The sequence below is a fragment of the Lepidochelys olivacea genome (assembly GCF_965140295.1).
Source record: "Lepidochelys olivacea isolate rLepOli2 genome assembly, chromosome: 4".
Lineage (NCBI taxonomy): Eukaryota > Metazoa > Chordata > Testudines > Cheloniidae > Lepidochelys > Lepidochelys olivacea.
This window is the reverse complement of record NC_140414.1, coordinates 40,703,680-40,813,044: the sequence shown is the minus strand read 5'-3', so window position 1 is coordinate 40,813,044 and position 109,365 is coordinate 40,703,680. Positions and strand designations below refer to the sequence as shown.

The following is a 109,365-nucleotide window of genomic DNA, read 5'->3' as shown; positions in this document are numbered from 1 at the left end:
CCTTGGGGTGGAATATGGCATCTGTACACAGCAGCACGACACCTTAGAACAGGAACTACAGAAGAATACGATATTCATTTGAAGGTACAGACAGAACACATTTCTTAAATTGCAATCTGACCAGGACACCAGGACTAATACTCTGGTTCTTGCAAAGAGTGCCATAGGGTCTTTAATGATCACAACTAGTCAGCAGGGTTACAAAGGTTAATACCCTGTCACATGATGGGTCATAGTCCACTGACTCCAGTGGTCCCTGTTATAGTCAGGTCTTCAATTTTTCATCTCATTTGAAAGATGAAACCGTCAGTAGCCCAGAGCCCCTTACTTTCTGTACTTATTCTGTACCCACTCAGGGAAAAGAATACCATCTACTCTACTGAATTACCAATATCACTTCCTACAGTTTAATGGGATTCTCTTGGGCATCTCCCAGCCAAGTACTGGCCAGGTCCTATTTTGCTTAGTTCACGATATCAGACAAGACTGTAGTCTGAGGTGGTATAAAGATTATTGAGGTCTACATGCAAAAATGTCCACAGTCTGTCATTCTGAAAGAAAAATGGTCCAAATCACATATGAATAGTGAAGGTCCCTGAAGTTGGTGATAACTCACATAAATATCTCTGAATGAAGATATTCCTTCCCCCATCGCTGCCTCAATTTCCCTTGCACAGAGTCCCCTTTTCCAAGGGGCTGATCTCCTGCCTGCATTATCCACTATATGTGATAAGATGGCCCCTTCCTGAGTTACCCTCGAGGCAGGCCATGGCTGACAGACGCACATGCCTCAATTTCCCCTTTCTTCTGGAGTCCTCAGTAACTCCATGCAATAAATAGCCATTTCCGGGGTTAATTTATTACAAGAGGTCCCAGAACCATAATCCAGATTTCCCCAGCACAATCTGAATGGTACATTCACTCTTTCAAGTCCCAAAAGTCTATCCACACCAAGTACAGCTCCAGTGTCTCTCACTGTGCTCCAGCTCCCCTATATGCCTCCTCACTATGCCTCACCCCAGCCCCCCTAGATTCTCTGCTCCGTTTCCTTCCCAGCTCTTGCCTGGAGACATCAGTGGGCTCACTCCTCTATCATTCCCAGCCTTCAGCCCTTTCTGGCTTCAGTTTTCCGGCTCAGAGAGCCGGAAGCCATCTCCCTTTGCTGTTCTCAGTCTTCCACCCTTTCTGGCCACGGCTCTCTGGTCTGGGAAGTTTGTAGGTGATCCTCTGACTGCTTTCTTGCCTTCTGCTTTCACCAGCCTGATCTGGCACCACTGCTCAACCATGGCATTTTCACCGCTTCCTCCTTTAGGAGTGGCAGCCTCACCCTGAAGCTCTCAGCCCAGCTCTGCTCTTCCTCCGAGCTCTCTCTATTCAGGACTCTGGCCTCTCCTGCTTTGTGGACAATGAGTTCTGAATTCTTTCTCTGCGTTTTGAACTTTTTCTTGCCTTTGGGGTGTCTCTCCTTTATAACCTCGAGGAGCCTTGCCCTCCTCATTACACCAGACTAGGGCACACCTGGACAGGAACAGGAGAGCTGGGTCCAATTCCATGGGTCCAATCAGCAACCATGTTAGAAGCCCTTCTTAGAAGATAGTCATTTAATTTGCCTCATCCTGTATAAATGAAAATGTCTCTGATATTTTAGTCACTAGAATTCAAGCACAACCAAGGAGAAAACCTTAAATATATGATCAGTGTTCTCTTAAGTTTGAGGAAACCTCCATAAAATTATAACTTAAGTCAATACAGGTTTAAGTCACAGAATACACAATCTCCCTAAAATGGTGAGATCCTCACCTGGAATAAATCAGTGTAACTTCACTCATGTTTACTGGGTGGTTGTCTCCCTTAAATTGTGTAGGCCAGATCCTCAGTTGATGTAAATCAGCATAGATCCATTGGGGCCAGCCACCAGTAAAACCTGCTTTTTTGATCAACTAATTTGATGTTTTACAGAGAAAATGCAAGGGGCTCCCTTTCTGTATAGCAGCGAGTGAGGAGGCACAATTACAGCAAGGAATTAGGTGCACAATTACGAGTCACAATAGTGCTGCCCTAGAAGTAATATTAGTGATTTCTACCTTCCAACTCTACTAAATCCACTAGAAATTCCTCTTCAAAAACATGCCCCACCCCATAATCCAAGGCTTCTAGCAGTTTTGGTGCCTGATTGCAAAAAGGCAAAAAGGGAAGTTCTGAGTATTTCTCCCCTGGGAGAAAGAACCCTGCACTTATCCTTATTGAACCTCATCAGATTTCTTTTGGCCCAATTCTCCAATTTGTCTAGGTCCCTCTGTATCCTATCCCTGCCCTCCAGCGTATCTACCACTCCTCCCAGTTTAGTATCATCCGCAAATTTGCTGAGAGTGCAATCCACACCATCCTCCAGATCATTTACGAAGATATTGAACAAAACCGGCCCCAGGACCGACCCCTGGGGCACTCCACTTGACACTGGCTGCCAACTAGACATGGAGCCATTGATCACTACCCGTTGAGCCCGACAATCTAGCCAACTTTCTACCCACCTTATAGTGCATTCATCCAGCCTGTACTTCTTTAACTTGCTGACAAGAATACTGTGGGAGACCGTATTTAAAAAAATGATATTATTTTTAAAAAGGTGTCTCTTCCATCATTCACTTCCCTTTGCTATTCTCGAAACCCTGCACCACAGTGAACCTCTCCCATTCTGTGGGCTGCATGAGGGTTCCTCCAAAGTCAGTCAACGCCACTCTAATTAGCAAGAGCCACATGATAGTGCCTCGTTGCCCCCTTTTCCCAGTGACTGAGCATAACGTTCCTGCTGCACTTTCATATCTGTTTCTTTCTGGTTCTGCACTTCTATGCTATGATTAATTTACAGTCATATTACACAGCTACTTTATCAGGAATTGATTCTACAATGTTTCAACAAGAACCATGATCCACTGGAGAAAAGGAAGAATGGGAGGATGATGTGCCAGGAGAAGCTGCAGGAGGAATCTTTTCTTGATTTGTTAAACTTGCAGATTCTCAGACGTCACTTAGGCTTGAGAAACTTACTGTGCTAACTAACTTTTGTTCCCCTGGCACGATTGTAAAACACCCTGTATTCACATACAGTCTTCTCAATTGTTTATCCAACATACATACCATGCTATTTAGACTGATTTTTCAACATTTAATTCCAATTGAGCCTGGATCATTCTAGGCTAAATTGTTAGCGTGCCTGTCGGGATAGAAGGGCTAGCATAAATGGTGCCAGTGGTCTTTCCACCACACGGTATATGTATCAGGAACCAGGCTATTCCAGCAACTGCATCAGCTGGTGAACCCCTGATAGTTCTGACTCCATTTTTGCTAAGGGCAATCGGTGGCTTCAGTCCCTTTGAGAACACTGAGTGAAGGCAGCCATTTTGAATGAGGGGAGTTTCTCTGAAGAACGTTGTTCCTCAGATAAGTCTTCACTTACGAAGCACATTGGAAGAGGAGTATTAATTCTAAACATTTATTTTAGAAAAATAAATAAAAAATAAAAACCCTACCCATTGTACTAAATTTACTCAAGAATCACCTGTCAATTTTTGTGCAGACAGACAATGCCTGAACTGAGATCATTTGGGACACAAAAAACAAAAATAAAAAAAACAATTAAGTACATTTCTTAAAAGACCCATTTAAAATTAACATTAACCCATACATTAACCAACCAATTTACTTGTAAATTCTTAGAAAATTCATTCTGTGCCCAAAGAGCTAATGCTGTAATTTTGAAGAGGATACAATATATTCTTCCAGTGTTGCCAATTCTTTTTATCTGAGCACTAGATGCATGATAATTGGGGTTTATTTTAGAGCTCCAGCTCCTTGAGTTCGCTGAGTATGTGAGAATTTCAGCTTTCATTTTAAAAGAAAAAAAATTATTAATCCTCACGATTTTTGAGAAAAGCCTGAAAATGTAAACCACAAAGGCCCCAGTCAAAAGGCAAATAAAAAAAAAATCCTTTAAATTGATTATTTCTTAAAAATCTCATGAATTTTGAGCCAGGCTCCTAATTTTGTGGGGCCTAACTCACGATTCTGAACACTTGGGGCTGGTAATACCGCTCTTCATATTTAACCTGAACCTATGCTTCAAGTGCAAAACTCAGCTCAGCATTTATTATGGAGCTGCAACTAGTGTATCCATAATGAAGAATCATATCACTGCTCTGGAATTTTATCAGTTGGTTTAAAACTCTACCGAAAACTCTACCATTCTCTATTGAATTCCACAGGAAGGTTCTGCTGTTACAACACTTATCTTGTGCAGCAAATGCTCAGCATGTAAAATGGCACTCACTGGAGGCTGCTCTGCTTTTGTTGACCTTGTGCATTTGTAGATCTCAGCTGAGCACCAAAAATGAACTTTGTGATTCTACAGCTTCTGACAAGGTGGAAAGAGGTAGAGTATTCTAGACAAATGTGTGATGTATAACGTATTTAACATTTCTTATTTTAAAGAATACCCTCACCACTGGGACTTATTGGCAGTATCAACAGAGAGGCTAAAGACTGACTAAGGAACTGAACTACTGCTACCTCCAGGTCACAGAGATGCTATGGCCCTTTTTCTGTGGCAGAACCCCACTACAGATCCCTTCTTGATGCTGACTGCCGTAGCACCCACTCTGTCAAAGTAGGAAGCTGAATGCCTGAGCAGCTCCCACAATGTAGCCAAATCAGGGGAGAGATCAAAGGATTGGGGAAGAGTTCCTTACTAGGTACAAGTTTATGGTAGCAGGGTCAGCTCATACCCTATACAACCTAACAAATATCTGCTCCTTCTAGCTCACAGCCTCCCTACAAATGTCTTGCTGTCCCAGACCTGTGTGATTGAACTTGTCACATAAGGCACCCTAACACTTTGTTCTTTTTAGGGAGGGAGGACAGAGGAGAATCAGGAAGAAAGAGCAGAAAGTGAGAAGGAAGAGAGGTGAGATGAGCTAGAGGAGGAGAAAAGGAAGAGAACAGGGATGGGTGAAGGATGGGGGGAAGGTGACACAGCTAGGAGAACCGGTGAGACAGTGAGAGGAAGCAGAGAATGGCAGGTGAGGGAGACAGGGCAAGTAAGAGGAGAAAGGGCGAAAAGACAAGAAGGAAATGAGAGAAAAAAGAAGTCAGGGAGGGAAGGACAGATGAGAAACAAGACAGGCCTGGAGCAGGAATGGAGGCACAACACAGGAAAAAGAGAAGATGGGGGAGCGAAAGAGAGAGAGAGATGGGGAAAGCCCATCTTGCCAGAAACAGCTCTCCTTGTCAGTCATGCACGCAAGCTCATGAAGACTGATTCAGGCACCAAGCAGTGCAGGAGAGGGAAGAATCCTATCCCCCAGGTAAAGGCAGGAGGACTGAAGAGGGAAGTAAAACAAGGAGAGAGTCACATTTTGTTCTTGCATTGAAATGCCTCCCAAATACTTCAGGTTTTAGAGCGGTTCTGGATACTCGCTCCAGAACTGGGATTCAAAACTTTCAGCAAATTCATCTCCTTCCTATGCATCTCTCCTATTCCTTCCTCCCCACTTCCCTCTCCTCTTCCATTTAGAATCAGCTGTGTGTCTTGTCTGATATTTGGATCATAAGCTCTTAGGGGGCAGGGATCAAGTCTTATTAGCACACTTTGGCTGCTGCAAAATAAATAAATAAGGGATATACAGTACTAGTGTCTGGCTGTAAATTATTATTAGGGCTTTGCTGCCTTCCCCAGTGAGCTCTAAGCAACCTCCAGTTCACAATCATCACCCCTAGACACTCCAGTCCACTATCATCACCCCCAGACACTCCAGTCCACTATCATCACCCCCAGATATTTCCAAAGGGAGGTTTACAGCTCTTGTAATTCAAAAATTCTAATTCATACATTCAAAAAATTATAGCTACCCCACTATCAAGTTTGAGGTACAGCAGCAGGGCAATGCTAGGGGAAGATGGCATAATATTTGCTCTTGATGCTGCTTCTGTCTTTGGATACACAGAGGAGTTTGGAAGAGATTGTTGAGGACAGAAAAAAGAGTTAGGCAACTAACTCCCCTGTATGCCTTTGGAAACCTCACCCTCAGTCTCCAAGGTTGCCCAGCACATTAGACCCTGATCCTGCAAACACACACGAGTAGTCTCATTGAACTCAATGGGACTACTCGTGTGCATAAAGTTACTCATGTCTGCAAATGTTTTCAGGATCAAGTGTTCACAAGATCTTAACGAGCACTAAAAGTCTTTTAAAAAAGAACAAAACAAAGGCTTGATTTACACTACAACTCTGGTAACATAACCCAACATTGCCACCTACTGGCTAATATCTTAACCTGCCTGAACAGGGATATGTGAACATACCCGAGCGATTAAAGTGGAAATACATCTGGAATCAGTAAAGTTGCATACAATTTGTTTTCAGATGACTTCCCATACCAGAAGCAATACAGACTAGAATTAGATCAAGTAGTAGAAAGCGAGATAATTTTGGGCAGGTATCTTCTTTTCTAAGAAGATATGAAAATTGTAATTCAATTTATAGTACTTTATATTCACAGATGTAAGCTGTCTATGATTCCTTGGTATTATCTAGCCACCAGTATACAGATATTCACAAGTCTGGCTATTGTGCTCCCAAAGCTCCCAGTTACTCTGTATCTCATCATTGTTATCACCCCATCTTCAATGGATTCTTGTGGAATTCATGGCAATGAGAGTTACTGAAGAAATTCAGCTACAAGGTTCCCAAACAGACAATAATAATGCCCTATTAAAGAAAAGGATGCAATGCAATAGTACTCAAAGATACTGTTAGTAGGGGAGAACAATGTGAACTATAGGTCTAGTCTATCTCTAATAATTATAGAAGTGTATGTATGTATGGGACCTTTAAAAGTCATCAAGTCCAGCCTTCTGTGCTGAGGCAGTTATGATTCTGTATTCCACTCTTTATGGTCATTTAATTAATGGCACAGAAAAATCATCTAATTTGGGGATATTACTCAAGCAATTTTAAGGCTAATCAAACAAAGGATGTTGTCAAGGAGTTTAAGACCAAAGGGTGATGTAAGTTCAAATTTTTATATAATATCATGATGACTGTGGTATTATACAGATAGTAAATAGCTATTTGAAATGCAATCCATCACACTATATATTTGTTTTCTATGTAATATTAAAGTAATAATATCCTTTAATAAAGGGAATTCTATTTTTAAGACATTAAAATAAGCTCACTCGGTGGGTTGGGGTGGCTATCCAGCGGTTGATCCTGTAAACACAAGCACATGCATAACTTTAATCAGGTGAGTACTCCTAACAGAAGCTAATGGGTCTTCTCATATAAGTAAAGTTAGTACGTATGTGTGTTTGTAGGACAGGCTCGACAGATGCAAGGGGAGAAAAATTTAAGGTGTTCTCAGTCTCCGACTCCCAGATGCTCTGTCTGAAGGGGAATAATGTAGGACATGCGTCTTTGAGGGTTGGAGGAAGTGAAAGGGAGTGCAGGAATACTTGGCTTCTGAAATATGTTTGTGGAGCCAACCCCTGGGGGAAAAAAGCTCACATACTGATCACATTTTTCATAGGTTTTCTGCAAAAGTCTAGGTAGTCTTTATTTTATATATTTAAGGCACATAATGTTAAGCCCTTTAATGTTCATTTCTGTCCTCTTGTGGTGAGAGCGCAGCTTTGCAGAATAATGGTATCTCTTTACATTTACCCTTTTTACGCTGCACTTAAATCTGGTGTGGGCATTATACAAGGTGGATTCTGAGTAAAAGGAGTCACTACAGTCAATTATTCTAAATTAGTACTCAAATGGTCAGACCACCTACAAATTAATGGCTATTTTAATAGTGGTCAGAAAGCTAACACACACATTCAAAGTGGTCAACTAAATAGTTCCTGCAAAATGAGTGCTTATATGCACAGTTACTCATTTGTGCAAGGAAACACCCACTCTGTCCACATAGAAGCTGTGCTTGTAAATTCTGCATTTGCAGTTTAGATAGCCAGGTTTCAAAGTTAGTCCCTTGGGAATCAAACAAAGGAAGAAGACATAGAGTGAAATCCTGGCTCCATTGAAGTCAATGGGAGTTTTGCTGCTGGCTTCAAGGGGCCAGGATTTCACCTCAAAAATTAATTTATTTTAATAACTGAGGAATATAAGAATTGCCCTTTCGGCCCAGACTAGTGGTCCATCTAGGCTAGTATCTTGTTTCTGATAGTGGCCAGAACCAGCTGCTCCAAAGGAAGAGTCAAGAATGCAAAGTAAGAAATTATGGAATAACCTACCCAAAGTGGTTGATTCTTCCTAAACCCTGTCAGTTAGTGGCTGGCAGTATGTTAAATTTACATAATCAGGTTTAAGTGTTATCTAATTCAATTTCTTTATTCATCAAACAGGCTTTGAAACAAACCCTACATCTAAACGCTCTTCTAAAATAATTTAATGTGATCTATGATTTCTTTCTCCACCAAAGACAAAGCAAATTTATTGCATTTACAGGTTATTCTGCATGAAAGTAAATTGATTTCAAGAGTACTTAAAAACTTACCTATCTTCTGTGAGGTTCAAAAGTTTATGCTGGAGAACTTCCCAGGCAAAAAAAGATAGCTTATGGTAATTATTTAATGTTTCTGTCTAGAAAGAAAAACCTATAAAAATTCTTGCTTGCACAGTGTGCATTTCTTAACAGACCATCTAAAAGTCAAACCTTATTTGCCTTATTCATGGGAATAGTTCCCCTGAATCAAATAGGTACCACATATATGAGCAAGGTGAGGAAGTTTAGGCCTTTAACAGTAGTAAATAATATTTGGCAGTAAAATACTACGGGTGGGATACCCAAGGGACTTAGGGGATGCAACACAACGCCTAACTTTTAAGCACCTAGAAAAAAATCAGACAAACCACACTGTGATCCACAAAGTCAAGTTAGAAACCTGGGCTCCATAGACAATGACTGGGGAGAAATAGGTGCCTACAAATGCCAGCCACAAAAGCCAGTATGCTAGGCAGCTTGCTGTCTAAGCTAGCCAGTGGGAGACGCTGACCAGAAGAGTGTGTGCTAAGCCCCACCCATCTCTCAGAGGTAGGCACTGTGACATTGCACTCCATATTTTTATAAAAATATGTTTATAAGTGTGGATATGATGTAACTAGAATATGCTTTATGCAAAAGGTCTCTTGTAAGGTATAATTACAAATCTTATAATCTACTGAGTGTGGTCATCCTATTTGCATGAATGTATTATTCTTGTATCTAAGACTAGGTTCTGTTGTAATGATGCAAAGTGTGGGCCATTAATGGTGGTTTGGAATCTTGATAGCTCCCATTAACCAGGACAATTGGTTGTAAATGGCTCTGTTTACTTGTAAGACTTCCTGTATATGTGTGTGCCAGAGAGCGGGTAATAAAGTCTCACAGGACATGTGATTATGTCACCTGAACTGGAATCCATCTTTAACCTGGTGCTTTTCCATTTAGAAGGAGGGGTAGGAACCCAGACAGAGACAAAGGATTCCTGCCTTGTGCCAAAGCTATTAAAGGCGGTAGAACAGAACAAAAGGAATCCCCTGCTTTTCACCTAAGATGCCTGCTGAAACTAACAAGGTCTGTACAAGGAGAAAGGATTGGACCCAGACTAGGAAGGAGTCTAGTCTGTGAAAGAAGCTTATTGGAACATCTCTAAGGGTAAGATTTACCTGTATTCAGTTTCTTAATGTATTAGACTTAGACTTGTGTGTTTTGTTTTATTTGGCTTGGTAACTTACTTTTTCTCTCTGTTATTACTTGAAACCACTTAAATCCTACTTTTTATACTTAATAAAATCACTTTTGTTTATTAATTAACCCAGAGTAAGTGATTAATAGCTGGGGGAGCAAACAGCTGTGCATCTCTCTGTATCAGTGTTATAGAGGGTGAAAAATTTATGAGTTTACCCTGTATAAGCTTTATGCAGAGTAAAACGGATTTATTTAGGGTTTGAGTCCCATTGGGAGCTGAGTGTCTGGGTGCGGAAAACAGGAGCACTTCTTAAGCAGTTTTCAGTTAAGTCTGCAGCTTTGGGGGCATGGTTCAGACGCTGGGTCTGTGTTGCAGCAGGCTAGCATGTCTGGCTCAACAAAGCAGGGTTCTGGAGGCCCAAACTGGCAGAGAAAACAGGCTCAGAGGTAGTCTCAGCACATCAGGTGACAGTCCTAAGGGGGGGGGTCTCTGTGACCGAACCTGTCAGGAGACAGAAAAGTGCCTATTATCAGCTTAGTGATCCACAAATGGGAACCTTCCAGCTGGAGTGAGGAGGCTTAGGCACCTATGCTGCTTTCTGAGGAGATGAGTTAGTGTCAGGATCCTGGCTGCAAGGTGTGGGTCAAGGCTAGAAGTTGCAGTCTGTGCTGGTGTCATGCCAAAGGGCTGGGCTGTAGTCAGTAATCCTCGGTTTACTCCATTGTGGGATTTTTTGAACCTTCCTGTGAAGCTACAGGAGCTGGCCATTGTCAGGATACTGTAACAGACCATTAATCTGATCTGGTATGGCAATACTTCTATACCGAAAAGCAATTTAAATGAATAGAGGGGCTACACAAGGACAGCTAAAGCCAACAAGTAAAATAGTATTGTCTAATATTTGATTTCCTTGAGTTCCAGGTGGTGTTTTACAAAAAGAAAGTTACTGTGTGCCTGGTAAACAGTGAGATACAGAAGGAGATAGCAGACAATTGTGAGTGTAATTACTCTCTTCCTACTACTTGTCTTTCATTGTTTGCTTTTAAGATGGCTGCTAAACTATTTCATGGGAATATTTAAACTGCCTCAACTGCAGGTACATCATTTAAAAAAAACAACAGCTATTTGTTTAGAAATCTCCTCCATGCCATATATAGCAGTAAATATTTCCCCCCAAAAGCTGGAATTTTCCATGGGAAACTCCCCCAATCTAATTTACAATGAAGGACCAACGAGACAGTCCCAGCCCCACTCCCTTATGCCAAAAATCCTTCTTTGTGCAAAATTAAGGTTGAGAATATAAATACTGAAAAGTCAGGAGAGTCTCACTTCTGTGTGTAACACCAATATTAACCTGCCCCATCCGACTTCCACTGAGTCGGAGTCTCATTTATCAGTGTGAGTGAGGAATAAGCCCTGTTATTAATGCTCAGTTAAGACAATAGTTTCCTACATCTCAAAGCCAACCCATCTTATTAAATCTCTCAAAAAGATATCATCAATTAGGAGTGCACATGGTACTGGAGAAACAAGGAAGAAAACTCAGAACTTGCTCAAGCGGTTGAACCAGCTAAATCCAAACCCTTATTTTCTTAGGCACACTAATTACACTTCAGGGGTCGGGCTTCACCTCTAGTTCAGTTTGCTCTCCGTTCACCACACAAACGTGGTCGCTGGTGCAGCCAGTATTCGCTTGCAGGAGTATAATGACATTTTGAAAGTGTATGAACTTTGCACCCACTAGCTGAATTAAGTTAAATCTGAAGGAGAACCAGAGATTATTTAGTCTTCAGTGGTGTCAGGTCTGAGGTGGTTGCATGCTTACCTACCTGCCAGCAGAAATATAGGCAGCCAGGGAACTTTACCTATGAAAACATGGGCATCTTGGGAGGTTTGGCACCTACAGAATTACACAGCAGCTGCTTGGGGGTTTTGAGACTACGGTGCCTAAGTGCCAGTTGGGTGCCCAAGTCCCCATTGTGAGTCCAACCCTTATTTTCTATGTGGAGAAGCCACTAGACATGTCTCGTTGCAATTATTATTGTAAGCGAGTGTTGCAAAATACTGATGTTCAAGAAGGGAAGTTCCTCTTTTGAAATAATGAGGAGACAAGACATTACTTACCCTAGTAATTTGTTTAGCAAAACCATATCAGTATTAGTGCCCTCACTTTAAAATGATATCATGGACACAGAAAGGGTTCAAAGAAAAGGCAATCAGACCGAATAAGGGATTTGAAAATAAGATCATGAGGAAAAGTTAAGGGAGTTTATCTTGCTTAGCCTCAAGAGATAAAGTACGGGTGTGGACATCACTGGGAAGATGTAGGGATGCCATGTTCAGGGGCTCCATCTTTAGTAGCCAATAGGAAAGAGAGCTGGTGCACATGGTGTAGCAATACGCACTAGAAAGATGTGAATTTTAATATACACTAATGTGTTTTGCACACCCTGGCCCATACAGATCCTGTTAGCGTGCACTAAAAGTCCCCTAGTGCATGCAGCAGGTTCTACATGAGCCAGTTAACATGCACTACGTTGGTGTGCCTTAGAATTCACATCCTTGTAGTGCACACTGCTGCACATTTAGACAAGCCCATAGGAATCTGATAAATGTGAGCCTCTCTTCCTGCCTGATTTGAGTGGTGGAAGTGAGAAGCAGCTCTCTCTCCTGGTTATCCTCTCCCATGCTAGCCCCTCTTGCTGCTGCAAGAAGGCGATAGGTCTTCGAGTCCTTCCCTAAACTCTGCATGTATCTTGATTATAATTATCTCTCTCTACACTGGATTTATCTTCCATTAAGGAAAACACATTTTCAGATCTAAAGAAGTTGATAGTGACTGTATAACATCTGTGGTACCAAAATTGTGGCTATGACTATACTAGGCTATGACTGCACCGAACAGCTGTGCCACTGTAAGTTCTTTACATGCTGTAATCCAGTGAAGCTCTCCCATTGACTTAATTAATCCACCCCCAACGAGCAGTGGTAGAGAGCTTCTTCCGCTGACATAGCACTGTCCCCACTGGCACCTAGGTCAGTGTAATTTATGTTACTTGGGAGGGTGGGGTGGCCCCGAGCGACAGTTATACTGACATAAGTGGTAGGATAAACACAGCCTGTGTTTTTTTTCCAATGTAGCTGGAGGATCTGTGGCAAAGATAAGCATGTTTTGTTGATCTGAATAAACAAGGCTGAGCAGTCACCTAATATCAGCCCGTTGCTCAAAAGCAATGCCCAAATAACAAATGAACATTCTGTATATATAACCGGTGCCCAATACGAATACATACCCGTGCAGATATTTATTCAGATTTCATATAACTAAATGCAAATGTATTATTTCTAAGAATAAAAATTAACAGTACAGTAGAGGTGACAATTGTTGATAATGGGTGGGGGCAAAATTTTGAACCCATTCCCTGCAAAAAAAATTGTATAAACCCTGGCAGAAATCTGCAGGGCACGTGACCCCCCTTCCCATGCATCACCTATAGAATACAGTTTACTTTGTCCGTGATATTAGCAATACTGTCCTCAAAGCAAATGATCAGGCATGTCCCAGAACGTCTCTTTAATGAGGGCCTTTTTCTGCAAATAACTTCAGAATTTGCCATTGACTTCAATGGGTGCAGGACTGAGTTCCTAGAGCACCCTAAGCTGCTAAATTCCTTGACAGAATAGTTCTGGTCACTGCTTAATTTGCATCAGGCTGAGTCCTGGCACCTCTATGCTTAGCAGTTCATAGCCCTGCCACCTCTGGGCTTGCCGCATCAGTTATGAATGTAAAAAAAATTGCTTGAATCCCAGTGCTCCTTTCATTAGCACTCATTCAGTAATGTGTTCTCTGTGGACCCAAAATTACTGGCAAGGATCACAGAAAATCTATGTCAGGTCCCACTATGTTAATATGACAGTTCAAGGATAATTAACAGAAGATATCATAAATTTATATTTTTCATTCTATAACGCCCAGTCTGAATCAAATAAACTTTGTCTTTGGTCCATTACTCAAAATTACTTTTCTGATCTAATGTGCTGCTGTTTTCATCCATATCCAACATAAAACAAATCTTGAGTGTGTGGTTCCCTTCAGAGTTCCTACTATTAAGATATTTTGTATCAGTAGCACCTTAAGGCCCCAACTAAGATCAGGGCCCCAAACACATATTAGAAAAAGTCCCTGTCCCAACACCTTAGTTTACATAGACAAGGCAGATAGAAGGCGTGTGGGGAAACAGAAGCACAGAAAATGAAGTGACTTGTCCAAGGTCACACACCCGGTCAGTGGCTATGCTGGTCACAGAAGTCAGATCATCTGACTCCCTGTCCAGTACCCTAACCACTAGGCTACACTGTCTAGCTTTCCAAAATTTTGCCATTCAACATTTATTTGCAGTCCCACTTTTCAGCTAAGGAAAGTCTGAAGCTACAGAGATCCAGCAGCAAAGTTAATATGAGAAAAATGCACCCTAATAATCCAAGCAACTGTATTATTGCAGTAAATGCTAATGACGCTATCCTAAAAGCATGGCTTTTTTAAGAGAGAGAGAGACCCATTCCTTGGACAATATCAGCTGGGCCTGACTCTCCTCTCACTTACATCAGTGTAAATTGGGAGTAACTTCACTGGAGGCAGTGGAGTTCCACCAGTGTAAAATTGGTGTGGAGAGGAGAATCAGACCCAGTTGCTGTTGTCCAAGGAATGGGTTTCTCTCTCTCTCACACACACACACTCTCACTTTCTCTCTCTTTAAAAAGCCATAACCTGGTCATTAAAGATTCTTTAACCTCATATTAACTATACTTTCCAAGAAAAATCCTCCTACACCCAAGTGCTTATCAAATAATAAGCAGATGAATGGTGGGAAGATAAAGCAGGTTACCCGACTGATGATAGCATGTAATCTGATTCAGGAAGACAATCATTCCTTATCATCATCAAACATCACAGAGTTCTTGTAAGTTAGTTCTGTTTCAAGGAAATGAGAGGCAGGCAAGAGACATGAAAAACAGCACAGACAATAAAAGCACATAAAAGTTGCACAACTGTGGGTTTTCCAATCACAGCAGCCCCCGCCATCAGTCTGTAACAAGATACTTTTTGACAGAAAAACACACCAATACAAGACTGTTGCACTAAAAAGACATTCTGGGATATGTATGACAGAGATGATTTTCCTTCACTTTGTTTCCAGTATATCCTTTTCAGGATTATCACATTAAAAGCAATAGCACTAAGATCTAAAATTCTCTCTGAAGTAAGGCTTTTTAAAAAATATATAAACAAAAAACTGTACACACCAAATAGTTACATCACAAGAATCATTTTAAATGAGCACAAGCAACATATCCAGCCAAATGTACCTAAAGCAGTTAAGCACTTTCGTATACAAAAGGAAGTAATATACTGTATTGTTTAATTATCCGTGGTATGGAATTTGTGTATTTATAGTAATCTAAGCATGTGTTTTATAACATTGTAGTATTTATTCACAAGGAGTCAAATCCTGCAAAGTTTACTCAGGCATAACACACATTGATTTCAACGGGAATGTTGCAAAAGTATAGATTACAAGATTTGGCACACAGATATCATACTGTCACATACATAGTATGGGAGATGCAGTATTGTCTAACAGTTAAGGCTGGAATTTAAAAGACCTGGAATTTATTTCCTACTCTGCCACTTACTCCGATGAATTGAGCTGTAGCTCACGAAAGCTTATGCTCAAATAAATGTTAGTCTCTAAGGTGCCACAAGTCCTCCTTTTCTTTTTGTGAATACAAACGAACACAACTGCTACTCTGAAACCTGTCACTCACTGTGCGATCCTGTGAAAGTAACTTACTTCTCTGTACATCAGTTACTGTATCTGTAATTAACACCTGCTCATTTTTGTAAGGAACTTGGAAACCATTGGATGTAAGATGCTATAACTGAACTTTTATTATACAGTAAGTTTGCATCAGGACTCAAAATAAAATATTATTTTTGACTGAACTTGGATTGCCAGCCAAGAAAGGATTTTTCTTCTCTAACAGTCAGTAAAATTTGATCAGACTCAGCATTTGTTCCTTAAAACATAAGAAAAGTTACTTTATTCTGGTTGGCAAATACCTTAATTAAGCTGTAAATGTAAAACCAAACAAACCCAACCAAAACAAACCTAAATGTTTCCCTAACAAGCAGAGTCTTTATAATATAAACACCCTGATGGGTGGGGGAAATGTTTCTGTGTAGAGGAATTACAATACAAATATGTTTTCCTTGATGTAATCACTTTATGATGGAGCATTTGTCTCTGTGGCCAAGACATTGCAGAGGTGACACTGGAGTGTCACCAAAGAACAGTTCAGTTCTGAATACTTTTGATTGTAGGGATTCAATACTGGGCATGTGGGCCAGTGACTAGGATACACTGTTAGGAGCTCAGCTGAAGGTGACTTGAGCACAAGACGACTGGGCTTAGTCTTTAGCTCACAGGTTGAATTCTAAAGGACAGCAATACATCCTCGATCTTGTCTGGAGCCCCAATGAAGTGAAAACACATTGGAGGAAACCTCATGTGAAGATCTGAGCATGGTGTGATTGCTGAAAGTTACACATAATTAAGGACACAAATATCTATTTGTAAGCTAAGAACTGAAGAGAGTTTCCCTTTTCTGTGTTTAGATCATATTAGGGTAACATTTACAAATTTTATTTATCACATTAATTCCTATGATTCTAATATGTACTGGCATAAATACATCTACTTTATGTTTTACACATTATCAGCTGGGAGCATTGCTTTCATAGTCTAATTTTGTCTATCTTTGAGACAAGCTATTAAAGAAAGAGGCACAACTGAAAAATTCAGTGACTTAAGCAGACAACCAAATTGGCCATCAGTTATGGTAAAACAACAAATTAAATGTAGAAATCCTCTCAACTCCATGAGTTATGGACAAAGCCAGTCCTTGAGGGAGAAGTTGGAGACAATCCTACAACTACATATAAAGAAAACTGGGTAAGACTCTATACATATCTCACGTTCCAAGCTCAACTCTGTGGTTACCAGGGTTTCAGCGGAACTGCTTGTTAGCATTGTTATGAATTAAGAGACATTAAGCACCTATAAATGAAAATGTTTTAGAAAAATTGCCATTTGAAATTAATGTTTGCACATTCACTTCCAGTCCCAAGTGGGTTGTTGTTTCCCCCGCCCACTGTAAAGTTTAGTACAATTTTTCTTTGTCTGTTTTTGAATTATCCCAGGATTTTAAAATGTGATTTCCACATTTTTAAAGACATTGTTCAGTAATTCCTTTGTGATTGGAGATCTCGAAATTAGTTTTGTTTTAAACTTGAAACAGATGTAGTCCAAAGTAGCTTGTGTGCTTTACTAAGTGTGATACTGATTGAAAACTAGGTACTACGAAATGAATGTGGGAAGACTGAAAACTGTACAGAGGGCCTAATTCGGCATTCATCATGTGCTCTACACTCAGACATATGCATGCGTGTATTTACAGATGCTCTCTTTCTTTCAACTCTAACAGGATCTTAAAGACAAAACACTGTTTAATGCAACAGTAGACTGAGATTCTGAACCTACAGATGTCAAGGAATTCAGATATTTATTACAATGATAACTGTTATTCAGTCATGCTGAACATGTGGTATTTACTATAAGATCAAAGCTATCACCATAGTGAGTAATACAAAATACTTCACTTATAAAAGAGGGCATGCAATGATTGTTTGGAAATATAATGTTCATTTTTACTGACTTTTATGGGTGTGATGGGTTCCTCCTGGGGTGCCACTGAGCCCTCTGACCCACCAGCCTGGGCTCCCTCTCACACTGTGCTGCTGTGACAAGCTGCAGACCCGCTCCTAATTTTACACTTCCACCGCATTTACACAGGCAGGGATACACCCAGCTGCAGTTACCTGCAGGCTCTGACCAGCTACTGCATGAACCAACAGTAGAGAGGCTACGGACAAAATAACCAGTTTCCCAGTCTAGTTCCCAGAGCTGTATCGTCCTGCCCTGGTCTAAACCCCAACCAGCATAAATTTATTATCCAGTTTGCTTCCCATCCCCCACTGTGAGGAGGAAATGCAACAGCCCCTCTGAGCTAGGATTCCCAAGCACTTAAAATCTATATTTTTGTAGTTAATACATTTATTTTATGTTTTAATCTAAACCAGTAAGTTTGAAGTTAAGTGATTCTAAGTGGTAGCAAACAGATCAAAGCAGATTACTTAGTAAGTAAACAAAAATGCAAACTAAGCTGATTATACTAGATAAACTGCTAATTCATATCCAATCTCTCACCCGGAGAGATGGTACAAGCAGGCTTGCAGATTCTTAAGGGACAAGCTGTACTTGGTTTACAGCTTGGAATCCTCAGGTCTTTCACACACAGGCTAGAAATCCCTTTAGCCTGGGTCCAGCACTTCCCCCAGTTCAGTTTTTGTTCCTTAGGTGTTTCCAGGAATCTTCTTATGTGGGGAGTGAAGAACAGATGATGTCACTCTCTGCCTTAGATACCTTTATTATACGGAGGGAACTGTCTGAAACTCAGCTTGTGGAAAAACACCGACATCCCAGGATGGATCATGTGGCCTGGTTACATGCCCTTGCATACCTTGCTGAGTCATAGCAGCCATTACTTACAGATTGTATGGAGCGTTCACAGGAAGGCTCACCAAATGATGGATAAGCTTCTCCTGAGGCCTTCTGTTTTCCCTAATGGCTCATTACCCTGAATAGGCCCTTCAGCGCCCACTATCTAGACTGAAAGCATCTTGCCTAGTAGGCATCACCAGGTATAACTACATTTGAAATACAGACACATAGCCAATATTCATAACTTCAGATACAAAAATGATACGTGCATACAAACTGGATAATCCTATTCAGCAAATCATAACTTTTCCAATGACATCTTACATTACCTGTCTTGCATAAAATGCATCATTATACTATGAAGAATATGGAGTGCAGTGTCACAATGGGTTTACGATCTTAACCATAAAGTTTCATGAACAAAGATTCCTCCTTCTCCTCAGTGAGCAGTGTCCTGTCTCACATTGCATTTCTAAATGTACAGGATAATTTAGTTGGGTAGTTCATCTGATGTAACCTACCCAGTTTTCAATTTACTTCCTATTTTAAAATGTAAATCGATAGTTTATTAACACTGACAAGTATTCGGCATACCACATTATAAGCAGATATTTTGTTTGTTTCTAAATAAAGTCTAGTGGGGACCAGTGGTTAATAACAGGGGAAAAATACACTTGAGAACTAGTGAAGTGTCTTTCAGTGGCTTACACGCAGAATGGTGTTCAAAAGCAATTAACTGACCATTTGACTCAGCCTGTTTTGCTGCCTAGAAATATAACTTTAAAACTTTTTATATCTAAAAATGTTTATTTAGAATGGACTACTGAGAGTTGCTTACACAAAAGTCCCATTAATCACCACTAACTTTGGTGAGGGCTGTGAGACAGTAAATTGAGTAAGATTTTGCTCAAAATAAAATAATCAGTGGCACAGAAATCTGATCATGGTAGTGTTAAGAGAACTTTTTTCTTACACTGATAGAATGCAAACAACATGTAGGATACACCTAGATAAACTCTGTCCCTCATAGATTCTGTACAAGAACCCAGATAGAAACAAACTTCTGAATGGAGCTAGAACACTTCCTTTAACTTTAATTAAATACATACATGCCAGGTATGTTGACACCTTCTACAAGATGGGTCAATTTTAATTAATATGATTATATGGACATTGCCTATATGGGAATGTAGTCTCAGGCAGTACACCTGCCCTGCCTCCCCCATGACAGTTTCTGGGAGCTTTTCACTCACTTTCGTTTTTATTAAAATGTTTCTCAGCTCCGTTGCTGTGTGAAAGGCCACAGCACCAGCAAAGGAAACCGACCGACTGTACGAGTGTACAAAGCAAGCGGTAGAGTCCGCCACACACAGAGGGCTGCTAAATGCGCAAAGAAAACACAGCGACAAAAGAAGAGGGAAATACATTTCTGTAATCCCTTGCAGATCTGGTGATCAGCAGGCGTTATTCACAACAATCAGAGGTTCGGACCGCCGCCTGGTTTTTAAGTTGCTGGCGCCCCTTTGATTATCCGCCTTGCGGACCGCTGTGCTGGGCACTTACATGAAGCCGCCGGTCCAGCGGGTTTGTTTTGGTGGCCGTCCTACGTGAAGCCCTCCTGGGACTGCTGAAGCCGCCGCCCGAGTGCTGCGAACTACAAGTCCCATGGTGCAGCTGCTCCCCCTCTCCCACCCCGGGCAGGCAACGGGAGGGGAGTGCGGGGAAGAGTCCTGTCCTCTGCCAGCTCTGCATAAACAGTCTCGTGTTCACGCCGAGCCTGGAGAGGAGCAAGCCCAGGGCGCGGGAGAGGCTCGTTTCGCTCCCGCGACAGCCCGCTGGGATCCGCCTGGCTGCGATCTGGGGCCCGCCGGCGGAGGTGAGCGCACAGAGCCGAGCGCTGTTTCTTGCCCCCACTTCTTTCCCGAGGGGGCAGTTTCAAGGGGATGGATGGGAGCGGCGGGGAAAGGGGGGGCCGGCGTCCGCAGGGGCTGCGCCACGAGCGGAGAGTGTGTGTGTGTGCGCGCGGGGGTGGGTGTGTGGGTGTGCAGCGAATCAGTGGGGTGCGGCTGATTTGCGGATGCAGAGGGCGGCGTGCCATGACCCGCGCCCGCGGCAGGCAGCCGGCGGGTCGCTGCTCGTCGGAGCGGGCTGGCGCGGGGCGCAGCTGGTAACCCCGCCAGGCAGGGGACTTCCCGCCGGCCTGCACGTGGCGTAGCGCAGCTGCCCGCCCCGGCGGGGAGCGCCTCCGAGCCCTCGCTGTTCCAGGCGAGCCAGGCGCGGGCGTGTTTCCCTTTGGATGCGCTGCCAGCAGCTGCTTCTGGGCCAACGAAATCGGCGCCTGGGGTTTTTCAGCTGCGAGGAGAAAAATGTCCCGCCCGCAGGTGGCAGCCAAGGGACCGGGCCGCCGCCTTTCCCCTGCCGTTGCCACTGAGGGGCAGGTTCTTGCTCGCAGACAGAGATGGGCGTGGGACTGCGCATCCGCCTGCTGCCCGCACCCATTTAGCGTCGCTTCCTTTTTTGCGTGGGTGAAGAGATGCCTCCTCCCGGTCTGCGGCGGGATGGAGCTTGGAGGGGCACCTCTGCCGCGCTGTGAGGGCGCCTGCCTGCTGCTGTTGGAGGCAGTGGAAGTTTTGCCACGGTCTTTACTAGGCGCAGGATCAAGCCCTTAATTGTCAGGACCCTGGATGCCTCTACTAGATCTTGCTGCACTGTCAACTCAGTAAATTTACTCACTTTAAAAAAACAACAACAAAAACATCACAAAGGAATAAACATAGCAAGATATGGGGGGGGGGGGGGGTTCTTTACTCTAGTCAATTCCCAGGCATTATGGGAAATTCTGCTCTTGGACCTTGTGACAGGTGTTCTACTCACCACCGTGGCACCCCCTGCTGGCCATAGCTCGGGGTTGCCAGGTGGTGTCCTGCCCATCCTCACTCCACTGTCTCCGCATCCAGGACCTGCGTCACTCCCTGGACTCCGTCGTCCTCTTCTGGATACAGCCCTCCAGCTCTGCCCCACTCGGTTCTATCCCCTGTTCTAGGGGACCAACACCCCTCAGTCCAACCGCTTGCCTCACTGGTGAACTGCAGTCCAGGTTTTAGCTAATTATCTCAGTAGCAAACTTCAGTCCATACACTGGCCACGCCGCTCAGTGGCAAGTGGAGGCAAAGTCAGGGAGGAGGGAGAGAAGATTCAGGCCCGCCCGCTACTCTGGGTCCCAACCCAGGGATCCCGTGGCCAGCAGCTATGTGCTACCCCTCCTCCAACTCTGCCATCTCCTTCCCTGCAGTCCCAGTACCTCCTCTGCCTGTGTATCAGGCCCTCAGTTTGGCAGCAGTCAAACTGTTGACCCTGCCCAGCACTGCTCTGTCCATTGTGCTCCAGTCCTCTAAGCCAGGGGTTCTCAACCTTTTCCTTTCTGTGGCCCCCACGACGTGCTATAAACACACCAAGGTCCACCTGTACCACAATAATTGTGTTTCTCTGTATAAAATCTATGGTTGGCATTAAGGGGTAGGAAGCAGAGCAATTGCCCAGTAGCCCATGCCACAAGGAGCACCGCAAAATTAAGTTGCTCAGGCTTCAGCCCCAGGTGCTGCAGCTCAGGCCCCTAGGCTGCAGTCCTCCATGGTGGAGCTTCAGCTTTCTGTCCTGGGCCCTAGTAAGGCTAATACCAGCTATACTGGGGAGACCCCCTCAAACCAGCTCTTGGCCCCCCTGGGGGCCCCAGACCACTGGTTGAGAACCTCTGCTCCCAGCAGCCAGTTCTCCTCCCTCAAACTGTAGGGAGTGACTGCCTCTGCTTAGCTCAGCAGCCCCTTCTTATATGGCTGGCCTTGATTAGCTCCTCCAATAAACATTCCACTAACTGGCTGACACTACAAGCCTTTTCCTTATTGGCTGCCTCCCATGCAGGCAGGATTGCTTTAACCCCTTATATACCAGTGAGGGGGCAGCTGCCCCATGACAGACCTACAAATTCCCTTCTAATCAATGAGTGTTGCAAGGATGCATTTGAGGGTGGAATGCAGCCGTCTGTCTACACTCATCATTGCAGTATCCAAAGATGTGTCATATAGAATCTGAATTTACAGGATTTTTTATGGTGGAGAAATTATTTGTTAAATGAGCATGCACAAACATTTATTATGGCCTCTATTAGGAACTGACATCTTCTACGTGGGGAGGATAGACCTGATGGTTTAACCAGTTTGTTCCCTTTCTAAGTTTTGAGATTTAATGGAGTCAGAATTGCTTTCAAAACAGTTGTATCATTAGTGTTTTCACATTTGTAATCTGGCTTTGTGGGCCTCTTGCTGCTTGTTTTATTTGTCAGTAGAAAAAGTTTGAATATCAGAGAAAAATTTGTTGTTAGAAATTTTCTTTTGTGGGGTGGGTGAACGGGCAGCCTAACCCTTCAGCAAAAGATCCACAAATTCCCATGCAGGGTGATGTTAACAGTCAGTGCCCCAAGGAAGTTGTGTGGATTTTTTGCTGATGGAGTTGTGCGGAATGTAAGGGGAAGTGAGCCAAGTATGCACATTCCAAATGTGAAATGACACCAAAAGTTCAACACTGTAGTCCTCTGTATGTAAAACTCTTGCTAAAGGCTGGGGGCTTTTTGCTTCCTTCAGGACTTGGCCCCAACTGGGCAAGAGTTTAATTAAGTGCATATTTCCATGCAAAATACAAAATCCATATCTTAAAAATATATTGTAGCACCGTGGAAAAGATTTTGCTCCCATTGCAGCCCTGTCTAATCTACATGCTGTCCACTTACTGAGGTGTAATCCAGTATCTAGGAACTGGCTTCTCTGTTTGAGAGAACTTCCTGACATCCCCTCCTGCCGCCTTAGGCCTTTAACAGAAGCAAATGGTTATTTGTAAAATTTGACATGCAACATTTTGAACAAAACATACAGGCCTGCATTGGCATGTCTCATTCACAACATCTGCAAATTCTTCCGAATACACTTCTCTGCTCTGGTAATTGAAAGACAGTAAGCATTACTGATGCACCTCCAACTGATTTAGGAGTAGAGTGATGGAATGTAGAATTTTCCACTTGTAAGTTACAGGTTCAGATCTTTTCTAAGGTTTTGATCTTTTTCAGGCATGACTGAAAGTTGCTCTTCATAAGCACCAAAATCACTTTAGAAAGAACTATAATTGCATAAAACTGCAATATAATTTTACCCAAAATCAACTATATTGTTTTCAAGATGGGCTGGGAAAAAGCAGAATTATTTACAGGTGTTATAAACAGCCTAGAAATCATAATCTACTTGAAATTAATTTGTTTCTTAACATTTAGGTTTTGCTTATAATGGCCAGGAAAACCATATTAGCACCACTCTAGCAAGTAATACTTAAGTAGAGTTCACTAGTATGATTTCCCTGGCCAGATTTATCCAGCACTGAAATGGGAGATGTCCTGTGCCTGAGCTGTTGCTTTGTAAGAAAAAAGCATTGTGCCTTGTTTTGAATATCAATCAAGGAAGGAAAATAATTCCAGAGGTCTTGAGATATTTATATGGTATCTCTAAATACTGGCATCACAGAAAGGTGTCATAGTACCAGTAATCCATTCTTTGTATGTTTATAGATTAAAGTTGTGCAATCTTGTGCTTGGAAAGGCAATCGTATGTCAGTCCATATCACAATGATGCTTCATGTAGCAATAAAATACAATAAACTGAACTGTAAACTGCTTTTAGTAATGACTCAGATGAAATGAATAACGTTGATTACGCATCTCATAGTCAAATGTACATATCAGTTAAGTGATGATCTTATTTGGATGTAGAAGAAAAAACCGTTTAAACACAGTGCACAATTAACTTGTGGTACTCTTTGCCACAAGCTATGTGGCCAAGAGTTAAATATGACATTTATGTGGACAAGAACATCCAGAATTACAATAGCACAGATTAAAAACAACAACAAGGAGTTTTGAAAGGGATATATCCCCCATATTTCCAGGCATGAGCCAACTGCTAATTAATGGGGTTTAGGAAGAAACTTTCCCTCTGGACAGACTCTTCCATAACTACAGTTTTTTTTTGCATCTTCCTCTAACGCAACTAGTGTTGGCCACTGTTAGAGACAGGATACTGGGCTAGATGAACTACTGGTCTGGTGCAGTATGGCAAATCCTGTACCCCATTTTTGTTGGAGAAAGCAGGGGAATTTTCACACGCACTTTAAATTCATTTTCGATATCTGTAACGTATTACATACAGCAGCTACTCCTGAATGAGATTTCAGAAGGTAAAGTTTGTGTCAGTGGGTAGTTCTGAAAACTCTAGTGTTCTTCTGAGCTCCTACTTGACTGTTCTACCATGGATAAATATTGACATAGTCATTAGGCCAGAAGGAGAGGGAGAATGACTCTATAGTCCAGGGGTAAGGGAACCCATCCGGGAAGTGCAAGACTGAGGGGTCTGTCCAATCACACTTCCGTTATTTAGCTGGAGTGCCACTGTTTCAAAACAGGAGACCAAGGAAACCCTACACCAGAATGCCCCACAGCGTAGTGATTAGAGAGCTCTGAGACCTCTGTTCAAATCCTCTCCCCACTTTCTGGCAGGAAGAGGGGAATTGAACCTGAGTTTCCCACATCCCAGGCAAGCTGTACTTGTAAAGGGTACTTGTCACATTTCATATTGTCAAAGGAATATAATATAGTGATATAGAATATTCAGAGTAATTAACAAATACTATGTAATAGTTCCAATATGGGTCTGAGGTCTACAAAACAAAACAAGTGCTTAGGCTTCCAGTGGTGTTTCACCAAAATGTTTCTTCAAAGGTGAATCCATTTAGTAAGACACTTATAATAGAGGCAGAACTAGTTAATATATTTGCGTAGTTTCCTGCAAAGATCTCAAAACATTTAAAAATATTAAGGAAGTTTCATAACAGCCTGTTATGAACTTATGGTTGTATGCAGTGTTGTTGTAGACATGTCAGTCCCAGGATGCTAGAGAGACAAGGTGGGTGAGGGAATATCTTTTATCAGACCAACTTCTGTTCATGAGAGAGACAAACTTTTGCTCTTACACAGAACTTGGTCCGATAAAAGATATTACCTCACTCACCTTGTCTCTGTACTGTTTCTCATTTTACAGAGCACAGAGAAGCTTTTGATCTGTCCAGAGCCACATAACAAGTCAATGGCAAAACTGGGAATAGAACGATTGTGATTGACCTGGAGTTCTTAACTACCAGTCCTGTGCCCTAGCTGCTAGACTATGTTTACTACCCGTGGTTCTCTATAAAACAAGTACACATTAATTGATTAATAGTATGTAAAGTTCTTTAAATGATGCCGTTCCAGGTGGATTTTTTTGGTATTGCAAAAATTCCATGTTTCTTTCTTTCTTGTAGTTCTGAGAAGGATCATCATCATGAGCTCCATGGAAGAAGTGGAAACTGAAGAGACAGTAACTTGTCTCCATATAACTTTGTACCATCCTTGCCAGGAAGAAAAGCAGGTGTTTCGCAGCTTAAAATTCCATAAGCGAGAGCGGTGCAGGGTAGATGAAGTGGCAAAATTTGGCCGAGATTCTAACATCTGCCATTATAATTTAATGGATACCCGTGTTTCCCGGGTTCAGTTTACCCTGCAGTTTTTCAGGCAACTCAACAGCTCAGAATTTGGTTTTGAGATAAAGAACATGAGCAAAAAGACCAAGCTACTTGTGGACAATGTGGAACTGGACTACCTAAATAAAATTGACCTGCCATGGAAATGCATCATTCGCTTTGGAGACTACCAACTCTTAATGCAAAGACAAGATGGGGAATCAGTGGATTATTTTGAGATTTGTTTTGAGTTGTCCCAAGCTTCACTTTTGCAAGAGAGACACCCGCCTTCACTGCAGCCCATCCCCGAGTGTGGTATGTTTCCTTCTTTGGTCTATTCCCAAGGAGTAAAACCAGTAGAGATGGATGAAAATGATTTGTGATAGAAGGGAGAAGGTTGCTTTCAACAGTGTCCAATATCTAATTCAGTATGACTTCAGAGGACCAAATCTTATCTCCTCAGCAGACTGCATTTGTTTTGCTTTCCATAGTTACCACTGCTGTGTTATGTATTCTTCCCCTCTTGCACACTCTGTTTAAACATATCAGAACTTATTCATTTACAAATGTCATTAGCCCTGCATCATCTTTATTTAATGTCCATCCTGTCTCCTCCCTGCCACTCTGTTATCACCTTCTGTGTTTGTCTGTGGTAAACCCCAATCAGAGTTAGTGGATCTTTGCATGGGCATAAAGGCCCATGGTAGCAGATCCAGTTGTAGGATTGGGGCCATAGACCATAAGCTCTTTCAGACAGGGTGTACCTGCCCTATAGTGCCACTATTTGGCCAGGTGTCCTGTAGATGCTCCCTGCCTCACTTTCCCCAAGTGGGCTATCAGTAAGTTAAATGAGGCTTTATTTAGGGAATAGCATCCCTCTGAGGGGGTCTAGTTTATTAACTGGAGCCCCACTGAAAATGCATCCAGACCTTCACCCCAGTGTCTTAGCTAGGAGACAGTCAATCTTAATTTATCCATCCCACCTGAGTCCACCAGTCCACTCCAGCAGTTCTCTCAGTTCAGGCCTCTTGCCACTGTCTGGGAAGAATTTTCTCCAGAGTCAGATGTGTCAGCTATAGCTCTTCTCTGCAGCACTATGTAGCTTGACAGCCTAGCCTTTAGTTAAGCATTCCCGTGTCTAGGAGTGCACTTCTAGGCTCCTGGCTCTGGTGAACTTCCTGTCTCTAGAAACCAACTCAGCTGGTAATCCTTTGTCAGGGTCATTAGCTAATTAGTTGTCGACTAGGCACATAGGGATTTCATTACCTCCAGGTGGATTTGAGTTGGCTTGTTCTCCGATTCAGGAGCTGAAAGTGCCAGTCCCACTAACAGCCCCAGTAACACAGGGTCTCTCACTATATATTTCTGTTTAATTATTTCTGTAAAACACGGTGCAAAGTTCTGGCTTTATAAATAAAGTACAAATGGCCAGGATTAATATGCAAACTTGTTATATTGCATTATTAACTTTGATACTGAAGTGCAATCTGTATTCAGACTGAGATCCATTTGCAACCCTAACTTCTATGTTAGGGTTGAAAATGAAACTCTGAAACTTTTTTATTCATATTTTGTGAAAATAGAGCTATTTAGTTGGTATATTTAGCCTCCTAGGTACTAAGTTCAGAAGGGACCGTTATGATCAGCTAGTCCAACCTCCTGCACAACGCAGGCCACAGAATCTCCCCCACCCACTCCTGCGATAAACCTCTCACCTATGTCTGAGCTATTGAAGTCCTCAAATCGTGGTTTAAAGACTTCAAGGAGCAGAGAATCCTCCAGCAAGTGACCCGTGCCCCATGCTACAGAGGAAGGCGAAAAACCTCCAGGGCCTCTTCCAATCTGCCCTGGAGGAAAATTCCTTCCTGACCCCAAATATGGCGATTAGCTGAACCCTGAGCATATGGGCAAGATTCACCAGCCAGATACCCAGGAAAGAATTTTCTGTAGCCCCACAGAAACATAATTTTTCTTCTAATCCTAAAGTGATCAGAATGTGCTATAATAAAAATGCTATTACATCTTCAAAGATGTGAGTGTAAATAAAATAATGTGAATAATGTGAGGTTTTATTAAAAATGTTTGCACGCCTTATAATATTTTGTCCTCTTGTGTGGTTATATCTTGTAAGCACAAATATATAAGGGAAAATTTTTCTGAGATATCAAGCTTTACTGGCAATTATTCAGCATCTAAAAAGATGGTGATGAGATCACAGCTGGTGATGAGCATTGCTCCAAAATCATGCTTTCAGAGAAATAGAAGAGTGCCTGAAATAATGCCACCTGGAGACCTACAACAACATTAGCCATATAGCTATGCATTGTTTACCCTCATTTTTAATTTTAATTCACCCAGAGTGTGTAATCCCCTGCCCAACAGCTGCTTCTCTCTTATCCCACAAACTTCAGGGTTCTGGCTCTACTTAATTCAATTCAGTTCTGCCCCTAAGGGCTGCATCAAGTTTCTCCCCTGCTGTAACAAACTCTGGGTCTCCTCAGGAGCACAGAATTGCCAAAGCAGAGGTCTCCACCAGTCACATCCCAGTCCCCTCCCTCTGTATCCCCAGCATACCCTCATGCCTGGGGATCCTCTGGAGGGGGTACAGAAGCTCCCTACATTGGGTGGCTTTCATGCCTAAGCTGTTCCCCTTCTACACGAACTTAGCTGGCACAAAGGGACCGCAGGGTAATATTGAATAGGGCTCAGAAAGTTGAGCACTGAATAATATGAGGAGTGGGTTTATCTAGAATGACTAGGTACTCTCACTTCAGATGCAACTTCTAGGTAAAAGAATGTTTGGGGAAGCAGCAAAGGAAATGCTTAAACAATTACAAATTTGCACTATAGATCATTGTGGCAAAGAGTTTCTAACTGTGATTTCTAAGCAGGTACATGTTGATTTCAAACCTGCTCTTTTGACTACACGACGGGACCACAGAGCATGCAATGTCTGTGCTAGAAATTGAACCTGTTTGAAACTTGGGGCCAAACTCTGTACTTCCACCTCATAGAATCTCATTCAGACCTCAGGATCTAACGTGGCTCCTCCAGGGTTTCCTATCAACTGTGGTTGTGTCTGCTAATGTGGAGAGGATCAAACTGCTAAGGCTTTGTTAGAACTGAGCCCCGACCACCATCTTATCAAGTATGATTCTATTTTTACTCAGTTATGGATAACATTGAAATACATTCCTAATTTTTAAAGGGATTAAATGAACCATCTAAAAGGATTTAGGTAGAGAGAATGCTGGAAATCATAGCAATGCTAACTCACTATGTTACAAGAAAAACTGAGAGAGATGCTTTTAGGATTACACTGGATTGGGTGGGTGGGGAGGATCACTCAACACTAAATTGAAGATAGACACCTAACAGCTTCATTGGTTCAGGTTTTTAAATCTGTGTGACCCACAAGGGCATTGTTATTTAGTAGAGGGACTTTTTAAACCATAAACATTTGGTTCTGAGAATTGTATATATAATCCACCTGGATATAAATTTGCCTTTACAGCTAGTATACAGATACTGTCTATAATACTAAAGGAAATTTACTCCTCTTATCAGGAGAAGAGTGAGATGTAGCTTTAGATGCACATTAAGGGGCAGAATTTTAAAACCTGAACAATGATTTAAAAAAAAATGGGTGCCATCAGTTAGGCCATCTAAATAAGTCACCTGATTTTCATCTGTCCTGAGAACCTAGCAGCTTCCATAAATATGGATTTTGGATCCTAACTGCAGGATCTCATCTTTGAAAATTATGGCCCAAGCTTTGCTTTATTTGTCCTTATCTTGTAGGAACAACTGCTATCAGTTTAAACATCTAAGTATTTGATATATGGGCACAGTCATGCAACACAGACACCCAAATGCACTTGCAAATAACTGTGCACAGATATTTGCACTTGAGTGCAGAAAGGCCAGGTAGTGACAATTCTGTTCAAAATCAGGCCCTTAGATCTAGTCATAAAATACATATGCTTTACTATGTTTAGTGTGTTCGCTTGCTGCCTGAAAGTGTTGTTTTGTACTTACCCACATAAAGTAATTGTATTCCTGTTAGTTTTTTCTACTAATGTATTACAGCTGTAATTTACAATATTAACACTCTTGTTTGGTGCTATCTTAGACTTAACTTCAAAACATAGACAATCCAGGAAGTTTTTGGAAAGCGTAGGGGACAATTTCCTGGCGCAAGTGCTAGAGGAGCCAACTAGGGGGGGCGCTTTTCTTGACCTGCTGCTCACAAACCGGATAGAATTAGTGGGGGAAGCAAAAGTGGATGGGAATCTGGGAGGCAGTGACCATGAGTTGGTTGAGTTCAGGATCCTGACGCAGGGAAGAAAGGTAAGCAGCAGGATACGGACCCTGGACTTCAGGAAAGCAGACTTCGACTCCCTCAGGGAACGGATGGCCAGGATCCCCTGGGGGACTAACTTGAAGGGGAAAGGAGTCCAGGAGAGCTGGCTGTATTTCAAGGAATCCCTGTTGAGGTTACAGGGACAAACCATCCCGATGAGTCGAAAGAATAGTAAATATGGCAGGCGACCAGCTTGGCTTAATGGTGAAATCCTAGCGGATCTTAAACATAAAAAAGAAGCTTACAAGAAGTGGAAGGTTGGACATATGACCAGGGAAGAGTATAAAAATATTGCTCGGGCATGTAGGAATGTTATCAGGAGGGCCAAATCGCACCTGGAGCTGCAGCTAGCCAGAGATGTCAAGAGTAACAAGAAGGGTTTCTTCAGGTATGTTGGCAACAAGAAGAAAGCCAAGGAATGTGTGGGCCCCTTACTGAATGAGGGAGGCAACCTAGTGACAGAGGATGTGGAAAAAGCTAATGTACTCAATGCTTTTTTTGCCTCTGTTTTCACTAACAAGGTCAGCTCCCAGACTGCTGCGCTGGGCATCACAAAATGCGGAAGAGATGGCCAGCCCTCTGTGGAGATAGAGGCGGTTAGGGACTATTTAGAAAAGCTGGACGTGCACAAGTCCATGGGGCCGGACGAGTTGCATCCGAGAGTGCTGAAGGAATTGGCGGCTGTGATTGCAGAGCCACTGGCCATTATCTTTGAAAACTCGTGGCGAACCGGGGAAGTCCCGGATGACTGGAAAAAGGCTAATGTAGTGCCAATCTTTAAAAAAGGGAAGAAGGAAGATCCTGGGAACTACAGGCCAGTCAGCCTCACCTCAGTCCCTGGAAAAATCATGGAGCAGGTCCTCAAAGAATCAATCCTGAAGCACTTGCATGAGAGGAAAGTGATCAGGAACAGCCAGCATGGATTCACCAAGGGAAGGTCATGCCTGACTAATCTAATCGCCTTTTATGATGAGATTACTGGTTCTGTTGATGAAGGGAAAGCAGTGGATGTATTGTTTCTTGACTTTAGCAAAGCTTTTGACACGGTCTCCCATAGTATTCTTGTCAGCAAGTTAAGGAAGTATGGGCTGGATGAATGCACCATAAGGTGGGTAGAAAGCTGGCTAGATTGTCGGGCTCAACGGGTAGTGATCAATGGCTCCATGTCTAGTTGGCAGCCGGTATCAAGTGGAGTGCCCCAAGGGTCGGTCCTGGGGCCGGTTTTATTCAATATCTTCATAAATGATCTGGAGGGTGGTGTGGATTGCACTCTCAGCAAATTTGCGGATGATACTAAACTGGGAGGAGTGGTAGATACGCTGGAGGGGAGGGATAGGATACAGAAGGACCTAGACCAATTGGAAGATTGGGCCAAAAGGAATCTGATGAGGTTCAATAAGGATAAGTGCAGGGTCCTGCACTTAGGACGGAAGAACCCAATGCACAGCTACAGACTAGGGACCGAATGGCTAGGCAGCAGTTCTGCGGAAAAGGACCTAGGGGTGACAGTGGACGAGAAGCTGGATATGAGTCAGCAGTGTGCCCTTGTTGCCAAGAAGGCCAATGGCATTTTGGGATGTATAAGTAGGGGCATAGCGAGCAGATCGAGGGACGTGATCGTTCCCCTCTATTCGACATTGGTGAGGCCTCATCTGGAGTACTGTGTCCAGTTTTGGGCCCCACACTTCAAGAAGGATGTGGATAAATTGGAGAGAGTCCAGCGAAGGGCAACAAAAAATGATTAGGGGACTGGAACACATGAGTTATGAGGAGAGGCTGAGGGAGCTGGGATTGTTTAGCCTGCAGAAGAGAAGAATGAGGGGGGATTTGATAGCTGCTTTCAACTACCTGAAAGGGGGTTCCAAAGAGGATGGCTCTAGACTGTTCTCAATGGTAGCAGATGACAGAACGAGGAGTAATGGTCTCAAGTTGCAGTGGGGGAGGTTTAGATTGGATATTAGGAAAAACTTTTTCACTAAGAGGGTGGTGAAACACTGGAATGCGTTACCTAGGGAGGTGGTAGAATCTCCTTCCTTAGAGGTTTTTAAGGTCAGGCTTGACAAAGCCCTGGCTGGGATGATTTAACTGGGAATTGGTCCTGCTTTGAGCAGGGGGTTGGACTAGATGACCTTCTGGGGTCCCTTCCAACCCTGATATTCTATGATTCTATGAACAGGTTGCCAGAATTTGCATTGTACAATGATATTACTTTCTTCACTATTTACTGGTCCTGTTACATAGAAAAATTCAACTCGGTTGCATTGTTCCTGACCATTTATTACATTTCCCAAGTTAATATTCTCAACAAAATGGCAACTAATATTTGATATTCTGGTCTCTACCATTCAAATAGATTATATGACGAGTAAAGAGAGGCCTCACCCCCACAAAAAACCTGCTGACTCAATAAAAATTCTCCATTCCAATCCACACAGCAGACCTGTAAACCACAGCACAGAGCTTCATTGTATATTCTGCACTCATTCTGCAATGGAAGTCCCATTGATTTCTGTGGAACAGAGGCAAAATATTCAGTCGAGATCCAGCTCTATTGACTAGTAGGAGAATTCAGCCCTCGAAACAGACAAAACAGTTTAGGAGAAACAAAATTCCCAAATCCAAATAATTTGTAAGGTTTCGGTTAATTCAGATGAGAATCCCACCCACCAAAAAAAAAAAAAAAGTTTATCTTGTAGCAGACACGCTTCCCTTCATGGCTACAGCTGGTCAGTGCCATCTGAGTCTTGACTCAAAATGGAAATACGTCCTTAATACCAAATTGACTTTTTCACAAGAAAAATGTTCCATTTAAAGATCACTTTGTGGCCAGTGAAGATTCCTTTCAAAGGGGATGCCAATACATTCAAAAAATACAAGTGCTGTGTAAATATTGAAGCACAAATATTCCAGAGTTATATTTACTTATGACCATTCAATTAAAAAGCTTCCGTGCCAAGGAGTGCACAATGAAATTCAGGGTGCTGGGCAAAGATTGTTTAAAGCCATCTTTTTGCTCCTTTGATCAGATGCCAGTTCTGTACAGTCCAGTGCTCTGGCATAAATTAGAGAACAGCCTGAGGTTTACATGAATTTACACTGGTTGCCATTGTGGCTCTGCTACTGAATAATCTTTCTATACCAGGACGAGCCATTCGTGGTTGGCTACTCTGCTTTGCCCTGGCTGCACCACTGCTGAAGAGCAGGGATAAAATGTCTTAGAGCTTGATCCTAGGTCAATGGAAAGATTCCCATAGACTGCCTTTGGATCAGGCCTTTAATGAAAATGCAGGAAAACTATAAACAGGGGTCCAAATCCTTCTCTCGCATACACTGGACTTCATCAGAGTCACTCTGGCTTCACGTCAGCATCAGTGTGAGCAGAATTTGGTTCAGTGTTTATATAACTGTAAAATCTAAAGGGACATTCAAGTTAAAAAACATTAGAGGTCACCAAAAGTCACCATTCTTTCTTATCTACTTTCAACTGGTCGGGTGCCCCTTTGAGCTACTCTGTTGAAAGCTAGCATACTTGATTATAATGGGACTGCAGATCATAGGGAAAAAATGACATTTTCTATTTCTATTATAGGTCACCAAAGAATCTAAGAATTATATTCACTTCTGTGAGGCAAACTTGGTGGCCCCAATGTAGAGAAATTGCAGTAATCTAAGATCATCAGTTCTATCTAACAGATTTTAGCCAAGAAAATTTCAAATGGGAGGGAGTGCATCTCAGGCAACCGACACTGACAGTTACATCTACAGATTACTAGTTGACACCTGTCAGCTAGTACACATAAAATCTCAAAATTCGCAAGGCTCAGACTTCATTATGAATTGTGTGGGGAAAAAAACAAAATATGATATGAACAGATTTTGAGAGATATAGGAGAGTGAAAGAGAGAGAGTTCTTCTATCAGGGAAAATGTCTTTCTTTCTCTGTCTTAGGTCTGGTGTCCTTTCCTCAGTGCACAAAATTCACATGCTGTTTCTGTGAATTTTCAAAGTCCACCCACATTAAAGGTAAGCAAACCATTTCAGATAAAATAAATATTCAGTGGAGAAGATTTATCTATGTGGTCTGGGAAATGTTTAGGCTAGTTTGAATTACTGTGCAAGATCTGAGAGAAGACATGATTTTTATTTGAAGTCTAGGTTTATGACATTGGTTTTACATAACTTATCCAGTTCAATAAAAGTTTTCCGTGGTGCATGAGAAAGATTGTAAATCACCCTAGCACCTTTTGCATGAAACTTACTGTAAGAACAGTTTGCATGAACGAATTGGATGAAAAATGCCAGCAAGAAAACAAATGGCTGCACTTTGGTAGTTTAGCCATAGACTGGAGATACTGGTATTAAATCATGAAATATCATAAACAAACTTGTCTATTCATTAGCAGAATACAAAATGGTATGCATAACATGGAACCATTTTGAAAGTGAGCAGATTTTAGAACATGACTTAGCTTCAATAAAAGGGCACCTACTTAGAAAATAGTTGATCATTTATTTTTGCACTGCCGAATGAGTAAGAAAAAGAAGTTATTTACCTGTAATTCTTCACCAGGGTTCACAGCAGTATCCACATTCTTGGGTGCACACACTGTGTGTGTAGTTGCAGAAGTCTCATAGTGAAATCTGGGCTCACCTCTGGCATATTCCTCTGCCTGCTAGATGCCCTAGTGATCTTTAATATCGTTACTAGTTTTCTAATAGCTAAAGATGTAACACGTAAGTGTAATAAAGAAAAATCTTTATCCTCCATCTCTATAGGTAAGATGGGTGCACAGCAGAGTGTGGGTGTTTAGCACACCTGTCTTAGGGTATGTGTACACTGCAGCTGGAAGCAAGCCTCTCAGTCTGGGTAGAAAAACTCATGCTAGCTCGACTTGAGCTAATGATCTAACTACTACAGAGCAGATGTTGCTGCTTGGGCTGCATCTCAGGCTCTCATGCCCACTCAGCACCCTGCATCTGAGCAAGCTACTCTCAGCTTGTGTCCCCCAAGCTACCCCACAACTTCTACACTGCTATTTTTAGCGTGCTAGCTTGAGCTGAGCTAGCATGAATCTATCTCACTGGGTTGGGAGGCTCACTCCCAGCTAAAGTGGAGACATACCTGCAGGGCTGAATCCAGGGACTCTCGGAGTCTTTCCTTTGACTTCATTTGTTCTTGGATCAGGATATTAAAGAACAAAAATTAGCTGAAAGTAATTTTCTTATTGGGTGTCATGGCAAAATCCCACTGTAGAGACCAGGGCTCTGATTCTTCCTGGACACTGGTTTTACACTAGTGTAACTATTGACTTCAATAGAGTTAAACCTGAGTTTCACCAATTTAAGTAAGGAAAACCAGAGCCATGGTCAAAACACCTGCACAAATGTCTCTAGATCACTCAAAAAATGGTTTGTTCTTAACTTGAGTTAGCTAAGTCAAATTCACTAGAATCTTAACTCAAAGAAGGATCACCCAGTGGTTAGACCACTAGCCTGAGACTCTGAATAATTGTGTTCAATTCCCTGTTCTACAACAGGTATACAGCATGACCTTAGGCAAGTCACTTGGTCCCTCTGTTCCACAGAGTTTAAGGCCAGAAGAGACCTCCTGTATGGCAGAGGCCACCAACAGCCGCACACTAATCCAACCACTGAAATGACACCAAAGTACTACAACCCACAGGAGACTAGATTATGATGTGCCACAGGCAGAGAAAAAATGGTTACACGTCTTTTCATAACTGTTGTTCTTTGAGATGTGTTGCATACATCCATTCCACTGTAGGCATGTGCATGCCTCATGCACAGTTGTCGGAGAACTTTTTTTCTTCAGTGGTACCCATCAGGATGGCTCGAGCACTGACAAACTGCCATGTGCTATTGTGTGCCAGTATAAGAGGGCAGAGCCACTTCCGAGCCCTCTCAGTTCCTTCTTACCAGATAGACTCTCATGGAGGGGGGAAGAAGGGCAGGTCATGGAATGGACACATGCAACACCTCTCAAAGAACAGTTACACAAAGGTAGGTAACTGTGATTGCACGAGTCCATTCCACTGAGGGTGACTCAAGCAGATTAACGTGGAGGTGGGCTCAGTCTGATTTTTATAGCATCACAGAGTGCTCTGATAAACTCTATTCTTTGCACAGGTTTTAGAATTGATTTGTCCAGATTGAGTAAAAGCCCCAGTGCATTGAAGGTGAATTGAATGACAGCCATGCTGGACAGCACTTGAAACTGGGGCTGGCCTCTCACCAACCAGTTGTCCCGACTTCACTGTTGCTCTGGAATCTTTCAGGCTATGCAGCCTATCATCCATCTTTTCTGAAAAGAAGAATGGGACCCTCAAATGGCAAATCCTGAAGGGTCTGCTGTACCTCCCTCAGACATAGGCGCCAACTTCTCCCGGTGCCAGTGGGTGCTTGACCTCCCCAGTCCGGCCCCACCCCAACGGCACCCCTGCCCCACTCCCAAGGACTTTTGCAATCTTCTGTCCTGGAGGAGTATGTGTGGCTGTTTTAAAGATACTCTTCTATTCTTTTAGAAATACACTAAGTTGTTTTTTTCCCCCACAGAGCAAAATAGTGAAAGTAAAACAGTAACAACGGACATTACAAAAGCTTTGTTAGAGATCTGAAAGACTCATGGAACCTCCCTATCCTTGTCCCTAATGACTGCCATAAGCCCCTTGAAGGAAAGCTTTGCCCTACATTTTTGGCTTAGTAATGCAGAAACATAGGGGGTCCACATGACAGTTTCTTGAGTCTTGTCTTGGTTTGGCTACACTGGTGATTGCAACATCAAGAATACCAATACTGAACACTTTTGAGTGCTAGCAGCTTTTTAAAATCACTACATCAAACAACTTCGCTCACATGAAGTCTAGTTTCAGAGTAGCAGCTGTGTTAGTCTGTATCTGCAAAAAGAAAAGGATGACTTGTGGCACCTTAGAGACTAACAAATTTATTTGAGCATAACCTTTCATGAGCTACAGCTCACTTCATCGGATGCATATAGCGGAAAATACAGTAGGGAGATTTTATATACACAGAGAACATGAAACAATGGGTGTTACCATACAGACTGTAACGACAGTGATTAGGAAAGGTGAGCTATTACCAGCAGGAGAGCGGGGGTGGGACCTTTTGTACTTATAATCAAGGTGGGCCATTTCCAGCAGTTGACAAGAACTTGCGAGGAACAGTAAGGGGGGTGGGGGAAATAAACATGGGGAAATAGTTTTACTTTGTGTAATGACACATCCACTCCCAGTCTTTATTCAAGCCTAAGTTAATTGTATCCAGTTTGCAAATAATTCCAATTCAGCAGTCTCTCATTGGAATCTGTTTTTGAAGTTTTTTTGTTGAAGAATTGCCACTTTTAGGTCTGTAATCAAGTGACCAGGGAGATTGAAGTGTTCTCCAACTGGTTTTTGAATGTTATAATTCTTGACGTCTGATGTATGTCCATTTATTCTTTTACGTAGAGAATGTCCAGTTTGGCCAATGTACTCCAACGAGAGACTGCTGAATTGGAATTAATTTGCAAACTGGATACAATTAACTTACGCTTGAATAAAGACTGGGAGTGGATGTGTCATTTACACAAAGTAAAACTGTTTCCCCATGTTTATTCCCCCCTCACCTCACACGTTCTTGTCAACTGCTGGAAATGGCCCACCTTGAAAACCACCACAAAAGTCCTCCCCTCCTCCCCCCCCGGCTGGTAATAGCTCACCTTACCTTATCACTCTTGTTACAGTGTGTATGGTAACACCCATTGTTTCATGTTCTGTGTGTATATAAAATCTCCCCACTGTATTTTCCATTACATGCATCTGATGAAGTGAGCTATAGCTCACAAAAGCTTATGCTCAAATAAATTTGTTAGTCTCTAAGGTGCCACAAGTACTCCTTTTCTTTTTATGAAGTCTAGTTGACAGTGCTGAATATGTCCAGTGCACATGACCAGTGGTTTAATGGTATCTGTGGGATTTTATTAAAGCACATAGCATAAACCTTTTGAACGGAAACTGTTTGGTTTACTGGTAGAATTGCTTGCATTATTCTGCGCAGCAACTTGACCACAAAGTGACACAACTGATCCTCTGTCCTGATGAGGCTGCCTGGGTGGTTCTACAGTAAAAATCTACCACCTTTGAACCACCAACTAAAAATGGTCTTCAGAAATTGGGGTTGTGGTGATCATTTGCAATCACCTGCGCCCTAACTTATTGAAAACAAAACTCCTCCGACTAAAACACTAATCTCCAACATAAATTCTTTCAGGCAGTCACCTAAGTCAGTGAACCTGACATCCTACTGAGAAAAAACGTAAGGACAATGTGATATTTGCATCATGAGATCAGGATTATCCACCCGCTTTGGCTACTTCTAATCCCCTGTAATAGCAGAGATGACAGCTTTTGGCAGAATTTAGTAGATCAGAGAAATGGGAAGGGGTCAACAGTGAATTTTAGCAGTCATGAGACGTATTAACAGTGACTAAAACAAAGGAACACTGCAGTCTAAGACTGTGCATGTTCCCTCTTATTGCTCTACTATTGCATCTTGTTAGACTTTCCTTTCACAAACAGCTCTCTCACTATGCGGGGCAGTATTGTCCAATAGTTACAAAAGGAAATTGCAAGTCAAGGTGATTGTGTATCATCACTGCTCTACCGCTGTGCAATTTTGGGCAACACACTAAAATCCCTCTGCTTTCTTAATCTGCAGTGGCTAATTTACCTACAATACTTCCTGCAGGAAGAAGGGTGAATCTTGAAGAGACACTACTAGTTCAAATTTGACTCAAAGTTCAGGACTTCTATTAGAAATGTTCCCATTACAATAAAAACTCATGGACACTTTTTTAAAAAACCCCCCACAAACTATTAGTTGCAACCTTAAGTTTACAATATTGACTAGTTTTTCAAGTTGACTTGAAATAACCTATAAAGAAAAAAGTGAAAAGCGACTTTACTTTAATTTTCCAAATATAGTGGAAACTCCCTCTCCCGTTTTTTACCCAAAGCCCATATATAAAGATGACTTTGGTAACTTACTCAAACAAAAAGAACTTCTCTAAAAAAAGCAGAAATACATTACCACTTGATCAGCTTCACTCTTAAAACAGAGACAAAAGGAGGAAGTCGGTAACTGACATGATGAAGTAAAGATATTTCCATCCTTCAAAAATCAATTTTAAATTATACTTGTGTAAATTTATACAGTTTCAAGGGTGTGAGCATACATATTGCAGAGCTGTTTCAATGGCCGTGTAAAAGCAGTTTGTCTCATTCAGCAATCTTTCTTAAATTATTTTAAGAATAATACTGACTCCACTGTCATTTTTAAGTCAAAATGATTGTGACTCATTTAACTGTGAAAGTGGAATGCTACTAATAACCATGGTTAAAAGTATGTGTGTCACTATAATAAAATAATCTGTAGTCCAAGTTATATCTTCCCCCTTCTTGCTGATTTTCTACTTGCTCAGCAATCAAGACCCTTTGTCATTAACAGTAGTTCTCTTGTGACCATGGTTTGCAGAACAGGGTTTTTAAAGAGAAGAAAGTGACAAAGGTTGTGTGGGTTAGTTTTCATGTAAAAAAAAAAAGTTTATTTACAGCTTGAGAAAGTTGCCCTTCCTTAGAATTCAATATATGAATATGTCAAGAAAAACATTACACAGTAGTTGCTTACACCAAAACAAAAATATACATTTGATGCGTACAAACTCTTAAAAAACATATTAGCGGCATTGCAAATGTAGATATTACATTAAAATATTTCCAACAACATAGCTACAACTTAAATTAAGAAATGGAATGTTAAATACATTAAAAGATTTAGCTGTTTCCTAAAGTGTCATTGTATGTACATATTTAGTCAAAGCGTCTGGTATTTTAATTTTAGATAAAAGGCATGAGGAAGATCAAACTGCCATGAACCTGCCATATTATAGGGGCTCAGAAATCTAAATACTTTAGACACGCTTTAGACAATATATACTTAGTTATTTCTGATGATGTAGCTTTTTGTAACTTTGAGGAAGTGCATTGCCTTTATGCTAAAAATAAAGAGCCCCACAGGAAAATCCTTATTCAGAAAGACGCTATAGAGGAACATACAATTTACATTAGGAGAGTAAAGCTTTACTGCTAGCTCAGAAAAAACACATTTACAGTTGTGCTTTACACAGTTTCTCCAGTTACATTTTGATTATGAATTATATAAAACAAAAACTAAGGGGAAATTATGCATCAGATTCCACATGGTCAGCGGTAACTGAAGGCCTACTTAAGTTTCAGCCCATATCAGCGATGGTAACTATCCAGTTACAAAGCACAGGAAAGCTCGAAAAGTTCAATGTACTGCTTTGTAACTGGAAAGGATGTGTATTCCTGTTTGTGTTAATATAGCCACGGGAACTCTGTTTTAGGATCTCTTTCTTTCAAACCTAGTAGAGAAGTGATTTTTTCCATATATTGACAGGTTTCAGAGTAACAGCCGTGTTAGTCTGTATTCGCAAAAAGAAAAGGAGTACTTGTGGCACCGTAGAGACTAACCAATTTATTTGAGCATAAGCTTTCGTGAGCTGTAGCTCACAAAAGCTTATGCTCAAATAAATTGGTTAGTCTCTAAGGTGCCACAAGTACTCCTTTTCTTTCTCCATATACTGCAAGTCTGTTCACATAATGCTGCCTTTAAGAATTATTCATACAAAGCTGAAGAAATTGTAAGTATTCCACAAGTTAAAAATGTCTCTAAACACTTTGGTACTAGCAGCATTTGATGAGTTGTAAGTGAAAAAAACTGAACCTTTGGTCCTCTAAATTTTCCTTTAACTTTCAAATTTCAAAATTTTCTGTTAAAGTACAGAAAAGCAGCTATAAAAAATCTTTAGGTAGCATACTTTCACTAAACACAATACATCATTTTACATGATAAATCTTGTAAAAAAATTTCTATTGGATATGCCATTGGAATCATTATGATTGGTACAAGAAAATAATTCAAATAAAAAAAGGTAAGAAATAAGTTGAGGTAATAAACCAATTGCAAATAGACAATTTCACATGTGATAAACTATTGACTCTGCCTCCCTATGTTAAAGAACAAATCAAATAGATAATGGAAAAAGGCAATTTATAAAAGTAATCTCTCACCGCTTTCACATTCTCAGACTTTAAGGTCAGAAGGGACAATCATGATAATCTAGTCTGACCTCCTGCATATTGCAGGCCACAGGCCATTATCCACCACTTAATACATTCAAGTATTAAGATAACTTATGTAAAATATTTATTTTCAAGATAAATATTAGCCCAATGACAACATGTAAAACAAAATCAGGAGAAATATATTGAAACAAAGTGGCTACTTAAAATATAGTTTATGTCAAGCTGAGAATCTTAAATTAGTGCAGATAATTTTATACGAATCCCAAATTTCCAGAAATATACAAGACAGAATCAACCCAGTATTTTCATAAACATAAGGTAGATGATAAAATTGCACTTAATTTCTGAAGTAATTCAGATAACCAATCATTCCAATTCCTTGCTAAAGAGCATTACAATATGGTTTCCTTCCTTTTCTTACACAAGACTCAAATTCTGTACACTCCATTTAACTTTAAACATTTTGCCATTAATAACAGCCACACAATTTCACTATCTGTCTTGTTGATCAGCATCGGATTTATTTATGTCTGACACAGACAGTTCTATTACAGGATTCACAAATCCAGCATACTCTGAATTGCCATTATCATCCATCTCAGCACTAACAAAATCATTCTCCCACTCCAAGCCATTTGAATCATCAGAAGCTGAGGCTGGATTACTTCCTGTCTTCTTGCTGCTAAATTTTAGTGCTGCTCGGAGTATATCTTCTTCTGTTTTAGAGCGCTCTCTCAATGGAATCATTCTGTTCATGCCTGCAATTTAAGATAACTTTTTAAGCCATAACTTTATTTTTTTGGGGGGGGGGGGAGAGACAGGACACCATGGGAAGAGGAGAATGTGTCACCACATTTTTGCTAAAATATTAAATGCTAACAAAAGCACATTTAGAGCCAGATTCTGATACTTTTTCTCTTATTGACTAGTACCTCACTCTGCAAGCAGTCTTGTTCATGTCAATGCAAGTAAGGGCATCAATACCTTCTTTAGTCGCTAATTGGCCAAGGAAATTGATTACCTATTTGATAATGAAACCATTTTCTAGCCTTTTTTTTTTTTTAAATTAAAGAAAGCAAGAAGAATGGCTAAATAGGATCAGGTTTTGTTGACAGTCTTTCCCACTAACCAATCTGCTGCCCTTTCTACTTGATAGGTATGCATGTATTCTGAACACATACAAACATATTAAAAACTTTCTGGTTCCATGAAATTTCTGTGAAAGCTACTAACTCCTATTAAATCATATGATCTGTAGTAATGTATCTGCTTGTAGCTTCCTGACACAGTGATATCAGAAGAAATCTTCACCAAGTGAAACAGATTCTGAAGTTCAGAAATTGTGTTTCCCTAGACATAGATATCATTTTGCTTTGTACAAAAAGGACACATTCAAGATACATACACAAACTAAGCCAAGTTGATCAGAAATCTGCATAACATGTTAGAGATTTTTCAAAAGAAAGGGATGTTAGCAATGCTGAATCATCTCCAGAGGTGTATAAACTGGTCTCCTCTGCCAATGGAAAGAAGTGAAAGCTTGCAGAGGCAATAAAAGATTTACTGTGCCTCCGTTCTCATCATGGTCAGGTTTACCCTACCCTCCTACTTAAATCCCTCTCATTTTAAACTTGGATTACTGCAGTGATTCTGCTTCAGTATGCTATTTATATAATAAACATCCTTTATCACTTGAGATTCCAGGAAAAAGTTTACATACACTCACTGGGTATGTGTTTGTTCCTTTGCTACTGATACTTCACTGAAGGTATCATCAATAAAGATACACAATACCCTTTAACCAGTTATACTGTTAACAGGGTGAAATGACAGTGTAACTTTATTGCAGTTCCATGTTAACTGTATATGATAACTGGTTTACCATAAAGATATTCAGAGCAAGAATAGAAAATATCAGTAAATTCATAGATTCCAAGGCCAGAAGGGACCATTGTGATAATTTAGCCTGACCTCCTGTATAACACAGGCCATAGAACTTCCACAAAATAATTCCTAGATCAAATCTTTTAGAAAAACATCAAACCTTGATTTTAAAAATATCAGTGATGTAGAATCCTCCAAAACCCTTGGTAAATTGTTCCAAGGGTTAATTACTCTCACCATTAAAAGTTTAGCCCTATTTACACTTTGAATTTGTCTAGCTTCAACTTCCAGCCATTGAATCATGTTATACCTTTCCCTGCTAGACTGAAGAACCCATTATTAAAATGTGTGTTCCTCATGTAGGTACTTACAGTCTGTAATCAAGTCACCCCTTAACCTTCTCTTCATTAAGCTAAATATATTGAGCTTCATTATCATGGCTCTTCTCTGAATCCTCTCTAATTTATCAATATTCTCCTTGATTTATGGACACCAGAACTGGACACAGTATTTCAGCTGTGGTTGCACCGGTGCCAAATACAAAAGTTATTTTACATCTATACCCCTACCTGAGACTCCCTTGTTTATGCATTCCAGGATTACGTTAGCTCTTTTGGCCACAGTGTCACATTGGGAGTTCACATCCAGCTGATTATCCACCACAACACACAAATCTTTTTCAAAGTCACAGGATCCCTCTGAGTCCTAGCTTCCCAGAATAGAGTTCCCCCTCCCATAAATATGGCTTATGTTCTTTGTTTCCAGATGTATACTGTGACGTTATTGACATGAACTGTGACCGTATAGATTATTGCAACCAGGGTCTTATGATTGCACCAGGTCTTGTACAGAGGAGGTCAAGTGGGGTGTCTATGGAAAGGTTGTAGTTTGCTGGTTATGATTATGCTGTCTGTATGCGTGTGTCATTTTTGTATTTGAAGTTATGAATATTGGCGATGTACTTGTATCTCAATGTGTTTGATTTTAAGTAGCCTGAATGAAGCATTTGGTCAGCTTCTTGAGAAAAGACTATTCTCAGTAAGTGCCCTATCAAGAAACACTTAACTGACAATGGACTTCGGGAGACGTCAATCCACATCTGAGCTTTCCTGAGAACGTTCAAACTAACATGTAAACAATGGAGTCGGACTGCAAAAAGCAGAATCATTTATGGACACGTGACTTGCCCAGGTGGCTACAAACTCCATCTTGTTGCTGTGACTTTGCACAGAAGAACAAAGGGGTTTCTGGCCACAAGACAGAGAATATAAAAGGCCCTGGAAACCTCTCCATTTTGTCTTCAGCTGGCTCAAGAGATGGCCTCTCCACCCCCAAGAGATGCCTGAAAGAAACTGGAACAAAAGACAGTAACTATGGGGGTGAGAGTGATTGCTGGACCCAGACTAGGAAGGAATCCAGTCTGTGAAAGAAGCTCATTGGGACATCTCTGAGGGTGAGATTCACCTGTATTCAGTTTCCTACTGTATTAGGTTTAGATTGCGTGTTTTGTTTTATTTTGCTTGGTAATTTACTTTGTTCTGTCTATTTCTTGCAACCACTTAAATCCTACTTTTTATACTTAATAAAAGGTTTCAGAGTAACAGCCGTGTTAGTCTGTATTCGCAAAAAGAAAAGGAGTACTTGTGGCACCTTAGAGACTAATCAATTTATTTGAGCATGAGCTTTCGTGAGCTACAGCTCACTTCGCTGTAGCTCACGAAAGCTCATGTTCAAATAAATTGGTTAGTCTCTAAGGTGCCACAAGTACTCCTTTTCTTTATACTTAATAAAATCACTTTTTTCTTATTAACCCAAAGTAAGTAATTAATACCTGGGGGAGCAAACAGCTGTGCATCTCTCTCTATCAGTGTTATAAAGGGCAGACAATTTATGAGTTTACCCTGTATAAGCTTTATAACAGAGTAAAACTGATTTGGGGTTTGGATCCCATTGGGAGCTGGGTGTCTGAGTGCTAAAGACAGGAGCACTTCTTAAGCTGTTTTCAGTTAAGCCTCAGCTTTGGGGCATGTGGTTCAGACCCTGGGTCTGTGCTGGAGCAGACTGGCATGTCTGGCTCGACAATGTTGGAGCAGACTGGCATGTCTGGCTCGACAAGGCAGGGTTCTGGAAGCCCAAACTGGCAGAGAAAACAGGCTCAGAGGTAGTGTCAGCACATCAGGTGACAGTCCCAAGAGGGTTTCTGTGATCGAACCTGTCATATACATTTTGGGTTTTAATATGGCTATATGTTATTGTTTGCTTGGTAAACTGGCCTCCAGCAATCCAGATCACTCGTGATCAGTGACCTGTCCTCCTCATTTTTTACCATTTCCCCAATCTGTGTCATCTGCAAACTTTATCAGTGATGATTTTATGTTTTCTCCCAGGTCATTGATAAAGATGTTAAATAGCATAGGGCCGAGAACCAATTCCCACAGGACCCTACTGGAGACATACGCACTCAATGATCCCCCTTTTATACTTACATTTTGAGACCTATCATTTATCCAGTTTGTAATCTATTTTATGTGTGCCATGTTAATTTTATACCATTCTGGTTTTTTACTCAAAATGTTGTGCGATACCAAGTAAAATGTCTTATAGAAATCCAAATATATTACATCAACACTATTACCTTTATCAACCAAACTTTGTAATCTCATCAAAAAAAGATGTCAAGTTAGTTTGACAGGATCTATTTTTCATAAACTTATACTGATTTGCATTAATTACATTACCCTCCTTCAGTTCTTTATTAATCGAGTCCCATATTAGCTACTCTGTCTTGCCTGGGATTGATGTCAGGCTGATGGGCCTATGAATACCTAGGTCATCCCATTTACCCTTTTTAAAAATTAGCTTTCTTCCAGTCTTCTGGAACTTCCCTGGTATTCAAAGACTCATTGAAAATCAACATTAACAGTCTAATGAGCTCCTCAGCATGCTCTTTTAAAACTCTTGGATGCAAGATATTTAGACCCGCTAATTTAAAAATGTCCAACTTTAGTAGCTTCTGTTTTAACAACTTCCAAAGATATTAGTGAAATGGAAAGCGTGTTACCATCACTGTATACACCTGGGAGAATTCTGCAACATTGCACACATGCAGAATTCATGTCCCCTGCAGAAAATACATTCTGCCGGAGAGACACTGCAGTTACACCTTTCGCCTACCGGGGCTGCTGTGGCACCAGAACAAAGAACAGCCGGCTCACTGGATGTAGCAGGTAGCAGTGGATAGGAAGGCCGAGAGGCTGCATTCCTCACAGTTCCCTGCCTGTGGGGCCAGGTGAGAAGGCATGGGATATGGGGAGGGGACAGGGAAGATGTGCTTGATTGAATGGGAGAGGCTACAGGTCAGCCAGGGTCTGCATAGAGAAGGATCCTCCACTCCCTAACACCCCCCCCCCCAAAAAAAACCACCAAAAACAAAAACCCCGTTCCATACTTCTCCCACCCACACCCAACAACATTCCAGGTTCACTCCAGGCTCCTTCCCAGCAATTACTTCCATCTCTATCAGCTCCTCCGTTACCCCTGACTCCCCTAAGTCTTTGCACTGCTTCTGAGGGGTCCAGGAAATAAGTTTCTGTATTCTAGTTTAAATTAATTACTTAAAGTTCTGTATTAATATGTGCAGTAAATCTATTTGTCCAAAAACATTTCCTGAATCTTTTTTGTTGTCTGTATTATTACAGACATACTTGCTGACAGGTATTTTGAAATAAATTACCAAAATAATTGAAACTAGTGTGATTATATTGTGTTATTTTGACAAATAAAATACGCAGAATTTTAAAATATTGTGCACAGACTTCTTAATTTTTTGGCACAGAATCCCCCCAGGAGTAACTTTAAGATGAAACTGCATCATCTGTTTCCCCCCAAAATTCAGAACAGAAATATTTCTTGAACACTCTGCCTTTTTGCATTATTACTGATAATGCTACCATTTCCCTCTAGTAATGGACTAATACCTTTGTCAGGATTCTTTATATACTTTAAAAAACTCCTTATTTTCCTTAACTCTGCTGGCCCTGGATACAAGGAGAAATTTCGTACCTTTCCTTATCAAATTTTCTACAATTCCTAATTTCTGATTGTAGCCATTACTATGAAACTCCCCCTTTTTTCCATTTGTTTTAAATATTTTTTTATAGCTGCCTTCACTTCTCCATTAAGCCACGCTGGTTTTTTAACCAGGACTGCCTTCTTCCTCAGTTGTGGATTTTTGAGCATCTAATAAAGTTCTTAAATGACTCCCAATCATCATTCACATTTTTCTAATTAAATTCTTCCTCCCAGCAGATTTGGCTCACAGTTGTTTTCAGCTTTGTGAAAATTGACCCTATTAAAGTACTAACTAACTAACTAACTAACTATATATATGTGTGTGTGTGTGTTTCTTATTTTTTACTAGACTGGACTTTCTTCTGTTTGCACATTATAAATGTGATCAAGTCATGATCACTTGTACCTAAGCTGTAAACTTTTACTTCTGAGATCAGTTTCTCTTTATCTAGAATTCCCCTGCGTTGGCTGCAACACTTTACTAAATTACTATACCAAACAGGATTAAATATGCTGCAAATATATACAGTGATACCACAACATTACTATATTGCCTATTCTTCATGGTACTCATCTGATTTATGATGTATCCTCATCTCCTTCCCTTGGTCTACTCTTCGTCTATAGGGCAGGGATTCTCTCTTTTGTGTTTGTAGAGCACCCAGCACAATGCTGCCCCAATCCCAATGGGTGTCTTTGGGCACTATCATAATATAAATATTTACCACCACTACTAATCATCTAATTTGAAGATGAAGTAAAAAGGTACATAGACAAACTTAGACATTTCCAGAAGCCTTAGTTCAGAGCTCCCTAACTTGGAAACTTCTTTTGGTCACGCAAAGTGTAATTCCCTCCCAAGGTTTATTCTAGTTAGGTGGCCATTAGGCAGAGACCCATTTTAAAAATTGGTATACTTTTGGTCTACAATCAAACAATCCCTTGTTCATTAAGAGCAAAAATGTATAACCAGATCATATATAAGAACTTGAGCACGCAAAGTTTTTCCCATACCCTTCTAACCTTTCTGGCTTTTTGTGGTATGAGATCAAGTCTCTCCCTTACACACGTCTTTTGATAGCACCCATGAACACAGTACCTAAACAGCCTATGCGGGGCAAATGGACAGATATCTTTGCTGATACTTCTCAGACATTCATCCACACTGCATCAGTGGTGCTGACAACTGAGAGACCTGGACGGGGTGGATAGAATCCATTCAGATGGTCATGCTCAGTCTTTTCTAATTGTTTTCAGAGCACTGAAACTATGCCTTCTCCCTTGCAGGGATTTCTCAAGGATCCACCCTGCCATTTTTTCTATTCAAGATTTAACACGACTGGGGAGCCCATGCAATGATATGTGTGATCAGCCATCACATTCAACTTTAAATATACGCTCCCCTTTCATATGTTCCAGATACCACCATTGGCAGAATCACTCAATGACTGGCAAAAAGTGGGATCTCAATTATAACTACTTGAATACTTAGTTTTGAATGTTGGCAATTTTTCATCAAATTATATGTGAATAAATTTTCCATTATTTAGCCAGCTGGCTAGAGATCAAACACAATCAAAATGGAAGTGATGTTTCTGGCAAGGGTCGCAATAAAATGCGAGCTTAATCTGTAACTGCTTTATCAGTTGAAGACTGCCAACCATTGCAGTCCACAAGTTTGTGGTCTAGTTAGATTTATTGCTTGGAGATTGCCAACATTTTTTCAGTCACCACAACAGCATTTCCCCCCTCAACTATAGCTGGTGAAAATTGCACCTCCCCTTCAGATGTAACCCACCTTGTTCATCTATGCTTTTGTAATCACTTGGTTGGATATAGCAGTGGGCTTTACCAAAGACTGTAAAAGGAACCCAGAAGCTTGAGGAAGTCCAAAATGCAATTTTTCCCTGCCTTCTGTGTGGGGCAGGCCAAGGAGAGCAAATAACACCTACTCTCCGCACTGGCTGCCAATCCACTAATGGATGAAGTTCAAGCTACTTAATACTATATACAAAAAAATCATCATCTAGGCTCAGGTTACTTCAGCAGAAATTCCCCAATACAGAAATATGCTCAAATATGAACCTGGATATTTTTAGAGAGCTCAAAGAAAATTCTGCCTTTCAAAAGTGAATTTAAGACCAAGTCGTAGATCTTCTCCAGATCACTACATTTTTGGGTTGCGTGGGAAGAATGGAAACCCCACGTAAATGGTAAGGAATATATTTACCTTTAAACAGTGCATACCCATGTGCATACCCGTTAAATTAATTGTTTTTACATCCTAGGTAGTGTAACAACAAAAGCAAGCAGCAGTAATAGATTCCTGATGCTACTTGCTCACAAGGGGGCAGTATTTCTTTACTGTTATATTTTGTTGCAGGTTTACTACTAGTAAGGTTACCATGCAATGTTGAAACCTGAAGCAAATTTGCTGAAGACTCTAAGGAACTTAGTTTTCATTGCTCCGACAGGTGAAAATATTAGAGTTATTCTAATAAACTTGTTTTAGCTAATCTTCCTATGACAAAATCATCATCTTCACCAACAGTGTGATCTTAAAAGAGAATAAAGCACATATTTAAAAAAGCATGCTCAAAATGTTTTAAGCCATTTTCTTCTTTAGAAGAGACAGCATTTTTTGGTGTTGTCAAACTGCATACAATGCATAAGTCATTGAAACGATTAAAGTTTTTGACCTATATAAGAGTGTATGACAAACACTACTGTATGACAGAGTAAGTACCTTCTTCATCTTCCCACTCTAAATCTAGTGAAGTGCTGTCATCATTTCCACTTGTTGATTTTGTTTTGGTCATTAAGTCACAGCTGCTCTCCGTGTTTGGTGTCAGAATGGTAGCATCAGATGAAAGTCCTACATCAAGAAGGTGTTTTTAATTCAAATAGAATCATAGAATATCAGGGTTGGAAGGGACCTCATGAGGTCATCTAGTCCAACCCCCTGCTCAAAGCAGGACCAATCCCCAATTTTTGCCCCATCCCTAAATGGCCCCCTCAAGGATTGAACTCACAACCCTGGGTTTAGCAGGCCAATGCTCAAACCACTGAGCAAATACGTATTTGGGTTCAAGATTTAATAGCCAAAACTATCACACATCCACAGCAACTTTTACTTAGAATCTAAGCACCTTGCAAACTAACTAAAATTGAGCCTCAGCATCACTATTCGATGAATCGCTTCCATCCACCAATTTAATGAAATGTATCCTCCTTTGGGAGGGCATACAGCAGCTTTTTAACTGTTCACAACATTAAACAATTAAGGTAGGACAGTGAAGAATACTGTATCCAATTAAAACTATACAGGGATTTAGATGTAGAATGCAATTATCCAAGTTGGAATCTGGCCAGGGTTAACAAGGATTTCTAGAGTTCTACGGGATCCTGAATTACAAGCAGCCAGATACTCTTTTAATACTTCAGAGACTGCGCTTCCAACAGTGCAGAGCCCATTAATAAGAAGGGGGTATTGGGTCAGAACTGTTTCAAGGGTGAGAGTACCATATACAGCAATGGCTTTCAACCTTTTCTCATTTGCGGACCCCTAAAAAATTTGGAATGGAAATCTTAGATCGTCTGCGGACCCTCAGGAATCTGCAGACCACAGGTTGAAAACCACCGATATACAGGACCTTCTCCTGCAACACCTAGGTGTTCTCTGTATGTCTCTGTGGGACACTGCCGCTTCAGTGCCTAGAAAACCCTGGATAGCCAGTAGAAGTCAGCCTGAGGAGCTCAGTTTGGGTGCTAGTTCAAAACTCGTTTTATTAGATGAAACAACTTTGAGTGCTGGGTACAGTATAGGCACCTGTCTGAAGGGTATATGAGGTACATGTCCAGATGCCTCCACAGATCAAAAATCCAAGAGGAACAGAAGTTCCTACCTTGTCTTATACAGACATATAGACCCAAACGTGGGAAAACAAGGAGATTTTTCTTCGGAGAAGGATATTCAAACACAATTTGCTCCACAGTTAATTATAGAACATTAATTTCAAAATGTATTTTGAAAATCACTTACTGCTACTTCGAAAAGCTTCATAGTGGATCTTTATATTTCTCAAAGAACAATCAAACTCCTCCTCTGCCACTGAGCTGTAAAAACAACATTTTGCTTATTACCGGTACATCCAGAGGTATGCATCAGTGATAAAGCCTAGCATTTACAGTTTTCTAGCATATTTATAGGTCCACCAGTTTAAAAAGTCTATATGAATTAGCATCTTTCAATAGGTTCTCATATCTCACAGAGCATTGTAGAGGGCACCCTCTTGTTAACCTTAGGCAATCATGTCTGCTCACACAGTTTTAGCTACCATCTTTATGCAGATGACTTGCAAAATTACAATCCATTCCATATTTGTCTCCTTCCTTCCAATCCTGCATCCCTGCTCTCTAACATCTCCTTTGATAATTTGGAGGTAAGGTAACATGGCTAAATCTGGACTCCCTGAACCTTCCTCCCAAATCCACTCCTCTTCCCTCATTCTCTGTCACCACCTTCATCTCACTCATCTCAGACCCATAACCTAGCAGTTTCATCTTTGACTCCTCCCTCTCTCATTTACCCTATACATCCAGTATCCAAATCCTCATTTTCTTCCTCCATGGTATTTCAAAAATCCCCACTCCTTCACCCCATGCACAAAACTAAAACTAGTTCAGGCCTTCTTCATCTCTCACTGTGATTACTGCAACCATATTCTCTCTGGTCTCCTTAACAAGTATATAATTCCCCTCTGATCCATTCAAAATGTGGCTGCGTGGCTCACTTTCTTTGCCCATTTGCTCCCAATATTGTTTCTTTGATTTCTTCCACATACCTCTCCCCAAACTAGTGCTAATAAGAAACAAAATGTTTTGTGACAGCAGAGAGCACAAAGCTCCGACACCATTCTATTAATGTTTGATTAACTTACATTTATAATGCAGATTTCAAACTTGAATCATGAAAGACATCAGAGGAAGGGATAACTCGCATAACTCTAGACTGGAATAGCATTTTGAATGCATTATTCCAGTAACTCCAGAAGATGGCAGTAGGAATGCAATCTATCCTTGCTATATGGCGTGTAAATATGATGACGACATGCAAGAATGGCTACTTTTTAGTGGCGAGCGGAAAACAGCATTTTCAGAATTAAAATATCCCCTTACTTGAAACAGCCAGGTATCTTGAAGCTCTGGAGAAGAGCGCAAATGACATGTTTGGGGGAAGATGGGAAAAAATACATCCTCAGATGCTGAAAACTCCCCCACTACTAGTCATTAATAAAAAAAAACAACAGTATTTTGTTTCACATCTTACCTTTGATATTCTCCATTATTAGCTGCTGGTGCTCGCTGCATAATCCTCTGTACTCTATGTGGCTACCAAACAAAGTGTAAGTTATCATATATCAGGAAGTTTTCAAGAATCACTCTGAAAAAATAGACTTAATACCCTTCGTATCATCGTTAAAAATATTAAAACAAGTTTCAACCTCCTGGGATTGACTACCTCCCTGTTACAAGGCCTAAAAATGTTATCCCGGTTCCCCCAATTCAGCTGTGAAAGAGACAGGACTTTGATTATATTAATACAGATTCTTAAGTAGGTGAAGTATTTGTTAGATAAAAATAACTTTTTCTTTCTAATCTCAGAGGATGAATATATTCTCTCCACAGCAGTATCAGTCCCTGATAACTGGAAGGGAAAGAGCCTTCTTCATTTTAACCAATTTTGCACACAAATGTGATCATGAGGCACCATCCTACTTGCAAACATGAATATAGGAGTGGTTATTCACCATAGTGTCTTTCCTTCTTAGTTATTCTTATCTCAGCATAGTACTTTCTAAAAGCAGTTGAGATATGATGATTTGGATGTTTTGTTCAGTCCTTAGTATGTGTTCAATAGAAAACATCTTTAATCTGACAAAGAAAATCTACTTTTAGAGAAGCAATTTTATTTCTTTACATTACCTCAGGACAAGGAATATTGCCACATATATTTCTATACCAGGATAAAGTGTTTGATTTGCATGAACAAAAACGTTACTATTTGTTGGTTCCTTTAAATTCTACAGTTTAAAGCCTTCCTTGTATCCTTATGTGTAAACAGATTGAGAATGAGATACAACCTAGTAATAGGATTCCTTTTATGGCCTCAAGATGTATATGTTATGGGCATAGGGTTTCACTCATTTTTGAACAGTTTTTGGTTTTAAGATGACTAACATCTACATCCCCACAATCCCAGAGAGAAAAATTTGGAGATAAAAATGTCAGGTGATCCAGGTACCTGCTGGGCAGTTTCATAACTGATTTAATTAAATTAATCTGTGTGACTTCACTTTGATTATATTGAAAGCTGAAATGAAATGAGCAAGTTTAATTTTTAGTAGCTAGAGCCCTGGTGTGTAGCAAATATATTTTCTCAGGTACATAAAGGAGAGAAAAAGGACAAAAAAGTGCAAGTAGTAAAACAAAAGATTCATTCAAGCACTACATGGCTGTAGCAGAGCTCCTTCTGAATGGGTCTAGTGAAAATTTTTATTTAATACAAAACTCTAATATAACAATGCCTTTTCTTGGCACAAAAGCATTTTCCCACTGTGGAGTATTTGGCATGTAAAGTATTAGCACAACTAGATTCTGAATGCAGTGATGAACTGGGAAGTTACGGAGAAAGTGCATTTCTTATTGATACTTGGTGAATGAGAGAAAGTGGACTGAAGGAAGGAAAGGATCACATATATTAAGCCAAACTGGATGTCTGGTTTCTACTTTATGAAGTAGGTCCATCTTTAAACTTATTCTATAAGTTAGTAGATGGCTAAAACAAGATTAGAACTCTGTTTTCTTCTAATTGTAGCCACATGACTATATTTTTAAATAAAAAAACAAAAATAAGATTTAGAGACTTTTTGAAGAGTAACTAATTTCCTCCCCATCTCCATTCCCCGTTGATTAATGTCATTCAACCTTTTTCAACAAGGTAGTCTGTTTAAAAACAAAAAGGTATATTATAGATGTCCTAGGATCTGGATAAGAAAGACCAGTTTTCAGAACAGGGCATTTGGTAGGGTTTCTCCCAAAGAACTTTTACAGTCCTACGCGTAAAACAAAATTACTGATGATGACCTGAAAGAGACCAAATACAGAAGAATAAGAAAAAGCAGAAGGCGAGAAAAACCCATCGAGAAAGAATAGAGAACACAATAATAGGAAAGAAATGCAGAACAGAAAGGCATCTCGAAATGATCTGAGAACATTTGATATTGGAAGAAAACTAAATCTCATCTTTGCCCTACAGTGTCCCATGCACTGTGAGCTGGCCATGATGGTCATGTCAGACTCTTGCTGGTAACACTGTTCATTTAGTGAACTACTGCATTAACTTTTCAATAAGAAAAGGTTGAATGGTAGTTAGTCCTAAAATGGGCTCCGACCTAATATCTTGTTGACTGCAGGGATTAATTTTTCATGAGTTTTACTTTCTTCAGTGAGTCTACTGAGGAGCTTTTAAAACTGTCTGTAATTAACATGTACACTGTGTTTGGGAAGTTTTGTTCTCTTGGGCATACCGTAACTGCTGCCACAAACAGCATTTAAATGGAAGTTGAAAAAAGTTAGACACACAGTTCTAAGTGTTCTTTTAAATTTGCAGACACTTCATATAATTAGACAATTTATACTCATCTTTTAGCTAAGGAATTGAGATGAAAAATATATGTACTAACACTTATGGGTTAAAATACAGTATTATTCATATAATCACACTTGCATGAAGAAGTCAAAGTATCACGGAAGACAGACCAGCAACTGTCTACTGGATAAACAGAAAACAAGAAGCCATTTTTCTTTTTTAAGACATCCAGGCTAAGTGTTATCAGCTGACCCCAATCTCAATAGCAACAGGCACTAGGCATTGAACACTGCTACTATTCACAGGCACAAATGTTTTATGCAACACATGCGCTACTCTGCTATAAAAATACTTGATATTAGACTTCAGGGACTATGCATGAAAATAGACACTACTACAAACCAAGCTGCATCTCAGAAATTACTTCTGAGAAAATAAATGAAACTACGACAGTCTGTGTACAAAAAAATATAGAACAGAAGCTCTGATATGTATTGGGGTCTTTTTCCCCTCACCTCCAAGAGCTTTTTCTGCTTTGCTGCCCTGGCTGCTTCACGCTGTGCAGCATATAAAGCCTCTTCTTCTATTCTTAACTTCTCCTCTTGTAAGGCTAACTGTATATGAACAAAATAATAAGGGTTAACAAAAGCAGAACCTATCTATCTTCCTATGAATAAAAACATAAGTTTACTAAATTAAAAGAAAAAGTTACTCATAAAAAGACAAACAAAAAGCAAACTATCAGACTGTATAGTCAGAAACCATTTTCTTGATCATAATTATATGCAAAGTATTGAGAGTCTGCAAGTTTCTTCTTTCAAACAACTATTGAAATTGAGTCGGATATACATTTCCCTGTTAAAACAAAGACTCCTGGGAAAATAGTGAGCTGTTTTAAATAAATAAGGGCGTTTTACCGAGGACCATATAAATTATATAAATAGTTTTAAACATGAGATGCATTTGTATTTAAAGAGGTGTTTATCTGGAAGTGATAACAATTAATGGAATATGATATGGAAATTAGTGAATGGGATAGGATGTTAAAAGCAGACATGATGAATTAGGTTCTTTCATTTAAAAAAAGTTTTCGCCCCTCTCCACTAAATAAGCTGAATAAAATACACAGCACATTTTTCCTTTCCAAAGAAAAAAGGCTGGCATAGTTTGAATTTAACAGCTCTCTATAGAGGATTATCTACCTTATTTATTATATTTTCCATTTAATTAAGCAGTAAAAGACTTAAGTGATCATCTTTCATACACATTTAATTGCACAGCTACAGTACCTGGACAACTAAAAATCCTGTTAACTGATAAATGCAAGAACAATGATTTGCCACAAGTTAAAACTTGTTTTGCTTCATTTTTAAATAGGCCATTATTTGTAATCATAAAACTATCCAAGTCATAGAACCATCACAATTATCTACCTCTGACTGAAGTTTCATATCAAATGCTCTCTGTTTTTCAGCAATGGAATCATAATGTCTCTCTCTCAGAGCAGCAATTTCTTCCTCCGTCAGAGGTCTGAAGAGGGAGAAAAACAGAGGCACTCTTTAGTAAATTATTAGTTAGACCAGGAACTAATAAGACAAGACTAATAAATGGAAGTACACTAATGAGGGAAAGAAGGAAGCAGTTAATTTAGAATTCTAAATTGTTCAGCCAGCCTTTTGACCTGAAGTTCTAACTGGATTGGCCAGACACAGTTAATCCAAACACAGGAGCAGGCTGAAAGTACAGTTCATATCTAAAACAAGGTTTAAAGTTACAGGGCTTACCTAAACAAACAGTTAATGCAGAGCAAACTGGGGTGTAAATCTACCTAATACTAGTATGCCATGCACTAACTGTCATGTGGACCCCGTTACTGTGCATTAAATCTTCCCTAGTGAAATGGGAGTAGACCAAAGCACACTCTAGAGAACTTTTAGAGTGTGGTCCACACAGACAGTTAATGCACAGCAAGGTACATTTACACCCCAGCTTGTCAAGCATTACTATTTATCTCTACATACATAGATATATTCCCCATGAAAACACATTTTATTGAAGGCAATGTGATTTAAGTGTATTTAAATGAAATCACGTTCCCCCAAAAAAGAATTCACCCTTTATAAAAATTATGCCCCTTTTAAGAGAAGGATAAAAGCCTCAAAATTAAGATTGAAAGATTCCAAGTAATTTCTCAGTGCAGTATGACCTTTCACTCACTGCTGTCCCATCCTATTTAATTATGTCCCCTTTTTCTAATCTCTAATAGAAATATTGGACATATCTTTTATTACACATTATTTAATACGTAGTAAAGATTTCAAAACGAAAGTAATCCTCGGGTAACTGAAGTTATATCAGAGCTCAAAATATTCTCTCAGATCAAAGTGTAGGAGAAGCAGAACAATGTTTTTATTAAAGAACTGGAATGGAAGATCTGTTTCATGTTGATTAAAATTATGTAAACGTATGTGCACTTTGCATTATGTAGCAACTAAGCAATGAACACTGTGTTTCACAGGGAGCAAGGTCCCACTCTTGAAGACAAGTTGTGCCAACATTGCGCCTGATGAAGTTGCAGAATCAAGTGACAATGTTGCAGGATATATTAAATGTTATAGCATGTTGGATAAGAATTCATGGAATAGAAAGATTTTATAATTTTAGGAACTTGTTATTGTAACTTTTGTATATACTTTTGCAAATATTAGGGGACCAAGTTAAGATTGAGTGAGTGCTATAAGCCTGTAGGATTATAGAGCAGTGGAGAATTCACTGGAACCTTGTACGTGGTCCAGATTTTCCACCACAACTAGTGGAATGTTTGTCAATAAACTAATTTTTGTGGGATGTTAGAAGGGGAGTTTTTTTTTTTTAAACTGACCTAAAGTACAAAACCCAAAGCTACAGGTTTAAAAAGGCAAGATATTTACGAAAGTCAGGTAAAGGAAATGCAGACAAAGCTTCTGCATTGTTTTATCTTTGTATGCCTAAATAAAGGTCACTTGCTTTTAACTTTGCATCAGTAGTTTAAATAAAGCAGTGTGCCCTTGTTGCCAAGAAGGCCAATGGCATTTTGGGATGTATAAGTAGGGGCATGGCGAGCAGATCGAGGGACGTGATCGTTCCCCTCTATTCGACATTGGTGAGGCCTCATCTGGAGTACTGTGTCCAGTTTTGGGCCCCACACTACAAGAAGGATGTGGATAAATTGGAGAGAGTCCAGCGAAGGGCAACAAAAATGATTAGGGGACTGGAACACATGACTTATGAGGAGAGGCTGAGGGAGCTGGGATTATTTAGCCTGCAGAAGAGAAGAATGAGGGGGGATTTGATAGCTGCTTTCAACTACCTGAAAGGGGGTTCCAAAGAGGATGGCTCTAGACTGTTCTCAATGGTAGCAGATGACAGAACGAGGAGTAATGGTCTCAAGTTGCAGTGGGGGAGGTTTAGATTGGATATTAGGAAAAACTTTTTCACTAAGAGGGTGGTGAAACACTGGAATGCGTTACCTAGGGAGGTGGTAGAATCTCCTTCCTTAGAGGTTTTTAAGGTCAGGCTTGACAAAGCCCTGGCTGGGATGATTTAACTGGGAATTGGTCCTGCTTCGAGCAGGGGGTTGGACTAGATGACCTTCAGGGGTCCCTTCCAACCCTGATATTCTATGATTCTAAAGTATATGTTTAATAAACTCAAACATCAGCAATCTTGCTGTATATTATACAGATCTACCTTCAATTAATTTACTAACATGCATTTAAGTTTAAAAATATTTTTATGCATAATCACTGAAATATACTTTTAGAAAATATCTACACTGTGAACAAAGTTGAATACCTGTGAGGAAAAGAAAAGCCAAGTGTCATAGCCTTTAAAAGAAGTTGAAACTTTTAAAATTTAGAAGGATACTTCAGAAAAATCTTAAATATCTTGTTCTAGACTACTGAAAAAAAGTTGTTGCTTTATACTGATTTATTTGAAGTCCTTCTATTGACTCAGATGCCAACCTTGCTTTGAGATTTTTTAGGGGTGTTTATGAAAACAATTAAGGATGTTGCTTGGATCAGCTGCCAGTGCCAAAGGTAAATACAGATAGGGGGTCGAGTCTAGCACTTTGAATGCTTGTGGTGAATTTTAGATACACTTTTGTGAATGTTAGAGCAATAGGGACTGTCCCCCCACCCCACCCAGAAACTGGGACCTTTCCCTTTCCCCACCTCCAGAACCAGTCCAGGACCTCTAACCCTGCCTCCCCACCTCCATGAAACCAGGACCTCTCTATAGCCCTCCTTATTGTATTCTTTACCCTCATTCTCAAGCATGGAGAAGGGGAGGATCAGTCTTGGGAAAGCTACCTAAGGTCCTTAATTACCTTGGCCAAACCTGGGCCTGGACCTGCTTCCTAGGATGATCTTCCTCCATTGCATTCCCTCTCTGTCCTCTTCTGCCACTGCCTCTCTGGCTTTTCTTCCCCCGCAGCCTGTGCAGTGAGAGTCTGACAGCAGGCAAACTCTGGTGACTGACTGCAGAGTCTGGGGTGCTAGATTCAATACCCAAGCCCCAGGCTGCCACAATTGCACAGAGCACTCTAAAGGTACACTACTCAGGGATAAAAGAGCCATGGCACAGCTGTGGCTGACCCAGGTCAGCTGATTTGGGCTTGTGGGTCTTAAATTGCTATGTAGATGTTTGAGCTGGGGCTGGAGCTCGAGCTCTGGGACCCTCCATCCTCGCCCATTCAAGATCACTGTGTCTTGCTTCCTATCATCCTCATGGCACAGTCTATTCATGTGCCCCAAAGGCAGTGAAGAAGAACATCCCCCTGTGGTTGTGGTGCTATTTGTTGTTTTAGTCAGATCCAAGTGGTTGTGAATGCCACATAAATGTAAACTTTGCAAAACTAGTAGATTTAAGGTGTAGGTTCATCATTTCAGAATTAAATATAAAAATCAGGTGGGTTACAAAAATAAGGGATTTATTGTTGACTAAATTCCATTAAAAAGTATTTTAAACTATATTAAAATAAATTACCACTACAAGTATTAATATCTTGTAAGTGCACAGTTATCCACTGAAGTTGGGTAACTGTCTGGCATTAGAATTTTCAAGCATCAGTTAAGTGAAAAAGTCAGCATGAATTTTGCTGGTCATATGTAACTTGACTGACATGGTGGAAGAGGACATAAGCTACTAAAAAAAGCTCTTGAAACACATCTTACCTATGACTGCTTCCTGGGCTTTCTCCCTGTTAAATTACAAATAAAATTAATGTAATTAAGATAATCCATTACCTACTTCTTAATATATAAACTAACCCATCTACATTTATTTAAAAAAAACCCACCACCACCACACTTTCATAGACAACAGTTTAAATATCAGCAATACACAAATGTAATTAGAGATCCAACAGAATGAGCTACAAGCATCCTCTTTTTCCATCTTCACCTTTCTGAGTAACAGGCAGCTAGTTTCAGCCTGTCTGCACTGTGATAGAATGCTGGCAGTCTGTGAAAGGAGGGTATTTCTTGTATAGGTAGATCACAAGGCAGGTCCTCTCTTATGGTCTCCAGCTTGTTTTGGCCATTAAAGAGTTTGTGGGATTAGGTTTCTCCCCCAACCCTCTTTTCCCTTTTACATGATAGGCAGCAACATGCAGAAACTACATGGGACATACAGAGCAGGCTGATCGGCCACTTGTTAAGTAGCACAACTTATTACCACCCTTTGCTCTTTATCCAGGAGTAAAACCTGGGCAACTTTGATACTGTCCATGGATGAAGACAGCTCCATGGCTGCTGCCTGAAAAACTTCAGATTCCTGAAGACCTCATGGTGAAGATTCCATTCTTCCTAGTCTGTCAGCTTAGCTAGTCTCCCCTTAGTCACCCTTTTCCCAGATGTGAAGCACTCTTGCTGGAAAAGGGTGTTTTTCAGCCCATGTGAAAAACACATTAGTTTCCCTCTGAAGCATTTTGGACCTAGGGACCTCCGTGTTTGTTGACATGACTGGCCAACATATTGTCCATCATCACCAGCACGTGCTTGTTCGGAAGTGAAGTTGTGAGGCCTATTTTGGTCCTTTGGAATGGTTTGTGGCTTGAGCCAATTTATGTACAAGCAGGGTGAGAGAACTGCATAAAACTTGAATCGGCATTCCCCCATTGTGTTGCCTAGACAGCAACTTCCACGTTTTCATATTCTGGTCTGGCTTGGATACAGCACCAGAATCTTCTACTCTGTACCAACCAGATCAGTGATATGTTTACCTCATTCTGCATTAGCCTGGGAGGAGGAGACCTCAGCAACTTGGGTCTTTGTTTCAGGTCAGTCTGCACTATAAACTTAACTTGGTATAACGTCATTCGGGGTGTGAAAAATCCACACTCCTGAGCGACGCAGTTATATTGACCTAACCTCCAGCGTAGACAGTGTTAGGTCAATGGGAGAGCTTCTTCCATCAAAATAGCTACTGCCTCTCATGGAGGTGGATTAACTATGCCGACAGAAGAAGCTCTTCACTAAAGCACTGCAGCAGCACAGCTGAAACTTTTTAAGTGTAGACTTGCCCTCAGTCACTGAAAGGCGCATATTTCTGCCTAGGAATTTCACGAGGGAAGAATTGCATCAGAAGCAAAGTTTCTTTTTTTGGCTTTTTCCTTTGCTGTTTGTCCAGCATAACACCTTTACTGAGGCTGGGCAGTGAAGCTAACCACTGTAGTACCCCAGGAGAGAGATTAGCTCCAGTCAAAATGGCATACAAGTTTTGTCAAGTTCTAGGGCTACTAGCCCTCAAGAGGCACTAAAGAACCTATTAGATTAATTTTAGAAAGGTCTATAATTCTTTTTTTAAAAACTTGACAAGAAAAAACACTAAGCCATGCCAGAAGCAGTCCATTTTCCAATTTTCCATTTGAGAAAACTGGTGAGCTGTTCAGAAGCCAGTGACTGACACATGCCACATTTTTTTTTAAAGAACGTTTTTTTAAAGCCATTGTGCAAGGACACTTCTAAGCAGCAGTCACAGAACTATCTGCACTTCACAGATGGTTGAAAAATGCCACTTTTGACCTAGTTCCTCAGAACACTTGAACTGTGCTGGTATCCATTATAAACCCACACCTTGTAGATTACTGCTTATGTACAGACATTGGAACCATAAGGGATGCCAATCCTGTTTATTGAAGGTGCAAAAGAGACCAGTAAGGGTTACTATTTAAATTTTGCACTACCAAAATCTGAACAAGTTCATTCTTAGATAGCAAAAACTAGCAGAGCAAGTGTAGTCTGTATACCCTATATGCAGTAATTTCACTCTTGTGCCATGTTTTCAAATGCATTTTGGGTCACATGGACAGAGTTCAACTACCTCCAGGTCCCTGAGAAGTTCTATAACTGTACCTCCCGAATGGTATTTATTATGTCTTTATTTTTATTTTTTTGGAGTTGCCAGGGAGTTGGGAAAAGAGGCTTGTTGACACAGAAATCCTCTCTTTACTACTTTCCTTCAAAAACCTTAAGTTGCAATGAAGGATGGACTGAAAGCAACAAATTGTAGCACTGGTGAACTACTTCCTTGTGTTAGGCTTCAGAAATGAAGGGGAGCATTACCAAAGAGTAACTCCAATGCACACATTCCTAGATGGGACTAAAGACACTGACTACAGCACTTTTACCAGTTCAAGTTAGAGCTTATAATAGTTCAGGTGCCAAACTCAAATTCTCTGTATAAAAGCATGCTGTACTGCCACCACTCAATTTTGGGGAATGTTTGTGGTTTATCAAAAAGATTACAGTTAGCCAAGTATTCCTACTCTTATGTGGGATACACCTAAAGACTGAATCTTTATCATGTATAATTTTTTTCATAATTCCCATTATAATAACCCTGCACTTCCCTTTGCAGCCCCACTTCTCTTCATCCCCCGCAACCAGAGGAATATTATTTACTACTATCCTAGAGGAAGAAAATCAAGCCCTGATAGCGTCAAAGAAATACCAGCAACTCTTCTATGAAGAGACCAATGCAGAAGTTAGCTGCAGCCAGAAGGGTTAGCAAGATGTGGATCCTGGGACTACAAACAGAAGTGTGAAAGTGTGTTGAATTACTGAATTCTGTACTGTGAAACCCAAGTACTTACCTCATCACTTTCCACTAGATTCTCAAACTGCAAAGAAAAACAACACAGAGTATACAAGGTTACTGACAAGCAGACATTGTGATACAAACACCGCACTTCAATGAACACATAAAAATCAGCATAATTACAACAGCTTTACCTATTAGGCATATTTTATGGAAACACTGCTCCAATTAAAGCTGAAGACAATAATATTCAATTATCAAATCTTCTACTTTGTGAAGAGCTATTGCTTTTGGAGTGTGACCAGTTACCCTACAAACACTGCTTGTAAGTTGTTTTCTTCTACACAGAATGTAATAATTAAGAGGATAAGAGTTAGAATAAAAAGTTTTGTTGCATTTGATATTATACAGTGCCCAAGCAACTCTGTTGGGAGGATAATTTACGGTTTTATTAGTTAACGACTGATGAATTTTCTCAGTCATGTATTCTGATATGAATAAGAGCCGTAAAACTATCAGTCATAGGCACTACAGACACAGAAGTACTGTGTATTAGTATAAAAGTGCACCAAAGCCAAAAGCTGTAACGCAAACTACCTCTAACACTAAAATATTAAAATAAATGAAATTCATGACATGTTTTCTGAAAAATATTCAGAGGGCAAAAATGATGAAGTTTATTTTAACTTATAAAAACAAATAAATTGCCTATACAAAAGCTCTAGGCACTGTTGACATCTCTTAAGAAATAAATACAAGGTTTCCTCAGCCAAAGATGGAAAATCCTCTCTTCCAGTTATGGATCCTAACACGGTCCCAGTCTCCCCTCCCACAACCTGCCTCCTGAAAAGCTTCAGCATAGGTGTATCTCTTCCCCAGAGAGACCTTGATTCATCCCTTTCCATTTTGGGGATATACTGTAACAAATTCAGGTGGAATAATCAGTTACTTGAAACAGAAGCCAGGATTCCAAGCAAGATGACAACTTTGCATATCAAAGAATAAGAGCCCATAAAAACATCAGGATGCTTTAAAAAGGGATCTAAGCACAGAAGGCTGAATTCAAAATATATGCAGTCTTATAAGTTGCACAAGCCACTGCAGTAGATTGACCTAACACAAAGACTGAAATAAAACCAACAGAAGCCATCCAGCGCTGTTTCCTACATCTTTAATGGAGTCAATCTACTAGCATCAGTGGCCAGCACAGACTGTAGGAGTTCCTATAAGGTACAGAATGACTACTATAAATGGGAAGGGAGAAACTGGTCTAAGCCATCTCGGAGGTTATGAAAAGGACAGAACCTTCTTTCCACTATCAGTCTGCTGCTGCAGGGAACACTCACAGACAGATTTATGCTGCAGAAGGGGAGATTTTTCGGTCCACATAACCTTCTATTTCCCTTGCTGACAACCAAGTAAGGTAGCAATTGTAGCTACTACAAATTTATCCCCAACAATGCCAGGTTCCACCTTTGAGGAAAGAGCTATCCTCAAGTTCTTAGGACAAGGGCATGTGTGCTATATTGACATGTTCTATGAACACACTCAACTCTGTTATTCCCATGAAGCTGACAGATTAGGCAAGTGACAGACTCTGCCCTCAGCTAAACTGATAGTCTTTGATTGTGCAACTATAGAGACGCTTCCTTGCTTGAAAGTCAGGATTTTCCTGTCAACACAGAGTACCCTCCACAGTTGGTGGATCTTGAGAGATCAGATCAGATTCTGTGATCCAGCAGACTAAATTAGGATGCATTTATAATGGCAAAAATGTGATACACTTCACTCCCAGTATAGCAGTAGTGGAAGCTGAGTAAAGTCAGGACTTGAGAATTTTTGCTACTGTCTCATCTGTTGCTGGACAGGGCACAGAAAACTAATACTTTGATTCCTCTATGCATTACAGTTTAGAACACTGACATGCCTAAGTCTTTTTACTTGACCAAGAGAAGTGGCAAGACAATTGCTATTTTATGATTCACTTAGTGCTTTAGTCTGATATAGTGTTAAGAAGTTCCATTTTACGCAAACAATGACAAGTGCCAGAAAGTCTGGTTGGGGTGCAACGTTTAAAAAAGGTTTTCCAGGCTTAGGAAAAAAGTACTTACCTCTATAGTGAAGTGTTCTCCAGTTGAACATGTTCTAAAATACTTTGATCTAGAAAATAAACCCATAATTTCATTGCAGGTTAGTAGTTCTATAGTTCAAATATCTTCTCAAAATATTCTAAAAATTATTTATGACACAATGAAATCAGGTCTGATAGTTACATCAGTACCATTTTAATTACAAAATTAGAAGCGGTTCAAGAGCAAAATACTTCAAAAGCCATTGTGAGTTCATTTTAGTGTTAAGGCTTAAGCCAATTTATTATCGTCAATTATTAATTGAGCTATATATTAACTGATGCACTATATTACAGGGGAGACAAATTGGAGTGTGAAAAATACTTGCGTCTGAGGATGTAAATTTTTTTTTTTCAAATTGGAAGGTGTAAAAAGAATTACCCCTTCACTGGGAAAGGAGTTTATGTATCAGGATGCTGATCGCTTTGCATTTGCTGCCATTGAGCATTTTTATTTTTAAACTGTGTTAACCAGTTTTAGTACATTTTGCCTATTTCCCGCAAGACAGATGATTCTGGCCAGCCTCTGAAAAACTCATTGCTCATGGTATGACCCATTATGCCTGCTAGCTGTGTTCTATGTAACAAATGCCAGCTTGTAGAGTGTCATTCTTTGACTGTTTACTGATGTAGCTAAGGGGCTAACATTTTATACCTCTTGTTTTTGCAGAAAGATTACTGATTTATTCAAAAAAGCATCAAGAAACAAGTTGGTAAACCAGCACCATTTGCGTTGCCAGTTCTCCATGGATCACAGTTTGGGAACCAAATGACATTTTTGGCAGACGGTGGTTGTGCATAGCAACTACAGAAACCCAAGCCTTTCTTTGATTCACTGACTGACTTAAGTATATCTTAAGGAGGTTCTCCACTCCAAAGTAATGAGTCAGGCGAGTATAATTTGAAGTTTATCCAAGACTTTCAAACAAGACTTTTTTTTTCAGGCTATCACCCCTTAAGTCAGAATATAGGCTCTCAAATAGCAGACCACTGCTGATTTAGGTATGGTTGTATCAATATATTATAAATTCTAGCACAAGGCGTAAATAAAAACTACTGTTCTGTCCAGAAATAACTTCCAGGGTAACCCAACCATGACTGCTCTTATTCATTGTTAGAGGAGCTTTTCTAGACCTTCAGCTCCCAAAATGTTCTGCACCACAGAGAAAGAGCACATGTGCACACACACCACACCTTTAAAAAAGAAATGGTGAAATTAAGAAAAGAAAAATTTAGGCTGACACTAGGAAAACTTCCAGACCGGTGAGATGTACTAGGCTATGGAATGGTCTCCCAGGGTTGTGAGAAAACAGCTATGTTACAGCAAGCCCAATGGACTGTAACAAGTCTGGGAGGGCCCAAAGAAAGCCCAGTTCCTTGAGTGATGTAACCGGGTTGGAAAGAACAGACAATATGCTGCAGCCCAGAACTCCACATAACCCCACTTTTTTTTTTTGCATACAAAAATAAGTGTAATTGATCCAGCCACCCCCACCCCCAGCTCCCACCCATGAGTGCAGCCCTTAAGAGGCAGATTCCTCAGCCAAGTATCAGCAACATAACTGTCATGTTGACCACACTGAAGGCAGAATATTGAAGGAAAACAAATTAATTAGGTTACATGCCTCCATCAGGGTTTGCAGTTAGAAATCAATGGGCCCTAAGTTACTTCAGTGACTTTGAAAATCCTTAAACGCCTAACTTTAGCCTTCTGTTTTTGAAATTTTCAGCCTGTGTGTTTAAAAAGGTTCATATTAAGTTTAACATTAAAGTCTAAATAACTTTTCATAGTTAACATGGAAGCAATTTTGTTTTGAAGTAAAAGATTTTATGCCACTAAGAAAGTTTTTTTTTTTTGTTTAACTAAAAATACAATGTTTGCCTTGATGCTGTAAACACTCAGGCACAAGCTAAACTTTAAGCACAAGCAGGCTGACTGAAGTCAGTGGGACTATTCATGAGCATAGTCATGTACCTGAAGTGTTTCCAGAATCAGGGTCTTAATTTTCAATTTTGATTTCTGCCAATACCAACTTTGCAAAATTCAAGAAACATACCCTACCAGTAGTGGCATTTTAAAAACTGCATTTATGATTCAGTTCATTATTATTTAGTTTGTTAAGTTTTAATCTAAAGTTGCAATAGCACAAGTTTCCAAATAATTTTTAAAAAGACTCAGATTAATGATTTGTTTTTACCAAAAAACCAAAAGAAAACAAAAAATACCCCCAAGCCATTTAAATTGCTCCCCCATGTTGCTTTCATTTTCAGCTCACAATAGCAGCATGTTTGAAAACGGTCTCCAGAATGCATACCTCCTGTTTTAAATTGAATAATTGTCTAAAGCAGTGGTTCCCAAACTTGTTCCGCCGCTTGTGCGGGGAAAGCCAGCATGTCCCTCAGCCCGCGCCGCTTCCAGCAGCTCCCATTGGCCTGGAGCAGCAAACCGCGGCCAGTGCGAGCAGCGATCGGCCAAACCTCCGGACGGGGCAGGTAAATAAACTGGCCCGGCTCACCAGGGGCTTTCCCTGCACAAGCGGCAGAACAAGTTTGGGAACCACTGGTCTAAAGGGATGGATAACAAGCAACAGAAGAAGCATCTTGTGTCACTTGGCTCTGTTGCTCCCTCTTATTTACAGAAATGATAAGTGTGGGCCTTATCCTTTGAGGAACTCAGTGCCCTGAAATCCCACTAAGGTTATGGACGACACGAGGGCACTGGGCACCTCTCAGGGTAGGGCCCAGAGTGAACAAGGAAGGAGTGGGGAAAATGTTGCTTTCATCACCCCTTACCATTTGTCGGATTTGAGCTGAAATTAAAGAATAGATTAGTACATCATTAGTGTGCATATGTATATTATGTTATGATATTCTATATTTAAATACAGATACATTTGATTATTTTCTTGAAAGAACTTTTAAAAGAAAAGGTTACAGTATTGTTTCACTTCTCCATCTCTTGCAGCTCATACAAAATCATGACCTTTTTGACATTACAGGTTAGCCAATTAAACTTTAAAGCTGACAAAATACTGTATGGGAAAAAGACATACAGGGTTCACATTTACACTCCATAGAAGGAGTAAATAAGCTAAATACAATCCTATTTAAGTACTGATGCAGGGGGATTTTTATATTAAAATCTTGTTAATAAAATTAGATATGCAAGAACATGGACATATGGAAATTTAAACTGATTTTGTTTTTTACATAAGTGATAAAAATGTTTATACTTTAATCTTATCATGGAAATGACAGCAAAAGAATGCCAGGAGCTCCAATTATACTTATTCCGCACAGCTGCCTTTTATGAACGATGTGATCTCTCTAGGAGCAAAGAGAAAAAGCTTATGATTGAGGACAGGGACAAACTAGATCTGACCTATATTTTAATTACAGCTGGAGGCCACTGACATTAAGTTTTATTTGAAGAGCAATATTAACAGAAATTTGTTTCAGGACACAATTAAAAATGGTAATTTTAAAAAGGACCAAATTCTGTAGCTAAGCAGGCAGCTTAAGAAACCCTTCTTGTTGTTCCCACTGAGAATTCAATTACTACAGTAATTCATATAGTAGACATCTTGCTAAAAAGTTATTTTAAAATTTCATACAATTTGCAATTTTATTTTAAAATTTCATACAATTTGCAATTTCATACAAAGATAAATTCAATTTAGATTAGTGTCTGTCTTTGCAAGCCTCATATATAAATGCACTAAAGTGCAAAGTAAACAGTATTACAAGAGATCTCTCCAATTTTATAGTTAGAGACCGCACTGCATACAACAATGAAGGTGAAGCACTAATTTCCTCAGAGATGCTGAACCTTCTCCCAGAAGTGATTACCATTACCTTCAACGAGAGCAGCGTCAGATCCCATAAGTATGGATCTGTGTACATTAACAGTATGGTTTGGAACCTGGGATTTCTGCCAATTTTATCAGTTAACATTCAACTTCACACAGCATTTGCTACAGAGGTCTTCAGAATTCCTAAACCTTCTCAACTTATACCATAATATTCTCTCTCCCCACCCCCAGTTCTATGAAACATCTACAAGAGTCACAACTTTCTAACGTCTACCTTTCCCTTTCTCAGTTGCTCATATCTTACTGGAAAAAATAAATCTTTCTAGACTGAAAGCTTTCATGTTGGATATCAGCAGAGAGGTGATTATTTTTAATCTTTGGGCAAAATATTTGTTCAGCATATACTAAAGGAAAATATTTATTAAATATCTATAGAAATATATTAAAGACCTTCCCCCACAGACTACACTTAGATTTTTACAGATGCTAATTGATTCATATTTGGCTTACATTGCAGATATCAAGACCCCCAAAAGAACACAAATTTGAACAGTCAGTTTATTAATTTATGAACTTTTTTCTAAATACAAGCACAGTAGAATTTTTGATCAACCAAAAGCCACAGTTGTTCAAAATGTTGATAAAAACATAAAATGTTTTAACTTTTGATCAAGCTAAACTCCAAGTCAGTTTAAAGCTACTGAATTTGGGGGAGTGTGCATGCCCAACCTGTTCTTAAAAAAAAATAAAAAAATCCAAGGATGGGGATTCCACAACCTCCCTTGGAAGCCTATTCCAGTGCTTAACTATCTTTATCGTTAGAACATTTTTCTTAATATTTAATCTCCCCGACTGCAGATTAAACACATTATTTCCTGTCCTACCTTCAGTGGCCATGGAAAACAAATGATTAACATGCTCTTAATAATAAATAATAATAATAGCCCTTAACATATTTGAAAAGACTTATCAGGTCCCCCTTCAGTCTTCTTTTCTCAAGACTAAATGTGTCTAGTTTGTTTTTTTTAAACCTTTCCTCAGAGGTCAGGTTTTCTAAACCTTTAGTATTTTTGTTACTCTTCTTTGGACTCTCTCCGATTGATTCGTATCTTTTTTAAAGTGTGGTGCCCAGAATTGGACACAGTACTCCAGTTGAATCCTTACCAGTGCAAAGTACAGTGGGACAATTACTTTCATGGGTAACATACAACGCTTGTTAACATGCCCCAAAATGATATTAGCCTTTTCCACAACTGCATCACACTGCTGACTCATTCGTGATCCACTAGAATCCCTCTAGATCCTTTTTGGCAGTACTAGCCAAAGTTATTCATTTCATAGTTATGCATTTTATTTTTCCTTCCTAAGAATATCACTTCGCACTTGTCTTTACTAAATTTCACCTGGTTTAATTCAAATCAAATCTCCGATTTGTCAAGGTCATTTTGAATCCTAATCTTCTCCTCCAAAGTGTTTGCAACGCCTCCAAACTTGGCGTCATCTGCAAATTTTATAAGCATACTCTCCCCTCCATTATTCAAGTCATTGATGAAAATATTGAACAGTACTGAACCCAGGACTAACCCCTACGGCGCCCCACTAGATACATCCTCCCAGTTTGACAGCGAACCATTGATAACTACTCTTTGAGTATGGTCTTTCAACCAGTTGTGCACCCACTTTATAGTAATTGCATTAGGCTTCATTTCCCTAGTTTGCTTATGAGAACATCATGTGGGAACTGTGTCAAAAGCCTTACTAAAAATCAAGATATATCACAATTACTCTTTCCCCTGTCCACTAGACCAGTAACCCTGTCGAAGAAGATTAGGCTGATTTGGCATGATTTGTTCTTGCTGACTGGTTATTCCTCATAACCCTATTATCCTCTAAGTGCTTACAAAGTAAGTGTTTAATAATTTGTTCCAGTATCTTCCCAGGTACCAAAGTTAGCCTGACTGGCCTATAATTCCCCAGGTCCTCATTGTTCCCCTTTTTAAAGTTAGGTTTGTCCTTCTCCAGTCCTCTGGAAACTCACCCATCCTCCATGAGTTCTCAAAGATAATTGCTAATGGTTCTGAGATTGCTTCCTTTAGTTCCTTAAGTACAAATTTCATCAGGCCTCCCCAACTTGAGTATGTTTAACTTATCTAGATATTCTTTAACCCATTCTTTCCTGATATTGGCTTGCATAACCGTTAATTGTGTTTAGCATCTGTTCATCATTAACCTTTTTCACGAAAACTGAAGCAAAACCGGCATTAAGCACCTCAGCATTCTTGATGTTATCTTGAATTAGGTCTCCTTCCAGCCTTAAGTGGAGGACCTACACTTTCCCTCATCTTTCTCTTGCTCCTAATGTATGTAAAGAAGCTCTTCTTTTTGCCTTTTACGTCCCTTGCTAGGTGTAAGCACTAGTGTAGACAGGCTCTGAGCGCTGGGAGCTAATCCCCTTGTGGAGGTGGATTACCAGGAGCGCTGGGAGAGCAAGCTCATGCACGAGCGTACTCGCGCTTCAAAGCGCTGCCGCGGGAGCGTTCCCACAGCAGAGCTTTGAAGTCTCCAGTGTAGGCATACCCCGAATAAAAGTGGTATAACTTGTTGTGCAGAAACTTGTCAGTGTAGACAAGGCCTTATTGTGCCTTGGCCTTTTTTTTGTTGTTCCGAGATGCTTGTGCTATTCTTTTATACGTTTCCTTAACAATTCATCCATAGTTCTACTTCTTATAAGATTCTTTTTTGATTTTCAGTCCATTAAAGAGCTCCTGATATGAAAAATAGTAAAAAGCCAATATGGATCTTTCATTCACATTGGGATAGTTTGCAGGTGTTGTGCCTTTAATACCGTTTCCTTGAGAAACTCACAGCCCTCCTAAACTCCTTTATCACCTGGGATTTTCTTCCCATGGGACCTTACCTAGCAGGTCTTTGAGTTTGTTTTGCCTTTTTGAAGTCCACTGTCCTTATTTTGCTACTCTCTCCTTAATTTCCTTTGAATCATGAAATCTGTCAATTCATGATCACTTTTACACAAACTACCTTCCACCTTCACATTCACAACTAGTTCCTCCCTGCTGGTCAGAATCATGTCTAAAATTGTCTCCCTGGTTACTTCCTCCACTTTCTGAAACAAAAAACTGCCCCCAATGCATTCCAAGAATTTACTGAAAACTAATGGTAGCTGTGCAGTCAAAGGGGCACTTGGGAACTATGTCAGAATTCTAAATTCACACCCTCTCTGGACACTGCTAAATCACCTTTACCAGAGATTATTTTTATTCCCGGGGTCATAATTACTGCAGGAGAAGAAAGGATTTAGCTTGTGAAAGTACCAGAAGGATCCAATTCCCAATAGAAAGTTTTCAGTTTAATTTCATAAGTAGTATTAGAGTCCTAGGGCTAATTTACATTAGAAAATAAGATCAACCAAGCTACACTGCTCAAGGGCATGAAGAATACACACCCCCGAGTGGCATAGTTAAGCTGATCTAAGTCTCTGTGTAGATTGTGCTAGGTCGATGGAAGAATTCTTATCGCCTCTTAGGGAGGTGGACTACCTATACCGATGGGCGAAGCCCTCCCATTGGTATAGGTAACGTCTACAATGAAGCGCTACAGGGGCAAAACTGCAGCGTTTCAAATGTAGACAAGATCCTCAGGCCTTCCACAAGGTTTTGCTAAGCCTTCAAGTTGAAACCGTGGGTGTCAAGTTCTCCCATTACCTCTTTAGAGGAAGGAGGAAACCAGCCAGCTCAAACAAGCGGGAACCGAGGCTCACACAAGTTAGGTGAGTTTTAGCACCCCTAGGTATGACAGAGGCTTAACAGACCAGCCAGCTGGTGGCCGTAAGAAACTGTTTCACTCAGTGGGATTCTGTCCAGGCTGGAGGCCCTCGGCATGGTGCGGGGTCACCTCCCAGAGCTTCCGCCAGGCCACAGCGCCACCTGGCACCTCACCGAGCCCCCTTCCCTCTCCCCCTGCAGCCCCCCTCTACCCTTCCCAGGTACACCCCGCCCGTGCCCGATCGCGAGCCAGCCCCGCCCGTGCCAGGCCCCGCGCCCTGCCCTGCCAGCTGCACATTTGCCCCCCCCCGGCTCAACCCGGGGTCGGCCCCATCTCAGGGCGGGAACAGACCAGCCCGCCCAGCGCCCTCCCCTCTGCCGGCAAGCCGCCGTGCAGCTGCCAGGCCCTTCCGCCCCGCGGGGTCCCGGGGTTGGGAGTGCGGGGTAACGACCCGCGCCAGGGCGGAGCCAGCCCGGTGCGGCGCCTCCCCGCCCCAGGGGGCTGCTCCTTCCGCCTTACCCTCCGCCTCGCTGGATCCGCCCCGCTTCTCTCCGCAAGAAGAGGCCGCAGCACCACTGCGCCCAGCAGTTCCCCATCGCATACTGGGGGCAGCCCCAGGCCTCGGCCCGACCACGGGCAGCGGCCGGTACCGACAGTTACCGGCCCGGAATCAAACGGCCCCTCTGCGGCGCGCGCCACCGCTGCCGCCCAACGGCAGCTGCATCAATGGCCGGGGCGGGGGAAGGGACGGCTCTGCCCCAAGCGGCGGCTACGCTCGCTGCGGAGGGGGAAGGAGCGCCCGGCCGGAGCTCCCCTCCGCCAGCCTCATGGCCCCGCAGCTACCGCTCCCCAGGCGCGCAGCCCCGAACAGCGGCCTGGTGCACCCGTCCCCTGAGTGCCGCATGCGACCCACGGCGGGAGGAGCCGGCAGGTGCGAGCATGCGTAGTAGGGAAACCCTGTTCCCTACGCCCCCACCTGCTCCTCCCCTCTCCTCATCCTATGCAAGGCTGTCCCCTAGCGCCTACCCATCCCCTTCAACTCCGCTCCTGCCTGGCTCCCGGCCCGGGGACTCTCCGCCTCCCTGCTCCCTTCCCCGCCTCCCTTGCGGAGGCAGCACTCTTACCCCAAGCTAGGGGACACCATCACAGGGCCTAATCACATCAGCCACACTATCAGAGGCTCCTTCACCTGCACATCCACCAATGTGATATATGCCATCATGGGCCAGCAATGCCCCTCTGCCATGTACATTGGCCAAACCGGACAGTCTCTACGTAAAAGAATAAATGGACACAAATCAGATGTCAAGAATTATAACATTCATAAGCCAGTCGGAGAACACTTCAATCTCTCTGGTCACGCAATCACAGACATGAAGGTCGCTATCTTACAACAAAAAAACTTCAAATCCAGACTCCAGCGAGAAACTGCTGAATTGGAATTCATTTGCAAATTGGATACTATTAATTTAGGCTTAAATAGAGACTGGGAGTGGCTAAGTCATTATGCAAGGTAGCCTATTTCCCCTTGTTTTTTCCTCCCACCCCCGACGTTCTGGTTAAACTTGGATTTATGCTGGAAATGGCCCACCTTGATTATCATGCACATTGTAAGGAGAGTGGTCAGTTTGGATGAGCTATTGCCAGCAGGAGAGTGAGTTTGTGGGAGGAGAGGGGGGGAGAAAACCTGGATTTGTGCTGGAAATGGCCTACCTTGATTATCATGCACATTGTAGGGAGAGTGGTCACTTTGGATGAGCTATTACCAGCAGGAGAGTGAGTTTGTATGTGTGGTTTTTGGAGGGGTTGGGGGTGTGTGAGAAAACCTGGATTTGTGCTGGAAATGGCCCACCTTGATTATCATACACATTTTAAAGAGAGTGGTCACTTTGGATGGGCTATTACCAGCAGGAGAGTGAGTTTGTGTGTGTGTGTGGGGGGGGGGGGGGCAGAGGGTGAGAAAACCTGGATTTGTGCTGGAAATGGCCCAACTTGATGATCACTTTAGATAAGCTATTACCAGCAGGACAGTGGGGTGGAAGGAGGTATTGTTTCATGGTCTCTGTGTATATAATGTCTTCTGCAGTTTCCAAAGTATGCATCCGATGAAGTGAGCTGTAGCTCACGAAAGCTTATGCTCAAATAAATTGGTTAGTCTCTAAGGTGCCACAAGTACTCCTTTTCTTTTTGCGAATACAGACTAACACAGCTGTTACTCTGAAACCAAGCTAGGGTTGGTAACTCTCCAGGGTTGTCCTGGAATCTCCAGGAATTAAAAATGAATCTTTAATTAGAGATTATGTCATGTAGTGAAACCTCCAGAAATACATCCAACCAAAACCGGCAGGCCTACTCCAAGCCTTCAACAAATCATGAGTTAGGGCACCAGACAGGCCTAAAACCACCATGAGACTTTTAAAAAAATAAAATACATTTGGCCTTCCTTCAGGTTAGCTGAGTTCATGGTTTCAAGCTTTTTCTCTCCGAGGCTAAGAACAAGAACCCTTTTGAAATGAAAAAAGAGGAGCGTCTCAAACGCCACATTGTGAGAGGTGCACTAAAACTGCGAGAATTGACAACGATGCTAAGGTGACCTTCCTAGTTTTCAAGGAAATAAAGATCCACTACAAAAAATGCATCTTTAAGAGACTATACTCTGGATGCTTTATTCATAGTACAAAATCACACTTAGTGAATGAACTTTTACATTGTTGCATTGAATCATAGAATCATAGAATATCAGGGTTAGAAGGGACCTCAGGAGATAATCTAGTCCAATCCTCTGCTCAAAGCAGGACCAATCCCCAATTTTTTGCCCCAGATCCCTAAATGGCCCCCTCAAGAATTGAACTCACAATCCTGGCTTGCTGAGACTCCAAGTTGAATAAAGGTCATAGGACAGCCGCCATCAAATATGGAATGTCACTTACACAAGGGGTGATCACAGCATTTGGGATCATCCTAATCACCAGTGGTTGGTAATCCTAGTCTAAAGTATTTCCCTCAGAGTGCCTGGGTTTCAAGATGAAGCCTCAGCTATACTGTGCCAGTCAATTGCAGATGAAAGTGTGTGTGGGGGGTGGGGAAGGAAAATGTAGGAGAAAGGGTCTCTCTGGTAGCACAGGCCTCACCTATTGAATGCTTCACAGATCAGGACCACTGCCTAGGACTTGATCCAAACGTGGAAGAGAGTCCAATGTAGGTTGCAGAGTACTGGTACTTTCTTTGGATTTAGCAGGCTGACTTCTCTGGCGTAGACAAACTGCAGTTTTTGTGTGGTCTTACGTTTTAATCTCAGGTAGAGGAGTAGTTAAGCCTGGAGGTAACGGGCTGGGTCATTATGACTAAAGCATTGCTGAACAGGGTGCTGTTCTCTTGCAAGGTGAAGCTGGAAGAAGGCAAGCTTACTGATGTTGCAAATAAGCATCCAGGAGAAATGAAGAATCCAACTCTACCCCAAGGCTGTATGCTACTTTGAGCACTGGTGGGCAAATGCCATTAATTATATAATTACAAAACCAAAATTAAAATAGTTGTATATGTTTGTCACCCTTTAGGTCAGGGCCCTAGTTTCTTACGTATTCATGCAGCACTTTGCATGATGGGGACTCAATTCTGATTATGGCTTCTCTGCTATGAGGCTATGATACATGTTATTTCTCCAGCATGCTTTCTCCTTCCCAATAGTACCTCCTATATCTTTCCCAGATTTGACTCTAACTTGCTGTCATTCCTTGGTACCACTAGGGTGACCAGACGACCCAATATTAGGGGCTTTGTCTTATATACATAACTATACTTCCCCTCGTCCTGATTTTTCACAGGTGAAATATCTGCCGGGGAAACAGCAGCTGTCCATCGTGATGCTTTGGCATCTGTCAGAGAGAAACAAAGAAACCAGCTTATTACAACACTGACAAGCCCTACAAGGTCCTGGATACAGTGCAGCAACACCACATTTAAGTATGTGGCAATTCTTCAAAAAGGGCCATAATTCTGGAGTTTAATGCATCCAACCTAGACATTCCCACATCATATATAATTTGAAAGCTCATTTTGTTTACATTTAGATAAGGTATGACATAGCACTGTCAAGGATTGCCATAAATCTGTAGGCAAGGTGAAATAATGGTACCCAAAATGAGAAAGTGTCACTTTTTGCAAAGTTCCAGAAATATTGCAGCATGGTTATCACTACAGTTTTACTGTTTGAGTTAATGTCAACATCTTATTGTGGTATGCATGGGTCAAAGCTATCAAACAACAACGTATTAAAATATTTTTTACTGGTTTTGCTTGGGCAAGTTTTTTCCCCAGAAGTGATTAAGCTGTTTAGCAAGTGGCAAAAATGGCAAATATCAACATTTTGCAATATATTAACATGGAACATTTTCACATGGCATCTTTTTAATTGTCAAAGTATCTCAGAAAACTCTTATAATCACTTCTATAGTTTCAACTGAAAATTGCTGACCAAATCAGTATCACACTGAAGGCAGTGCAGCATAAGCAGAAGATTACCTGCCCATAGTTTGTACTGTATAGTGGGTAGATATAAATGTACATGAATTTCCAATGTAATGCTTCTCCAGTTGTAAGCTTTTGTACATACCTGGTAGAAGGTTTTATTTGTAATTTCCTATGCATGCAGTAATAACCTTTGAAATATTCCAGAAAGTAGCTTTTTAATTCAGTGACAGTTATGAACAGGATGGTATTAGTGTTAGAAATGACAATATACAGCTTCATACTGGGCTCCAATCAAAGTACTCCCTAAATAAAAATGGTGATTTTGATACTAACATGTAGATCTAACTTAGCACACGACTATCTACTTGTGAAGGGTGCTGGTAATGCTAACAATATATTTTGGGAATTAACCTCTACACAGAAGCTATAATGTATGAAAACTTGAAGGATACAAGCCCCCTAAAGCTTACATCAAACCACAAAGACACTCCACAAAAATATTTGTCAAGAAAATCAAAAGAATGCAAAGTTTTCAAAAGCCACCAATGTTGGACAGAATTTTGTGATGCTGGCAGCAGAAGCCAGGGGCGATTCATTGTACTGGGGGCTATTGAATGAGTTTTCTGGTTTAGACGATGTGCTACCAATACTCTATCACAGTGGTTGCTTTCAGACATACAAAAGGAAGTTGAATTTGGCACATCTCAGATTTGTATTGAACCCAGGAAAGAAAACAGACTCAATCTGATCAGAGAGCATCATATTCACCTTCTTCTATAGCTACCAGAGCAAGCACATTGTCCAGCGTTTGGTCCTTTTGCTTTGTTTGCTTGTGGGGGTGGAGGGGGAGAGAGGAAGGGAGGGAAATAACTCACACACAAGACAAGAAACATCATAAAATAGAAACATTTGGAGAGCAACCAATCTAAGGAAGGCAGCACTCAAAGAGGAGATAACATGTGCTGAACATCTGTGGAAGACTTGATTGATAAGGATGCAGATTATCACTCAACATGCCTCTCTTCCTACTTGAATATAACAACCCTTAAAAGAAAACCATCTAGTTACACTGCACCAGTACAGTCATCTTATGACACTGCATTTTATCACCTGACTGAAGAGATAGACAATGATCTTTTGTACAAACTCTTTTCCTGTCCAAGTTACTACATAGAAGTCCTACTTTCTTCAGATGTAGGAACTGCAAGCTATTCCAGTAGGAAGTTACAGGAAAGATTAGAAAAACACGGTGGCTCTCCAATTTCATTCCATGCACAGTGTGGACAAGGCAAGTCTACCGTTATTCTATACAGCACAATAACATTAGCAGCTTGGATACCATCAGCTACTGATCTGAAGCAGGAACTTAGTCATCCAAATGTTTTGTGGATGTTCTTCTGGCAAGTGAGCCTGATGAATAGCTTTCAAATGAACAAGTGTTTTTTGTATAATGCCGCTTCAATCCTTCAGTCTGAAATAGTCAAAAAAGAAAGCCTCAGAATAGTATCTAAAGGCCAGTGGTTATAGTTTACAGAGATCAGCTATTTTTGTGCCCCTATTGATGCAGGAGTTTGTTGATAAAGAGGCATATAATTCAGCCACAAATGAGACAACCAAAGGAAGTGCCTTCCAATTCCAGAGTGAATAGCATTTTAACAGTTCCAAAACTATCACACCACTGCAAATAAGCGTTGCTGCACAGCTACCTCGTGAGTTTGGGTCTTGCAATTTAATTGACATACTACACCTTCATAGAGTCTGATTCTGGTGAGGTGAGGCAGTTTATCACTAGGGCTGCAAAAACTGAAGTAGAAAGACTCCAGTTAAGTGTATTTATTCTAAATACAACTGTACCACTTCATGCTGGTGGAAATTGCATCCATGAAAGAGAACAATCTTTCCCACACAGAACTATGTACATGCCAAGGCAATGAAGACGATGACAGAGATTATAATGATGAACAAGATGATGATAAACATGTTGACCAGAAATGTCACCAGAGCTTTCCAGTGCAATCATACCAGTACAAATTTATTATTAGATTTTGTTTTACCCTTTCACTTCTTGTTGTGATGCTTTGAGGTCACAAAGAAATCCAATTTTATATCTAGAAATAATACATAGTCATTAAACTAACAAATGAATGCAACTGTATCAAAGTGGTCATTTTAACATGTTGATGGTGTCATTTTTATTCCCGGTTCTGTGGTAACAGCACCATTTGTCAGCTTCACATCATACCATATCACCCCGGCAAGGGATGCGGAGATAAAGTTTCTTGACACCTTAAATGGCTGCTTCTTGGAGCAGCTAGTCCTGGAACCCACAAGAGGAGACGCAATTTTTGATTTAGTCCTAAGTGGAGCACAGGATCAGGTCCAAGAGGTGAACATAGCTGGACCGCTTGGTAATAGTGACCATAATATAATTAAATTTAACATCCCTGTGGCAGGGAAAACACCACAGCAGCCCCACAGTGTAGCATTTAATTTCAGAAAGGGGAACTATACATGAGGAGGTTAGTTAAACAGAAATTAAAAGGTACAGCACCAAAAGTAAAATCCCTGCAAGCTGCATAGAAACCTTTTAAAGACACCATAATAGCGGCTCAATGCTTAAATGTATCCCCGAAATTAAAAAACATAGTATGAGAACCAAAACAGAGCCACCATGGCTAAACAAAGAATAAAAGAAGCAGTGAGAGGCAAAAAGGCATCCTTTAAAAAGGGGAAGTTAAATCCTAATGAGGAAAATAGAAAGGAGCATAAATTCTGGCAAATGAATCGTAAAAATATAATTAGGAAGGCAAAAAAAAGAATTTGAAGAACAGCTAGCCAAAGACTCAAAAAGTAATAGAACATCTTTTTTTCAAGTACATCAGAAGCAGGAAGACTGCTAAACAACCAGTGGGGCCACTGGATGATCCAGATGATAAAGGAGCACTCAAGGACGATAAGGCCGTTGCGGAGAAACTGAATGAATTCTTTGCATTGGTCTTCACAGTCGAGGATGTGAGGGAGATTCCAAAATGTGAGCCATTCTTTTTAGGTGACAAATATGAGGAACTGTCCCAGATTGAGGTGTATTAGAGGAGGATTTGGAACAAATTGAAAACTAAACAGTTATAAGTCACCAGGACCAGATGGTATTCACCCAAGAGTTCTGAAGGAACTCAGATGTGAAATTGCAGGACTACTGAGGGTATGTCTACACTACGAAATTAGGTCAAATTTATAGAAGTCGGTTTTTTAGAAATCGTTTTTATATATTCGAGTGTGTGTGTCCCCAAAGAAAATGCTCTAAGTGCATTAAGTGCATTAACTTGGCAGAGTGCTTCCACAGTACCGAGGCAAGCGTCGACTTCCGGAGTGTTGCACTGTGGGTAGCCATCCCACAGTTCCCCCAGTCTCCGCTGCCCATTGGAATTCTGGGTTGAGATCCCAATGCCTGATGGAGCTAAAACATTGTCATGGGTGGTTCTGGGTACATATCGTCAGGCCCCCTGTTCCCTCTGCTGATGAGCTCAGCATATTCACCTCTACTGATGAGCTCTGCATGGTCACCTGCAGCTTGCCATGCTGGCCAAACAGGAAATGAGATTCAAAAGTTCACGGTTCTTTTCCTGTCTACCTGGCCTGTGCATCTGAGTTGAGAGTGCTGTCCAGAGCAGTCACAATGGAGCACTCTGGGATAGCTCCCGGAGGCCAATACCGTCAAATTGTATCCACAGTACCCCAAATTCGACCCAGCAAGGCTGATTTAAGCGCTAATCCACTTGCCAGGGGTGGAGTAAGGAAATCGATTTTAAGAGCCCTTTAAGTCGAAAAAAAGGGCTTCATCGTGTGGACGGGTGCAGGTTTACATCGATTTAACACTGCTAAATTTGACCTAAAGTCCTAGTATAGACCAGGGCTAACTGTCCTGATGAATTGGAATTCATTTGCAAACTGGACACCATTACATTATGCTTGAATAAAGACTGGGAGTTGATGTGTCATTACACAAAGTAAAACTATTTCCCCCCTGCCTACTGTTCCTCACATGTTCTTGTCAACTGCTGGAAATGGCACACCTTGATTACCACTACAAAAGTTTTTTTTTTCTCTCCTGCTGGTAATTGCTCACCTTACCTGATCACTCTCATTACAGTATGTATGGTAACACCCATTGTTTCATGTTCTCTGTGTATATAAAATCTCCCCACTGTATTTTCCACTGCATGCATCCAATGAAGTGAGCTGTAGCTCACAAAAGCTTATGCTCAAATAAATTTGTTAGTCTCTAACAAAGGTGCCACAAGTACTCCTTTTCTTTTAACTGTCCTCTGTAACCTATCATTTAAATCAACTTCTGTACCAAATGACTGGAGGACAGCTAATGTGACACCAATTTTTTAAAAGGGCTCCAGAGGAGACGCTGGTGTCATGGCATGAGGGGGAGTCAGGGCCCTGCACCACCACTTCCTGCGATTCACCGTGACTCTCAGCCAGCCAGTAGAATAGAAGGTTTATTAGAGATGACAGGAACGCAGTTCAAACCAGAGCTTGCAGGCATAAACAGGATCCCTTAGTCAGGCCCTTCTGGGGGACAGGGAGATTAGACCCCAGCCTTGGGGCTCCCTCCTCTTCCCCAGCTAACTCCCCAAAACTGGAAACCCCTGCAGCCGTCTCACCCAGCCTTCCCACAGCTCCTCCTCCAGCCTTTGTCCAGTTTCCCAGGCTGAAGGTGTCACCTCACCCCAACCACCCTCCTGGCTCAGGTTACAGGCTCAGGTATCTTCCCTAAAGGGAAGTCTCCCATCCACAATGAAACTCCCCTGCAACATTCCCAGGTCAAATCCGCCCCACTCCCTGCTGTGTCACAGCCGGCAATTACAGGCCTGTAAGACTGACTTCAGTACCAGGCAAACTGGTTAAAACTATAGTAAAGAACAATATTGTCAGACACATAGATGAACATAATTTGTTGGGGAATAGTCAACATGGTTTTTGTAAAGGGAAATCATGCCTCAACAATCTACTAGAATTCTTTGAGGGGGATCAACAAGCATGTGGAGAAGGGGGATCCAGTGGACATAGTGTATTTAGATTTTCAGAAAGCCTTTGACAAGGTCCCTCACCAAAGGCTCTTAAGCAAAGTAAGTTGTCATGGAATAAGAGGGAAGGTTCTCTCATGGATTGGTAACTGGTTAAAAGGTAAGAAACAAAGCATAGGAATAAATGGTGATTTTTCAGAATGGAGAGAGGTAAATAGTGGTGTCCCCCAGGGGTCTGTACTGGGACCATCTTATTTAACATATTCATAAATGATCTGGAAAATGGGGTAAACAGTGAGGTGGCAAAATTTGCAGATAATACAAAACTACTCAAGATAGTAAAGTCCCAGGCAGACTGCGAAGAGCTACAAAAGGATCTCTCAAAACTGGATGACTGGGCAACAAAATGGCAGATGAAATTTAATGTTGATAAATGTGAAGTAATGTACATTGGAAAACATAATCCCAACTAGAAAAGGAGTACTTGTGGCACCTTAGAGACTAACAAATTTAGTTGAGTATAAGCTTTCGTGAGCTACAGCTCACTTCATTAGATGCATTCAGTGGAAGATTTCTTCACATCCGATGAAGTGAGCTGTAGCTCACGAAAGCTTATGCTCAAATAAATTTGTTAGTCTCTAAGGTGCCATAAGTACTCCTTTTTTTTTTGCGAATACAGACTAACACGGCTGCTACTCTGAAACCTGTCAATATGCATAATCCCAACTATACATATAAAACAATGGGGTCTAAACTAGCTGTCGACTCAAGAAAGAGAGCTTGGAGTCACTGTGGATAGTTCTCTGAAAACATCCACTCAATGTGCAGCAGCAGTCAAAAAAGCAAACAGAATGTTGGGAATCATTAAGAAAGGGATAAATAATAAGACAGAAAATATCGTATTGCCTCTACATAAATCCAAGGTATGCCCACATCTTGAATACTGTGTGCAGATGTGGTCGCCCCATCTCAAAAAAGATATATTAGACTTCGAAAAGGTTCAGAAAAGGGCAACAAAAATGATTAGGGGTATGAAATGGCTACCGTATGAGGAGAGATTAATAACAATGGAACTTTTTAGCTTGGAAAAGAGATGACTAAGGAGTGGGATATGATTGAGGTCTATAAAATCATGACATGTGTGGAGAATCTAAATAAGGAAGTGTTATTTTCTCCTTCTGATAACACAAGAACTAGGGGGCCACCAAATGAAATTAATAGGCAGCAGGTTTAAACCAAACAAAAGGAAGTATTTTTTCACACAATGCACAGTCAATCTGTGGAACTCCTTGCTGGAGGATGTTGTGAAGGCCAAGACTATAACAGGGTTTAAAAAAGAACTAGATAAGTTCATGGAGGATAGGTCCATCAATGGCTATGAACCAGGATGGGCAGGGATGGTGTCCCTAGACTCTGTTTGCCAGAAGTTGGGAATGGGCAACAGGGGATGGATCACTTGATGATTACCTGTTCTGTTCATTCTCTCTGGGGCATCTGGCATTCGCCACTGTCAGAAGAGAGGATACTGGGCTAGGTGGACCTTTGGTCTGACCCACTATGGCCGTTCTTATACCTCACTGGAAAGTAGACATACATTTTCAAATGATGTATGATGTATGTTTGTGTAGAGTGGGTACATTAAGTTGACCAAATTGGTGGTCTCTGCTACTTGCTTACATAAACAGCTGTGTCAGTTGGTCTGAATGTTTCACCTCTGTCTGTGACAAAGATAATGGTTATATTGTGTAATATGTATTTTGGTACACATACTGTACAGGTTGTACATAGTATATATTGTAATAAAAACCACTGAAGTTTGTGAAATATAGCCATTTTCTAAATTAGATATCTTGGTGATTTTAAAAGGTTATCCAGGCACCAACCCACTTGATCCCTAACTTCTGCAACTGATTGAAGATTTACTTACAAAAAATACTAAAACTGAATAATTAGTTCTGTGATTCATTTTTAAAAACTGTAAGATCTTTGAGGCAGGGACTATCTTTGTCTTGTTCAGCACTGAGCACAGCAATGCTTTAAAAGATTATGATGTTCATAGATGACATGGTGTTTAAATAAAAAATCTCCTGCAAACGAACAGGAATCATAAATGAGGTTGCAACTGAAATTCTCCAGAATCAAGAGCAACAAGATGAGAAGGGCACTTAGCTCAGGGACAAGCTATTTAGCATATCAACTAGGATAGAATCATAACATGTTTAAACAAGGTTATTGCCTTGTGTTCAAAGGATCCCAAATCCATAGCACTTGCTGGAGTAATCTCCTCCCTGCGTGGTTCCATCAGGTGGAGACATGGACCAACTGTAGCTTCAATTACTTTTCTCTAAAAAAACTAACCCTCAAAACTGGTGTTGGAAGAGGGTGGCTTTTCCTATACCCAGTGACATGGTTTCCAGATTGCAGAGGTGAGAGGAGTGATTTTCAGTCTTAGGGAGAAAAATAGCATTATCTTCAGGCCCTCAGCATCTGTAATATTCTTCACTGGCTTGACAATGACAGTCACATATCTGTTGAGAGTTCTGCATTTGGCAGTATATCCCAATTTTCTGAATGTGATGCATTATATCATCAATATATCTTGTGCATTTGTGCATTGCCAACTAAATGCATTAAAAATCATGAATGAGGGCCCACAACCCAAAATACAGTACAATAAATCAGGAGACTGGCTTAAAAACCATGAGGTTTTAAAAAATAAAAATAAAAATCTTGGGTTGGGTTCTTTTTATTTGCCTTCTGGTTTCTGAACATTTGTGAACACTTCTGAACATTTCTGAACACTTGCTTCATATTTTTAAGCTTTTCTCTGCAATTACAAAGACTGGAAACTTATTTTTAAAATGAAATCCAAGATTCTAGCAACCAACCAGGGTTTTAAGAAAAACACTAAGTATCATGAGACTCAGTGAAACTAGCAAGAGCTGGAAACACTGGAGTTTGGGTCCATTCCTCTTTCCACTCTGCTCACCTATTGTAGGTGTAGGAATAGAACACTGATCGGAGAGAGGGGTGTGAACCTGGCTGTATGAGAGTTTCATATCAACGCTTTCCTACTGTGCTTGAGGGTAGAGAAAGAAGGGACAGAAAACAAAAAGCATGAGGGGGCATATGAGAATACAAAGGAGGATAGGACAAAAGTGGATGGTGTGATGTTTAGTAATTCAAGAATCATGCATGTCAGGAAAGGAGGCACAACAATTTAACCGCAGTAGCAGTCAGACCAGTCTCTCTCTGCTCAGTCTGGAAACATCTAGCTCACACTGTGAATGCTTAGAGGCTTAAAGCTATTAGCATATTTATTTAGATTTTAAACTAACTAAAAAGCTGTCTATCCAAGGCTCTAGTCACTAACATCAAAATTTAAATCTCAACAGCATTGAAATGATCAGCAAAAGCTCAGCCAACTAGCCACTGAAAAATTCTTGTAGGCCCTTTATCATCCCTCTCAGCATTCTCCAAAGTCCTTATCAAACAATGTGTGGTATTTTTTCCAGCATGCCTAGAAGGTCACCAATTTCAGATTATCAGACTGAGTTCTAGAGTCCTAGAGCCCTCCCAGCCACCCCTTCTTTTATAATGAAGGGGATCCAGCTTGAATGGTACTGCTGGCCACACCTTTGGCATTATGGCATGGGGAGAGAAGTGGTCCCTCAGGTAGGCTGTCCCAGGCCATTTAGGGCTTTCTAGGTCATAACCAACATGTTAAACTCCACCTGAAGGCCAATAAGAAGCCAGTGCGTGTCCCTGAGCACTGGTGTCTCAAACTTCAGCAAAAAAGCCCCACTGAATAAGCAAACTGCTGTATTCTGCACCAGCTTCAGTCTCTAAATGATTTTATGAGGGAGGCCTACACAGGCCACTTTTCCATAGTCTAATCTTGTGTTAACAAATTTAAGAATAACAGTGGCAATGTCTGCATCCAAAAGGAACAATTGCAATCTCCTAACCACCATAGATGGTATAGCGGTAACTGGGTTACTCCAGTAAGATGATCATCGGATGGTAACTGTATATCACCTCCTACATTGTGAACACTTCTAATTAGTGGCAAACATACTCCCTAAAAGAAAGGGAATTATTACCTCCACCATCTCCTCTGGTTGCTTTCACCAACCCATCTTCATCTCAGTCTTGTCTGGGTTTAAGCTTCAGCCAGCTTGCTCTCTGTCTATGCCTCTACCTCAACCAGATAGCAGCTGAGATGCTGAAACACATCACTGAAGTTGGTCAAAATGGAGATATACCAGCATGTGTCCTCAGCTTATTGACCACACTGTATGACATGACTCTGCACTAACCCTCCTAACAGTTCCATACATGTCAAACAGGAGGAGTGACAGAATGGCATCTTGTGGCACCCAACACTTGAGAACTCTTCAGGAAGAGGAGCAGTTGCCCACAACTACCTACTAAGATCTCTGAGAGAGAGCAGAACAAAGCTGCTGAAGCCCCATTCACTTCTGCTAGGGTCTGCAGAAGAATCAGCATAGTCACTCCCATACTAATCTTATTTTCATAGTCACTCATACTAGTAACTTTATACTTACAGGCAGAGCCGAATTAACTCTCCTGTGGGCCTGGGACTATTAGATTTTGTGGGGCTCCTGGGGGTTTGGAGTGGGGGAGTGGGCTCAGGGCTGGGTTAGGGGATTGGGGTGTGGGAGGGGGTGCAGCTCCAGCTGGGGGGGTGGGCTCTGGGGTGGGGCCAGAGATGGGACAGAGGGTTGGGGTGCAGCAGAAGGTTTGGGGCGCAGGCTCTGCGTGGGAGTTTGGGTGCAGGATGGGGCTCAGGGCTGGGACAGAGGGTTGGGGTGCAGGTGAGGGTGTGGGGTCTGGGAGGGTGTTTGGATGCAGGAGGGGGCTCTGGGCTGGGGTAGAGGGTTGGGGTGCAGGAGAGGGTTCAGGCTCTAGCCGAGAGGTGCTTACCTCGGGCAGCTTCTGGTTGGTGGTGCTGCAGAGCTAAAGCAGGATCCCTGCCTGCTCCGGCTCCACGCTGCCCTGCTCCCCGAAGTGGCCGGCTTGTCCGGTCCCTGGGCAGAGGGGCCAGGCCGCTCTGTGCTGTGCATGCTGCCTATGCCTGCAGGTGCTGCCCCCGCAGCTCCCATTGGCCGCGGTACCCGGCCAATGGGGAGCTGTGGAGCCAGCGCTGTGCGCAGAGATTCACTGAATGCTCCTCACCCAAGGGCCACAGGGGCATATCGGCAAGCCGGCGTTCACAGCTACAGCCCCGGGGGGTGGGTGCCGAGGCTCAGGGACTGGTGTCCGGGCGATGGGCCAGAGACTTGCCATGGGCTGGATGAAAAGAAGCAGTGGGCCGCATCTGGCCCATGGGCCTGCAGGGCCCCCCTTAGCCCAAGGCCCTGGGCTGCAGCCCCTAAAGCCCCTGCATTAATCTGACCCTGCTTATAGGGATATAATGTTGATGGGATACAGAAACAGAGAAAGTGGGGAAAATATCATATCTATTTCTGAAGGTCAACATCTCATCGTGACCCACATTTTGGAGGTCTCAAGGCCTCACTGCTCCATTGCCCGATTATTGCTCAGTAACACAGCCCCATATTAGCATGCAAAGAGCACACAATGCTCAGCCTCCCTCCCAATATCATTACCATGAGCCACTTTGCCATTCTGTATGGCAGTAAAGCAGGGCAGAGTGACTCAGCACCAGGGAAGGAGGGTTGACAGGAAGTAATCTAATCAGGCATTACATGGCTGCTACCGAATGGGAAGTACCTTCTTAGAACTGAGAACAATTGTTTGAAAGATCCACAGAGTGCCTGTGAGCCCACAAGACACAGATAAGGTTTTTTTTAGCAGGACAGTACCTATCATATTTTTTCTGATGCCCAACACCAAAAGCAGCACCTGATATTATTTTCTGCCAGGAATTAACCTTTTCAGTGCTGCAGGACATGCCAAGTACATCCACAAAATGGGCTTTTCAAATCAGGCTGGGTATATGGTCTGCCAGTTAACATATGCTCTAGCATTTCATTCATTTGAATGGTTGTTCTCTTAAGAAGCCAGTGTTTCTTAAGAAGGATTAACTGGTTGCCAAGTTAGCTCTGTCAACACTGCTGACCAGAGACAGAACTCTAGGAAAAGAACTTGCTACCATAATGATGAGCAGTAGAAGGTGGGAGGAATATAATAAATAATGACAACTGGTCCCTGATGCTTTTTTCCTAGATATATGAGTCAGCCTTGATGGTATATTACAGTGATTGCATACAAAAATGAGAAGGGTGGAAGAGAAGAGGAGATGGAGAATGAATTAGAAAAGATGAGACATCAGCATGACTCAAGAGAATTGTATGGTAGATTTCAGAAGGGATTGTTGGAATTTACCTTCATGATGATATTTTCTGTGGAATTAGCACTTTACCATAGCATAGACTAATCCTCTGGAGAGAATTTTAGTAGTAAGTCAAAACTGAAAGGCATTTATAAATTGTAACCAGTCCTCAGAAAACTGGAGAGTTAATCTCTTGTAGTATGTCAGAACAGAAGCATTCAGTTTACAATCATGCAACAGTGCAACTCTATTTTGTATAGCATCAGTCATACTGTGACAACTTCATGGCCTGTGATGACTCCATCGCTATCATTGTCTTGACATCTTGGCCATTCAGAACTTGACAGTAACATCAGGATTAGAAGTAAAAAAAGGGAGATTAGAATTTCCTGCTCCAAAAATCATACCCTCCTGCCATTTGAGCCAAATAATAATGCATTAGCAGTATGGGGCCTGTGACATACAACCAAACAGATCCAATTCCATCCAGTAGGGCAGTGATATAAATAGAGCCAATTCAATACAAATGAATGTTTAATGGCATAAAATATCATTACAGAGATGTGTGCCAGTTGAGGGAGAGAGGAATTAAAAAGGTACAGGCAAAGATACATTTTCAGCTGAATTTAAGATGAGATGAAGAGCTGATTAGCAAGAGAGTTTAAAATGAATATAATGATAAAGTATGAACATTGTAAAATATAATGGAGTTGACCTATATCAGAGAGCAGGGTGGATATACATTTCAATACTCTGCCTATTCATATAAAGGCAGAGCAAGGGAATATCACAATATACAAGGTGAAGCTCTTCAAATGTCATTTCAAAATATCCCTACTCTTTTTGATGCCCCGCTTCAGCAGAAACAGGAATATGCTAAAGTGCACTGATGTTCCACTTAAAGAACTGAACTTCCTCTTTAAAACTGAAACGGATGGAATGCAAGCCCCACTACTTTGTACTTAATTACACTGAGCTAATGATGTGTAACTTACTAACATCCTCCTCCCTGCTGTGCTCCTATCCCCTCATCAGTATTCTGTTGAAAACAATGGAATATTTAGGTTATCTCTGGCACATTCAGCAGCTGCTCCGCAGGTGCTTTCTAGCTGAATATTCCTGGAACATGTATGACCTATCACATTCAGTGGTAAAGTTAATTAGTATTATTAGGTCTGAGCCTAATAATTCAATACTGTTCAGAATTAACTCTTTTTAAACAGATTTCAGAGTAGCAGCCGTGTTCGTCTGTATTCGCAAAAAGAAAAGGAGTACTTGTGGCACCTTAGAGACTAACAAATTTATTTGAGCATAAGCTTTCATGAGCTACAGCTCACTTCATTGGATGCTCAAATAAATTGGTTAGTCTCTAAGGTGCCACAAGTACTCCTTTTCTTTTTAAACAGATTCTTCGAATTCTTAAAACCTACTCCTAAAGTGTGAACCTGCAGAAAAGCATAAGCATGGGGCACTATTATTTGACGGGAAAATGGTCATGTAGTTAAAGGCACTGGACTGGGATGCAGGCAACTGGGGTTAAAAATGCTCACCTCTCCCACAGACTCCCTGTGTGATGCTGGGCAAGTTACTTAATCGCTCTGTGGCTTAGCTCCTGCTGGAACAAAAGAGAATAATAATACTTCTTTTCTTCTACCTTTTGCCTTTCTCAGCTTCTTAGATTATGAGCTCTTCATGGAAGGGACTGTTTCTTACTATGTGTTTTTACAGTGTCTAGCATGATGGGGTCCCAATCCCGGGTCTGCTAAGCACTACTGTAATATAAATAATTATTAATAAGAAAGAGGAAGGATATATAGTTCAGGTTCCATGTCCTTCTAATCCTGCTCTTCTTTGCTCACACTGCTGACAAGCATGTCAAATAACGCCAATTGTGATGGTTATTTTGTTAGATACACGTCTGCTCATTAAGAACTGGACTTGGGCCCATCCAGTTCATTCATATAGATGATAGTCCTGCAATAAGACATCAGATGGTAACATATCTGGTTCCCAAATTACTTGGATCAGATTTGAATTGGTAAATTAGAAGTGAAAGACTCTGAATTGTATTAAGGTTCCTCTAACACTTATCAATCACTAAAGTTTATACAAAAAAAAAGAAAAAAAGAAAAAAAAAGGAAGAATCAGTAGATATTAACCAATTGCTTTGTTAAACTAAAAGGGTAACTTATTTGCGTTATTAAGGTTTCAGAGTAACAGCCGTGTTAGTCTGTATTCGCAAAAAGAAAAGGAGTACTTGTGGCACCTTAGAGACTAACCAATTTATTTGAGCATAAGCTTTTGTGAGCTACAGCTCACTTCATCGGATGCATACTGTGGAAAATGTAGAAGATCTTTTTATATACACACAAAGCATGAAAAAATACCTCCTCCCACCCCACTCTCCTGCTGGTAGGAGGAGAGTGGGGTGGGAGGAGGTATTTTTTCATGCTTTGTGTGTATATAAAAAGATCTTCTACATTTTCCACAGTATGCATCCGATGAAGTGAGCTGTAGCTCACAAAAGCTTATGCTCAAATAAATTGGTTAGTCTCTAAGGTGCCACAAGTACTCCTTTTATTTGCGTTATTGTCCAAACATTTATTAGTTTTTATGTTCACAAATATTTGAATGTCTGAAATCCAGGATACTTGAAATACATGACTGTAATATACAATTGACTGAGGAAACTGAAGCAGACAAACAGAATTTAGCAAGAACTTGACTTGAAGTATCTAATGCTTATGACTCTAATCCTCCTTATACTTGAATCACACTCTTATAGATCAAATCAATTAGATTGCTCAGTAGAAAGTATTATAGCTCCTTCTTTATGTGCCTCCAAGCTGGAGAAGTCAGATATTGGGAAATAGATAGAGAACAGTATTATAAGAGAATTACAAACCATAACAGATAGGCAATGAATCTGCTAGTTAAACCAGCCAAAATGAGAGTGCAGAATGAGGTTGGATAACCTCTTAGCAGAACAGAGAGTGTAGCAATGATTTAACAATTAGAAGAGGACACCAAGTATAGTTAGGACAATAAACTAGCAGACACCGAGGGCCAAATTCTGCACTAATTTACATTGCAAATTCCAATGAGTTCAATGTATGATGTACAGGCTGGAAGTCAGCACAGAATTTGCAATATGAAACTAGAATAAGCACTTATGAAGCACATCTGGGAAGTCTCAAACATGTGATCTTCATAAAAGTGAAATTAGCATAAAAACCTCCTATTAAATCCCAAAATAAAAGTCTGGGCTTATGTCAATTAACTCTAACTCTGTTCAAGAGGTAAAATATGAACCTTGAGGGATAAATATAAATAACTGAAACTTCCAGGAAGTGCTGAAGGGAGGATCTTGGAGTGAAAATTGTGGGAAACAGAGTTTAAAAAACAAAACAAAATGACAAAGGGGACTTCTCAATATGAATATCAAAAGCCTATTATTAGCAGTCAGCATGGAATTCAGTGGACGTACACCAGCTGCAGATCTGACCCTCTCTATTCAAAAGTGGGCTACTCATCACATAATTAATTTAAATTGTACCTAGAGTTTTTGGAGGTCTCAACATCCTGCAATGCTCAGTCCTGTTGCATATTATTCCTTCTCATTCTAAGGAGTGTCCCAGTACAGACTATACAGGTGACTTCATACCAACCAACCATGGAACCCTTCTATGAAGTATACAGCTGACTTCTATAAGTCAGGATGGTATAGCCATATTTTTGTATGGTACAGTGCACATAGTATTAAAAACATTTTGCAAAAATGTGTATTTTTGGAGAAAGCATGGATTTACCTAATGTACAGATTTCAGAGTAGCAGCCGTGTTAGTCTGTATTCGCAAAAAGAAAAGGAGTACTTGTGGCACCTTAGAGACTAACAAATTTATTTGAGCATAAGCTTTCGTGAGCTACAGCTCACTTCATTGGATGCATTCATCCGATGAAGTGAGCTGTAGCTCATGAAAGCTTATGCTCAAATAAAGTTGTTAGTCTCTAAGGTGCCACAAGTACTCCTTTTCTTTTTGCTAATGTACAGAGACTCCAGAAGAATGATGTGGTTGGCCAATATATCCCCAACTAGCATATATTGTGGCACAGCTCAAAATAAAGAGCTGGTGCTCTGTTGTAAGACTGGACATAGGATTTAAACACACACAAATTAAGTATTAAGTTTAATTACATGCTGAATGGCAGTGAAGCCTCTTCAGGCAGGTAGGATAGACCTAGCAGGCCTTGCCAATCCTATTTTAGGTCACACAGTGTTGATTTTCCTCCCTTGCTCTAACCTGGCTCTAAGCACAGTTTCAAGGTCAGTTTTGCTTACTTGCTTTCAGGTGTCATCAGCTATCATTGCAGAATGCCCCTCTCCTCCTGATCATTAGTACCATTCAACACATATTCGTAATCTTGGTATGTGTTTTAGTTTTACATTTGCAAGTCACCTTTCAAGAAAGAGTTTGCATTGCTCATGTATTAAAGAAGTTTTTGGACACAACTTTTATAAATACAGTTACCCTATCTGGAACTCCATATAATTTTACTACTTTCCATAATGCTTCCTTCCAGGCTGAATCAGATGCCCTCGTGAAGTCAGTGAAAACAGCAGATATCTTTACTCCCCATCATTTAATTCTCATCAGAATCTGGGGGGAGCATGGGCCATTATAGTAGGGATGAGGGAGAGATAAGAAAGAACATGGGGGGAAATCAAATCAGTATCTTAGATGTCTGTATGCTAATGCAAGAAGTATGGGGAATAAACAGGAAGAACGAGAAATGCAAGTTAATAAATACAACTACAACATAACTGGCATCAAAGAGACTATGTGGGATAATATACATGACTGGAATATTGGTAGAGAGTGGTACAGCTTGCTCAGGAAGGACAGGCAGGGGGAAAAGGGGAAGAGGTATTGCCATATATATAAAAATGTATACATTTAGACTGAGGTTGAGATGGAAATGGGAGACAGACTTGTTGAAAGTCTCTGGGTAAGGATAAAGGGGTAAAAACCGAGGGTGATATCATGGTAGGGGTCTACTACAGACCTCCTAACCAGGAAGAAGAGGTGGATGAAGCTTTTTTTAAACAACTAACAAAATCATCCAAAGCACAGGACTTGTGGGGAATGGGGGACTTCAACTACCCAGACATCTGTTGGGAAAAATAACACAGCAGGGTACAGATTATCCAACAAGTTCTTGGATTGTATTGGAGACCATTATTTTTTAATTTTAGAAGATAGAGAAAGCTATTAGGGAAGAGGCTGTTCTAGATTTGATTTTGACAAATAGGGAGGAACTGGTTGAAAATTTGAAAGTGGCAAGCAGCTTGGATGAAAATGATCATGAAATGGTAGAGTTCATGATTCTAAGGAATGGTAGGAGGGAAAAAGCACAATAAAGATAATGGATTTCAAGAAGGCAGACTTTAGCAAACTCATGGAGTTGGTAGATAAGATTCCATGGGAAGCAAGTCTAAGAGGAAAAACAGTTCAAGAGAGCTGGCAGTTTTTCAAAGAAACATTATTAAGGGCACAAGAGCAAACTATCCCACTGCTTAGGAAAGTTAGGAAGCATGGCAAGAGACCACACTGGCTTAACCAGGAGTTCTTCAATGATCTGAAACTCAAAAAAGAGCCCTATAAAAAGTGGAAACTAGGTCAAATTACACAGGATGAATACAAACAAATAATACAAGCATGTAGGGGCAAAACTGGAAAGACCGAGGCACAAAATGAGATTAAACTAGCTAGAGACATAAAGAGTAACAAAAAAACTTTCTACAACTACATTAGAAGCAAGAGGAAGACCAAGGACAGGGTAGGTCCTTCACTCAATGTGGGGGATGAGGGGAAACAATAATAGAAAATGTGGAAATGGCAGAAGTGCTAAATGACTTTTTTGTTTCAGTTTTCACCAAAAAGCAAAGTTTCTACTGAACTTAGCGATTGGATATCGAACATAGTGAATGCCAGTGAAAATGAGGTAGGATCAGAGATCAAAATAGGGAAAGAACAAGTTAAAAATTACTTAGACAAGTTAGATGTCTTCAAGTTACCAGATGCGGATGAAATATACCCTTGAATACTCAAAGAGTTGACTGAGGACATATTTGGGCCATTAGTGATTATCTTCAAAAAGTCATGGAAGATGGGGAAGACAGGTGGTTAAGCACTGGAATAAATTGCCTAGGGAGGTTGTGGAATCTTCATCATTGGAGATTTTTAAGAGATTAGACAAATATCTGTCAGGGACGGTCAGGATAATACTTAGTCCTGCCATGAGTGCTGGGGACTGAACTAAATGACCCTTCAAGGTCCCTTCCAGTCCTATGATTCTGACTTTTCTCCCCATCACTTGTCAAAGAGCAAATATCCGATCAATGCAACTTTGTCCTTGTCTGAAGCCATAGTACTCCTTGCCTACCATTTCCTCTAAAACTTGCCTTAATCTGTTGACAATTACTTTCATAATGATTTTTTCCTGGTACTGATAATAAGCTTAAACTGCTACAATTATTTGGATCGACAGGATCTCCTCTCTTTAGGATTGGTACAACTATTGCCTTTAGTTAGTCATCTGGTACCTCCTCCTGCTCTCATACCTTATATATTTTTCTTTAATGCTTTGACAGAGCTTGTCCCACCACATTTTAGCAGCTCAGCTGTTATATTGTCTCTTCCTGTAGCTTTCCCATTTTTAAGTGCTTCACTACTCTTTCTATTTCTTTTTCTGATGGTGGTTCAGTGGTGATAACAACTTTGCCTTGCACTGTTCATCTAGCGTGTCTAGACTGCTTGCATCTGGAGAATGGCAGGGTTCATCACTTGGTCAAAATGCTACTTCCATACTTCCAGCACCTCTTTGGTATTTGTTGTCAGTTCTCTGGTAGTCTCTCTTACTGCTTGTATTGCTGGTCTGACTGTGTTTCCATAGAACTTTCTGGTACATTGTTTTAATTTTTTTTCTTGACCCTTCCTCTAGCTCTTGAACTTCTTTCCAAACCTTTTGCTTGTGCAATCTTTGTGATTTCTTCATTGCTTTATGCAACACTTTCATTTCTTCAATCTTTCCAGCAGTCTTGGATTGTTTACACTTTTCCTGTAATGTTCTTGTTTAATTACTTGTCTAGCTTTTCCTTGTTTGCTTATGCCTTCTAATAACTTCCTCCATTATATTTTGTATTGTTTCCTTGAACAGTACCAATCCAGTCAGTGGTGAGATTTCTTTATCATTGCAAATTAATGCACCGAAACACCCTCGAAGCATCATTCTTATATACCTCCCTCAGAGAGATAGCCTTTAACTTATGACGATCAAATCTGGCTCCAGTTGCACCTGTCTTTTTCTTGGACTTTTTAGTTAATCTTTCCCATTAGTAGCTCATGATTGCTGTCACACTCGGCACTCCTATAGACTCTAACATCCAACAGTGACCTTCGATGCCTCTTACTGCTAATAATATGGTCAGTCTGGTTTTTGGTTGACCACCTGGTGAATTCATGTAACTATGTGCACATCTTTGTGAGGACACACAGTATGCCAATAATCAGACAGTGCACCTCACAGCAGTTCTTAACCTTCTCCCATTCCCCGCTCCTGTGGTGCCATAACAACTGGTAGAAAATTAAGCAATTGGTTCAAGTCAAAGTTTGGTGTAAAACAAGGCGGGTTTTCATCATGTGCTTAAACTGGACATTAAGAATGGTAGACAAATTGGAGGGTGTGACGTTGGGTGATCTAGAGTTAAGCTCTTTAGCTTATGCATCTGACATCTGAAAACTGGCAGACATGTTTGAATTTATTATGTTGCTCATTGGTCCCTTGGAAAATGAGTGTAGTCAACTTGGACTTACACTAAATGACAAGAAAACAAAAGGGTTTGCATCTTGGAAAAGGGATAATAAATAAATGTTGAAATGCAGCAGAGGTGACATCACAGAACAAGTAAAATCTTATTTGCATCAAGGAAGACTGAGCAGTGCTGGTGATTCCATCAAGTATGAGGTTTAAATAAGATGGGTTTTAGCTACAAGTGCTGCACAGAAATTAATGAAATTATGGACTGATAAAAAATTGTTTGGTTCCAAAACGAAAAGTTATCAAACCTGTGTACTAACGATATTACTCAATGGTTTGGAAGCAGTTATATTAAATGAAACATCAGAAGGCTAGAGGCAGTAGAGAGGAGAGTTCTTTGGATGATAGCGGGTGTAAAGTGGAATGATTTTTTAAAAAGAGGTTAGAAAGAGAGTATGATGTGAAGTCAGGATATGGGATTGACTGCAATGGAAAATATTATGAGGTGGGGACACTGTAGAAGACAAATAGAATGATAGGATGCCAAAGAAAGTAATGCAAATGCAACCAAGGTCAGTCAGACCTAGAGGCTGACTACTGACTAATTATCAGGACATCATCTGTAGGGACATGATCAGGCTGGGCTTAATGGAGGAATAAGCCATGGACAGGAACGAACGGTGGTGCTGTACTTCTCCCTGTGTCTGTAAAGATGCTTTGGGATGAGAAGATGTATTAAAGGAGCTGTGTGCAGGCCCAAATTTACAACTGGGGCGAAGCATTTTGAATGAAAAACTAGGAAATGTGATGCACAGATGCAAAAGCAGACATATTATTTTCAACACATAGGAGGCAAGAAGTAAGATCCTACATGAACTTTACAAGCTATTTCACACAAATGGTATTGCATTTTAAGCCTTGGTGAGCAAGTAGGAGACATTCAGAATTGAGAGCTAATGTGTCAACATTTCCAATAACACCGTGGTCTTGATTTATTTAAGTCAGTTTGGGAGTCCATGGAAACAAAAATCAGCAAGTGAGCCTTTTTTTGGGGGGGGAAGGGGGAGCACTGCACCAAAGTTTTGTGTCCATGATAAAAATATTACAATTCATTTTCTAATCACAGCAGCCATAGCTATATTATAAATCTGTCAATTGTAGAGCTAGAATTTTGCACACCTCAGCTGATAAAGTTATTGAAGAAGGAATAAGTATACAAAGATAATGATCAGGATGCATGGCAGAGAGCAGACTACTCTTGAAACATTATTAACCCTTAGCCAGCAGTTTTGATTTTTCCAGGGGGATGTGCTAATGCAGTTTACAGTTGTGCTAATAGCAGGAACTCTTGCCCTGATGGTTTCAAGGGACTAAATATATACAGCGATGTTCAAAAGCCACAACATGACATCATCAGGAAACTGAACTATGGCTCCAATTCCAGTCCTTAATGTGTACAATGGAGACCAGCCACTAGAGTATTATTTCCTGCTATGGGCAGTTTTATTTTGCTATTTAAGCTTAGTTATTTGTATTTACACTGTCAACCCTTATGCTTATGCAATGAACATAGGAAAATTGGGCTGAAATCACCTGGCGAAAGGAAGCAGGGCACACAGAGGGCAAATGTGATTATATCCCCACTGGGAAGCACCAACAAGCCTGGCAACTGTACATTATCTTGGGTAATATGTCAACTACAAGAGGTATGGATGGTGAGAGCAGTGGGGGAACAGCAGTTTTGTGGAACATGTTGCCTTCAAATTCCAGCATATGTTACAGGATTAGAAACATGAGTTAATTCTTCTCTGATCAGACCTATGTGCCATGTGAACCCGACTGGAGGAGTCATGTACATACCTTTATCATTAGTGGAGCCAATGGCATCATGGGACTGTAGCCAGCAATGCTCTCAGTGAAAGTTGGGAGTGGAACACAACCTGTGTGAGTACCTATGTTTGGCCAGAAAGTCATAGGGTTTATGAAACAATCTTTGACTGTTATATAGTTTCCATGCCATGCCTCACAACCGTTCCATATCATCAGTGAGCCCAGTGACTCCAAGGTACCATTGCAGTCATTTTTAGCTGCTACATAAGCTATAAAGTTTTTCATTTACATTTTTCTTCCTGAAGAAACAGAACATATGGTAACTTGATTTTTGTTTTATGAGGCTGCAATAAGCCCCAGAGCACTTAAGCATATACACAACAATATCAGAATGGAGAAGACCAAAAAACACAGATGAAGGCTTTTTACAGAAGTCAGAGAGGGCAAAAAATCAAAGACATTTCCACTGCTCATGTCCTTCCTCAGGTTGAGATTACAACCACAACAGTGAAATGGTTTTTGTACTCTTTAAAATGGTAGGCCTTGAATTCTTCACTTAGCTACCTGACATTCTACATCTGAGTCAGTGAAGTTATTACTAAAACTTCATCCAGATCTTTACACAGTATCTTCAAGGAGAACTGCAAAGTCATAATGAAAAAACAGAGTTGTGCTACTTACTGCTTCTTTATGACAACAGAGAACTTTAAAGCTTAATTTTTTACTATTCAAGATTATTTTGGTTTTTTTTACATTAGGAGTATCAGGTCTTGGCTTTCCTCTTCTTGTGGGTTGACTTTGGCAGTCTTTAAAGGACAAAAAACATGACATCACAGGACACTGAAACCTGTGCTGCACCTCACACAGTCTCCAACTGAGGAGACGTGGATGTTGAGTCAAGCTAGGAGAGTAATCGCTAAATAAAGATAAGTGAAAATCATAATTTCTATTCCATCTGATATTTCAAATGTTTTGGGGGATAATTTGGTATTCAAGTAATTAATTCACACATATTCCAAGATCATATATTTAAAATAGAAGTTGCTGTATAAGTACTAAAAATGAATATAAAAGACACTCAAAAGTATATATGAATAGATGCATAAAAACAAATCTAATGACAGAAGAGATCAAATATGACATTTCAAATTACCTTAGAACAACTCAGCAATTAAAAAAATTTTTTTGGGGGACGATTTCAAAACTGAAACCGGTTCAGAATAAATTCTATGTGGCCCTCTGGGGCACTCAGGCCTCAGAAGACTGTGCAGTGAGCTGAATTAGCCCAGGCTGTACATGACTAATACTAATAACAGACCTCTGCAGGAACTTGCAGAGCTCAAAATGGGGTGTAAAACTGTTGAGTGAGGGTTGGCGTGGGGCTCCCAGCATAGGGAGACACCATCTTCCTTCCATTCTCTTTGTGTGTATTCATGTACCTCTTCAGCCTAATGCACCCCATCTTTTCTCTCTAAGGTGAGATGCTTTTCAGAGTCCAGCAATGAAATATCATCTTTGCATCACAAGGCCCATTTAAAAATTGTCAAGGCAGGTGCAGCATCAATCCAATGAGCCTGTTTGCCATGAACTGGGTATAGAGACTATGTTTGGGACACCTGGGATGGACACAGACTTGGGAACCCTATAAATGCAATTATTTGGCCTTCTCTTCTGTCATTTTGTAAGAGGTAGGAGCCTGTAGCTGTGTAGCTTTAGAGGCTCTGCAGACAAATTTCAGATGTATGGAAACTTCAGGATTTTATTGGGGGTGTAGGATTATTTTAGGATTCCCTGTGTTTTGTTTTAAAAGAACCATTTAAAATTTAAACTTTAAATGTAACTCCCTTATATGAAAAACTAAAATGTTTTCAAAGCCTTCAAAAGTCCTTTAAAAAGCTTTAAAGGAAAAAGTTTTTACATAAAGGTCAGCTTCCATTCTATTTTAATCCATGAAAATATGCAGTTGGCAAAGGACTTATCCCAAATCACCAGCCAGAAGTTTTATAGTCCCAGTAACACCCAATCTAAAGCCACAATCATTCCTGTTTAGGTCCCAGCAAAGGGACAGGAGTGCAGTTTGTGCCTCCTATTCAAGGTCATGGAGGCTGCAGGCTGGTGTGGCCTTTGGCACAGACTAAGGCAACCCTGAGAACAGCTCTAACTTGCTCCCTGACCCAATTACCCACCACGGGTCTTTGCAGGACGTAATAGCCAGGATGTAAGCCTGTCCCAGCCACACCCCTTCCTTCCTCTGGTCCACCCATGCCCAGCTTCTACTCTGCCCACCCTAGAATGCCCATGTATCCAGGGCTGCTTTGGAACCAGATGCACATTACTCAGAGCGCAAACATCAGCACTTCTCAAACTTCTCTTCTCTGAACACAAAATACTAGGAATATGGTAATGAAAGCACAAGCTGTGTCAAGTGAGGAGAGAGTGGAAATTTCCGACACTGAATGCCAATACTTAATGGAAAAATTTGTAAAGCATTAGTCATTAGGAGCCTGGTTTCTTATCAGCTCCTGTGGCAGTCTAAAGTCATACGGCTGTGTATGTGACTGCACAACTGGTTGCTGCAGAGAGGGTTATAAAATTAAGAAACAGAGTCCTGGACCTAACTTTCCAGTTCTTAATCAGGCTAAATTCTTACTCAAGGAGAAGGCCACATTCAATTAGGGTTAACATAAGAACGGCCACACTGGATCAGACTAAAGGTGCATCTAGCCCAGTATCCTGTCTTCTGACAGTGGCCAATGCCAGGTGCCCCAGAGGGAATGAACAGAACAGGTAATCATCAAGTGATCCATTCCCAGCTTCTGGCAAATAGAGGGCTAGGGACACCATCCCTGCCCATCTGGCTAATAGCCATTGATGGACCTATCATCCATGAACTTATCTAGTTCTTTTTTGAACCATGTTATAGACTTGGCCTTCACAACATCCTCTGGCAAGGAGTTCCACAGGTTGACAGTGCATGGTGTGAAAAAATACTTCTTTTGTTTGAAACCTGCTGCCTATTAATTTCGTTTGGTGACCCCTAGTTATTGTGTTATGGGAAGGAGTAAACAACACTTCCTTATTTACTTTCTCCACACCAGTCATGCTTTTATAGACCTCTATCCTATCCCCCCCGTCATCTCTTTTCCAAGGTGAAAAGTCCCAGTCTTATTAATCTCTCCTCATATGGAAGCCATTCCGTACCTCTAATAATTTTTGTTGCCCTTTTCTGAACCTTTTCCAATTCCAATATATCTTTTCTGAGATGGGGCGACCACATCTGACGCAGTATTCAAGATGTGGGCGTACCATGGATTTACAATAGAGGCAATATGATATTTTTTCTCTTTTTAGCCATCCCTTTCTTAATGATTCCCAACATTCTGTTCATTTTTTTGACTGCCATTGCACATTGAATGGATATTTTCAGAGAACTATCCACAATGACTCCAAGATCTCTTTTCTGAGGGGTAACAGCCAATTTACACCCCAACATTTTGTGTGTATAGTTGGGATTATGTTTTCTAACGTGCATTACTTTGCATTTATCAACATTGAATTTCATCTGTTTAACTATCAGCAGCTCCAATAAAGGCTATAGATAGAATTATGTTGTTTCCACTAAGGATTGAATTTGGCCCTGGGAATTTTGTCTGAGTAGCAGCTACAGGATCAGGCACTATGAGCCAAATTTATTATCGGTAGAAAACTCTATAGGCCTCTGGGGAGTTCCACAAGGGATGAATGTGGTCCTATGACTTTATATAGAAAATAAGCAGCAGGGGATGAACTCAAACAACTATTAATGTTTTCAAAAATTAGTTTTTAAATAGTAGTAATAAAGCACATAAAATATACAGAGTATACTACTATACATACACAGACCTGATTCTAAGTGGAATGCTTTCTGAGTTTCCCCATGAGACAGCTGGGGCTCTTACACAGGAGAACGTAATGAGCACTACCAGAAGCCGGTGGTGTAAGTGATTGAATTCTATTGAAGGAGAGCTGAAGTGATTTTCCTCCACAGTCTGTATTCCCAGAGAATAGTGGGAAATGGGATAAGGAGGCATTAAAGAAGCTTTCAGAGAAAGTATCATCCTGCCTGTATGTGAGACAAGGGCAACCTTATTTAACACTAAAGATACAATATTACCAACTTTGACATCTAAATGAAGGATCTAATAACAGACAATTAAGTTTCCTGAAAGTAATTTAAGAATAGAGCAGCAGAGTGTAATGATTAGTGAAGGATTACAGACTCCAACGAGAAACTGCAGAACTGGAATTAATTTGCAAACTGGACACCATCAAATTAGGCCTGAATAAAGACTGGGAGTTGGTGGGTCACTATAAAAATTAATTTCCCCATACTAATTTCCCCCTGCTGTTACTCACACCTTCTTGTCAACTGTTTGAAATGGGTGATCCTGATTACAAAAGTGATTTTTCCTCCCTTGGTATTCTACTGTTGAGAATAGCCCACTTCCACTTTAATTGAATTGTCTCATTAGCACTGACCCTCAACTTGGTAAGACAACTCCCATCTTTTCCATGTACTGTGTATACCTGCCTACTGTATTTTCCACTCCATGCATCTGATGAAGTGGGTTTTACCCATGAAAGCTTATGCCCAAATAAATTTGTTAGTCTCTAAGGTGCCACAAGTACTCCCTGTTTTTTCACCTGAAAGTATTTTTTAGCTTATTTGTTGCTGATTCCTGCAAAAATTGCCATTATGGTTCATTGCTCAGTCCTATGGGAAACTGTAGATGGCAATCAATACACAAATAAGTTCTTACTGTTTTAAGGTCCTATTTACATTAATAGCCACATGCTTATAACACAGAATTCATTTAAGACAGGTAAAAACCTGGCTAAGGCTTGCATTGTAGACAGGACAGAACAATGATAAAGTCCAATGCTGAAGCACAGTTGAGGAATACTTAAATTATGATACAATCCTGCCTCCACTGCCTTATTCAACTGTTCTATAACCATGACAAATGCAGCCCCTGTATGGGAACTGAATTCCCCAAGACAGTAGATGTTACAAGTGTAAAGTGGACTGAATGGTGATGGCTACTGCACAAGATAGGAAAAATAAGGGAGTGATTTAAAGGTTAAGTTAACAAAGGAGTCAGTTAGCAATAACTTGTGTTTGTTTTTTGAATAGCTGCAATAAGAATCAATCAAGCATGAGGCCTTAGGTAATGCTTCACTGAAAACACAACAGAGCCAAATAGTTTCTTTTTTACCTTTCTGATTGCTGCTGGCAATTGAGAAACTAGGAATCATGATTAACAGAGTACAAACTTAGAATATTATTTAATTATGTTGGGTGACACTAAACAGCACCACTTAGCATAAGTAATTAGAGGGCTAGAAATCAGAGTTAGGTAATAGAATCAAGCTGTTAAATCTTTTTTCCAGCAACAGTGCAATTGTAGAAGATATTTATTGAAATAAATTCAAGCTTTAGGGCAGAGAAAGGTTTATTCTTACTGAAAAATTTTATCATCATCATATGCTTTTACTAATCCTATTAAGACCAGGAAAAGGATGCAGTTTGCTAAACTGTATTTCTACTCTCTTTAGGGAAAAGCAGGGCCATTTTCTGGAGCTCAGCTATCTACAGACAAAGTAAGATCAGCTAGGGAGGAGGGACATACAGTCCTGAGCTTAAAGGGCTAAAATGCCTGAAGAAAGCAGATACTTGGCTGATGTCAGCTCTAGCAAGGCCTTTTACAAGATGCATGAATACACAAAGTGACTGTAAAGGAAATGCTGGAGAACTCGTTTTAGTGTGTGACATTAGCAAGACAGCATTAATATAGATATGCCAGAACGCTTTACTGTAACCTGCACCAGTGTTCCTTAAACACTGTCTAGATTTTCTCACTCTTCGAGAACCAGTAATTTGGAGGGGGAAGTATTGATCCTAAAAGAACACGATTATACAGATTTTTAAAGAGATATGAATCAGTGGATTTAGCTTCACTCTGATAAAATTTTCAAAAACAAGTTATTTAGGAGTTTAAAGTTCCATTTTCAAAAGTAACTTGGGCACTTGAGTCTCATAGAAAGTCAGTAAGACAAAGGGCTTATCTACATAAACATTTAGTTTGTGGCAAACTGAGGCATGAATCTACCTCACATTAGCTTCCCACAGTCTGTCTGTGTGGACCCTGCTGGCACATATTAACAGTTCATGCACTAACAAACTGTCAGTGTGAGCCACCAGAATGGACTGTTGGACCATGGCAGGCTAGGGTAGGTTAGATCCACACCTCCGCTTGCCACAAATTAAATATTATTGTAGCTGAGCCCCAAGATTCCTGACTGCCTGTCTCTTTTGAAAATGGGACTTTGGTTCCTAACATTTCCTTTGTTGCAAGCACAGAGGGAGGCATGGCTGTGTTGTTTTGAGACAAGCTGTTTTTTTTGTGAGAAAAAGAATAGAGGTTTACTAAAAAGCAGAAATAATTATCCCAAGCAGGTAGTCTTTGTAAATGAAGGGAGGAAGAAGGCTGATGTCCACCTCCTATCCTGGTATACTCGTATGGATCCAACAGGCTCTTCTCCATAGTACTCTCAGAAGTCCTCTATGAAACCCAAACTGCTACAGGCATACTGAAATAATCAGTTTCCTCCCTTGCTGGGAAGCCAAGAGCAGTTTCTCAGTGATGAACTCGGCTCCTACTGCACAAAACAAATGATACCTCCAGCTCCTAAAAATGGGGTTTGGGAGATTAGATCAATCACTGTTAATGCTTTAAAATAGATACACAGTAAGGGGTATATTTAAAATACCTTGACAGAGGACACAGCAAGGCAGGTTAGAAAGGCAGACACACAAATTGCTTGCAAATAGTGCTTGTTGTGGGCACAAACTGGGAAGCAAAGACAAGCAACAAAACCACCGGGTTGTTCTCACACCCAGGATAGAAAGCAAAATACAAGATGAATGGATACAACAAATCCTAGATCCTGCATTCAGTCCTGTATTAATTCTCCGTCTATTTCCCTTTAATGCCATTGGACCAATTCCTGGCCAGTGGAGAGGCAATCCCCCCTCTTTTATGCCCTTCCACTCCAAGCTGCCATCAGCATCTTGCTAAAACAGACCTCACTGATTCCTTGGGCCTTGTAGGGAGAGATGGTCCTTTCTCCCCATTAGCTTTGGTAGCTGGTGGATTGGAAGGAAGCTAATTCATCTGCAGCTGGACATAGGTCAGCAACTGCCTCATCAGAAAGGTATTCTCTCCCATTGACCCATAACATTTTAACCTTTTAAAATAACTTTCCCTTGGACAGATGACTCTATTCTTCCAGTTTCTTCACTTTATTCACTCTGAGAAAATGTTTTGCAAGCACTTGACAAAACATTTTTAAACACTGCACCTGACAGCATTAATTTGCTAAGCAGCAAACATGTAATCAGGGTCATCCAAGACACAAACGAATACAGTTGCTGCTCCATGGAGTTTGCACCCTATAAGGCAGACACAGACAAGACGAACACACTAAGAAATGAGGACTTCAGTTCTTTTTGTAAGAAGTCCTCTCTTCCATATGCATCTCTGGTATAAAGCTAGAGCAGAGCAGACAACTGAAACAGTAAAATTAGTGTCTGTGGAACTTTCATCAGGTTGTTCTAGGCACATGAAGTAGCATGGAGAAAAGACAAAGCTAGGAACAGGCGAAGGAAAGGCGGCGGTGATCAGGCTGTCTTTGTTGACGGAGCAAAGGAGCTAACAAATGAGATCCAAGAGGTAGGCCGAGGCAAAGTTGTGCAAGGAAATAGGAAGTTTAAAACTGGTGTGGTAGGCAAGAGGGAGCTGGTGATGCAGCCTGATAGGTGAGTGCGGAACATAACTCTGGAGTGACTGTCCAAAGGGGAGTCAAGGAGGCCAGATAAAAGAGAAGTTGCAATAATCAAGATGGGAAATTAGCAGGGTGTGAACAAGTGTTTTCACCATTGGGACGGAAAGGAAGGGTTAGATTTTCAGTGTGTTGTGGTGAAACATGAACCTCTTCCACCTTTATTACCTTACAATAGACACCAAGTATAAAAGTGCATTAGAAATAACCAGACCGATTAGAGTATTTGTAAGCTTCCCTTTTGAAACTATTCTGTCCCCATTATAAGAAAGTTAGAGTTTTCTAAGAATAGAATTTAGGTACACATTGAATAGATAAGCTATAGAATATAAAACAAAAACTAAATTACTCTTAAAGGCACAAGTACATAGGACTAAAAATGCTTATACAGAGAAGTTAACCAAGATGCTTGGGAAATCGGTAGCATCCCACATTGCAAGGAATTTTACTGGAAAATAAATAATGACCATGGGCCTGATCCTGCAACCTATTACTCATGCGAGCGGTCTCATACTTCAAGTAAGACTATTCACATAAATTTGCAGAACTGGGCCCCAAGGCCTTCTACACAATTGTTCTAAAGCAGATCAATCCCTATGTTGCCTTACCAGTTCTGGCTTTTTGTGTGGTATAAACCAGTGTTGTTAACCTTTCCAGACTACTATACCCCTTTCAGGAGTCTGATTTGTCTTGTGTATCCCCCAAGTTTCACCTCGCTTAAAAACTACTTGCTTACAAAGTCAGACAAAGGAATACAAAAGTGTGACAGCCCACTATTACTGAAAAATTGCTGACTCATTTTAACCATATAATTATAAATCACTTGGAGTGTAAATATTGCACTTACATTTCAGTGTATAGTATATAGAGCAGTATAAACAAGTTATTGTATGAAATTTTAGTTTGTACTGACTTCACTAGTGCTTTTTATGTAGCCTACTGTAAACTAGGTAAACATCTAGGGTGAGTTGCTGTACCCCCTGTAAGATCTCTGTGTACCCATAGGGTATGCATACCCCCTGGTTGAGAACCACTGGTAGACACGTGCATTTTTTGGAATGGCCTGAAATGAAACAACTTCTGGGTTGATGAATGAGAAAGAAGAGTTTGATGTGGATACACTTTGGTATATCTTGGGCTGAGTATCATTCACGAGTGTTAAACAAAGATGACTATTTAGAGGTCTACAAATTATGGGCTTATAAAGTCTCTCTCATGCTACTGACCAAATCTAGTTCCTCCACAGGTTGCACCCTTAACCAGAAAACCCTCCAGCCACTGAAGCTGAAACGAGATTACACAGATTTTTGGAAAGAGACAGTTTATATTCTTTGACATTTTAACTTTTAGTTATGTGATGCTGTATGCAGTTACCAACAGCTGCTATAGTCCACTGATGAGCATCTGTGGACCTTTCCATAGCTGATTTACAGTAATTTTAAATTCAGTTGAAATCAGTGGATTATCAAGACATATCAGATATATTTTATTAATCAGTTAGCTGCTTCCAAATGTAAGACAGAACACCACAGAGGGGAAAAACAATAAATTCATGTGAGGACAGAATACATTTTATTAGAAAGAGTAACAAAGTTCTTTCAATAAGACTTATGTCACACAAATATCTCCAGGAAACAACATTTTCCCCCTTATGGACAGTTACAATATGTCAATTTTCAGTACAAATGAGGTTCCATCAGCTTTGCTGTATGTGCAATTTCCTCCCTGTACATAGTAATTCAAACATTTAAGCATCTGAAGACTCTTTTGGAGACACAGTTCTTATTATCTGCCCCAAAGACCAATAAGGATTACACAGTTCATTATTTAATAAGAATTTGGGTGATGTAATTCTTTTATACAATCACTGTATACAAACATACATAGATATGTAATTAGAACTGGAGAGAGAGACTGAGTCGCCTGTATTAATTTTAATGATTTTCAGCATGAGACTATACCCCTTGTATCCAAACAAAATTTACATTCTCCCTTTATTTCTGAATTAGGGACTCTATTCTGCACTCTTTGCATATCCAAAACTTCCAATGACTTCAAACTGTACTTTGGGGGTGGGTGGAAGAAGCAATACAAAGGCTACTCATACATTTTCTCACAATATTTGACACAATTTTACAACATATTTTCTTTTGATACACATCTTTGTTCAGTTACGTTGCTCATTTAAAGCCATTTTCAATATAATGGAATGTCTTCCCCAGTTCATCCTCAAAAATAAAAAAAAAAGAACCAACCAAAACAAAGAAAGACAGGGAAGGGAAATGCTGTAACATATAGATATTAAAGGCGGACAATCCTGTATACAATACAGACTATAAGTAATGAAGTAGGGGACATTACAGAAAGCGGGGGGGAGGGGGGGTTTAAAGAGGAAAAGGGAGGGAGAGAGGCGTCCAAATGATAGATTTGTCCATCTCCATCTATTCCACGTTAAGTTTCAATAATAGAGGGAGCTTATTTTTTTTTAAAAGGGTCATAAAATGCAGATATGAAAGACCTGTAGGGCAGAATATAGTATCCTTCAAAAGAGGACAGACATAGCTGACACTATACTTGATTTTAGTTCAAAAGGAAAGAACCACCTTTTTATGAATGTGTGTTACATGACGCGTGGGAAGGAGAGCTACTGGGATGATTATATGCATATTGTTTGTGATCATTACTATGCATAGACAACAAATTATATGCAGATAACTATACTGTCTTCCCTACTTCATTTCTGTGCCTGTGATCAAGCAGCCCCAGTTTTGGCCAGCTATTCCTTAAATTCCAAAACAATGGAAGATTTCCTTTCACTTCAGGAAATTAGTGTATTCTGCATCACAACACACAGTCTGTGCACACACAGTCTCAGCAACAGGGAATATCCTACAAGACATTGACCTTTTCCCTACAAGGCAAAAGGGTTCAGATGAAATGCTCTGAACAATAACTTGTATAGGAGGAAAAAGACATGACATGTAAAAAATAAGCAAATTTTGTAATACAGCCCATATATACATATATAGATACACACACAAAACCACAACTATATATAAACAATACACAAACATACTATGTATATATTATTTTTTAAAGGATTTTTAAATGTTT

General features: G+C 40.7%; 2 protein-coding genes across 4 annotated transcripts; one reads left to right on the top strand and one right to left on the bottom strand.

Moving 5' to 3' along the window:
• The first annotated feature begins 19,941 nt into the window (after positions 1-19,941).
• TIFA (TRAF interacting protein with forkhead associated domain) lies at positions 19,942-44,971 on the top strand. Its single transcript, XM_084626823.1, has 4 exons — positions 19,942-20,226; positions 25,743-26,255; positions 34,252-34,326; positions 44,363-44,971. Exons 1-4 carry the CDS (start codon positions 20,016-20,018, stop codon positions 44,365-44,367), a joined length of 804 nt encoding a protein of 267 aa, XP_084482949.1. The 5' UTR covers positions 19,942-20,015; the 3' UTR covers positions 44,368-44,971.
• AP1AR (adaptor related protein complex 1 associated regulatory protein) lies at positions 39,935-74,085 on the bottom strand. 3 transcript variants are annotated; one of them, XM_084626820.1, is made up of 10 exons: positions 73,417-73,851; positions 65,286-65,334; positions 63,230-63,256; positions 60,309-60,334; positions 56,526-56,622; positions 55,608-55,706; positions 52,771-52,832; positions 51,484-51,557; positions 50,188-50,316; positions 39,935-42,244 (listed from the first exon to the last, which is right to left on the bottom strand). In XM_084626820.1, the coding sequence occupies exons 1-10, from the start codon at positions 73,491-73,493 to the stop codon at positions 41,979-41,981; spliced, it is 906 nt and encodes a 301-aa protein (XP_084482946.1). In that variant the 5' UTR covers positions 73,494-73,851; the 3' UTR covers positions 39,935-41,978. The 3 variants fall into 3 exon arrangements, with proteins under 3 accessions (XP_084482946.1, XP_084482948.1, XP_084482947.1); XM_084626822.1 differs by lacking the exon at positions 50,188-50,316 and having other exon boundaries at positions 73,417-74,085; XM_084626821.1 differs by lacking the exon at positions 55,608-55,706 and having other exon boundaries at positions 73,417-73,960.
• Positions 74,086-109,365: the final 35,280 nt, after the last annotated feature.

Excerpts from the sequence above, each read along its gene's own strand:
- AP1AR (XM_084626820.1), bottom strand. The coding sequence starts at position 73,493 with ATGGGGAACTGCTGGGCGCAGTGGTGCTGCGGCCTCTTCTTGCGGAGA. Across the intron at positions 55,707-56,525 it reads ATATGAAACTTCAGTCAGAG|TTAGCCTTACAAGAGGAGAA; the intron begins GTAGATAATTGT and ends GTTCATATACAG. Across the intron at positions 51,558-52,770 it reads AATAATGGAGAATATCAAAG|CTCAGTGGCAGAGGAGGAGT; the intron begins GTAAGATGTGAA and ends TTGTTTTTACAG.
- TIFA (XM_084626823.1), top strand. The coding sequence starts at position 20,016 with ATGGTGCAGCTGCTCCCCCTCTCCCACCCCGGGCAGGCAACGGGAGGG. Across the intron at positions 20,227-25,742 it reads TCTGGGGCCCGCCGGCGGAG|TTCTGAGAAGGATCATCATC; the intron begins GTGAGCGCACAG and ends TCTTTCTTGTAG. Across the intron at positions 26,256-34,251 it reads GCAGCCCATCCCCGAGTGTG|GTCTGGTGTCCTTTCCTCAG; the intron begins GTATGTTTCCTT and ends TCTCTGTCTTAG.